This window comes from Carya illinoinensis, chromosome 16 (genome assembly GCF_018687715.1).
Source record: "Carya illinoinensis cultivar Pawnee chromosome 16, C.illinoinensisPawnee_v1, whole genome shotgun sequence".
Classification (NCBI taxonomy): domain Eukaryota; kingdom Viridiplantae; phylum Streptophyta; class Magnoliopsida; order Fagales; family Juglandaceae; genus Carya; species Carya illinoinensis.
This window is the reverse complement of record NC_056767.1, coordinates 27,098,468-27,242,646: the sequence shown is the minus strand read 5'-3', so window position 1 is coordinate 27,242,646 and position 144,179 is coordinate 27,098,468. Positions and strand designations below refer to the sequence as shown.

Genomic DNA, 144,179 nt, shown 5'->3' with positions numbered 1-144,179 from the left:
AATGATGCAGTTGATAATGTTTTGATAAACAAATTCACCATGTTGGCTTAAGATCATTTTAACATTAAATTCACTACTATTCTGGAGTTATGCTTTTTTGGAGTTCTTATAAATAACATAGTTAGTGGAGAAGTCATCAAAATTAAGCTACTAACCTCCCTTTTCAACAAAAACAGTGGCCATCTTTTTAGACCAGATAAGCACTGCAGGATTTTACAGCTCCTCTGTAGCTGTCAGGCACCGCAGAACTATGATGCTACATGTCTTGTCTCTTATAAAGAGATGCTTCACGAGAGATGCTGTGAAGCAATAGAGATATTTTGTCATAATCTTCTCTATAAAAGAAATATTCAGTTCATCTTCATTTACATATTATTTTCTTTATTTTTCTATAATTAATCTGCATTCTTACTCTGTAATTTCTTTCTACATTCTTATTCTGCAATGGCTCAGTAATCTTCTCATGACCAATATATGAGGTATTCTGTATCTCGTTCACAAGTTGTTTTTACTTCTACCGTAGGTTGTTTTTGCTTCTACCGTAGGTGCTATAATGCAATATAATAATGATCTGACTAATAAGTCAGATAATGAAGCTATCTACGAGCTTGTGAGTCTCGGTACCCGATATTCATCAAGCATTGTCGCATTTTCTCAGCGACTACAATCCAAAACTTGTGGGGTTGACAAATTCAATAAGAATATTTCTATCCTTCAGCAACTTCTTCTGAAGTCCAACTTAAAGATAACAGCAAGAAAACAATAGAATAGGAATTTAAAATTCTTGATTAAATCTTCTTTTCGATTGCCTACTCATTTAGATAGGGATGCCATACAAATATTTGAAAAGCAAGATCGTTTAAAAAATGAGATAAAGAGCCTTAAATTTCTGTAATCTTGTTTCGAGATAATAAAATAATATTTTACAAATATTCATATTGTGTTTCTATCTTCTAGTAGATAATCTGTGTGCTCCATTTTATTTTTCCTTTAATAATGCACACTTCTTACAAAATCGTAATATGAATCTGAAATATTAATTGCATTTAAGAGATGATATTTTAGAACTAATAATTTCATTCATATCCCCCTTGAAACCGAAAGAGTTTCATATTTATATTTTAAATATGTACAGTTTTCATGAGCTCTTCTGGAATCTCAATGACATTTAAATCATCTATATAAACTGCAATAAAATCTAATCTAGATACTAAAAATATATGAAAAATAGTTTGTTCCACATGCGTTTAGATTGTTTTAGAACATATAAGGATTTTTAAAACTTAATAGAATAAGTACTTCAGGATTATATGCTTCGTGCATTTCATATCTAGTAATCCATATAAATATGCAGTTAATCATACATACCCAAACTCTTGGTGACTATCAAGCTAATAAAAACATCTATATAATTTCATCAACTTTAAAAGCATATTAATATTATTTATGCGAGAAACCGACTCTTGATTTATATATCACATTTTCATTTTCTTTATATAAATACCCATTGATATTCAACAAGCATCACCTCTTTAGATGTTTGGACTACGAGTCCATATGTATTACATTTTACTAATGATATCAATTCTGTAGAAATTGTTTCTTTCTATTTTGACCAATATTTTTACGTCGGTATTCTTCGATTGTTCTTGACTCACTTTTTTCATTACTTCTAGTAATGTCAAGTGCCATTTTATATGAAAATACGGTTTTATTTCTATTCAGAATTTCTCCAATACTCATGAAATGTATTGAGATTTCGTTATTTTCAGGTACCTGTTCCTTTTCAAGGGAAGACATTTTATGAAAAACATATTCAGGAGGATTATACTCTTCAAGAGTTTTTATAAGAGAATTTTGTATAGAAAGTTTGGATGGATCTTATTGCTTGTTTTATGGGTATGGCCTCTTCAGGAGTACCAATTTCTTTTATTTGTGCTTTTCTCTTTCGGGATGGTTTATCTTTTGTATCAATAGGTCTCACATATTTTTAGGCATGTCTTATGTTCATTAGACTGCTAAATTTCTTAATTGTCTAAGGAGATTTCAATTCTCGCTGGGATTTTAGTAGCTAGAATATGAGACATTTTTATCTTATTACATCCATAAATTAATTATCATCTGAACTTCCAGTTCACCTATGATAATCAAAATAACATCGAATTATTTCATTTTATTTGTTTTTAGTAAATTTTTCTTTCCACTCATGATGTGAAGACTTTATAGTAAAAGAATCTTTTGGTTCTTTTATGGACGTCCATATAAAAATTTATTTGACTTATCGTAATTGATTTTAGATGATCAAGATATACAAATCTTTTGAATCATGTCACTTTTGATGCATTATAATATTTGATTCAATAGTTGTATAATATCATCTCAAAGAGAAAATTGGTAGTTTTTCCAATACGAGCTTCTGATCCGAAATCATAAAAGTATTATAAAGATATTCATTATCACGTTCACTCTCTTAGTTTCTTTGAATAAAATACATCATTTTTTTCATTTCAAGAAATAAAATGATATAAATCCAATATCATTCATTTTAGAAAATGATGTAGATCTATTAGAACGTGATTAATGATTTTTTAACAAAAATTTATTATTTTGCTTAGCCACTAGAAGACAATATATAAATTTAGAATATCTTTTAATTTTTTGCACTTGATATTATTATTTCATGAGCATATTCGAGATATTCATTTTAAAGCAAATATTCTTTCGTGACTTTTCTCTACACAATTATGCAACTTCAAGTGCATTAATTATAATGAATTTTTAGTACACGTATCACTTTTTTAAACTATCTCAAATAATCAATTGATCTTTTATTATGAGATATTTAATAAAATTATTGATTTTTTAGGCGATCATTTAGGGATACTTCATTTCTATTCCAAAATGAATTTTATTATCAATAATTCATAACATACATGAAAAATAAATATAATTTTTATATACACTATGTGAATAAAAATTGACCACAAATATAACTGAAATGTAAATTATGAAAATTTTAATTCACCATAAATATAATTAAGATGTAAATTATGTGAATAAACATAGAATTTTATCAAGTAATAATAAGGAATATAATCTTTAATACTCACATTGGGGATTATAAATAATATATTAAAAAACTTACTTGAAATAGAAGACCACTAGTTTCAGAATCAACAGAACCTCGTTCTGATAACGTGTTATAAAACTAATGAAAAGAGAGTGAGCGAAAGACAAAGAGAGAGATAAGGAAAGAGAGATGAAAGAATGTGTAAGATTCAATGCAAAACTTGATTATATACGAATGAATAATACCTATATAGATAGGAGTATAAAAGAATAGTTTTAGTTGATGACTAAAGATAGGTCTTAATTGATGGTTTAAGATAGATTTTAATTAATGGTTCAATAGTTTTAATTAATAGTTAAAAATTAGTCTTAATTGATGACTAAATAATCTTAATTAATGACTAAAAATAATCATACAAATAGATTTATAACAACAATTTCACGTGCAAAACGTGATTTTGAATAATTTGATACAGCAATTTGAGGACGCAAGATAAATTCTCCTGAATTTAAAATATATATATATATATATATAGAAATAAAATAATACCGAACGCCAATACAAGTCACAGGCCCTTCTGGAGAAAGGGAACATTTGCCGCCCATTGTATTGGGTTCTTTCTTGGTGCCCAAGCACGAATTCCCGAACATGACAAAGGTTATAAATACTAAATAGCAAATTCATCGTGCATAGACAGATTTCATGGGAAGATTTAAAAAAACCTCGTCGCTGTATTCTTTCGTGAGGTAAAGAGTTTCTCTGTTTTGTATTTCTAATAGTTCTGTTAGCCTTTTTCTTTTTTTTTCCTCTTTTTTAGGTTCTTCCAGTTTTATTCTGAATTTCTAAGCTCCTTTATGGGTTTGGATGATCATTTTATTATCATAGCAGGTCAAGATAATTGATCGTTCTGGTTTGTTTGGATTTTGTGGTCACCATTCACGAGAGCGATTACGGAATATTCCAATGGTAAGTTCGTTCATGAATTTCCCATCTATGTTATGCAGTTTGTTTGTAGAACTTGCTTGAAAGATTATGTATTTGGTGGTGTAATATTATCAGTTATCATCTCGAAAAATATGTTGGAACACCATTGAAAATGTGTGAAGATTTGTAAACGAGAAAATGTCTGCACCTGAATAGATTAAATTGAGTGTGTTTTACTTTGTTTCTAATATCGGTTACTTCCCTGTACAATGTACTGTTACCATGCTCAAAATCTGAAATTGGATACCATGATGAATGATTGCTGGTTGAGTACGTTCGTAAGGTGCTTGATTTCTATAAACCCATTTGATTTTTGAGTTTGTTGTGAATTTATGTTCTCTATTCTCTTTTATGAATAGCTTTTCCTGTGGTTATGACTTTTACACAAATTTTAATTTTTTTTAATAAGTAAGAAATTTATTAATAAATGTAATTAGGCATAGCCCAAATTCATGGGAAGTGTACATAGAGAGACTCCTAATTACAAGCTAACCCTGAAAAACATTACATAAGTCATTAAGATTATTCCCATCCAATACAATAACCGAATCCCAAAGCAACAAAGTATGAAAGAAGAAAGCTCTAATCCCTTCCACCGATCGATCTCTATTCTCAAAACAGCACCCATTCCTCTCATTCCAAATACACCACATACGACAGAGGAACCATCTTAAAAATGATTGCTATTTGACAATTTCCTAGAAGCCCTCTCCAACATGCAAAGAGCTTCGCCACCCTCTTGGGCATCACCCAAGCAATTCCCACCTTAGCAATTACCTCGTCTCACAAAGCCTTTGACACATCATAATGAAGAAGAAGATTATCCGCTGAGTCGCCCCATCTTTTGCACATAAAGCACCAATCCATTACGACGATACCACGCTTTCTTAACTTATCAATGGTAAGAATTTTTCCATGAGAAGCCAACCACCCAAAGAAAGCTGCCTTAAGAGGCCCTTGCATCTCCAAATATTTTTCCAAGGAAAAAAATCAGTGGAAGAATGTGATGCTGAGGCCTTGTATGAATATCTAACCAAGAATTTCTTATTACCAAGGTGATTCCAAAGCAATCTATCCTCCCCTCCTGAATTTATGTTTAAAACATAAAGCAAGCTGAAAAAATCAGTAATGTTCCCCACTTCCCAATCTTGGACATCTCTAATAAAGCTTACTGACCACTGAGTAAATCCAGCAGAATTATCCATGTAATCAGCCACGGAGGCAGCTTTATTCAGAGCAATTCTGAAGAGAGAGGGGAAAACATTCTTCAAGACCTCATCCCCACACCACAAGTCATGCCAAAAACTGATCTGGTTTCCCCTACCCACCTGAAATGTGAAATTTCTGAAGAAATCCTCCCATCCATTTCGAATGAATTTCCGTACTCCCTCACCATATGCCCCTCTTACTTCATTGGAGCACCAACCTCCCCAAGTACTTCCATATTTGGCATCAATAACAGGCCTCCAAAGAGTATCCCCTTCTTGATGATAACTCCATAACCATTTCCCTAAAAGTGCCTTATTGAAAGTTTTCAACTTTTTAATCCCCTAACCACCCAATGAAAGAGGAGTGCAGATCTTATCCCACTTAAGCAAATGGAATTTCTTCTCATTGTCCATACTGCCCCACAAGAAAGCACGAAATATCCTTTCCATTCTATTGGCCACACTTGTAGGCAAAGGAAAAAGAGAGGAAAAAAAAAAAAGGTTGGGATATTAGATAAGGTGCTCTTGATTAAAGTGATTCTACCACCTTTGGACAAATTTTAATTACCTAGGGATTGTTCAATGATAGGCCGCCACTAATTAATTTGACTAGAATGATTATGCAAAAATTGGCCTGAAAGTTTAAATTTCTGATGGCTTTTGGTTCAATGTGGAACTGACAACAACCAACTTAATGTTCATTTCCCTCAGGAAACTCCTCTAGTAATAGGTGGTGCTGTGGCAGGTGCTGCCTCAGGGACCAGATACTTGATTGCAGCATGGCAAGCATTCAAAGCTCGCCCAATGATGCCTCGTTCTCGAAAATTTTATTATGGTGGGTTTGAGAAAGTCATGACTAGGCGAGAAGCAGCATTAGTCCTTGGAGTCAGGTGATTGTCTTGTCCATACCCGAGACACATTTTCATTTTAGGTATCTGTGTAATTATTAGAATAATGAGTAAATGATTAATTCCATCACTTATTATTAATATAAACTTTAAACTTTTGGGACGTATGATAATTTACCAGGAATGGGCAAGAAAAGGAATATACCATCGAATTTTGCAGTTCCTAGTGAAAATTGGGAACCATTAGACTGTTTGCTTCATTGTATACACCAGCACAATTTGCTTACAATACTAAAGTTGTGCCTTTTATGCTACTTATGTGTTAACTAGAAGATTGCTTCTACTTGTTGTTGATAAAATTAAAATGGCTCCTATTCTAATTATATTTTCAGAGAGAGTGCTGTGATGGAGAAGATTAAGGAGGCTCATAAGAGGGTGATGATGGCAAATCATCCAGATGCTGGCGGGAGCCATTATCTTGCTTCCAAGATAAATGAAGCCAAGGATGTATTGACGGGTAGGAACAAGGCAGGAAGCTCAGCATTTTAGATGATACAGGGCAGGTAGAAGTGTATGTTGAGGGGCATTCAAGTTTTTGGGTGAGTACTTGAGGGTTATTATTTGAAAAAGAAAAACTGTATATCGGAGGTTCTCTTCTTGGGTTTATCTATACTTGCCATTCAAGTCAAGTCAAAGTAACGGTTTGACTACTGTCAGCATAGTATGGCATTCTCTTTACATGTTTGTTTTGGTTAATTACTAGAAATAAAGTGGTCAAATGGAGAAATGGAGAATAAGTTTTGGATTAACTGGATATGTGGATTGTGGACGGGGCAGGACAAACTGTTTTCCTCTTTTGTGAAAGTGAACAAGGCCTCATCTTATAAATAACCACCCTTGTTTATTTTCACAAAATTCTCATTTCATTTTAATCATTACAATTTTTTTAAATTTTCATACAAAATAAAATAAATAATTTAACTTTTTCAAATCTCAATATAAAAATAATATATTCTAATAATATTTTATTCAATTTATCTTAATTTATCTTATCTCTGAAAACAAACGAGTCCAGACCACAGCTAATTCCATTTGTAGCAGGGGTTTACTGATCTTGTATTTGTTCCATCAGAATTTATTTTATTTCTCTATTTTCTACTGGGGTATAATGTAGTCACGCACGACTGATTGTTTAATACTCAGATTTCAGACCCATCCTGCCATTCAAATTGAATAGATAAAACATTTCAAAAAAAAAAAAATTGAATATTTAAAAAGAAGCGGCTTTTTCCTTCCGATTGTAACTCGTAGGCATGTGCAGGAAACTGATTGACCTGACCTGCAAGAGAACCCCGACCAGACCCGAAAACTGGTTTTTAAATGATGCTCAGATTCAACCCGTCCAACTTGCTAAACCAAGAAGGTCTTTTGCTGCTTCTTTTGCAAATAGAGAAAGTTCGAAAAACCCAAATCCTCACAACCGGACATGCTGCTATTCATTGGAATCATCGCCACCATTGAAGATCGATACACAATTGTAGAGGAGGAATAAATTACTGGCGGTTTTGGGGTACAAGGTCAAGTCATTCGTGATGAAAGACATAACCGATAAGCTGGAACAGCTCAGGATGGTCATGGATGCAGCCCCAAATATATTTTGCGACACCATCCATTACAACCCCTCCAATCTTTATGCATGGGTCCAGATCATGCTTTCCGAGCTCAATAATCCACCCAATACCACTCTTGACCCTATGCTTCAGGGAGAGCAAAGCAACGATCCTCTTCTTGCTCTTGCTGAATTCTAGTCTATCCCCACACTGGGTTTTTTGAATTCCCAATAGCAACGATAGAACATGCTAGAGATGGAGATGAAAGAGCCACGCTCGGAGGAGACGATTATGCACAAGCCTAGGTGCGAGAGTGCATCGTCTTGGAAGTGTGTTTTCACAGTGGTTGACCCGACAGGTCAGGTCGGGTTAGTTTGTGCTATCCTGGGAGTTGGGTCCAGCCTAACACAAACCAATTTGATCGGATTGCAGGCCTAGTAGCTCGTAGCTTACACATAGAAAAGGTCTTCATAAAATCAAAAGCAAATTTATTCAATACCAAACGTAATATTACCCGTACTGGAAACAATTGACTATTTTCACGTTCGTCCAAACACCTGTTAGCGTCCTAGCTTTTATGCTAAAAAGTATTGACCACCGAAATCTGTGGTTCAAAGTAGGAATTAGGGAAGGACGGAAGAGAGGAGAGGGAGCCAGTACAGATGATAGAAAATATAAGTGAAATCTTTTTCTTTTTTTTTTTTAATCAGCAAATATAGAAGTCAAATCTGAACTTTCAAAATCCAATGACAGTTATATCTTTATGACATGGAGAGAGTAAGGAGAGAAATGAAGCATAGCCTAGTTGATTCAAATATGTCTCTCCAAAACCAAATCGAAGAAATCTAAACTCAAGCCAAAGGAAATTGCAAATAAAGAAGAATTGCATATAAAAGCAGCACGCATATTTCTCACACAATCAAAAGTGATATTAGCTACACAATAATATAGACACTTCTCTGCCACGAGGATGGTTGCAGATAATCGAGGTGTAAATCAGATATCTCTGAAGTATTCATGCTCGAGGGCACTCCTGGCCGTGATCCTTCTGCTGGGATCCAAGGAGAGCATTTTCTGGAACATGATACAAAAAATGATTAAGAAAAAGGGAAACATAGTTACTTTGTGTATACCATAATCCATTTGTGATTGTCCAGAATGCTGATGTGCTCGACCCATAAATAGTTTTTATATATATATACATATATCAGGAGTTAATAGGATAACAAAAATGTCATCATGTAGAGCGGGGCTTGGGTTCATATGATCACCATTCGAGCTAGACGGGAGAATAAGCTAATTGCCAAAATAATCAATGCAGTAGCAGATGGAAAAAATGATAAATTACAAACTCATTTCCAAGTTCACACAGCAGAGCTAAGAGTTTCTTTTTTAACAAAGCTGGAGATGACTCAGGAAAGAGAAAATAAAATGCGTTTGCAGGTAGATGACTAAAAGATAAACTTAAGTGAACAAGAAGCCACCAACAAAATAAAAGGACTAGGAATAATTATGTTGTCTCGTAGTGGCATGCAACTGCAATATATATGTAAACTTACAGAAAGAATAATTATGTTGTCTCGTAGTGGCATGCAACTGCAATATATATGTAAACTTACAGAAAGAAGATCGACTCCGGTTGAATCCAGACTTGAAACCACAGTAGCTAGATCCTGCAAGGTAAATGATGCACCATTAAAATTTTCAATAGAGTACATACTCCAGAATTGATAACTGATTTTTTTAACCCCGTCATGGTAATGGAAATTTATGGAACATAATATATAAGAAAAGGCTAAGTTACCTTAGGAGGCCATTTGGGAAAGGCACCTTTATAATCGGGCAAAGAAGTCACACCAGGCCATGTATCCTCATTTGGAGTACCCAAGACTCTTCATATAAGAAGAAAGATATATTAAGACATTGCTATACTTGCTTGCTTGGAAGCAAAGTCATGTACCAACTCTTTTGCAATTGTTTTCATATGTTTAACTAATTGACAAGAACTTCCAGCATTATTTTCTTTCAATCATGGGGATGTTTGGCAACAAGAAATTTTTAAAGATTTTCCCAAAATACTTGCACTATCAACCCAAACAACACCATGCCAAAAAAATCTGAAAAATAATTTTTATTAAATCATCTCACCTTGATTTCCGTAACAAACAAAAATCAAAAAAAGTTTCACAAAACTCAAAGAAATAAAAAACCATATCACAAAAATTTCTTCCCTAACATATTTTCAATGGACCCTACCACTTTTTCATGCACATTGGACTACAGAACATATTTAGGTGCATAAGAAATATTAATCCATACCACATTCCAAAATCCTCTTCCAAACACATGGATGCAACTATATTCTATTATTCTCCATGAAAACTAATCGTGAAAAATGTGGCCACGAAGCTATTCACCTGAAAATCTTGAAAAGTTCATCAATCTCAGAGTCGCCAGGAAATAATGGCCGTTGGTTAACCATCTCAGCAAATATACAACCCACCGACCACACATCAACAGGAGTAGAGTAGTGGCGAGATCCAAGCAATATTTCTGGAGCTCTGTACCACAGAGTGACCACCTAAAAGGAGCCACCAAGAATCATCAACCAGGGATGGTACTAATTGACAGCTTAAAATTGTCATGACTCATTTGAATTTCTCATTACGTGATGACTGAAGTATTGTAAAAAAATCCTATGTTTTTACAATACTTCTGTCATACCACCAGATGCCCTATATCATTTTGTGCCTGGAAATTGATAACATGTAACAATTAACTAATATTTTGGATAATTTGCTTTTTAACCATATAGATTTTTCAAAGATTCTACTGTCCTACAAGGGTGCATCACTGGTAATTTGAAAAATTCATATGGGATTGAACCTTTGATGTCACCCTTGAACATCTTTTAATGGGTATGGTGATGTCGTTTGATCCAAAGAACATTTGCATTACAGTTTTGTTTTTAACTTTTGGTATGAGGTGCATGCAAATTCATCTTAGTTGTCAAATTTTGGGGATGCACAAAGAAATTCTAGAGAAATTGCTACAATTAAACATCAGGATATACTATTACTAGAGAAAAGCAAATAAGAAGATTAGGAAAAGTTGAACCAGTGCATAATCATACCTCATGTGTAAACGTCCTTACTGGAATGCCAAATGCTCTGGCCAGTCCAAAGTCCGCAAGCTTTAGCGAATTGGTGCGGCGATCTATTAGCAAATTCTGGGGTTTCAGATCTCGATGAAGAACTCTGTGGGAGTGACAATAAGCAATGCCACGGAGAATTTGATGAAGGAACATCTGCATAAAATGGGAAATGTCACCAACTGTATCTTTCCACAGCAAGTGGTCCCATTGCATTATGTTGCCAAATTTAATGATAAGAGAATGACTCAGAAATCAAGTTTAAGCATGCATTTATAACTAAAGAAATAAACCACAAGTAAAAACTATGGGGAAATTATGCACATCATATTAGATTGAATAAATAAGTACTCTTAAATATGCACGATAGGTAAAGAGAGGAAAAAAATGTAATAATAACACATATATTAGGCTCACAAATTGGTTTCCAGAAACTGATAGAATTTAGTAAAAAATGAAAATATCTGTGCAAAAAACAAAAAAAAAGCGTCTTCTTTGTCTACCATCTCCCTAACCTCATCATTAAAGCCAAAAGGCACTATGCCAAGAAATGGCCTGCACCCAACATGAAATGCTTCAGTTTGCTGATTAATTAAAAAATAAACTATAACTCTTTCATCAGAATATTAAAAAAAATATATGTCACATGTGGTGCAAAAACTCCAAACAGCAGGAGTCGCCTACTTTTATTTGTCGTAGATCCTTTGCAAATTCTGGAGATGAATCCATGTGCTTCTTCAGATCCAAGTCAAGGTACTCAAAAACCAGATACAAGCGCTTCTCACTGTGCACCACATCCTGTAACCTGTCAACAAAAATCCATCAATAATAAAAGGTAACTCAGAAGAGACAGAATAACCACCCAAATTCAAAAAGGAAAATAATTGAGGCAAGACAGAACATATACAAAGATTTCTGCCAGTTAAATACATACAGCATATTCACCCTTCAAACACGTCAGTAGTTGAACTAAAAAAATGCATTCATGTTTTCATTGATGTTTCCACGCTGACAATCACTTTTTTTATGAGAGGGAGGGGGGGGGGGGGGGGGGGGGGGGGGGACCACCCACGGCAAAGCCCTTAGGACTCACCCATGGAACCTAAACCCCCGGGAAGACTAGCACAGCAATCCACCACCATGGCCTCCCACTTAAATCACAGTTTGTTCCCAGGGGGAATCAAACCTGTGACATGGGGCTCATGCACACAAGTTCCCCCTTACCACTTGGGCTACCCACGGGTGGTTTTCCATGCTGACAATCATACACCAACCAGACACCAGGAGTAATGTCATTGTCTTTATTAAGCTAGAGAATATTATCAGAAATAAAATTATCAAACTAGACTGATAATTCTGTGGCACACGTCAAAAGGAAAAAAGAAATGGGAAAAAAGGGTCTACCCATACATAAGCCTTGGAACTGTATATGCATTCATCCATCAGTTTAACAAGAAATCAATTACATGAAAATGGTAAAGGATTTATCCTGAAGAAAGAAGCCATGATTGCTTTGGGAAAGAATGATCAAGGCACTTATCCCTTCAAAAAATTAGAAAAAGTGGTAGCGGCAGTGCTCTTGATGATTTAGAAGAGCAATTAAAAGTCAGTTTATGATTGGCAAGGAAAAAAACCACATGTTAGCGGAGGACACGGTGCATTCAAATTTTGCTTTCCTAATACTTTCATACTCATGTTATAGGCATGCTCCTAAATCAAAAAGATCAGTTAAGGACGTGAATCTAATGAATACTTGACAATGTTTCCATGCTGCATTTCTTTCAGGAGGGAGATTTCCCTTATTGCCGTGCTTGGTACTCCCTCATCTTCTTGCTCCAAGCGAATCTTTTTTAAGGCTATAGTCTCATTTGTCATACGGTCACGAGCCTTATAGACCACACCATAGGTTCCTTCCCCAATCTTCTCAACTTTCTCGTACTGTCACATTCAGAGACATAATAACTATCACAAGAATTGCAAACAAAACTACTCACAAAATATAAGTTTTCTTTTATAGTTAATAAGAGAAAATATATGTAAAAACCGAGAATAACTTAAACTAACCTGTTCCATCCAGTCCAGGTAAAACAGCCCTCTGCTCAAGTTGAGTTGAAGTTACAATGATCAATATAGCAGATTTAGTAAATTTTATAAAGAATAATAGTTATAATAGTTATGATACTACCTATAAAAAAAAAAAAAAAATAGTTATGATACTAAAATAAATGAAACTAGCGGATAAATATAGCACTAAGCAGGAAAATGCCAGAAAGTGAGAGAGCAAAATATATCAGCTATGTGCTCGATTATAGAAACAGCATCGGATACCCCTCAATAACTGTCCTGGTCGCAACAAAAACAAAAAGAAAAAAAAGTGAAGCTTTGCTGATTACAAAATGGTCTTGGTCGGTATTCTATTACAATGCACTTCATGTCATCTTCCCATTTTCATTACTCATCTATTCTCTATAATCAGTAAATCATTCAACCAGTATAGGTTGTACTTAGTTGATTTTGTTTTGCAACCTATGTCCTACACCTACATTATGATTTCGAAAGGATAATTATTCAATGCAATATAAATGCCATTTCTACTGCAGAATGAGATTTAGTCAAACTTTTTCAATAATGGATGCACTCATCCACACATTATACACACGTGCGCTTGCAAAATCCTAAATTCCTGTCAATTATGAAAAACAACAATATAGCCACTAATCAATCATGCAAAACACAATTTGAAGAAATGTTCTAATTTCAGCACCGCAAGAAGAACAAAATCCTTCAAATCCAAAAGCAAATAACTAATACATCATTCAGCATTGTGAATTTAACATAGATAATGCATCATTTCCAGATAATGACGCACATATTTTCATATATCACATAACTGAGGGGACCTATCTAAAACAAAAACATAAAAACAAAATTATCGCAGAGAAAATCTCAGTCAAAACGAAGCAAACAAAAGAATAATTTGGTAGTGGTGAAGTTCAGTTTCAGTGAGTAAAATTTACATAATGGTAGGGAAAAAAAATGAACGAGTTTGCGTATCCGAGAAGGGAAAATGGAAGAGCAGCTACGTACCGAGAGAGGAAGGATGGATCTGGTAGACCTCGGTCGTGTCGCTAGGGTTTTCTGAGAGAAGCCACTACGAGAGTCGCTGAGCCACCACGACGACTCCGTTGTGACTTTAGCCAAAGACCAAAGACAAAGACTCCAAACAGCAAAGCACGAGGGGACAGTGCTCACTCCCGAGTCCCCACTTACCTTTCTTTTTCTTTTCTTTCGTTATAAATATTTTTGTCTCAAGTTTTACTATGTACAAGTACAATCACGCATTAATTTATATATCAATATTAATTTATTTATACTTAAAATTTATATTAATATTATTTTTAATAAAATCTATTTTTTGACTAATCACATTATATTGGTGCACAAATTAGTGCACAATTATACTTACAACTATATTTTTCCTTTGTTCCCTAACTCCTATTTTCATATTATTTATTTATTCAACTTGTCCTTTTAATTTTTTTATTTATATAATAACCATAAAAATTTATTCCACTAAGATGGTAGTCTAATTGATCTGAATTGATATTTTATAATTTCAAAATCAGGAATTTGAATCAGGATATAAGTTAAAACACTTGTGATAGTAAATTCTGATCTTTGAGCCATGTGATAAGTTTTAGACTAGCTGGATACTTTGAAAGTGTTGTGATGATGGGTTCACCCTTAAAGTAGTAACTATGGCTCAAACCTGATATTCTGCAATAGAAAGAACTCCTATAATCAAGCATAAAAAGGGTTACTACACTGGTCACCCACACCTCCCCTTATTTAAAAATAAGGAAAAAAAAAACATAAAAATTTATGAAAAAACATAGACCGAAGACAAGATCATGATAAATCCCTAACAAGCGATATTAGTCTCAATTTTCGATTCTTGCATTTAAATTTGTGTCCGTAAGATATTTTAAGTGATTTTATATATTATAATTTGAATAAATAATGGTTTAAAATATGTCATATCAATATATATAATTAAGAATTATAAAATCAAAGATAAATAACAATGCTTATGATCCTAAATGCTCGAATGTTGTATTTCTAATAATCTATCTATACTTAGAACAACTTGTGCTTTTAAACTAGATAGATAATGATTTTATTGATATTATTTATTGATTGAGGATTGTTCGCGATAATTTTTTAATATTTTGTACAGCATAATTTTACTAAAACTAAACAAAAACCCATGATTGGTACTTGCATTTGTTTAAAGTAATTGATTAATTATTTTCTAATTAATATATAAATATTGATATAGATATCAATTTTATTCGTTTTATCAAATCAAACCTAGAATCCACCAACCTTTCTCCCAAAGAAAACTCTCAAGCCGATCCCTCTATTTGCTCATCTCCTCTCCTTCCTTTACAAATATTTGTTCAATAGTTCTTGTTTTTTCGGTCTGGTTTGGATAGTGAAACCATCTCAACTCATCTCATCTAATAATTACAATTTTTTCAAACTTTTAAACAAAATACAATAAGTAGTTCAACTTTTTCAAATCCTAAAACAAAAATAATATTATAAAATAATACTCTAATAATATTTTATTAAACTTTTATATCATCTTATTTTATCTCAATTCACTATCTAAAACAGGCTTTATTATTCTCTAGGCTGGAAAAAAACACAAACTTAAAAGACAAGTGCACCCCCACCAATGGATCCCAAAGTTGTTGATCTTTTAAGTTCAACCAAGCAGCACCTCCATCCAACGAGCATACAGGTCTACTATGTCGTTCATACCATGCATGAGCCTTATGTATTGTTCCATCCCTATATTTTAGAAGATTAATGCACCACACTATTTTTCAAAACGATTGTATAACATTTTTATATTCCACGTTTGTATGTATCATTACTCATTTTAAAAAGCCATACGCATCACTCCAATACTTTCAAACCTTCACTCATTCAAACTTTCTCTACGACGGGTTTCTCTCTATCTCACTCTCTTGAGTAAGCTTTCCTCCTCTTAGTCGTTTCCTTATTCATTTCCCACACACTCTCTTCCTACAAATGAACCTCTTCCCTTTAACAAGCATCCTTTGCACCTTACATCATCTGCACATTACCAGTTCTCCTCCCCACCTAACCATGTCCTCCATCCCTACTGATATAGAAAAGCTCATCCTCCAAGCTAAAGCCTTGTCACAGAGTGACCTAAACCTTGAACCAGAAGCTATCACTATAACACATTTCTCCAACGTAACACTGGTATGAAGCTTATCTCCTCTAACACCTTGAATAAGCATGCCTTCCATGCAACCATTAAAACTATTTGGAGCTTTGTAATAGGCCTCATTTTAGAAGATATTGATGTCAACATTTTTATCTTTGCATTCCCAACCCAACAAGAAAGAGAAAGGGTGCTAGCAAATAGACCATGGAACTTTAACGGGCACATGGTGCTTAGGCAGTAGCCCCTGTGTAACAGCCCGCTAGAAATTCAATTGTGAAATTTCTATTAACTTTAGCAATCTCGTGAAAACCCCATAAGTTTTCACGAATCCATTAATCATATAGGTTTTTGTCTAACTACATAGTTAGTGTTATTATTTACTATGGTATCAGAAGTGTGTTTTTGATTATTGGAGATAGTTAGAAGTGTCAAAATGTATTATGGTTTGTGCCATTAGACTCGGAGGGTTATTTAAAGTCTTATGGCGCAATAACATTTTTTCATATTTTCGGTCAAAACGTCTGTTCAAAACTGTAGATATTATTGGATAAAAAGAAATATCTTGAGGTAATTTTCATGAATATTATTGGGTAAAAATATTTTGAGTTGATTTTTATAGATATTATTAGATAAAAATATCTTAAGTTGATTTTTTGTAGATACTATTGGATAGAATATTATGAGATAATCTTTTATAGATATTTTGGATAGGAGAAAACTACACTCAACTCTCAACTCCAGCCTCATCTCTTCCATATCTCATCCATAAGTATCTCCAGCCACCTCTCCCCACGAAATTATCTTCATTTACACTTTCCATTGAAAAAATATTAAACACTCTCTTTCGGACAGCTTTTAGGAGGTCTTTTGCACACCCATTTCGAAGCTTTTGTAAGTGTTTTATCATAAAGTCTTCTTCATATAAGTTGTTCCTTTTTGAGTCTAGTTTACATGGATATCTTATTTGCCTCATTTGAAGATCATTTGGTCAGTCAAATATTGTGTAAACTATAAAAAGGTCATCCTGCAAGATAAACTGGAGAATATGTTATAGTTTGGAGTTTTTGACCAAGCTAATGGATAGATATTGGTCTGAAATTTTTATGGAGTATTGTTAACATGTATATGTGACTATTGGTTGAGGATTTTTGCATGATTAAAGGTTTTGATGAAAGATTTTCTTAGATTTAGAAACTTAGAAACTGGAAGAAGAAAAACAGTTTCTGTTTTGAGAAAGTTTAACTCTTTGGTGGTCTAAACCTATTCCAATGACTTTGATAATTTTATTGGAGGATCCTAAGCATCTTATATACATGTTATATTATTATTTTGAAAATATTTGGTGTTAGTTTCAAAGATATGAAATTTTATGCAAAGAGATATTCAAATAAGCCAAAGTGTGGATATTCTTGGCTAAATTTATGTTTTGGTTAATTTCTAACCATGTGATTTTGAATTAGAAGCTTATATATGTTTTAAGACATCTTTTTAAACCATGTGATGGTTTGGTTTGAAGATCATATATTTATAAGTCATAGATCAAGAGATTTATCAAAACTAGTTGAGGAAAAAGTTTCTGTTTTTGGACTAAGTGTAAAACCAAAAACTCCAAATGTTATTTTGTGATTTTGGTGACTTTAGTTTGATGATTTAAAGCATGGTTGATGTTAGGATGATATTATGAATATGTTAGAAGTAAGATTTGATTTTTGAAATTCTTGGAGATGTTTTGATTTAAGGTCAAAACTTGTGATTCAAGTACTTGGATCTTTTTACAAAAAAAGTTTGGTGTTGATTATTAGCTTTTTCTAAATGGATGTTTTAAGTATGGTTTTGAACTTAGGATTGGAAGATGTTTGTTGCAAAATTTTGGTTTAAGCATGAGTTTTGAAGTTGGAAGGAATTGTAACAAAAATCAAGGGAAATGGCCTATGGATGTTTCGGCCATAGTGTGATCTTCATAGTTGTGTTTTATTTTAAATTTTTCTGAGTTGATATTTAAGTTTAGGACAAAATTTACATGAGGAATGTAAATTTTAGAAACTTTTGGAGTTAGTATGCAAAATCCTTAAGTTATGGGTAAAACGGTCATTTTCCCACATGTAGAGAGTAAAATGAAAATTTTACTCTTTAAGTTAGTATTTTCCATATTTCAAATATGTAGTGATTTAGTTCTAACTTTTAGAATCACTAATTACAGTTCCTCGTGGTCGCACTTGAAGTTTTATAAGAAACGCGGAGATCGAGGTAAGTTAGCTTTTAACTTATTAGCAGTCTACTGAGTATGTGTGCTAAGTAAAGGAACTACAGTGTATGTATGTATGTTATCATATATGTCATGCCATGCCAAGTTATCACGTAATTGTCTATTATACAGAATTTATTCTGTCATCAATTTTTATCTGTTATATAATATATTTTGTCATGTATTACTGTACATTACAAGTATGTCATGTTAAATATGTTGTCTATTATATGTTATGCCATGTTACGAAATGTTTCTATCTCAAGTTGGTCATGTATTTCAAGTTATATTCAAGTCACGTTATGTTACGTCAGGGCTTCAGTCATTTCGTATTCCAGTCACGTTTCATCTTGATTACTTATGTATGGGGTCACAACAATTGTGACGCATACACTACGTGAGACACAGCAATTGTGTTACGTAGAATACATGGGGCCACAACAACTGTGGAGTATGTATTTAAGCAGTTAAAGAATAAGTTTCCGTAGAATACATTGGGTCACAACAACTGTGGAGTATGTATTTACACGCAGAATACATGGGGCCACAACAACTGTGGAGTATGTATTTACACGTAGAATACATGGGGCCACAACAACTGTGGAGTATGTATTTTTCATGTTAAGTCAAGTTTGTGTAGAATAAATGGGGCCACAACAACTGTAGAGTATGTATTTACACGTAGAATACATGGGGCCACAACAACTGTGGAGTATGTATTTTTCATATTAAGTCAAGTTTCAGATCAAATTCATGTCAAGTCAAGTTCAGTTCATGTTTCAATTTAAGTTATGTCAATTATGCTATGTTGTACACCAAGTTATGCTTTAATTACTTATGAATTTGATTATGCATTTATGTTTTTACTGTCATGCATGCATCATTAGCTTGTGTGGAAGTTTTTTGTTAACTTACTGAGATTTGTAATCAAATCTCACTTTGGTAGTCCCAACTGGTAGATCTTGTTACAGGACCTGAAGGAGAATCAGGAGCTGATCAACTAGACACAGTTGACTAAGCGACGGTGCGACGTCAATGTTAATATAGCAGTTAACGTAAATTACTACTTGTACAATAGAGTTGCATTTTTAGTATTTTTCAGATCATAACCATTTTGGACTAGTGTTGTGATCTACTCAATAGGTCTTTATGTATGAAGTATGTTTTAAGCATTTGACATATTTTCAATTTGGTGCATAGTATTGCTAAAGTAAAAAAATTATCCGCTGCGAATATTGCATAATGTTAGATGCATGTTAGGAACATTGCATCTTATATGTCATGAACGGGGGCAGGTAACCTTGTGTTGCATGTCTCGACGCTTCAAATGTCTGTCCGATCCCAAACGGAATTTGGGGGCGTCACAGGGTGGTATCAGAGCAAATACGTCTCTGGGCAGTAAATCCACATGTCCTTAGGAAATGCACCAAACATTAGGCTTGAAATTTTAGTCGTCAGTAGGCTTGAATTTCTTAAGGTATGAAAGGTAGTATGTGGTTTTTATACATATACTCGTGTGTTTCAAGAAGGGACACATGACTCGTGATAGAATACCTCGAAATCCTAAGGGAGATAACAATCAAGAGAATCAGAATTTCCCGATGGATGAAGGATTAGTTGAGGTAAACATAGTTAACGTTGATCTGATTGCCATTGATGGTAGTATTGCATTATTGTTATTTTGGAGTAGGTCAAGTCTTTGGGGTTGGTAAATTGTACATTGTTTGATTCAAACGAGTCATTGTTTCTATTAATTGTGGTAGTGCTTGAGAATTCAGCTTGGAAGCTAAATTGTTATCCTAGTGGTAAGAGTAACAATTTTCATTAGAAATATTATTGTTCATACTAATGTAGATATATAATACCTTTTAGTAATATGAGAAAGGATATGTAGGATTGATGAATGGTATTCCACATATTTGGAGGATTGTTTTGATTCTGAGAATACGATAGAAATTGTGTTTGGAAGAGTAATTTGATTAGGAGAAGCTTTAGCCTTAGTAGGATTCATTTATGATAATAGTATTACCACGCCGCCAATAAATGATTTCTGGCAAAGCACTATCTTTATGGATACATAAATCGATCTTCTTTTGAAAACTATTATATGGGGAGTAAAATCTTGGTCTTGAGGATTTATGTAAACATTAGGAACAAATCATTTAGAGTTAAAATAATTGATAACTCATGATGGATAGAAGAGTTATGACAATCATAAGAGAGAAAGTCTCAAGTTTAAGTTATTAACTGGTCAGTTATCGAAGTACCACCTAGGAAGATGACTGATTGTTGCAATTATAAATAAGTAAGTTAGTTCTAGACCAGTAGAATTCCTTGAGGTTTTTATTAACTTCAAAATTACTGAGAGTTTAGATATGCATGATTAAATGCATATTTATATGAGTCATTGGATCATGTCATATATATGAAAATCCCTGAAAGAAATAAAATGGAGCACATAAAATATCTACCAGAAGATAGAAACAAAAATATGAATATTTGTGAAGTATTATTTTATTATCATAAAGCAAAATTATAGAAATTTGAGGCTCTTTGCCTCAATCTTTAAACGCTCTTGCTCTTCAAAAATCTGCATGCCTTTCCTATCTAAAGGAGTAGCCACTCGAAAAGAAGAGTTAAGCAAAGATTTTAAATCTCCGTTCTCTCGCTTTACTGCTTCTATCTTCATGTTGGATTCCATAAGAAGCCTCTGAAGGATAGAAATTTTCTCCTGAAGTTTGTCAACCCCACCAGTCCTGGATTGCAGTCGCTGAGAATATGCGACAATGGCTGATGAGTATCGAGTACCGAGACTCACAAGCTCATAGATAAGTTCATTATCTGACTTATTAGTCAGATCATTATTGGATTGCATTATAGCACCTACGGAAGAAGCATAAACAACTGGTGAACGAGGTGCAGAATACCTCATGTTTTGGTAATGAGAAGATTGCTGAGCCATTGCAAAGTGAGTAAGCAGAAAGAGATTGCAGAGTAAGAATGCAAACTAATTTCAGAAAAGTGAAGAAGATGAGATGAGAAAAAAGATGAACTGAATAATTCTTTTATAGAGAAAATTATGACGAATCATCTCTCGTGAATCATTTCTCTACAAGAGACAAGAGCAATGTAGTATCATAGCTGCGGTGCCTGACAATTACAGAAGAACAAAGTAGTGTCGTAGCTATGCGGCGCCTGACAACTACAGAAGACCTATAAAAATCATGCGCATCAGAGTTGTCTGGTCTAAAATAGAGGGCCACCGATTTAAAAATAAAAAAAACAGAGAGAGAAAGAGGATAACAGCTTAATTTTGATGAATTCTCTACTAACTTTGGTATTTACAAGAACACTTAAAGTATATCGCCTATGTTTTTCTAAAGAAGAGTTTCGGAAGATTATTTACTTGAAATTTTAAGTTTGGCGAGTGTGTCGATACAACTTGGCCAACCTTGTGGAAAGAAGTATAATATAATTGTTGATTAAAATAAGAGAGTTAAGGAATGACATAATCTCAAAGGTAAATATATACGGGATAGACACCAGGTTGGTAAGCAACACATATTCCTTAACTTGTTATTTCTTACTTACTTCGATTTCGAAGAAGAAATCTTTTTTTTAGGAAAGGAGATTGTAACAGCCCGCTAGAAATTCAATTGTGAAATTTCTATTAATTTTAGCAATCTCGTGAAAACCCCATAAGTTTTCACAAATCCATTAATCATATAGGTTTTTGTCTAACTACATAGTTAGTGTTATTATTTACTATGGTATCAGAAGTGTGTTTTTGATTATTGGAGATAGTTAGAAGTGTCAAAATGTATTATGGTTTGTGCCATTAGACTCGGAGGGTTATTTAAAGTCTTATAGCGCAATAACATTTTTTCATATTTTCGGTCAAAACGTCTGTTCAAAACTGTAGATATTATTGGATAAAAAGAAATATCTTGAGGTAATTTTCATGAATATTATTGGGTAAAAATATTTTGAGTTGATTTTTATAGATATTATTAGATAAAAATATCTTAAGTTGATTTTTTGTAGATACTATTGGATAGAATATTATGAGATAATCTTTTATAGATATTTTGGATAGGAGAAAACTACACTCAACTCTTAACTCCAGCCTCATCTCTTCCATATCTCATCCATAAGTATCTCCAGCCACCTCTCCCCACGAAATTATCTTCATTTACACTTTCCATTGAAAGAATATCAAACACTCTCTCTCGGACAGCTTTTAGGAGGTCTTTTGCACACCCATTTCAAAGCTTTTGTAAGTGTTTTATCATAAAGTCTTCTTCATATAAGTTGTTCCTTTTTTAGTCTAGTTTACATGGATATCTTATTTGCCTCATTTGAAGATTATTTGGTCAGTCAAATATTATGTAAACTATAAAAAGGTCATCCTGCAAGATAAACTGGAGAATATGTTATAGTTTGGAGTTTTTGACCAAGCTAATGGATAGATATTGGTCTGAAATTTTTATGGAGTATTGTTAACATGTATATGTGACTATGGGTTGAGGATTTTTGCGTGATTAAAGGTTTTGATGAAAGATTTTCTTAGATTTAGAAACTTAGAAACGAAGAAAAACAGTTTCTATTTTGAGAAAGTTTAACTCTTTGGTGGTCTAAACCTATTCCAATGACTTTGATAATTTTATTGGAGGATTCTAAGCATCTTATATACATGTTATATTATTATTTTGAAGATATTTGGTGTTAGTTTCAAAGATATGAAATTTTATGCAAATAGATATTCAAATAAGCCAAAGTGTGGATATTCTCGGCTAAATTTATATTTTGGTTAATTTCTAACCATGTGATTTTGAATTAGAAGCTTATATATGTTTTAAGACATCTTTTTAAACCATGTGATGGTTTGGTTTGAAGATCATATATTTATAAGTCATAGATCAAGAGATTTATCAAAACTAGTTGAGGAAAAAGTTTCTGTTTTTGGACTAAGTGTAAAACCAAAATCTCCAAATGTTATTTTGTGATTTTGGTGACTTTAGTTTGATGATTTAAAGTATGGTTGATGTTAGGATGATATTATGAATATGTTAGAAGTAAGATTTGATTTTTGAAATTCTTGGAGATGTTTTGATTTAAGGTCAAAACTTGTGATTCAAGTACTTGGATCTTTTTACAAAAAAAAGTTTGGTGTTGATTATTAGCTTTTTCTAAAAGGATGTTTTAAGTATGGTTTTGAACTTAGGATTGGAAGATGTTTGTTGCAAAATTTTGGTTTAAGTATGAGTTTTGAAGTTGGAAGGAATTGCAACAAAAATCAAGGGAAATGGCCTATGGATGTTTCGGCCATAGTGTGATCTTCATAGTTGTGTTTCGTTTTAAATTTTTCTGAGTTGATATTTAAGTTTAGGACAAAATTTACATGAGGAATGTAAATTTTAGAAACTTTTGGAGTTAGTATGCAAAATCCTTAAGTTATGGGTAAAACGGTCATTTTCCCACATGTAGAGAGTAAAATGAAAATTTTACTCTTTAAGTTAGTATTTTTCATATTTCAAATATTTAGTGATTTAGTTCTAACTTTTAGAATCACTAATTACAGTTCCTCGTGGTCGCACTTGAAGTTTTATAAGAAACGCGGAGATCGATGTAAGTTAGCTTTTAACTTACTAGCAGTCTACTGAGTATGTGTGCTAAGTAAAGGAATTACAGTGTATGTATGTATGTTATCATATATGTCATGCCATGCCAAGTTATCACGTAATTGTCTATTATACAGAATTTATTCTGTCATCAATTTTTATCTGTTATATAATATATTTTGTCATGTATTACTGTACATTACAAGTATGTCATGTTAAATATGTTGTCTATTATATGTTATGCCATGTTACGAAATGTTTCTATCTCAAGTTGGTCATGTATTTGAAGTTATATTCAAGTCGCGTTATGTTATGTCAGGGCTTCAGTCATTTCGTATTCCAGTCACGTTTCATCTTGATTACTGATGTATGGGGTCACAGCAATTGTGACACATACACTACGTGAGACACAACAATTGTGTTACGTAGAATACATGGGGCCACAACAACTGTGGAGTATGTATTTAAGCAGTTAAAGAATAAGTTTCCGTAGAATACATGGGGTCACAACAACTGTGGAGTATGTATTTACACGTAGAATACATGGGGCCACAACAACTGTGGAGTATGTATTTTTCATGTTAAGTCAAGTTTATGTAGAATAAATGGGGCCACAACAACTGTAGAGTATGTATTTACACGTAGAATACATGGGGCCACAACAACTGTGGAGTATGTATTTTTCATGTCAAGTCAAGTTTCAGATCAAGTTCATGTCAAGTCAAGTTCAGTTCATGTTTCAATTTAAGTTATGTCAATTATGCTATGTTGTACGCCAAGTTATGCTTTAATTACTTATGAATTTGATTATGCATTTATGTTTTTACTGTCATGCATGCATCATTAGCTTGTGTGGAAGTTTTTTGTTAACTTACTGAGATTTGTAATCAAATCTCACTTTAGTAGTCCCAACTACCATTCCCCCCGAATGGTAGATCTTGTTACAGGACCTGAAGGAGAATCAGGAGCTGATCAACTAGACACAGTTGACTAAGCGACGGTGCGACGTCAATGTTAATATAGGAGTTAACGTAAATGACTACTTGTACAATGGAGTTGCATTTTTAATATTTTTCAGATCATAACCATTTTGGACTAGTGTTGTGATCTACTCAATAGGTCTTTATATATGAAGTATGTTTTAAGCATTTGAGATATTTTCAATTTGGTGCATAGTATTGCTAAAGAAAAAAAATTATCCGCTGCGAATATTGCATAATGTTAGATGCATGTTAGGAACATTGCATCTTATATGTCATGAACGGGGGCAGGTAACCTTGTGTTGCATGTCTCGATGCTTCAAATGTCCGTCCGATCCCAAACGGAATTTGGGGGCGTCACACCCTGGGCCCCCGTATCCATGAAGTTGCACTTAATCACTCAATTTTTTGGGTACCAGTTCATAGTCTTCCCTTGGAGTTGTTGTCAAACCAGAATGCAGAAAAGATTGTAAGTGTGATGGGCAACCTTATAAAAGTCGACAAAGCATCAATCTTTGGTATTGTCTCTACCTAAGAATTAGAGTTGAGATTAATATCAACCTTCTTTTTCCAGATGGCTTCAACCTAGCTAGGTCAAACCGAGAGTTGAAGAAAGTTCTTCTAAAGTATAAGAGACTATCATAATTCTGTTACTCATGTGGGTATTTAGGCCACATTTTTCAAGCTTGTCCAAACTATAATACACTGCTAGAAATTTTGTCTTATGGCCCATGGATGAGAATAGATCAACCAGTCAACATAAGAGAAAATCCTTTTGGTTTTTAACAATCACCAAACTAGTTCCAAAGTCAAGTGAGGAATAACATTTCAACTCAAATCTCTCTTCCTCCAGTACATATGAGGGAGCCAATACAAAGTTAATCGGCTAGAAAGAACATGCAAAACAATCATCCAATTGGTAAAGGAAAAGGAAAGGTGTAAATGGAAAGTAGTACCCATATACAAGATCCAAAAAGTTGGGGTAAATTGCTATACATTTTCTCTGGAGTCCCATGTGAAACCCAGTGAAGCTTGAGCTCTGGAAGTCAAGGTTCAATGGCAATGTCAATCTCAACAGACCAGATTGAAACATGGGGTAGTGATAAAAAGATCAGGTATGGGATGTCAACTCCATTAAATGACAGCACAACTTGTCCCTTCCCTTCTAACAAGCCCCCAACATAGAACCTTCCAATCACCCCACCAACTGTGCAATCCTGTCCCCTAGAACCCAAACCATCACACCAAGCCCACCATCCTTTAAAACAACCTTGAATGCGATCACATCATGCCCATTTCCCTGTTGCTCAAGGCTCAGATGATATGTACCCAACGGAAACTAACCCATCAATGTACAAACAAATCATAGACCAGTTTGAAGAAATCTCAGGCTCGCTTTTCTGTTAGCACCCAAAGTCTCCCAAGCCTATTTTGGAAAGCCCTTTTGTTAAACCTTCCATAATGAAACAGTCCATCTCATGTGACAATGCCTCAAGCAACCTTCAGGATCATTAAGCCCATTCCATTTCCATCTCCAAATTCAACCTTATCCACTCCCTTTCCTTGGAACCCCCATTACCTGAACGGAAAAACCCTAACCTCCATGAAATCCCCCTCGCTACTAAGAAGAGAGAATTAACTTACCATTATGAAGAATTCCCACAAAAAAAGAGAGTATCCTCTTACTAGATTATGGATATGGAAAACCAAGAAGATTAAATTGCAAGAACACATGGGGAGCTAATATCAGAGAAAGACATTAAGAAAGAGAAGGACCAAACTTTAGCAAAGCTATTGCAGTCCAGCGGCAAATAGAAGAAAGGGACGGATGCAAAACAGAGGAGGGCTAGAAGGTTTTCACCATACCATATTCAAGCAACAAAACTCTTAGCGGGTAACATCTCCAAGACCCCAACTTAGGATGTGGACACTTTCATTGATCTGGCTATAGTGGCAGAGCTTAATCTGCCACCAACAATGATATAAGGATGTTGTATTGGAATTGCAGAGGAATTATCTGATCTTCTGCAATGCAAAGTATAAGGGCTTAAATTAGGACTCACCAACTTGATATGGTCTTCTTAGTAGAGACCCTTTTGTCTGATGTAAAAATCCTAAATGTTGTGAATAACTTAGGTTTCTCATTATTTTTGCATGTTCCCTCCCAAAGGAAATGGAGAGGCCTCTTGTGTATTTGGCGTCCAAGAATGGATGATGAACCTGTATATGTTTCTACTAATATTATGGCTCTTTTGTTATACTCAGATCTAAAACATCTGTCATGGCTGCTTACTTTTGATATTGTTCTGCATATCACTTTTGTATATTGTTCTACGTGTCATTGTTAGAAGAGAAACGCTTCTGGATGGTGTCTCCTATAAGGAGGTGTTATCGGAGACAAATAGGGAACTGCCACGTAGGGGTTCCTCAAGAATTGCTTCTGGACGTATAGCAGGGAATCAACTTGTAATCTACTCTCTCTCTCTCTCTCTCTCTCTCTGAACTCTCTCTATCTCTCTCCTTCCTTCTGTCTCTCTCATTCCCTCTCCTCCACAAAAATCATCTGTAACCTCTCTCTCTCTACCTCTCTCTCCTTCCCTCTCTTTAACAAAAACCATCTCTAATCGTGAAAACGAACCTGAAATCTTGCAAGACTTGCAACTTCACCGTCGAGGACCTCAATAGTTCTCAGCCTTGAGCAAATCCCACCCATCATATTGATGAGCACAAACTATAAATCACTTCTTATTCACAAATTCCATACAAAAGCTAGGAAATTGGGCTATTTACAAGAACTAAGAGTAGCCCTTGTGTCCAGAAATTCAAAACTGGAAGAATTAGAGGAAAACCAAAAACTCCTTTAGTTCCCACAGCTAGGAATTTAATCACACTGATTTGAAATTAAAAATGAAATATCCTAGTTCGTTCCACTGATACATCCACAACACCAATATCGATCATTACTGAAGCTCCAGTCCATTTAAGTCCTAGATCACCAAACTGTGAATCAACAAAAATCCAAACTGCAAATCAGAACCTGCAAATCAAAGAGGAAGTAAGAATCATTAATTCTATATAAAAATTTATGACAGGATCTTCAAAATTAATATTTTTAAAATAAAAAATGAATAAGAAACGGTTTTTGATTGAAGGGGAAATCAAAATAAACAAACCCACAAATTTTATTACATTAAAGAAACTAAATTTAAGGCCAATCTCTATTACCTAGAAATAGAATAACATTGTAAATAGATGCATACAAAAAAACAGGAAAAGAAAATAGATAATAAGGTAGAGAGACAGAGAGGGAGAGAAGTTCACCAGCTTTATAGAAAGAGAAGGGTGGGTGAGTTGGAGTTTGGATATATTAGAAAAATGAAAGTTATGAAGATGATGGTGAAATGCAAAGGTAGGAACAGATCATAAAGAAAGAAAGAACCCAAATCACAAAAGGCAAAATAGAGAACGGGAGAAGAGGGAAGGAGAGAGACGGAAGGGCTAGAGAGAGAGGGGAGGAGAGAGAAAGTTTGAGAGAGCACCTACCCGAAGTGAATCTTTTGCAGCACGGCTCACAAGTTTAAAATTATAATCTTTACGTGGCATTACGCTATTAGACTCTGATAAAGAGAGTTTAAAGGAAGCATCGGTCTAAAGTTTTTCTCTTGTCAGAAAGCTAGCCCAATTTTGGAACCAATTGAGTACCATCACTTATAATTACCCTGACCCTATGTTAGCTCTAGGGGATTTTAACACTATCCTTCACCAATTTGAGAAACTAGTAGGAAGACCCTTTGCATTAGGCTCAAATTTCACTGGCCTTAAATCTTTATGGAAAATAATGGCCTTGCAGACCTAGGTTCCTTGGGATCAAAATTCATATAGACTAACAGACGTCACATCTTTGGCAACATTAGAGAGAGATTAGATAAAGGTGTAGCAAATTCTCAATAGATCCTTTTATTTCCAATTGCTAAGATCCATTTTTTCCCTATCATTCATTTGATCATTTCCCTTTCTTCTAAAATACTTATGACACTGGTAAGGTGTGACGCCCCCAAATCGCCATGTACTGATATGGGAAAATCGAGACGTCCGGATGACAACACGGATCACCACCCTAACGACGAGTGTAAAGTGTGTGTACAAGAAATAAATGTGCATGAAGAAACACGCAGCGGATAGCAAAGTCATAAACTAAGTACCAGAATTTTCATTGTTTAATACAAAACTGTTCAAAACATACATATTAAAATATTACGAACTACAAATATTGTTCAAACCAACAACAAATCTTAAACTTCAACTCAAAACTCCGGCGGAGCCGCATCTTCGGGCTCAACCTCCTCCTCCTCCTCGAACTTTGCACCAAAATCTACGGTACCAAAAATGATGCCGCAGGTAAGTAAGATCCAAACACTACTAGATAAAAGCATATAAAACTCAAACAATATGCATGAAAGAAAAGCCAATGCACATGATCCAAAAAATCATATTTTTCCACTCACGCCAAAATCCTATTTTGGCCCAAAACATATCCCTTAAACATAACCTCGCCACTATCCTCGATAATGGCCCAAAAACCAAACCATCAAAGCACTGTAAGCGGGAATCGCAGGCGGGACTCTACCACCATCCCTGCTCACCACCGTCCCTACGCGTGCACCGTAGGCGGGAATCACAGGCGGGATTCTACCACCGTCCCTGCTTACCACCATCCCTACGCGTGCACCGTAGGCGGGAATCACAGGTGGGATTCTACCACTGTCCCTACTTACCACCATCCTTACGCCGCGTGCCTCTAACTCAAACCAGTCAATCCAACCGTTCACATATACCATAAATCATTTCTCGCTTACAAGCCCAGTTTTCATTTTACAAACACATGTACATGCAATTACACGAAAAACTCGATTTTCCCTTTTTAAACATAAACATGCGTGCACTATACAATACAAACATCAAGATACAAATATCTCAAACAAATATCAACATCAATCCAACAACTCCGTCCTCAATCCATCCGACCTCTGAACTCCTCGGACTCAGTTCGGAATCAACTAACCAACAGTAAATATTTATTGTAAGAGCAAAATATATTTAAATCTAAAATTATAGTTTTGAAAATACTTACAACGCTATACGGTATTTTTCGAAAGCTCGCGGCATTGCAAACGGCAGAGGAAAAGCAACGTAACAATGTATTTTACACTGTGGCCGTGGGTAATAAATTACCCACTTTCGAACGGGGACAAACCAAGACACGAAATTGATAGAAAATGGTCTTGAGATGTTTATGAAGTTAAAGGAAGTGAGTTTTGGCCGTGGGTGGCGGTGGAAATGGCGGTGGAAGGCCAAAAAGGGGTTGAATGGAGTTGAGCTCGTGGGAGCTGCTCGGACAACGGATCGAGGCCGAAAATGGGTGGGTTAGGTCGGCAAGAGGTAGGGGAAGAAGCTGTGAAGAGGTGGTGGCCGGAGGTGGAGCGACGGCGCCGAAAAAGCTCAAAAACCGTGTGGCTTGGAGGAGCTCATGATGACTAACGGTGGCTCGGATGGAGGTGAAACTAAGTGGGGATGTTCACCGGTGGGAGGGGAAGAAAACTGGATAGGTGGTGTCAGCCACGTCGCCGGTGAGTAGCGGTTCTGGGCTGAGAAAGCAACCGGCGATAGAGAGAGAAATGAGAGCTGTTGCCGTGACTTCCAGCCGTGTGTGGCGGCTAACGGCTGCATGGATGGCCCTGAAAATTGGTGGGGGTGATCACCGATGGAAGGGGAAGATTTAGGTGGGGGTCGTATACTACATAGCGGTGCACTAGGCGGCTGAAGGGTCGGCGACGGGAAGGAGAAATGGAGCAGTAGCGCGCACGGGGAGAAGGAGGGAAAAGAAAGAAAGAAGAAAAAAGAAAAAGAAGGAAAAGAAAAAGAAAAGGAAAGGGAAAAAGAAAAAAAAAAGAAAAAAAAAAAGAAAAGAGGGAGAAAGAAAATGAGGTCCAATCCTCACTTCTGGAATCCAAAAATTGATCCGCCGAAAAAGATTTTAAAAACATAAAACGACTAAAATAAATTAAACATCACATCAAATAAAATAAAAACCAATTTAAAATACAATAATTTAAAATAAAAGAACTAATATATTAATTAAATTTAAAAAAAAAAACTTTTTCAGTGAAAATATACGTAAAAACGGGTCATCACATAAGGCCCAATGCTCCTTTAAATTTAAGGAATTTTGGGCAAGAGATCCCACTAACCTAGATGTCATAAAAGAAGCTTGGAAAACTTGCATAATTGATAATCCAGCCTATGTTCTATCCCCAAAAGTTAAACAAGTCAAAACAACTCTGAAAATAAGAAATTTTTTGGTCACATTCAAACTCTCATTAAAAGTTTAAACTTTTAACTTACCATCCTTAATCACAAAATCCCTCGAGTAACTTAACTCATTTAGAAGAACAATTGAGTGTTTGTTTGCATGAACAACTCAGAAGGGAGGAAATCTTATGGTACCAAAAATCTAGGCTTCAATGGCTAACCACTACTAATCTGAATACAAGATTATTTCATGTCTTCCACCATAAAAAGGAGAAGAAACAACATTGAATGTTTTAAGAATCATTCTAACCAGTGGGTTAATGATCCTCAAGGAATTCAAAGTATGTTCCCTTGAACATTTTCAAAATATATATCAATCCTCTAACCCCTCAATTCCAATCAATTTGGAAAATATTTTCCCCATCAAGACCACTAAAGTGGAAAATGAGACTGTGTAGAATACCAACTGAGGAAGTAATCTTCAACCATTAAAAAAACTCCCTCTTCAAAATCTCCAGGACCAGATGATTTTACTGGTTTCTTCTACAAGCATTATTGGAATTTGGGATGTTATGAGTTCTACATGATTGCAGCAACAAGGAATTTCTTCATTCACGGCCATCTGTTGAAGGAAGTAAATCACACTCACATAGTTTTGGTCCCTAAAAGTAAATCTCCAAACACAGTCCACCAATATAGACCAATCAGCCTCTCGAATGCTTGCTACAAAATCATTGCCTAAATTCTAGCCAATAGGCTAAAAGTGGTCCTTCATAAATTTATCTCCCCTCATCAATCTGCATTTGTGTCAAATAAAATAATCTAGGAAAATACCATAATAGCTCCAGAAGTCTTTCATCTTCTTAAAAAGAAAATAGGGAGAAAAGGCATGATGGCTGTTAAAATAGACATGGAGAAGGCCTTTGATTATATGGAATGAAATTTCCTTCTAACTGTGCTCTCCTGTCTTGGTTTCCACCAAATATAGATAAATTGGATAAGAGAGTGTATCACCTTTGTTTCTTACTTTGTAGTCATCAATGGGAATCTCCATAGTTTTTTTCAACCTTCAAGAGGCTTGAGCCAAGGGACCCCATTTCCCCTTTACTCTTCATTGTTGGCAGTGAAGTCCTTTCTAGACTAATCATAAGAGAAGAACACCTGAGAAAAATTAAAGCAATAAACTTAAGTAAGGAAGGACCTTCACTCACTCATCTTCTATTTGTAGATGACCTAATCATTTTTGAGCCAACAAACATCAAAATGCACAATCCTTCATGAGATGTCTGGAACTATACTCCTCTTGGTCACAAAAAATTCACCTGGGTAAATCCTCAATCCAATTTAGTAAAAATTCTTCCATCACCTCAATTAGAGCAGTTAGGGATATTTTTAACTTCAAAAATTCAATAGCCAAGATAAGGTATTTAGGCATTCCCCTTAGTTTTGGTGCATCCAGCAGCTTTATCTTCCAAGAACTCATGGAGAAAATCCAAGGAAAAGTAGCAGGTTGGAAGTCAAAACTCATATCCCGAGCAAATAGAACTACTCTTATAAGAACTGTAGCTAGTTCCATTCCATCTTATACAATGTACAATCTTTGGACCCCAAAAAGTATCATGAAGGAAATGGATAGGCCTTTATGAGATTCTGGTGGGGTTTTGACTAAAAAAAAAGCTCACAACTTCACTAAAAAATGTTGAAAATTCTTTTGCAAACCAAAATCAATGAGAGGTCTCGAGTATAGGTTGACAACTTAGTTTAATAAGGCTTTGCTTAGTAAATTGGGTTGGTACCTTATCAATGATGCCAAAAGTGTATGAAAGACTTCCCTTTCTGCAATAATAGCTTAAAGGCTCATCTTGGTTAACAATACCTGCCAAACAAACTGACTCTAAGTTTTGGAAATGGCTTTTAAAACAAAGAGAATTTCTTACATCTAGTCTATGCTTGCAAATCAACAATGGCACTAGTACCAAAGTATGACCAGACCCTTGGATTCCTTCACTGTCCCCACTGATTCCAAACCCTCTTTCCCCTCTTACTATTCATGATCCACAGTTGAGAGTCTCAAAGCTCACTCTTGAGGAATCAAGAATATGGAACTCTCTCCTCTTGTAAGCTCTTTTCTCTTAGAAAATTATCAATGAAATTGAAAAGATACCATCATCTCAATATCAGTTCCATAATATCAGTGACTCTCTTAAATGGACACATCATTCTAATGGTATCTTTTATGTTAAATCTACTTAAGCAGCAATTTCAATTCAATCGGGACAATCTCACCACATCCTCCATCTATTTGGAAAAAACTTTGGTCTCTCAAAATTCAAGATCATCTCAAACCTTTTCTTTGGATAGTGCTTAACAATATTCTATCAATAAGAGCTCTCCTTAAATCTTGCATTCCACTCGACGATGATCAAGTGCTGCCCAATGTGCAAAATGGAAGAGAAAACAACCTCACATATTTTTTTGAATTGTCCTTACTCTAGAATTATGTAGAGACAATCTCCCTGGCCATTAGATATCTCTTTCGCAGTAGGACAAGACATAATTGACTGGATAAAAGCTATTCTTAACCCAGCCACTGCCCTAAACCTTAGTACCATAGACACTCACAAATTCCAAGTGTTTGCAATTTTAGATATGGACAATTTTTGGTTTTATAGAAACCAGATAATCCATGAGGCATCAACCATTGTCAGTGATCAATTTATTCTCAAAGTCCACAAATCCTACAGAGAGCACTGCAATGCTTGGGAGTGAAAAATCTCAAATAATAACCCCATCTGGTCTCCACCTCCTCCAAACCATTTTTCAATTTCTTTTGATTTAGTAGTAAGATCCAATGGTAGCACTGTAGTGGCTGTCTATAGAGCCCATAATGGGTCAACAAAATTTGTGGTGACTAAATTCACAAGCAACAACAACCCAAATCAAGGAGAAGCATTGACAACGTTCATTAGAGTTCAAGAGGCTCATCTACAACAATATAAGAAGATAATCATTGAAGGAGACTCTTAAGTAGCCATCTCAGCACTGGATAAGTCAAAACAAATTTCAGACTGGACAGTCAAAGGCATAACCAGAGATACAAACTTTTTCCTCTAAGATTTTGAAAGCGGGAAAGCAATCAATATACATTGATTCCAAAATCGATGCGCACATTCTATTGCACAATGAGTAGTTTCAAGCAATTTATATGGAAGCATTCCCCTAATAAAAATACCACGGTGCTTATTGGAATTCCGTAGTGGGAAGGATCCACCTGTATAAATATTGTGTTTTAGTGTAATATTTTGTTTCGACTTAAGTTCATAGTTTTGTTTAATTTTTAATGGAGATCACTATTTGCTAGAGAAAATAAAAAAATTTCACTCATTCATATCCGCTCAACTCTCATTCCTTCACGAACGATGATGATTGAGCTATACAAGAAGATACAACCATGAGTTGCATCCATGTGCTATCAAATAAGATATTACTGTCATGCATACTAAACTGAGAGATACACCATAACAAGTGATAGCAAAGCACAACTATGGCTTCAAATGATAGCTGGTTACTCAAAGTCCGCCCTTAGCTTGTCCAAAATGGTTGGGTCTAGAACTAGGATTAACGTCATATTTTTGTTTAAGAAGTGTTACAGTTATAAAAAATTCTAAAAAAAAAATCTATAAATTTATACGGTTTCACGTGATACGTTATATTCACTTAACAATAAAAATAGTTTAATAATCTAACATATCAGATCAATCCACATCAGTTTGTGAGTTTATTTTTATAAAATTTATTTATGATTAAAGTATTTCTCTTTTTATTTTATCTTATTATTTTGTATTAATTAGAATAAGGACTTTGTCAGGGTCTTTGCCCTTCCTTTTATATATTCATTTTTTTTTTTGGCAGATTATATATTCATATTTATTATCAATGCAAGGTTGTTTAGAGGGAGAAAAAAAAGCATTTTCTTCTATGACAACGTTAAAAATTCCCAACAAATGATGCCCTCATTATAAATAGATTTCTACCCTCTAGTCAACCAATTAGACATATGAAGGTGCGAAAGTGGAACCCATCGCTTAATTGAAAAGCGAAGCCCATCCGGTTTGAAGGGCTGTAGAGAAAGTAATCTTGAAAGCAAATTTCAATACGAGATATAAAAAAATATCAGATTTACTATTTATTATCCTCTCAAATCACACATTATATTTAATTTTTTTTTAAAATTTTATTTTTCTTAAATTAATTGAATTTTTTTACTCATTATCTATATACCATATATTTGATAAGAGAAAAAAAAATTAAAAATTAAAAGATTATATATGATGTGCGGTATGAGAATGATAAGTATAATTTTTTATATTCAAAATAGATTGTAAAGTTACTTTCATGTATCACCCTGCAAAAGTTGGTTGGCCGCCACCTAACTTGCAGTCAAGCAACTTGTGAGCACTACCTTGCAGAGGTGGCAGCGGTCAACCCTTTTGGAATGGGAAATGGGGAATTGTTGGGGATAAATGTACCATGTCCAAGATGCACGTGGCCTAGTCTATTATAAAGCAATCGTCAAAAAGTAAGAGGGAAAAAAGAGAGACAAGATAAGGCAAAAATTGAAGGGAGAATACAAGTTAGACACGTGAAAGGAGATAATGAAATGACATAAAACTAACATTTCTTAACAACTATCCCAAAAAGGCCATAATAAAGGGGGTTTTGGACGACTCCAAGGGAAGGAGATCATCTTCAACTTCGCTATGCGAGATGCCATTTTTTTTTTATCTTCAATCTTGCAAGACGAGACACCATTTTTTTTCTTTAGACTAAACAGTTCTCCAATCTTTATTGTATATTGAGATATGAGAGACTGTAAAATACTCTCATCATAGTGGATTTGCCCTCTAAATGATCCATGGAAGTATGTCATGTGCCAAATCACATAAATCCATATATCTCATCTCTATTTATATTTTTTATATTCTTTTACTATTTACTGTTATGAATGTATGTACAAATATTGTATCGATAAACAAACCACATCCTTGCGGCCCGAGTCACCTTTATAGGCTGGGAATGAATCTTTCTCCATTATGTGAATTTATACATTGACAGGATACGTCTCCTCCAACCCTTCCGAAGATTGACCAAAGGAGCACCCATCCATAGCACACCTTGCACCTCTTCCTTAGTGGGCTCTTTTGTGCCTTTTTATAATTATTATTGTTTTTTTTTTTTCAAAAGGTCGATTTGCATATTTTGGAGACCTGTTAACTTTTGAAGATGTTTGACATTGTACTTTGGGCGCATGAGATTAGTAAGATGAATCTTGTTCTTCACAACATTTAAAAGTGTAATATCATTTAACCGCATCGAAAATAAAAGCATTTAACCTGTGTGGGAATACATGCTTTCTTGGAACTTATTGATAGGGACTTGATGTTGTGTTTAGATGTTAAGTTGAGTGAAATTCTTTATAGTTAGTTGTGAGTTGAGTAGGTAGAGTGACTTATGTGAGACTCATCTAAAATGAGTTTAGATGTTAAGATGAGTTTAGTACTATTGATGTGAAATTAAAAAAGATTATGAGTCTCACATATAAATATGTGTTAAGTTAAAAAAAGGTTGTGGATTCCACGTGTAAGGATGATTGAGTTGAGATAAATTTAGTAATTTGAGAATTAAAAATTTAGATGTTAGATTCAATTTAAAATTAAACTGAATTAAATTGATTTTTATTGAGTTATAGAACCAAACGTTACTATATAAGCATATAAATAAACAGTAACAAGAGTAAGCATTAATTAATCGAAGACCCAGTTTTTCAAATGGAAAACTTGAATTTAAAACCATCCACCCATTTATCAACAAAAATTTAATCAAAAGGATGTCCACCCCAACCTTGCTCGAGTGAGACTCACGAAAAATTAATTTTTTAATAATAAATTTCTCTTTTTTGAAAAAATTATACCAAACTTACATCTATTAGATAGAGTTCTAAAGTATGCAAATTTTATTCCATTTAAGAAAAAAATAAAATTTGTCATTAAAATTTTGATTTTTATATATAAATCTTAAATTTATTTAGATTTTCAAAAGAATTATTTGAAATTTATGCATTTTAAGGTTATAAATATCATTTTTCTACGATAATAATAGTGGACTAGGTGGAATCAAATGTTGTGCCACCGATGGACGGTCCGCCCACTCACTCATCCGCTCTTCACCATTCCTCCCGTCAACAAATCCTTCTGTCCCATACGCCCCAGCAGCCTCTCTCACTCTCCGATAATGGACGCCAGCTCCAAAACCGTCGTCGGTGACGCACCACCGACGCAGCCATTGGGCTTCGACTTCCTCACCAGGAAACCATACGTCCCTCCTCACTGGGCCTCCCATCTCAATCCCATCCCCTCTCACGTCTTCTCTCTTGGTCATGTGAGCCAAGCTGATTAACCGAGAACGGTGTTTTTCTTTCTTCTTTTAGCTTGAACTAATGGCAGTTTGTTTGTTTGTTCTTGTTCTTCTCAGCTTCCGACTCCAATCCACAAATGGAAGCTCCCCAATTTGCCAAACAACACCGAGGTCTGGTTGAAGGTAATCTTCTTTATATACCCCTAGGTTCATCGAGATCTTGATGAATTGTTTTGAAGTTCAAGATGTTGCTTCGATTTTTCTTCACTCTCCTGGTTTTCACTGACAGAAGAAAATTTGCAATTCTATAGCGTGATGACCTTTCCGGCATGCAACTGAGCGGGAACAAAGTCAGAAAATTGGAGTTCTTGATGGCCGATGCCGTAGCGCAGGGTGCTGACTGTGTTATAACAATCGGAGGCATCCAAAGCAACCACTGCCGCGCAACTGCTGTGGCTGCCAAGTATCTGAATCTTGACTGCTATATTATACTAAGAACATCTAAGGTAATTTTTTTTTCCTTAAAATTTCCAAACCCCTTCTAGAAATATATACCATGCATGTATGCATATATATGTGTGTGTGTGGTTTATGATTATATACGCAGAATCTGCTATATATATATATATATTTGTGTGTGTGAGAGGGAGGGAAGGAGGGAGGGAGATTTGATTTTCTTCTCGAATAAGATGCGTGACATCCTTTCTGTTAATTTTCTGTTTATCAGGTCCTTGTGGACCAAGATCCTGGACTGACTGGCAATCTCCTGGTCGAGCGTTTAGTTGGAGCTCACGTCGATCTTATTTCGAAAGAAGAATATGCAAAAATTGGAAGCGTGGTTTGTCTCTCTCTTTTGGTCCTTTTTCTAAGCTTTGAATTCTTAAATGCATGCTTGATTTGATCACATTATTATTACTGCATGCATCGTAGGATCGTTTTCGTCTCCCCTGTTGAATTCTGAACCTGAAATGTGCTCGTTTAAGTGATATATTTGTTTGACTTATTTCAAAAACAACTTAAGTGAAACTCCAACGCAACTTTTGTGGGATGGTTTGGAGGAAGAGATCAAATACCATTTGCTCAAGTGGGAAACAGTTTGTTGTCCTATATCCAATGGTGGTCTGGGTATTAGAAGTGTGAGGACTTTCAATCGAACACTTCTCAGTAAATGGTTGTGGAGATACATTCGGGAACCAAAAGCCTTGTGGTGAGGGGTGATCAGGTGCAAATATGGCGATATATATATATATATATATATATTTTTTTTGGGGGGGGGGGGGGGGGCAGGGGAGGGGTGGTGGTGTACTAAAGAAGCTAGAGGAGCCAATGGAGTGGGGTTGTGGAAAAATATCAAAAGAGGTTGGATGGTCTTTCTTTGACACACCCGCTTTTAGTTGGGGGATGGAGCCAGGATTAAATTCTGGCAAGATATTTGATGCGGTGATATGACTTTACAAGAGTTATTTCCCTCTCTTTTTCAAATTGCCAGCGTCAAAGAGGCTTCAGTGGTGGAGGTTATGGGAATATCGGGTGGGCAATTTCATTGGAATATATGTTTTAGCAGGATTGCGTAAGATTGGGAGATGAATAGTTTTGTGGATTTTTACAATCACCGTACTCCGTGAAGCCATGTAATCTACAAGAAGATGGGTTGTGGTTGGTCCCTACTTGGAAAGGTGTGTTTTTGGTTCATTCCTTCTATAGTGCTCTTTCTCAAGATCCCAACAGTCGGTTCCCTTGGAAAAAGGATATGGAGACACAAGGAGCCCCTCAAGGCGGCTTTCTTTGTGTGGACAACATCTTTGGGTAAGATCCTCACTACTGATAATTTGAGGAAAAGGAGGATAATCTTAGCAGATTGGTGTTGTATGTGTAGGGGAGGGGGTGAGTCACTAGATCATCTTTTGCTACACTGTGAGATCGCACAGGCTTTGTGGGATGAGGTGCTTATTAGAGTAGAGTTGGGTTGGGCCATGCCAGGGACCGTGGTGGCAGTCTTGGCCTGCTGGCCAAACATAGGAGGTTTGTCTCAGATCTCAATGGTTTGGAAGATGATCCTACCATGCATCATATAGTGTTTATGGCAGGAGCGGAATGCGCGGACATTTGAAGACAAGGAGACATCGCTAGAGGAGTTGTTGGCTTTATTTTTTAGTACGCTATGTAACTGGGCCATAGCTGTTGATTTCAATGGGATGGTCCTTCACGATTTCCTTGTCTCTCTTGCACCCGCTTAAATAGGGCTGTTTCTTTTATATACTGGCCTAGGCCTATTCTTTGAGTAATAAAGTTTTGTTTACCTAATAAAAAAAAAAAAAAACAACTTAAGCAATATATATAGTCTACATGGAGTGTGTTTTGTTTGAAACAACAACAAGAAGAGAAAAAAATTGTGTGACTATTGGTGAAATTACCACATACGGACATATTGGATATTTGGACAACACAAAAAATGCTGGTTGACTTCATATTATGAAGTCAGTTTGGGGATATATGGATATGCATCTGGTATATCCCATCTTTTAGTGTAATGTATGACTAAAAGTAAATTAATTTCCTTGATTTTGGTATGGATATGTGTCCCGCTAACTGATGATGCAGGAAAAAAATAGGGATCCTATCCTTATACTCAAATAAGAGCAAATTTCTTTATCTTTGATTTTGGTACATTTTTTGTATTGTACGTCATTTATCTGAGTCCAGATTCTTCATGCTAAGTGTCACTGATTTAATCACATCCATAACATCGCTCTTGCCCTATAGAGAAGTTAAATAGCGTACTTCCACTGATTTTCCTTTTTCCAGTTCTACTTTTGTTATTTTTCCTTTACTTGTCTAGGCCTTCTGCATTGAATAATCCTGGCTGTTTATATGTTGTATAAAGCTCTAGTGGCTAGATAAACGTATTAGCAATTTCATATCTATGTTGTTTTCTCTTGTTATTCTATACCCATCCATTCTACTATTCACCATTGGTGTGGCTCTGTGTCTGAACTAATGGAGTGAATTACCTCGATCCATAGCTGAGATAATTTATTTTTCATTGATTGATGATGGACTCATCTGAGCTACATGTGACAGGCTATGTTAATGTTGTTTACCAGCATCCATTCCCTGATAGTATTCCATTGAAAATATTTTGTTTGTAATGTTCTTTGTTATGGATTTGATCTCAGACTCTTACTAATATCTTGAAAGAGAAATTGCTAAACGAAGGGAGAAGACCATATGTTATTCCTGTAGGTGGATCAAACTCCCTAGGGACTTGGTGAGATTTAAGTTGCTGATGTCTATGCTATTTTATTTTGCCATTTTCATTCTGCTTTTTGGGAGCAATAATGTTATAAATTGAAAACTATAGTTGATTTCCTTGCAGCTCCTTGTTATTTAGATTTTGTGACCTGTTAGCTGTCAAAATTCCCTTGGTTCAGATGACTTTTCAGTCACATTTTGAACAGTGACTGGGGGGTTGATTTTCTGTGGATTTTGTGATCTAGTTTGTCTTCTGCTTTTCTTTTTGTCTTTATTTTCCCTTTTTTTTGCTCTTTCCCCTTTTTTGTTTTCCGTGATAGAGTTTTGAGGCCTCAAAATGAAGGTCGGTTTAGTTACCTTCGATTGACCCTTGTGTGTTCTACTACTGAACACTTTTCTGAACTTGGTTTACATACCTTTGTATTTCTTTTAATTAATCACTCTGAAAATTTGAAAAATTATTTGGGGCTAGTTGCCAAGTTTTCTTATCCATCTCTCTGTGGCTTTGTTCCTTTCTTGTTTGGTATGTGCTTGCACAATTTTCAGTGTAATTAGGTGTCTCTGTTGTATACTCCCTGTGTATATGGGCTTTGCCTAATTGCATTCGATCAATAAAGTTTATTACTTATCAAAAAAAAAAAAAAAATCGTCCAAATTCGAAGTTTTAATCACCTTCTTTCTCAATGAGTTCATCATTCTTTCCGAACTTCCCTAGATTTCTCAGTTAAATGCTATTATAGTGGCTGTCTGCCACTAACTTTTACATGTGATATTATTCTGTTCAGGGGATATATTGAAGCAATTAGGGAGATTGAGCAGCAGCTTCAGACTGGGACTGGCCATATAAAATTTGATGATATAGTTGTAGCATGTGGCAGGTACTTCATCTATTAGTATTTGCTGCTACCAGTGAGTTTTTTCTTTTAGCTTCTATTTTACCTAGGGCAATACTGACATAGCACAGGATTCAATTCCAAGATTAGGAGCTGCCTATGATTATAATAAGTGGGCTAAAGGCTTTTGATTTGGGATTTATGATTAAGAAGGCTAATTGAAAATTTCTGAATGGGAAAAGGACTGGATAATATTATGCTTGGAAGGGTTGTATGGATTCAATACAAAGAGGAGTGAGGTTGCAGGATTTTTTTGAAAATCGCCTGTGTTGCATGGGCTAAAATTGGGATCTGGGTGTAGTTTTCTCTAGACGTGCCTAAAGTCTCTTTTGATGATCCCTTTTGAATCCAGTGGTTTAGTTAAAAAATTGGAGTCAAGTAAGAAATTCATGTGAAACTTATACTAGTAACCATCCCCAAATCTGGAGAGATGTCACTACCACCAAATGAGCTCACTTGTGAATGCTCCCCATAGTAGGTTGAGGCCAACGTCCCAGATTCCATATGAACCCAAATAATTTGTTTAAGCTTTTGAAAGCTAGATATTTGACTTGAGGAAGATTATTGAGAAATAAAAAAGTTTAGTTTGGGTCTCATTGTACATTGAGAATATGGAAGGCTCTATGTATAACTTGGGTTTGTACAAGTTCTTTCCTTTGTCTGAAACGCCTTTTTTTAGTGCAAAATAAAATCACCTTACTTGCAGTTTATTGTGGGAAGATGATAGGTATGATACAATATTATGATGCAGAAAAAATGAAGTTGATGATTATACTAATATATTGTTGATTTTCAGTGGGGGTACTATTGCTGGTCTTTCTCTCGGATCATCACTGAGTACATTGGACGCAAAGGTTTGTCCTTAATAATGTAGTTTCTTATCTGCTGTTCATGGCATGTCAATTAATCTCATATCTATTTTTCAATTGTAGGTTCATGCATTCTCTGTTTGTGACGACCCTGATTACTTTTACGAGTTTGTTCAAGGCCTACTCGATGGACTTGATGCAGATGTTGACTCACGTGATATTGTTAACATTCAAAATGTGAGTGCCTAGCCATCATTTGCATGCTCCATTCTAGACATAAACTAATATGTGACTACACATGTTCACTTTGTTGAATGCATAAAGTGCATGCATGATGGACCTTTAAAAAAAAAGTGTACGCATCATGGAAAATCTTCTATATCCAATATATCCAAAGGGTAGGCTGCAAATGAATTTTATCTGGTTTGACATAGCATGCATGTTTAGGTGGAAGGGGGGAGACAGGTGTTACAAGGCTGCAATCATTTTTGTTTGCCTGGTGTTTCTAGCTTTAAATAAATAAAATGAAATTAAAGCTTTTTTTTTGTTTAATGTAATGAGGGTGGTTGGTTGCAAGGTTTAGTGAGGGTATGTGGGACACACATATGCCCACACACTTTCAGGTATGTTCTTGCATTCTTACCTCTGCAGTTTATATTAAGCTTCGTAGAAATCTCTTCTTTCTAGTTAATATGGAAATGAACACTGAAATGGTGTATTCTTTTTCTTTTTTCCGATTGACAAGTTACACGCACAAATTGGATTCGGAAATCACAACATGTCTTCCATGGTTTTTTATTGGACCCACACGTGCAGGCACACATGATTGAGAGAAATTTTATCTACTTCCTTAATCAGGCTGAGGATGCCATTCAATTGATTATTAAAAGAAGTAATCGGATTCTTATCTTCCTTCAGGCCAAAGGTCTGGGCTATGCAATTAACACCTCTGAGGAGCTTAAATTCGTTAGGGAAGTTGCTGCAGCCACTGGTGTTGTCCTTGATCCAGTATATAGGTATGAGTAATATGTTTTGCAATTGATCATATCTAGATAAAGATAAGGTTCATAACCCTTAGGAGTTGGCTCAAGTGGTAAAGGCCTTGAGCTTGAAGGTATGCTCCCCCCTAGGTTTAAGGTTCAAATCCCATTGGGTGCACACGGGAAACTTTTTGCCGAGGGCCTGTGTACCCCCAGGATTAGTTGGGACACTGTTCCCGAATACCCGGTGCCACTCAAAAAATAAAAATTAAAAAAAGAAAAAAGAAAAAAAGAAAAGGTTCATCTCTTGATTGGTGGAAGAGCATATTTTACGTATTATCTTCACAGATATTATATATAATTTTGTTAAGGTGTATTTGCAGTGAACCTTTTGGTGTAAGGTTATATGTGTGACCCAAAAGATAAGATAGGAAATTTTGACAACAAAAGCAAATTTACTGCCACAATTTGACAAATATATCTGGACTGTTTCAATTTTGAATGAAACAAGATTATTGTTGTTATCATTGATATTTCCGTGGTGAGTAAGCATAGTTGGTTTAGACCATATTTTCCCTTTTTTTGATTTTGCATTCATTTTAGTGGGAAAGCTGCTTCTGGGATGATGAAAGACATGGCTGAGAATCCAAAGAAGTGGGAAGGGAGAAAGATCCTCTTCATACATACGGGTGGACTCCTGGGTTTGTATGACAAAGTTGAGCAGATGGCCGCATCTTTGGGGAATTGGCGTCGAATGGATCTCGATGAAGAAATTCCTCGCACAGATGGTATTGGAAAAATGTTCTAAAGTAAAACAAACATGCAAGTGATTGTGTAGCACTTTTGTGTTGATGCACCTAAAATACTCCCATATATATATATATAATATGTATGCACATACTGAGTTGCGAGTTCGTTGCTCCAAAGGGTTCTGATAGTCTCAAAAGTGTTAAATCTTTTTCCAACTTACAAAATTTGGAATCAGAAGTTTGACTTTAATTTAAACGGCAGCATTCTTAAATCTCGCCCACTTGCAGGATTTTAAAGCTTCTTCGGCCTTATACTCCACATGCAGATTAATACTCCTTAATTGTGCAAATTAATATCGTTTTTATTCACTCGTTTTTTTAACCTTTTAAGCTCCCCAATATAAAGTCTTCCATTGAAGCTAATATATCTAAGAGAGAAGGGCCCAAACTCAATGTTTTGAATACTGCATGGGGTTCGAAATTTATCATGCTGGAATAGTAACCGGCTCGGAAAGGTATGTGTTTTGTACTAGATCAAATACCGACCCTTTCAATGCGTTTTAGTCAATATCAGCCAATTTTCAGTGCATTTCGGTCAATACTGTTGGGTGTGGTTTGTAATTAATATAAAAATCTTGATTGTTTTGTAATTTTCACTCAAATTTTCACATATAAAAATTTTTGTATGTGTTTTAACTTTTAAAATATATAAACAATCCCGAAATAGTACTCATATCAAAATATTTCATTCCAATACTTAACCAAAACGTCGCTGAAACAATATTCAAAACTTTGCTCAAACTTACAAAGGACATTTTTTTTTTTTTTTTTTTTACCACTTGAAACAAACCTTCACTTAGCTATCATGTTGCACATATGGATGTCCTCTGAATGTTAGTAACTCAGTATATCTGGTTCCTAAAATAAGAAAATAATTATATCAACGTAACATAGGCAGATTTTGAAGGGCTAGCCGACCTCCCTGTCCATCTCAACTGTACCATCCTCCACTGACCCTTGATCTACGTAATTTTTCATCAGCTACACCTAACATCATCAGATATCCATAGTTATAGAAGTTCTTTGAAGAATAAAGATCCGCATCGCCATCACCTATATTACATTTCCATGCACTGCCATCGATCGTATCTACGGCTAGTAATTACGAATCGAGAATGATATTAAAACCAAAATGCCTCTACTTCCATGAAATTCAGTGATAACTCCTAAACTAGAAAACTCAAGTCAAATTAAGAAAAGCCACTGACGATAAGGGCATTTTTTATATAATGAATATTTTTCTAGGTAATTTTTAAACTTTTTTATTGCCTATTCAAATTTTAATAAAACAAAATAAATAATAATAGACATCAACATACACAATACACTACACACTTTACATTGTTGTTTACATCATAATGAAAAACATCAACTTTAGAACAAAGATAAATTTAGCTAGTAGAGACATATACAAGCAAAGTGCAAGCAAATAGAGCCAAATCTTTTCAACATTACTAGGAAATTATAAGACCCAAAATAGCTCGTCCTCACCGCTTGGTAGCAGCCAAGGTGTTTCCAATGTCAATGACAAATCAGTATTTAACATCAGCCTTGGCAAGTCGCTTCATTGCCTCCTTTTGGGTTCCTTCCATATATAGTAAAAACATCACCCATCAACATGCTATCATACAAACATTGTTAATATGTCAGATTGAATTTTTTTAAAAAAAATTTTCTGCTAAATCAATTCTTACCAGAGAATCATTCACACACACACACACATATATATAGTTTATTCACAAACACAAACACAAAAATCCAGATCTGAGCAGACTGCATTTGGATTTAAACACAAAAACTCAGACTTCGATTCAAGTCATTAGCTATCTCAGCGAGTCCTATATGAAAGAGATCTACAAGAACTTCAAAACCAAGATAGAAACATTTCGCACAAAGCACACATCCAACTAAGTTTCCATAAACTACACCAAATCTATAATAAGAAATTTCAAAAACTCCATAATGCCTAGATTTGGGCAAATTGCATCTAGATATGGAGTGATGAATGAATTGCTAATCAATGTCTAGATTAGCCAATACAAGAAGTTTTGCATATATTAATGGAGATTTTCAGAGTTCATTGACAAACTTGGACACCGTGCCATGATGGGTATGTGCTGATGACTCTAAAGAGGGGGAGAGACGATCAAGACTGAAGAAGGGGAGAAAATAGCTTAGGGTGGGCGCCGACAAAATAGAAGAAACGAAAACAAAACAAAAGAATTAGATGTAAAAGAGGAGTCCCATACCTGTGATGGTAACATGCGGCGACGTTCTCTGTGGTGTTAACCGGCAGTGACGGCTCAAATTTTGCCTTAAGGTTTCGGCTAGGGCTGAGCACCGATCCAACCCGAGTCGGATTTGGTCTCCTCCGACTCCGACTCCGACTTTGTCGGAGGCCGAATCCGACCTCCGACTCCGACTCTGCTTGCACCCCACTCCGCTCTGACTCTGACTCTAACTTGTCGGAGCGGAGTCGGAGTGGTGTCGGAGTTGGGCTTTTTGTTGGGCTTTTTTATTGGACTTTTTTTTAGACTTTTTTCCTAAATCCAATTAACATTTCAATTTTACAATTTGCAACTCTAATCGGATTTGAGCTTCTATATCAATTTTTTTTTTAAAATATAATTTGAGATTTCTAATTTATGTAACCAAAATTATCACATTAGAAAATAAAACTAAATTCAAATGTGCAACCAAAATTAAAAACTAAATTAAAACTAAATACACACATTAAAATTACATAAGCAAAATTACAACCTAAAATTAAAAATACATAACCAAAATTAAAACCTAAAATTAAAAATACATAACCAAAGGTCCAAAATTACAACCTAAAATTAAAAATATATAACCAAAATTAAAACCTAAAATTAAAAATACATAACCAAAGGTCCAAAATTACAACCTAAAATTAAAAATACATAACCAAAATTACCACCTGTGGATGTAGGAGTGTTTGTGCCTTCCATATCTATGATTTAATAACTAGAACTGTTGAACACAACAAATAAGATAAACATAAACAAAATAAATTCATGAACTAACGTAAATATTACTCAAGTAACTTATATGATATACATATATGGTAGTAATGAGAAAAAATGTCCTATGGCTTTAAAATAGCTAATTTGAGATTTACAATTTGAGATTTAATGAAAGGTAATGATTTACAATTTGAGATTTAAGTTTCTTCTAATGAATATTAGCAATGCTGATGTAATTTGGTTAAAAAGCTTAAGAAATTGAGCTTTAATCTCTTAATATTATTCTATATATTCATGTAATTATTACTGTCATCTAACAAACTAATTATTAATTAATCCCTTATCTTCATTTTTTTAGCCGAAAGGAATCCAAAGCTCGGCAACTACACCTGGAATATTACTCCAACAGGAAACTACAGAGTCATACGTACTACACCCTCAACACTTACCGGTCTTTTAAACACGAGAAATATTATATATAATTATATATTGAACTGCATCCTTAAACTGCTAGTTTGCAAATTCAACAAAAAAGAGAGAGAAAAAAAAAACAAATCTAGTGCATAATATTAGCCGGCCTCACGATAGCAGATAAAAGAGAGAGAGAGAGAGAAATAAAAAATCAACAACCAACAAACAAATCAACAATCAACAACCAAACTCATAGCATTTAAAAGAGAAATCAAAAATAATATCGTGGCGCCGTCGGAGTGTCGGAGATACCGGATTTCAAACCCATATCCATGAATCAAACACTAGAGAGAGAGAGAGAGAGAGAGAGAGAGAGAGAGAGAGGAGATACTGGAGAAGCCGTTGGAGGCTGGGGCTGCGCCGTTTCGTGGTGGCTGAGGGAGTCGAAGGCTGGGGCTGTCGCTGTGCCGTTTCAACTTTCGTGGGGGCTGAGTTTGTAGTATAAAGTTTTGGAGTATAAACCCTAATCAAAAGTTCAAATATGCCAGACTTCACTTCAGTATGGGGGGGGGGGGGGGAAATAAAACCGGTCTTAATACTTCAGTACAGACTGAAGTAAACGGCGCCGTTTTACTAAAATTAACTTAGTTTTGGCAACCAAAATAGAGTCCAACGACGCCGTTTGGGCTCTGTTTTGGTATTTTTAGCCTTTTTTTTTTTTTAACTCTAAATCAAATATTAATTTTGTTTTAATACTATATATATTAACTATACTATTATATAATATAACTATATATTATATAAGTATAGTTAATTAGTAAGTTAATATATAACTATATATTATAGTATATAAGTATAACTATATATATTATAGTATATAAGTATAACTATATATATATTATATAAGTATAGTTAATTAGTAAGTTAATATATAACTATATATATTATATTATATAAGTATAACTATATATATATTATATAAGTATAGTTAATTAGTAAGTTAATATATAACTATATATATTATAGTATATAAGTATAACTATATATAAGCCCTTAATATATATAGTATATATATAACTATATATTATATATAATATAACTATATATTATACATTGACTTATGGTAAACTAGTAATGTAAAATATAAAATAAGTTATAATAACTTATATAGTAACTTATAGTAAATTAGTAATGTAAATTAATTATATAAGGTATAGTAACTTATATAGTAACTATATTATTATATAATAACTTATAGTAAATTAGTAATGTAAATTAACTATATAAGGTATGGTAACTTATATAGTAACTATATTAACTTATAGTAACTTATAGTAAATTAGTAGTATAAATTAACTATATAAGGTATTGTAATTAGTAACTTATAGTGTAACTAATAACTATATTAACTTATATTAACTTATAGTAAATTAGTAATGTAAATTAACTTATAGTAACTATATTAACTTATATTATTCATTATAATGTTTATACATTATTATTTATTAGATGTTAATATATTGATAACACATATTTTTATAAAATATGCACAATATCGGAGTCAGAGTCGGAATAGCAGTCGGAGTCGGAGTAGAAGTCGGAGTCGGATTGGAAGTCAGAGTCGAATGATTGATTGGAGTCGAAATCAGTGTGTCGGAGCCGGATCGGAGCGGAGTCGGAGTCAGGACACCTCCACCTTCGACTCCGACTTCCAGGGGGAAAAAGACTCCGACTCGTTGGAGCCGGAGCTGGAGTCTGATTTTTGGATTTCTGCTCAGCCCTAGTTTCGACAAGAGAGAGCGAGGGAGAGTGCGAGGAAATAACCTCAGGTGGGAATCGTGGGATGAGAAGATGTTTCAATTTAACCAAATGTAATTTTTCTTTTAAATAGTACGGATACCGGGTAACCGCATGGCCAAACCGGGTCCAAACATGGATCCGGGTGGTTACAAAAATATTTTAACCACATAGTAACAATATGGGCTGTTAACCTCCTGAAGCCTATTGGGTATCCGATTTTCAGACCTGACCAAAAAAAAAAAAAATTCGGTCCGAATACTCTCAGCCCTAATTAATGTTACATATTTTGGATAAGTGTCAAAATTTGATATGATTATATAGTATGACTTCTAAGATAGGCAACAATATATTTTTTTGATATCTCGTATTTGAACTTTGCTTTCAAGACTTCAAACCCAATGGGCTTTGCTTTTTCATTAGGCATTTGGTTCCACTCTTTCACTTTCATATACTAATTGGTTGACTAGAGAGTAAGTTTCTTTTTATTTTTATTTTTTAAACGAGGCCATCATTTGTTGGAAATTTTTAATGTTATTATACAATAAAAGGTTTTTTTTTTTTTTTGGGCAAAGACCCTAACAAAATCCTCATTGATACAAAATAATTAGATAAATAAAAAGAGAAATACGCTAACCACAAAGAGATTTTATAAAAATCAACTCACAAGTTGATTTGGATTAATATAGTATGTTAGATTGTAAACTATTTTTATTATAAAATAGATCTAACATATCACATGAAATCATGTGAGTTTACTTTTATAAAATCTTTTTGTAATATAAAGCTTGTAAGGAAATTTTGCCCCAAGCCTGAGGCCCAGGGTGCAAGCCTAGATACAGGGAGCCAAGGCTGGCCAGACGACCCGCTGGCCCAAAGCAGGTCCCCGGCCACAAAGCCAAGGAAGCAAGGGGCACGTAACCCGGGCCTCCCCCTACGATGCCTAGCCTCAAAGAAGCATGTGCAGGTAGGCGGACAGTAAACACGAGGAACCCTTGATCTCCTGACAACAAGAATAGAGAAAACTAATAAGGTGCACCTGCAACTGGGCAGAGGGGATAGGAACCCACATTGTATTTATGGGACATAACTAAAGAGACAGCTTAGGTGACATTCCCCCTTGACACAAAGTATAGGCAATTGACTTCCATAGACTAGGTATATAAGACATTTTTCAGGTACGAAGAATTCTCTCTGAACTTGCTATTCTCTTGTACTAAATACTATGACAATATTAACTATGGCATCGGAGGCTCCCTGGCCACCACCACGGCCCCTATCTCGCCATGTTTTCTTTGTGTTTGCAGATCCAAGACCGAAGACCCAAGTTGCTGAGAGCAAGACCAAAGGTATGTGAAACATAACGTTAATAGTGGCACCTTCTGTGGGATCTTTATAAACTTCACATGTCCTTCGTACGCCTGCGACAACCCATTCTCAAACGACTCGAGGGTAGGAGGAAGTAGCAACAGTAAGCATGGAAGCAAGAATCGTGGCAACAGAACAACAAGAAGGGAAAGAGCAAGAGATGCCCGATGGAACCACCAATACGTTGAGGGATAATGTGGGACCAAACGAGTGTGTAGGCTCTGGTAGTATTGGAGGGGGAGCCACCACCGAGGAAGAAAGGAAAAGTGCGCAGGACGTCCTCTAACCCCACCCGAGTGCCCCCTAGCAGATGGCGAGATTCGAGATGAATATGCACTTAGGAAGGTGGAGCCAAACGAGCCGCTAGAACTAGTCTTGCTGGACCCAAGCCACCCAGAAGCCACTGCTAGGATCTGCACCGGGATGACTCTCGAAATGAGGGATGCCATGCATCGGCTCCACATGGATCACAGGGACGTCTTCGCCTAGAGTCAAGAGGAAATGCGAAGAATCGACCCAGAAATCATGCAACACTGCCTGAGTGTGGACCTTAAGCCCAAAGGGGTAAGATAAAAGCACAAGAGCTTCAATGTAGAGAAGAAAGCCACCATTGTTGTGGAGGTCAACCGATTACTTACGATGGGATTCATATGAAAAGCTCGCTACCCAGACTGACTATCCAACATGGTGCTGGTAAAGATGCCAAGCGACAAATGGAGGATAGACTTCACCAACCTAAATAAGGTCTGCCTGAAGGATAGCTTCCCGTTTCCTTGCATCAACCTGATCGTTGACTCAATGCCTAGTCATCACATGCTGAGTTTTATGGACGTCTACTCTAGGTACAATCAAATCTGCATGAACTTGGACGGCGAGGAGAATACGTCGTTCATCACCGACAGGGTGCTATACTGCTACTCAGCCATGCCATTGGAGTTGAAGAACGCAGAGGCCACCTACCAACTATTGGTCAATCGCATGTTTAAAGATTATATCAGGAGGAATATGGAGGTCTACGTGGGTGACTTGCTAGTCAAAAGTGGAACTCTCAAGCAGCACCTGGGTGACTTCTGAGAAACCTTCGTAGTGTTGAGGCAGTACCAGATGAAGCTGAACCCGACAAAATGTGCTTTTGGCTTGAGCTCTAGGAAATTCCTGGGCTTCATGGTGTTGGAGCAAAGAATTAAGGCCAACCTAGAGAAGGTGGAAGCCATACTTGACATGCTCACCCCTCAGAACATAAAAAAAGTTTAGAAGCTAATGGGTCTGGTAGCGGCCCTTAATCGTTTTGTGTCAAGGTCCACTGATAAGTGTCACCCCTTAAAAGTGCTAAACTGGGATGAAGAGTGCGACCGAGCGTTCGACGCCCTAAAAAAGTACCTCACTAGCCCTTTTTCACTTAGCCAACCCAAATGCGGATATGTCCTAATCTTGTACCTATATGTCTTCCAGCAAGCGGCCTCCTTGGCCTTGGTATGAGACAACGGCAGGGTCTAGAGACCCATAAACTACACCAGCTGGGCCTATCGTGGAGCGGAGGCCAGATACCCACGCATAGAGTAGTTCACCTTCACCTTGGTGGTAACCACTCGAAAACTCCGCTCATATTTTCAATCTCACCCAGTCAAAGTCCTCACCGAGACCCCTCTAAAGAGATCCTGCAAAGGCTAGACACCTTAGTTCTGTGGAGTTAAGTGAATTCGACATCGAGTACACACCACAGACTTCTATCAAGAGACAAGTGTTGGTGAATTTTGTGGTAGAGTTCACAAGCTTTCCTGAGGAGGCTGAACATGCACATTCCGTGAAACCTTGGCAAGTCTTTGTGGATGGCTCGTCTTGTCGGGTTGGAGGGGGAGTGAGAGTGCATATACTTACAAATGAGGGCAAAGAACAAAACTATGCTATCAAACTGGCATTCAAAACTATAAACAACGAGGCAAAATACGAGGCATTATTCTAAAGCCTGACAATCACTAGGTCCCTAGGCATCGAGGAAGTAGAACTACGAGCTGACTCCCAGGTAGTGGTCAGCCAAGTACGGGGAGAGTTGGCAGCAAAGAGCGAGAAGCTGAAAAAGTATCTAACATAATAAAGGCTGAGCACAACTACTTCAAGTACTTCTAGGTTCAACAAATTCCAAGGACCAAAAACCACAAAGCGAACAGGCTGGCAAGAACGACATCTGGACAATAGAGTACCCCTCTCCTAGAGCGAGCGATGTTCAAGACTGTCGAGGTACCTGCAGTGGGAATTGAGGTAATAGAGGTTGAACTAGGAGCACTGGAACATTATCAAATATGTGGATGCCAATGAGGTGCCCGACAATAGGTGGGAAGCCAAAAAGATCAGGAACAGAGCAACACGAAACACCATAGTCGACGGTGTTCTATATCGAAGGGGGTATTCCACACCCCTCCTTAGGTGCATCTCGTTCGAAAAGGCCCAATACATGTTAGCAGAGATACGCGAAAGCATATATGGCAACCATTCTAAAGGAAAGGTGCTGGCGGGCAAAGTAATATGGCAAAAACTTGGTCAGCTTATAATCTCGACTTCCAAGCGTAGAAGTTGTTAAAGTAATACGAGGGTAAATCTCAATATCAATTTCACAAGGACAAAGGGAATTAAGCAAACACTAATATCTCAGTCCTAATTATGGCGACAAAATATTCTGAAAAGAAAAATGAAGTTTAAACTAAAAGGGTGGAACTATGAACAAACAAAAAAAAGGGTGTGAAATAAACTTCAAGTATTGGTCACTAAATGTACCAACTCAAAGTGATGACTATTTACCGAAGGGGCGTGGATTGGTTTAAGAGTGAAGGTAATGGTCATTTGGGAAGTTAAAGCACAAGTAAAACTGAAAATAAAAGTGAATCTAAGCTTCTAAAATTACCAAAACTAAGAGGCTTAAAGAAAGTGTGTAGCAAATGAATTAAACTTGTAAGAAACAATAAAACAAACACTTGGAATGCAATTTTCACCCATTGATTTGGTGATAGATTTACTTTTCTTTTCATCCTCTCTTAATCATTCTCCCATTCCTAGAAGTTATGGTTGGATAATATAGCAATGAACCACAATTTTTGGTCTAATAAAATGTCTCAACAGATTTTATAACAACTATAAAACAATGAAAGAAAACCATCAAAATCTTGTTACTTGTTCAAGTATCAATTGTGTCTTTACGTCTACAACTGAGCTAAATCAATAACAAAGAACTTCAATTCTTTCTAGATGCAAACTGAAATATAATCCAACAAGTTAATCATAAAAATCACATAACATTGAAGAAAATCCAACCCAAATTAGTCATGGGTTACTCCTTGAATCCCAAACTAAAAGTCTAGCCTATCATCTCTAAATTAGCAAAATGTCCCAAAGGAATGAACCCTAACATCTGAAATCATTGTCTAAACAAAATTGCAGAAGCTGAAATTAAAATAAAAACCGAATGCCCAAGTTACGGAAAGGGAAAAAAAGATAAACTACGCTGCGAGAGGATCCCCCCCTCTTGCATATCGTCCCACTTCCAAATGCAAAGAGAAAAAAGAAAAAAGAAAAAAAAAAGAAAGAAAAGTCCAAAACAGCGCCAACCCAAAAAAAAAAAATTCCTGCCCCCCCTCCCAAAAAAAAAAAAACATTAACCGACCCCCAATTAAAACTCCTCTAGTCTGGCAAAAATGCCCCACAACCCAACAACGAATTCGGCCTGAAGAAAAAACTGTAGCGTAATTCTTTTTCCGTAGCCCATGCTTTGCACCTTGCGGGACCAGCGTTGTGCACCTACGTTCAGCGTCCACGCCCTGCACGTCCCAGAGCATTCCATCCAAGAGCAGCTCTAAGTGTGTGGTCCTCCCATTCTTTTGTTAGCCAATCCAATTGATAGTCCTTTTCCAAAAATGCCCTACATCAATTAGGATTAAGTGTTCACAATGGGAGGAGTAAAATTAAGATATTAATTCTGATGTGGCACAAATGCATAATAAATCTTTTCAAGTGCAAATTATCAAAATTTATCAATTAATTAATCAACTGCATAATTAAGTGCTTAACTACCCTTTTTTGTTAATAATTTATTCACTTAAACAACTTAATCATGCAATTTTTACACTTCAACAGTGGGATACTACTAGCCGCATGCCCTCAAGGATGCTGAAGAATACGTGTAGAAGTGCAAAAAGTGACAAGAATACCCTAGAGTGCCCCATCGCCCGTTGGAAGAGCTGATATCCATCACCTCGCATTCACCCAGTGGGGGGTCGACCTAGTGTTTCCCCTCCTTCCTTGGCAAAGGGGGGTAAACTTTGTGGTGGTCGCGGTAGATTATTTCACCAAGTAGGTAGATGCTGAGGCATTGGTGACATTCACAGTGAACAACATCACCCGCTTTCTATGGAAATATGTTGTCTACAAGTTCGGCGTCCTCCACAACATCATCTCAGATAACAGGAGACAATTTGACTCCGACCACTACCAAGATAGGTGACGTGACTTGGGAATCAGGTTCTACTACTCGTCCCCTAGACACCCCCAATCCAACTGGTAGGTGGAGGTGACTAACAAGACTCTAATGAGGATACTCAAGAAGAAGCTCAACGGCAGGAAAGGTACTTAGGCAGAGGAGCTTCTCGCAGTTCTATGAACGTATCGGGTCATGGTGAAGACGCCGACACAAGAAACCTTGTTCACCCTCATTTACAGCCACGAGGTAATGCTGCCGATCAAAGTTGGGATCCCCACCTAAAGGTATAGCACTTCAAGCAAGACTCCAATGATGAGCGACTCTAAGAACAACATGACCTACTGGAAGAAGTCAAGCTTGAAGCAAAGGTAAGGACTGCCGTCAACAAAAGAATGGCAGAGTGATGTTTCAACATAAGGGTATGCCCGAAATCGTTTAAGGTCGGGGACCTCGTGTTAAAGCGAACGGGGAATACCACCCTAAACAAGGGAAGGCTAGGCCCACAGTGGGAAGACCCTTACGTGGTTGTGGCCAACAACCGCTCGGGCACCTACTGGCTCTGAGACTCCAATGGGAATGAGCTGCCACACCTGTGGAATGTCGAACATCTATGAATGTTTTATTGTTAAAAGCTTTATAATTTGTAGTTTACATTTCTATGTTGACAATGCAAACTCATGTAATAGAAGTGTGGTTTTTCAGGAATAAAGTATGTAAACTCACAATCTCCACAAACAGAAATCTCCATCGACAAAACCCCAGCGATTACTTACCAGCTTGCGGGGCACCAAATGGACGGGTGTAATGCCCTAGGCTGCTTTGTCCCTCCTGTTGCGGAGTGCGGGCTAGCCTTCAGCCACCTGACAATTTACCTTTCTCATGAGCATCAACAAGCAAGAGTGGGTTCAGTTCCAAACTACCCTAATAGACTACCTTTCCTCGAGGGTTAACAAGCAGGACTAGCCCATATAGTAGCCCGACCTCCCCCACGAAGTAGAGCTAGTCCAGCCTCATGGCTGCCTGAACAACTTACCCTGACCTCCGCCATGACAAAAAGTGGGTTCAGCGCTAGCCTAACTCTCACTTACCTTCTCTGTGACTTCAACGGATAGGAGCGGGTCCAGTCCCAAACTACGTAAGCAGACTACCTTCCTGTAAGGGTTAACAGGCAGGACTAGCCCTCACGGTGGCCTAAACAACTTATCCCATCCCAGTCACAGCAAAGTGCGGACGATATCTCAACCATCCAACATTTACCTTTTCCATGGGTACCAAAGGGATTGGTGTAATACCTAAGGCTGCTTCATCCCTCCCGCGGTGAAGTGCAAACCAATTCTCAGCTGCCCAAAAAATTACCTTCCTCATGAGCGTCATCAGGAGGGAGTGAGTCCAATTCCAAATTGTCCAAACAAATTGCCTCCCTGTGAGGGTCAACAAGTGGGACCAACCCACACGGCGTCCTAACCTCCCCCACAGAGGTCAATAAGCAAGACCAGCTCCCACGACGTCAAATTCAAGAGGGTGCCCTCTTCTACCCCCGATGAGCATTTTCTGGGGGTGAGGATCTTCTCGACCGGGTATTCATCCCATATTCCCCCATTCCTTACTCTCTAGAGGTCAAGACCCTATCAAATGAGCTTGCTTCCTGCATCAACACAAAGATCAAGAAAGAGATTGTGCAGGCTATGTCGTGGGTCAAGAAGGTCATGGTCAATGCAACCGACATCGAAGCTGCAATGGAGGCGGTGGGGGCCAGTGAGGCTTCGGCTGTCGTGTCGGGTGTCAGGGTTCCTTCGACCTCCATTTTCACAATCCCAGCTTTGGCCTTAGCAGAGGCCAGTGCCAGGGTCGGGGTTGGTGAGGGTAGATAGGTCCAAGTCACTTTGGCGTGCGCCAGTGCTCCCCTAGCCTCCTTTACTACTGCCTCCCCGACCTTGGTGTAGACAAAAGCGAATCCTAAGACCGTGATGGGTGAGGGAGTTGTGACCATGATCTCTCCCATGGGGGAGTGTGATATTGCCCCTCAGCTGGCGACCAAGGGGGTCCATTCTGGTCTCGTCCATACAATGACTCAGAGGCTGCGAGCACTCTTCTCGGTGGTCAGCTATTTGCTATCTTTTATTGCTCGCTTTTCTCTTTTTTTAAACTTTCTTAGCATGTTTCCCCGTCGATCTAACTTGAATTTCCCATGGCAGGGCATGAAGCGGCTGGCGGCCTTCATCATGGACGGTCATGAGGAGCTGGAGGGTGAGAACCAAGCTTCTGGCCCCACGAGAGGGATCATGGTTGCAACACCCTCTCTCGTTGCGACCTTATAACATGCTTCTGGCCCCACGAGAATTTCCTTGACCTCGGTTTTCGTTGGCACCAAGGCCAGGATGGCAACAATAGAGGAGGCTAGGGGAGTGCTGATGAAGGTTAAAGTGACTGGGACCTCTCTACCCTCACCAATCCCAGCCCCGACGCCGACCTCCACCGAGGTCAAATTCGAGAGTGCATAAATTGAGGGTGGAGGGGTTACACCTGGAACAGCAGCTAAAACTTCATTGGCCCCCATCGCCGCCATCTAGGGGTAAAAATTGACCATATTGGTACAATTTTGGTCCAAAATTGAACCGCACATATATGTTTTTCAAGGGGTTATCTCGACCGAAACCGGCCGATGAAGGGAGTAAAACCAACCGGTTACCCTTGGTTTATCAATGTCCCTGTTGGCTTCACTCATTGACAAAAAAATCTCACTAATCTGAGATCTCAAGCAAATCTCACAAAAAAAAAAAAAATGAATCGGAGACTTGAGAGCGAGGTAGCCTTCTATGCGTGACTGCAAAGTGCATGTTGTTCTTCCCATCAGAGTTGAGAGGGAGATGAGAGACAGAGCTAAGAGGGAAAAGAGAGATCTAAAAGGGAGATGAGAAAGCTAAGCCTGAGAAGAAGATGAGAGATCTTAGAGGTAAAGGAGAGAGCTGCGATGGAGATGGGTAGATTGCATCAGAGAGAGAGAGAGAGAGAGAGAGAGAGAGAGAGATAAAGAGCTGAGACTCGAGGGAGATGAGAGACTTGAGAGGGAGGAAAGGGAAAGCTGAAACAAAGAATAAACGACGCAGTGAAAATGATGGGCGATGGGGGGCTTGAGGGTTAGGGTTGAAGCCCTAACCCAAAACGACACCGGTTGGTATATTACACCAAATGGTGTCATTTCATTTTTTTTCAAAACTCTGGATTTAAAATAAGTGAAACAACGTTGTTTTATACACGTATATTATAAAAACATATATAAATAATCGGTCGGTTTGTTGGTTTGAACTTAACTAAACCAACCGACATTAGTTTCAGACTATTTCTACCATCGGCTAACCCGTTCTGTGTCAGTTTCAGCTGGTTTTGTACTCCGGTGGCCGGTTCATGTCAATCCTGGTCGATTTTTACAGTTTTTGTACACCCCTACAACCATCGTAGCTTTGGTGTTGGTTGCATCAACCACGACCTCCTCGACCCATGACATGGCCTGTGCAATCTCTTTCTCGATCTTCACATTGCCGCACAAAGCAAGCTCAGTCGACGTGGTCTCGACCTCCGGAGAGTAGGAAATGGGGGAGTCCGGGATGGACACCCAATCGAGGAGATCCTTGCCCCTAGAGAAATGCTCCTCAAGCACAGAAGAGGGAACCCCCTTGAATTCGACATCAGTTTGAGGGGGGCACAACCCCCTCAGCCTGTTGACCTTCGTGGGAGAGACTAGGACACCGTAGGGGCTGGTCCCGTGAGAGTCACTTGTTGACTCTCGTGGGGAGGTAGTCTATTCAGGCAGTTTGGGATTGGACCTGCTCCCTTCCGTTGACATCATAGGGAAGGTAAGTGAGGGTCCAACTGGTGCTGAACCCAATTTTCATTGTGGCAAAGATCGGGGTAAGTTGTTCAAGCGGCCATGAGGTTGGACCCGCTCTCCTCCGTGGGGGAGGTAAGGCTGCCTCATAGGCTGGTCTCGCCTATTGACCCTCTTGGAGAGGTAGTGTATTTAGACAGTTTGGAATTGGACTCACTCCCACCTGTTGACGCTCATTGAGGAAGATAAATTGTCGAGCGACTGAGGGCTGAACTGCACTCCGCTGCGGGAGGGACAAAGTAGCCTGAGGCATTACACCCGTCCCTTTGATGCCCTACGGAGAGGTAAGTTATCGCTGGGATTTTGCTGATGGAGATTTCCATTGGTGGAGATTGAGGGAGTTTACTTACTTTATTTCTAAAAAACCACACTTCCATTGTATGAGTTTGTGTTGTCAACATAGAAATGTAAACTACAAATTACAAAGCTTTTAACAATAAAACATTCGTAGATGTTTGGCATTCCATGCGTGTGGTAGCTTGTTCCCTTTAGAGTCTCCAAACCAGTAGGCGCTTGGGCGATTGTTGGCAACAACCACGTACGGGCCTTCCCACTGTGGGCTCAGCTTCCCTTCTTCTCAAGTAGTAGTCCCTGTTTGCTTCAGCACAAGGTCCCCAACCTTGAACAATCTCAGGCATACCCTTCAATTGAAACATCACTCCACCCTTTTTTTGCTGACGGCTGTCCTTACCTCTACTTCAAGCTTGACTTCCTCCAGCAGGTCGAGCTGTTCTTCTAGCCGTCGTTATTAGAGTCTTGCTTGAAATGCTATACCTTGTAGGTGGATCCCAACTTTGACCAGCGGCATTACCTTGTGACCGTAAGTGAGGGTGAATAGAGTTTCTCACATCGGCATCCTCACCATGACCCGATACGCACATAGAACTGCGGGAAGCTCCTCCGCCCATGCACCCTTCTTGTCATTGAACTTCTTCTTAAGTATCCCTATTAGAGTCTTATTGGTCGCCTCCACCTACCCATTAGACTGGGGTGTCCAAGGGACAAGTAGTGGAACCTGATTCTCAAGTCCTGACACCAGTCTTAGTAGTGGTCGGAGTCAAATTGTCTCCCGTTATCTGAGATGATGTTGTGGGGGAAGTTGAACCTACAAACGACAATATTCCACAAAAAGCGGGTGATGTTGTTTGCCATGATTGTCGCCAACAACTCGGCCTCTACCCACTTGGTGAAATAGTCTACCGCAACCACCATGAACTTTACCCCCTTTGTCCTGGGGGAGGGGGCCCACCAAGTCGACCCCTCACTGGGCGAAGGGCCAAGGCAAGGTGATGGATATAAGCTCTTTCGACGAGTGATGGGGCACTTTGGAGTATTCTTGGCAATTTTTGCACTTCCACACGTATTCCTCGACATCCTTGAGGGCGCACGGCCAATAATACCCAGTCCACATTACTTTGCCGCCAGCATCTTTCATCTGGAGTGGTCGACGCAAGTTCCCTCGTGTATCTCTGCTAACACGTATTGGGCTTTTTTAAACGAGATGCACCTAAGGAGAGGTGTGGAATACCCCCTCCGATATAGGATGCCGTCGATTATGGTGTTATGTGCTGCTATGTCCCTAACCTTTTTGGCTTCCTCACCTATCGTCAAGCACCTCATTGGCATCCAAATATTTGATAATGTCTAGCACCCACTCTGGTGCTCCGGGTTCAACCTCCATTACTCAATTCCCACGATAGGTGCCTCGACGGTCTTGAACACCGCTCGCTCAGGGAAAAGGGGTAATCTCTTGTCTGGATGTCGTTCTTGTCAGCTTGTTTGCCTTGTGGTTTTTTCGCACATCTTTGAGCCGAGCTCTCAGCAACTTGAGTTTTCAATCTTGGGCCTGCGAACACAAAGAAAACACTGCGAGAGGGGGGGATGTCACCTTAGCTATCTCCTTCGTCAAGTCCTATAAATGCAGCATGGCCTCCTGTTGTGGCACAATAAATACGGCGTGACTTCCTGTCCCCTTTGCCCAGTTACTGGCGCACCCTGTTAGTTTCCTCCTCTTGTTGTCAAGAGATCAATGGCTCCCCATGCTTGCCGCCCACTTGCTTGCACAGGCTTCTTTGAGGCTAGGTGCCGTAGGCGGAGGCCCTGGTGACGTGCCCCTTGCTTCCCTGCCTTGATGACCGAGGGCCCCCTATGGGCTAATGGGTCGTCTAACCGACCCGGGCTCCCTGTATCTAGGCTTGCACCCTGGGCCTTAGGCTTAGGGTAAAATCCCCTTATAAGCTTCACATTTTTATTTGAGAAGTGTTATAACATAGAGAGATTTCAAAAAAATAAACTCACAAACTCATATGACTCCATATGATATGTTAGATATATTTTATAATAAAATAATTTTACAATTTAACATAATACAACAATCTACATCAGCGTATGAGTTTATTTTTATAAAAAAAATTTGTGGTTAGAGTATTTCTTTTTTTATTTTATCTTATTATTTTGTATCAATGGGGTTTTATCAGGGTCTTCTCCCCCCCCTCCCAAAAAAATAAAAAACCTTTTATTCTAAAATAACATTAAAAATTTCCAACAAATGATGGCCTCATTTAAAAAAAGAAAAAAAAAATACTTGTCTCTAGTCAACCAATTAGATGTACTAAAGTGAGAGAGTGTAACCATAAGCCTAATGAAAAAGCAAAGCCCATTTGGTTTGAAGGGTTGTATAGGGAGGAATCTTTAAAGCAAAGTTCAAATACGAGATATCAAAAAAAATAAATTTTCAACTATCTTAGGAATCATATTAGATCGTATCAAATTTTGACAGTTATTCAAAATATGTAACATTAATCATTAAAAACAAAAACAAGATAATCAAACATAAATAATTACAAAACAAGAACATAAGCTAAATGAAAACCAAAAAACTTACCCAATGGGTTTGGCATGGGGTTGCTTCTTGGCAGTATACAAAAGAGATTTGTTACTCATCATTTCGATTCTACATACACTAAACATCATATTTATTTTTACTTTTAATTTTTTTTATTTTATTCTTTTTAAATTAATTGAGTTCTTCTACTCATCATCTATATACCGTATATTTAGTATAAGAAAAAATTAAAAAATTATATGTGATATGTGGTGTAAAAATAATGAGTAAAAATTTTCGTATTCAAAATAAGTTGTAAAGTTACTTTCATATATCACCCTACAAAAGTTTATTTGTTGGCCACCACCTAACTTGCAATGAAGTGACTTGTGAGCACTACCTTGGAAAGGTAATAGCGGCCAATCCTTTTGGAATGGGGGCTGGGGGATTGTTGGGGTAAATGTACTGTGCCCAAGATGCGCCAGGTCCAATTCATTATAAAGCAATCGTCAAGAAGTAAGAGGGAAGAAAGAAGAGACAAGATAAGGCAAAAGTTGAAGGTAGAAGACAAGTCAAACATGCGAAGGGAGACGATGAAGTGACATACAAATGATATTTCTTACTAACTATCCCAAAAAGGCCTTAATAGAGGGGGCACTTGGACAACTCCAGACAAGGAAGATCATCTTCAACCTCGTAAGGCAAGATGCCATTTTTTTTTTCTTTTTAATCTTCAAGCTCTTAATGCGAGATGCCAGTCTTTTTATTTTCTCTAGACTAAATGGATTTTTTACCTCTATTGTACAGAGAGATATGAGAGACTATAAAAGAATGTAAAATACTCTTATCATAGTAGATTTGCCCTCCAAATGACCCATAGACATAGACTATGTGTCGAATCACGTAAATCTATGTGTTTGATTCTTTATTTACATTTCTTATATTATTTTATTATTTGCTGTTATGAATGTACGTATGGGTATCGTACCGACGTCGAAACCACCGCCACAGACTTCAAGCCGCATTCTTGAGGCCCAAGTCAACTTCGTGGACTGGGAATGAGTATTTCTCCATTGTTCGAATTTATGCATTAACAAGATACATCTCCTCCAACTATGGGTGTAAAAAAAAAGGGATAAACCAGACCGGACTGGACTGAATGGGTGGATTTGGTCTGGTATCGAATTTGATTCGGTCCGGTACTAGTTTTATTTTTCTTAAAACCGGTCAAAATCGATCCGGTTCTAATTTTTCTTTTTCTAAAATCGGACCAGACCGGACTGGTTCATATATATATTTTTTAATTTTTTATATTGTATATAATTTTTATATATAATATATAATTATATATAAAATAGTTTGTATTATATGTTAAACTACTCATTAATATAATATTAAATTTTAAAATCTTATATCATTACAATTTATTGTATTAATAGTTATACTAATACTGTATCATTAGATTATATATTATAATATATCACTATAGTCTATAATATAATATATTATTACCATAATATTATATACTATAATATAGTATATTAAACTGAATAATTGAATCAAAAATTAGTAAAATTAAAATATTAATTTAAAAAAATAACCAGTACGTAACTGATTTTAAAAAATATAAAATCAATAAATATCAATTCGGTTCTATTATCTAAACAGAACTGTTAGATGCAGTCAGTAAATACAAGCGGAATGTAAACGGTTATACAAAATGAATAAAAAAAGTTATAAAAATAATTTTTTTCATGTGAGTCCTATATTAATTTACTTTTTTTAAAATAACTATACGCTGCTTGCACAACCACCACTATAAATATTATTTCTCTTGTCTAAATCCAGGCCGGACCATGCAAACAGTTTGACCGTCCGCCCACTCAGTCATCCGCTTTCACCATTCCTCCCATCAACAAATCCTTCTGTCCCATATGCCCCGTCAGCCTCTCTCTCTCCCCGATAATGGACGCCAGCTCCAAAACCGTCGTCGGTGATGCCCCGCCGACGCAGCCAACGGGCTTCGACTTCCTCACCAGAAAATCCTACGTCCCTCCTTACTGGGCCTCCCATCTCAATCCCATCCCCTCTCACGTCTTCTCTCTCGGTCATGTGAACAAAGCTGATTAACCGAGAACGGTGTTTTTCTTTCTTCTTTTAGCTATATTTTGCCTGAATTAATGGCAGTTTGTTTGTTCTTGTTCTTCTCAGCTTCCGACTCCAATCCACAAATGGAACCTCCCCAATTTGCCCAACAACACCGAGGTCTGGTTGAAGGTGATCTCCTTTATATACCCCTAGGTTCATCGCGATCTTGATTAATTGTTTTGAAGTTCAACATGTTGCTTCTATTTTTCTTCACTCTCCTGGTTTTCACTGACAGAAGAAAATTTGCAATTCTATAGCGTGATGACCTTTCCGGCACGCAACTGAGTGGGAACAAAGTCAGAAAATTGGAGTTCTTGATGGCCGATGCCGTGGCGCAGGGTGCTGACTGTGTTATAACTATTGGAGGCATCCAAAGCAACCACTGCTGTGCAACTGCTGTGGCTGCCAAGTATCTGAATCTTGAGTGCTATCTTATCCTAGGAACATCTAAGGTCATTTTTTTTTCCTTAAAATTTTCAAAACCTTTCTAGAAATATATACCATGCATGTCTGCATATATATATGTGTGTGTGTGTGTGTGTGTGTGTGTGTGTGGTTTATGATTATATACGTAGCATCTGCATATATATATATATATATTTGTGTGTGTGTGAGGGAGGGAGGGAGGGAGATTTGCTTCTCTTATCGAATAAGATGTGTGACTTTTTATCAGGTCCTTGTGGACCAAGATCCTGGACTGACTGGCAATCTCCTGGTCGAGCGTTTAGTTGGAGCTCACGTCGATCTTATTTCGAAAGAAGAATATGCAAAAATTGGAAGCGTGGTTTGTCTTTCTCTTTTGGTCCTTGTTCTAAGCTTTGAATTCTTAATTGCATGCTTGATTTGATCACATTATTATTACTGCATGCATCATAGGATAGTTTTTTTATGCGTTCTAAATCTGCCGTTACTGCCCTTAACATCTCCCCTGTTGAATTCTGAACCTGAAATGTGCTCGTTTAAGTGATATTTTTGTTTGACTTATTTCGAAAACAACTTAAGCAATATATATAGTCTACATGGAGTGTGTTTTGTTTGAAACAACAACAATAAGAGAAAAAAATTTTGTGTCTCTTGGTGAAATTACCACATACGGACATATTGGATATTTGGACAACACAAAAAATGCTGGTTGACTTCATATTATGAAGTCAGTTTGGGGGTATATGGATATGCATCTGGTCTATCCCATCTTTTAGCATAATGTATGACAAAGTAAATTGATTTCCTTGATTTTGGTATGGATATGCATCCCGCTATACTGACGATGCAGGAAAAAATAGGGATCCTATCCCTATACTCAAAATCAAAACAAATTTATTTTTCTTTGATTTTGGTACATTTTTAGTATTGTACGTCATTTATCTGAGTCCAGATTCTTCATGCTAAGGGTCACTGATTTAATCACATCCATAACATTGCTCTTACCCTGTAGAGAAGTTAAATAGTCTACTTCCACTGATTTTCCTTTTTCCAGTTCTAGTTTTGTTATTTTTCCTTTACTTTTCCAGGCCTTTTACATTGAATCATCCTGGCTGTTTATATATTGTAGAAACCTTCAAGGTCCAAGGTTCAACACCTCATTGGTGCAAACAATCCTTTGGGGCCACACCCCCCCAGTGAAAAGTCAGCAATTTAACCAATTTTGTGTAGGGAAACTTCCGAGGGTGTGGTGCACGGGACCGGGGTTTACTCTGCAGGGGTGAATCCGAAGGGCCCTACCGAGGTTCCCCGACATAAAAAAAATAATTAATTGTTTAATTAAATTTAAAAAAAAAAAAAAAAAAAAAAAAAAAAAAAAAAAAAAAAAACCTCTAGTTGCTAGATAAACGTATTAGCTATATCTTTGTTGTTTTGTTTTGTTATTCTATACCCATCCATTCTACCATTCGCCATTGGTGCGGCTCTGTGTTTGAACTAATGGAGTGAATTACCTCGATCCATAGCTGAGATAATGCATTTTTCATTGATTGCTATGGACTCATCTGAGCTACATGTGACAGGCTATGCTATTGTTGTTTACCAACATCCATTCCCTGATAGTATTCCATTGAAAATATTTTGTTTGTAATGTTCTTTGTTATGGATTTGATCTCAGACTCTTACTAATATCTTGAAAGAGAAGTTGCTAAACGAAGGGAGAAGACCATATGTTATTCCCGAAGCTGGATCAAACTCCCTAGGGACTTGGTGAGATTTGGGTTGCTGATGTCTATGCTATTTTATTTTTCCATTTTCATTCTGCTCTTCGGGAGCAATAATGTTATAATTTGAAAACTATAGTTCATTTCCTTGTAGCTCCTTGTTATTTAGATTTTGTGACCTGTTAACTGTCACAATACCCTTGGTTCAGATGACTTTTCAGTCACGTTTTGAATAGTGACTGGGGTGGTTTGATTTTCTGTGGATCTTGTGATCTAGTTTGTTGTCTGCATTTCCTTTCTTTTCTTTTTTTGTGTCTTTCTTTTCCCCTTTTTTTTTTTTTTTTTTGTTGCTCTTTCCCCTTTTTTGTTTTCCGTGGTAGAGTTTTGAGGCCTCAGAATGAAGGTTTAGTTATCTTCAATTGACCCTTTGGTGTTCTACTACTGAACACTTTTCTGAACTTGGTTTACATACCTTTGTATTTCTTTTAATTAATCGCTCTGAAAATTTGAAAAAATATTTGGGCCTAGTTGCCAAGTTTTCTTATCCATCTCTCTCTTGCTTTGTTCCTTTCTTGTTTGGTATGTGCTTGCACAATTTCCTCCAAATTCGAAGTTTTAATCAGCTTCTTTCTCAATGAGTTCATCATTCTTTCCAAACTTCCCTAGATTTCTCGGTTAAATGCTATTATAATTGCTGTCTGCCACTAACTTTTACACGTGATATTATTCTGTTCAGGGGCTATATTGAAGCGATTCGGGAGATTGAGCAGCAGCTTCAGACTGGGACTGGCCATTTAAAATTTGATGATATAGTTGTAGCATGTGCCAGGTACTTCATCTATTAGTATTTGCTGCTACCAGTGAGTTTTTTCTTTTAGCCTCTATTTTACCTAGGGCAATACCAACATAGCGCAGGATTCAATTCCAAGAGTAGGGGCTGCCTATGATCATAATAAGTGGGCTAAAGGCTTTCAATTTGGGATTTATGATTAAGAAGGCTAATTGAAAATTTATGGATGGGAAAAGTACTGGATAATATTATGCTTGGAAGAGTTGAATGGATTCAATACAAAGAGGAGTGAGGTTGCAGGAGTTTTTTGAAAATCGCCTGTGTTGCATGGGTTTAAATTGGGATCTAGGTGTAGATTCCTCCAGACGTCCCTAAAGTCTCTTTTGATGATCACTTTTGAAGACATTGGTTTAGTCAAACAATTGGAGTCAAGTAAGAAATTCATGCGAAACTTATACTAGTAACCATCCCCAAATCTGGAGAGATGTCACTCTACCACCAAATGAGCTCATTTGTGACTGCTCCCTATAGTAGGTTGAGGCCAAGCTCTCGGATTGGAAGATATTAACCCAGATAATTTTTTAAGCTTTTGAAGGCTAGATATTTGACTTGAGGAAGATTATTAAGAAACAAAAAAGTTTAGTTTGGGTCTCATTGTACATTGAGAATAGGGAAGGCTCTATGTATTACTTGGGTTTGTATCAATTATTTCCTTTTTCTGAAAGGCTTTTTTTTTAGTGCAAAATAAAATCACCTTACTTGCAGTTTATTGTGGGAAGATGATAGGCATGATACAAAATTATGATGCAGAAAAAATGAAGTTGATGATTATACTAATATATTGTTGATTTTCAGTGGGGGTACTATTGCTGGTCTTTCTCTGGGATCATCACTGAGTGCGTTGGACGCAAAGGTTTGTCCTTCATAATGTAGTTTCTGTCAAAAGGTCTGAATACCCTTTCTCTCAAATTTCTTTCATTTATATAGAAATTATATTTACATAGGATGCTCACGTATGTCAACTATTTACAGCAATCAGCTACCTAATTTATGACTAATTCTACCTAATTTACAACCACAAAACTAATCCCATAATTCTCTCCGTACTGAAAAGCTTGGGATTGACGATTCTGAGGCCGCACTCGACAGTCTTTGATTATATGACCCTCTTTCTTGCAGCAGTTACAAACTTTCTTAGGGCAATTTCGGGCAATATAACCAAATTCCTTACAATTGAAACACTGTACCTTGTTCCTCCCTCTCTCTTGTGCTGCATAGGCTACATTCACAGCTTCATAAAAGACTTTCTCAGAAGCCATACCCATCTGAGTGGATAACCGTTGTTCTTCATGTAATAAATCTCCCAAACAAATATCCAAAGAAGGAACCGAACTACGGTTTAATAAACCAACTCGAACAGGCTCAAATTCAGGGCAAAGCTTCATTAAAAATTGATCGCGTTGACTCTCAATATGAACCGCTTGAAGAGCCACGAGGGCCGCAGGGGGAACCTTAGCATGAACAATAGCAGAATACTCGCTCTAAAGATTAATAAAACCATAATAAAATTGTTCAATTTCAATCCTCGCTGGGATTTTAGCAGCTAGAATATGAGACATTTTTATCTTATTGCATCCATAAATTAATTATCATCTGAACTTCCAGTTCACTTATGATAATCAAGATAACGTCGAATTATTTCATTTTATTTGCTTCTAGAAAATTTTTCTTTCCACTCTTAGTGAGAAGACTTTATAGTAAAAGAATCTTCTGATTCTTTTATGGACGTCCATATGAAAATTTATTCGATTTATCGTAATTGATTTCGGATGATCAAGATAATCATGAAAAACATACAAATATTTGATTAAATACTTGTATAATATCATCTCAAAAAGAAAGTTGGTAATTTTTTCAATATGAGCTTCTGGCCCGAAATTATAAAAATATTATAAAGATATTCATTACCACGTCCAATCTCTTAATTTTTTTGAATAAAATGCATCATTCTCTTCACTTCAGGGAATAAAATGATATAAATCCAATATCATTCATTTCAGGGAATGATGTGGAACTATTGGGACGTGACTAATGATTCTTAACAAAACTTCATTATTTTTCTTAGCCACTAGAAGACCGGATATAAATTTAGAATATATTGTGAACTTTTGCACTCAATAGTGTTACTTCAGGAGCACATTCAATGCATTCATTTTAAACATATATTCTTTAGTGGCATTTTTCTACACATTTTCAATTATGCAACTTCAGGTGCATTAATTATAATGAGTTTTTGGTAGACGTATCACTCATTTAAATTATCTCACATAATTAATAGATATTTTATTATGAGATACTCAATAAAATTATTAATTTAGAGCAATCCTTCAAGGATGCTCAATTTCTATTCCAAGATGAATCTTAATATGAGATACTCAATAAAATTATTGGTTTAGAGCGATCTTTCAGGGATGCTCAATTTATATTCCAAGATGAAACTTAATATGAGATACCCAATAAAATTATTGGTTTAGGGCGATCCTTTAGGGATGCTCCATTTTTATTTCAAGATGAATCTTATCATCAATAATTCATAACAAGTATAAAAAGTAAATAGAACTTGTATATAAACTATGTGAATAAAATTTTACCACAGATATAACTGAGATGTAAACTATGTGAATAAATATAGAATTTTATCAAGTAATAATAATGAATATAATCTTTAATACTCACCTTGGGGATTACAAATAATATATTGAAAAACTTACTTGAAGTAGAAGACCACTAGCTTTAAAATCAATAGTGAGTAAATTCCAATAAACTTACTTGACTTGTCCAGCGTCATCTTTGATGGGGAAATAGTGAGTAAATTCCAAAAAGGGGTCCCACAACCTTACACAACAACTCTTCCCACTCTCCAATGCAAAACTTATCCTGACACCTTTCACATCTTTTTAGGTGTAGTTGTTGGTGGACAGTAGATGCAATAATGGTTTTTTGTCTTCTTGCGAGCCAACTTGCAAAACTTTGTTAAAGTCTTCCTCTTAAAGAAAATAGCTAGATTCATGTAGCTTTAGCCTTTCCAAACAGATCTGAGCTTTAATTGAAGGCTGGAATCGATGATTCCCTTTCCTGGGGATGGCTTTGTTTCCATGAAGAACAACTCTTCTGCCATGATAATCACTGCTCGATGAAGAAGACAATCTGAGCGCCTGTGATTTCAGTTTCAGAGGCTGAAACCAACTCACAGAAGATGATTTGTAATTCCAGCTCTTCTTTGGGAAAGAAAGAAAAGTTTCGTGCTGATAACGTGTTGTAAAATCAATGAAAATAGAGAGAGAGAGAGAGAGAGAGAGAGAGAGGTTTTCTTATTTTTCTTTTATGAACCTAGAAATATACCCATATATATAGGGGTACAAAGGTCTTAATTGACGGTTAAGGTCTAGTCAATTATGACAACTAAATGTGGTCATACAATACAAGTTGGCAATCCTAAAGCTCTTGGCGGTACACATGAATACTGTACTCTTTTTCCTTCGCCATTGATTTTTTCCCACGGGGTTTTAACGAGGCATATTCTTTAAATATGGTTATCCAAAGGAGGAGTATTATAAACTAACTTGTATTGTATAACTACATTTAGCCGTCATAATTGACCAGGCCTTAGTCGTAAATTAAGACTTTTGTATTCCTATATATATAGGTATCTTTCTAGGTTCAAATGATGGAATAAGAAACTTCTCTCTCTCATTCTCTCTATTTTCATTAGTTTTATAACATGTTATCAGCACGAAACTCTGAATCAAAAGCGAGAAAAACTCAACACCCAATTCTTCAGCCATGAGAGCTGTTTTGCATCCATCCACTTGCTTCGTCAGTCTGCAGCCAAATCTATTCAATCTCAAAATCGAGTGAATCTGTTTCGGGTCACTGCGACTAATCTCTCCCTACAAAATCCATTTCTTGAATCCCACCATTTCCCATTTCAAACCTAAAATGGAACCGCAACGTTCCCATATGGAGAACTGTACAATAGACAAGCTCAAGGATCAGCCTTTCTGGGTTGTTGCTGATAGATCCATCGGCCTTGTAGTTTATACTAGATTTTGTTTTTGAATTTCCCAAAGGTACTACTGTTTTCTCACTTGAAGCGGTGGAATCCTGAAGCTTTGCCTTGGAATAACGCTCTGTAGTACTTCCAGAAAAATTTGATGAAGCATGAGCACTAATATTTGATTACTCCATCTGTTGTACTTCTTTTGTTCGTTCAAAAGGAATCAGCAAAATTACATGGGGTCCCAAAGCGAAACTGTTTGCGTCACAAGCGCCTCTGGCTTCATCGGGTCATGGACCAATCACGGCCGATGAGATCCTTCAGGCTAACCCATATCACGTCCTGACCAAACCCTGCTCTCAAGGCGTTGTACATAAAATCTTGATCGTCTCTCCGAATTCTGAGCTCAAGAGAGGAAGCATATACTTCTTAATCCCGGTTTCCCTCCCTGCTCAAGAGATGGAATCTGTCCTTTCAAGATATTTCTCTGGTGGGCTACACTACCCAAGGAAGACTTTAACAAAGTTTTGCAAGTTGGCTCGCAAGACGACAGAAGACCATTATAGCGTCTACTGCCCACCAAAGCTACCTACTTCTCTTGTACTATTATATCTTGAAAAAGTGCAGGATGTGAAAGAAAAGATGTGCGTTGAAGGCTCACTAAAACAGTACATATTTCCCACGCTCAAACAACTACACCTAAAAAGATGTGAAAGGTGTCACAATAAGATTAAGTGGTCTTCTACTTCAAGTTCTGCTGATTCTGAAGCTAGTAGTCTTCTACTTCAAGTAAGTTTTTCAATATATTATTTGCAATTCCCAAGGTGAGTATTAAAGATTATATTCCTTATTATTACTTGATAAAATTCTATATTTATTCACACAATTTACATCTCAGTTATATCTATGGTGAATTAAAATTTTCATAATTTATATTTCAGTTATATCTGTAGTCAATTTTTATTCACATAGTTTATATACAAGTTCTATTTAATTTTTTATACTTGTTATGAATTATTGATGATAAGAGTCATCTTGGAATAGAAATTGAGCATCCCTGTAGGATCGCTCTAAACCAATAATTTTATTGAGTATCTCATATTAAGATTCATCTTGAAATAGAAATTGAGCATCCCTGAAAGATCTCTCTAAACCAATAATTTTATTGAGTATCTCATAATAAAAGATCTATTGATTCTGTGAGATAATTTAAATGAGTGATACGTGTACCAAAAGTTCATTATAATTAATGCACCTAAAGTTGCATAATTGAAATTGTGTAGAGAAAAGCCACTAAAGAATATATGTTTAAAATGAATGTCTCGAATGTGCTCCTGAAGTAGCAATATAAAGTGTAAAAATTCACAATATATTCTAAATTTATATCTGGTCATCTAGTGGTTAAGCAAAATAATGAACCTTTGTTAAGAAATTATTAGTCACGTCCTACTAGTTCCACATCATTCTCTGAAGTGAATGATATTGGATTTATATCATTCTCAGAAGAGAATTGTTCATTTTATTCAAAGAAACCAAAAGCTTGGACGTGGTAATGAATATCTTATATAGTACTTCTATGATTTCGGGCCAAAAACTCTTATTGGAAAAACTATCAGCTTTCTCTTTGAGATTATATTATACAACTATTGAATCAAATATTATGATGTATCAAAAGTGATGTGATTCAAAATATTTGGATGTTTTTCATGATTATATTGATCATCCAAAATCAATTACGATAAGTCGAATAAATTTCATATGGACGTCTATAAAAGAACCAGAAGATTCTTTTACTATAAAGTTTGTCCACCATGAGTGGAAAGAAAAATTTGTTAGAAGCAAATAAAATGAAATAATTCGACATTATCTTGATTATCATAGGTGAACTGGAAGTTCAGATGATAATTAATTTATGGATGCAATAAGATAAAAAAGTCTCATATTCTAGCTGCTAAAATCCTAGTAAGGATTGAAGTCCCCGTAAGACAATTAAGAAATTTAGCAGTTTAATGAACATAAGACATGTCTAAAATCATGTGAGACCTATTGATACAAAAGATAAAGCATTCCGAAAGAGAAAAGCACAAATAAAAGAAATTGGTGCTCCTGAAGAGGCCGTACCCACAAAACAAGTAATAAGATTCATCCAAACTTTCTATACAAAATTCTCCCATAATAAAAACTCCTGAAGAGTATAATCCTCCTGAAGAGTCTCCTGAATAGATTTTTCATGAAATATCTTCCTTTGAAAAGGGACAGGTATCTAAAAATAACGAAATCTTGATACATTTCATGAGTATTAGAGAAATTCTGGATAGAAATAAATTTGTTGTCGACAATGTATTTTCATATAAGATGACACTTGACATTACCAAAAGTAATAAAAAATGTGAGTCACGAACCATCGAAGAATACCGACGTAAAAATATTGGTCAAAATAGAAAGAAACAATTCCTACAGAATTGATATTACTAGTAAAATGTTATACATATGGACTTGTAGTCCAAACACCTAAAGAGGTGATGCTTGTTGAATATCAGTGGATATTTGTATAAAGGAAATGAAAATATGATATATAAATCAAGAGTCGGTTTCTCGCAGAAATAATATTGATATGCTTTTGAAGTGAATGAAATTATAAAATTATATTGAGGTTTTTATTAATTTGAAAGTTACCAAGAGTTTGGTATGCATGATTCACTACATATTTATATGGATCATTGGATCATTACATATATATGAAAATCCCTGAACGATATAAAATGCTTGAAGCTTCTAATTTGAATACATTCAGAAATATGTATTCTATTAAGTTTCAAAAATCCATATATGATTTAAAAACAATCCAAACGCACATGGAACAAGCTATTTTTCATATATTTTCAGTATCTATATTAATTTATTGCAGTTTATATAGATGATTAAAATGTCATTGAGACTCCAGAAGAGCTCATGAAAACTGCATATATTTGAAATATAAATCTGAAATCCTTTCGGTTTCAAGGGGGAGATGAATGAAATTATTAGTTCTGAAATACCATCTCTTAAATGCAATTAGTATTTCAGATTCATATTACGATTTTGTAAGAAGTGTATATTATTAAAGGAGAAATAAAATAGAGCACACAAAACATCTACCAGAAGATAGAAACACAATATGAATATTTGTGAAATATTATTTTATTATCTCGAAACAAAATTACAGAAATTTGAGGCTCTTTGCCTCATTCTTTAAACAATCTTGCTTTTCAAAAATTTGCATGGCAATGCAGTAGTTATAAACTTTCTTAGGGCAATATGACCAAATTCCTTGCAATTGAAACACTGTACCTTGTTCCTCCCTCTCTCTTGTGCTGCATAGGCTACATTCACAGCCTCAGAAAATACTTTCTCAGAAGCCATACCCATCTGAGTGGATAACCGTTGTTCTTCACGTAATAAATCTCTCAAACAAATATCCAAAGAAGGAACCGAACTACGGTTTAATAAACCAGCTTGAACAAGCTCAAATTCAGGGCGAAGTTTTATCAAAATTTGATCACGTTGACTCTCAGTATGAACCGCTTAAAGAGCCGCGAGGGCCGTAGGGGGAACCTTAGCATGAACAATAGCAGATTACTCGCTCCAAAGATTAATAAAACCAGAATAAAATTGTTCAATTGTCAAATTACCTTGAGTATAATTGCTAATTTCCACCTCCAATTGGAATTTCTGAGCACTATGATTCTGATGATAAATGTGATGGAGATAGTCCTACATAGCTTGAGTCGTGGTAAAACAGGGAAGATTGGTCACAAGGTGAGACTCAATCGTCCCCAATAGCCATGAGATCACCTTAGCATCATTGACCTCCCATTAGGCAAATTCTTTTTCATCAGTGAGAACTGTAGCAGAACTATCAATATGATTTGATAATTCTTTCCCTTTCAAAAATATCTTAAATTGAAATTCTCACGTAGGAAAATTCTTTCCAGTAAAGCGAACAATAGTATTCTCAATAAACATGATGAAAATCACGAAAATCAAATAAGCAGTAAATCCAACCCACAAATAGATCCAAGTCAAGATAATAGATCCAAGTCAAAATCCAACCCAAAAGTATTTCTCACGTATGACCCACTTGAAAACAAATCGCCCACGTCAAACAAGACAAAATAATAGGTCCAAGTCAAAATCCAACCCAAATGCCCCACAAGGTTCCTCCCAAAAGTATTTCTCACGTATGACCCACTTGAAAACAAATGGCCCACCTGAAACAAGTCAAGATAATAGATCTAAGTCAAAATCCAACCCAAAAGTATTTCTCACCACTTGAAAGCATATGGCCCACAGCAAACCAGAATCAAATGCCCACAGATATATAAAAATATGATAGCAAATCATAATCAAATGGCCACAGCAAAAGAAATAACAATGAGGTCCCACGGCAAAAACAATTCTTTGAGAAACCAGAAAGTGCCGACACAACCCAGGAAGCACAAAGAAATCACTGGAAAGAAATAAAAATACTAGCCAGAAATAGAATCACGCAAACCAAAGAGAGCTGAACCTGCCGATAGCTACACAGAAGTGGTCTACTACCACACAACTTCACACAGAACTTGCCGACAGCCTCCAAGGTAGGCCTGTTCATCCGGGTTCTAACCCGGAAATCCGAATAAACCCAAACCGGAATCTGGATTTCAAATTGGGGCCGGAATCTAGACCGGGTTATCCCGGGTCATAAACGGGCCGGAACCCGGATGAATCCGGATTTGGAAAATTTCGGATTCCGGGTTTCGGATTGAAACCGGATTTTTTTTTTTTTAATCCAATATTTTATTTTTTCCCTAAATCTGAGTGACAAAATTTTTCCCTATCTCCTAATTTTTTTCTCTCTAGAAAGAACCCACCCGGTGGACAGATTGCTGCCCCTATGCGTTGGTGCCCTCGATCAGGATGCCGAGGGACAGATTGATCCCATGGCCATTCGCCCCACCCGGCCTGCCCACCCACATTGAAACACAAGCAAAAGAGAACAACAAAATACAAGACCAACCCAAGTTTTTTCACCAAATCCGCTGATCTATCTAGAAAAAATCGCGACCTTCTACTCCGATGAGACCACGACGAGATGGAGTAAACCTACCAAGTGGGTGTGCAGATGGAGTAAACCTACCGAGTGGGTGTGCAGATGCAATATGCGGCTAGGGTTTCGTTTGTTGAGAGAGAGAGAGAGAGAGAGAGAAGACTAGGGTTTTTTTTTGTCCCTTTTATACACAAACCCAGTTAACCGGGTTTTGAATATGGAATCCGGATCCGGACCGGGTATATCCGGATTTCGGCTCGGATTAAATCCGGGCCGGATAAAATCCGACCCGTATGAACAGTCCTACTCCAAGTCGGAACCCCAAAAGCACCGGGAAAACACTCACCCCAAACTCAGAAACTCACCAACGTGTGAGTAAAGAGAAGACCACAGAAACACAACTCAGAAATTCTCAAGATTAAGACCACAGAGAAACGATAATCAGAATAGTAGCTCTGATACCATGTCAAAAGGTCTGAATACCCTTTCTCTCTGATTTCTTTTATTTATATAGAAATTATATTTACATAGAATGCTCATGTATTTCAACCATTTATAGCATTCAGCTACCTAATTTACGACTAATTCTACCTAAGTTACAACCACAAAAAGTAATCCCATAATTCTCTCCATAATTCTCTCATAACAGTTTCTTATATGCTGTTCATGGCATGTCAATTAATTTCATATCTATTTTTCACTTGTAGGTTCATGCATTCTCTGTTTGTGACGACCCTGATTACTTTTATGACTTTGTTCAAGGCCTACTTGATGGACTTGATGCAGATGTTGACTCACGTGATATTGTTAACATTCAAAATGTGAGTGCCTAGCCATCATTTGCATGCTCCATTCTAGACATAAACTAATATGTGACTAAACATGATTTACCTTTAAAAAAAATGCGTATGCATCATGGAAAATCTTCTATATCCAATATATCCAAAGGGCAGGCTGCAAATGAATTTTATCTAGTTCAACATAGCATGCGTGTTTTGGGGGGCGGGGGGCGGGGGGAGACAGGTGTTACAAGGCTGCAATCATTTTAGTTTGCCTGGTGTTCCTAGCTTTAAATAAATAAGATGAAATTAAAGCTTTTTTTTGTTTAATGTAATGAGGGTGGGTGGTTGCAAGGTTTAGTGAGGGTATTTGGGACACATATGCCTACACACTTTCAGGTATGTTCTTGCATTCTTACCTCTGCAGTTTATATTAAGCCTCGTAGAAGTCTCTTATTTCTAGTTAATATGGAAATTAACACTGAAATGGTGTGTTCTTTTTCTTTTTTCCTATTGACAAGTTACACGCACACATTGGATTCGAAATCACAACGTCTTCCATGGTTTTTTATTGGACCCACACATAATTGAGAGAAATTTTATCTACTTAATCAAGCTGAGGATGCCATTCAATTGATTATAAAAAGAAGTAATCGGATTCTTATCTTCCTTCAGGCCAAAGGTCTGGGCTATGCAGTTAACACCTCTGAGGAGCTTAAATTCGTTAGGGAAGTTGCTGCAGCCACTGGTGTTGTCCTTGATGCAGTATATTGGTATGAGTAACATGTTTTGCAATTGATCATATCTAGATAAATTTAAGATTCACGTCTTGATTGGTGGAAGAGCATATTCTACGTATTATCTTCACAGATATTATATATAATTTCGTTAAGGTGTATTTGCAGTGAACCTTTTGGTGTAAGGTTATATGTGTGACCCAAAAGATAAGATGGGAAATTTTGATAACAAAAGCAAATTTACTACCACAATTTGACAAACATTTCTCGACTGTTCCAATTCTGAATGAACCAAGATTATTGTTGTTATCATTGATATTTCCATTGTGAGTAAGCATAGTTGGTTTAGACTATATTTTCCCCTTTTTTGATTGTGCATTCTTTTTAGTGGGAAAGCTGCTTATGGGATGATGAAAGACATGGCTGAAAATCCAATGAAGTGGGAAGGAAGAAAGATCCTCTTCATACATACGGGTGGACTCCTGGGTTTGTTTGACAAAGTTGAGCAGATGGGCACATCTTTGGGGAATTGGCATCGAATGGATCTCGATGAAGACATTCCTCGCAAAGATGGTATTGGAAAAATGTTCTAAAGTAAAACAAACATTGAAGTGATTGTGTAGCACTATTGTGTTGATGCACGTAAAAATACTCCTACATATATACATATATATATATATATGCCTATAATGAGTTGCGAGTTCTTTGCTCCAAAGGTTCTGATAGTCTCAAAAGTGTTGAATCTATTTTGAACTTACAAAATTTAAAAAGAATTCTTAAATCTCGCCCACTTACATGATTTTAAGCTTCTCCGGCCTTATATTCCACATGAAGATTAAGGTTAGTTTAAATTTAGAGATGAGATGAAATGATTTGAAATAAAAGTTGAATAAAATATTATTAAAATATTATAATTATTTTAGAATTTAAAAAAATTAAATTATTTTTTATATTTTATAAGAAAATCTAAAAAAAATTCTAATAATGAAATAAAATGAAACACTTTCTAAATTCAAATAAATTTTAATACTCCTTGATTGTGTAAATTAATACCTCTTTATTTACTCATTTTTTTTAACCTTTTAGTCTCCCAATATTTAGTCTTCCATTGAAGCTAATATCTCTAAGAGAAAAGACTCAAACTTACAAAGGACATTTTTTTATTTTTACCACTAGAAACAAACTTTCACTTAGATATCATGTTCCACATATGGATGTCCTCTGAATGTTAGTAACTCAGTATATCTGGTTCCTAAAATAAGAAAATGATTATATCAACGTAATATAGGCAGATTTTGAAGGGCTGGCCGACCTCCCTCTCCATCTCAACTGTACCATCCTCCACTGACCCTTGATCTACATAATTTTTCATCAGCTACACCTAACATCATCAAATATCCATAGTTATAGCAGTTCTTTGAAGAATAAAGATCCACATCGCCATCACCTATATTACATTTCCATGCATTGCCATCGATCGTATCAACGGCTATTAATTACGATCGAGAATGATATTAAAACCAAAATGCCTCTACTTCTATGAAATTCATCTCATTAAGTGATAACTCTTAATTTTTCAAAAACCAAATTGCTGCAAACAAGCACCCAGTCTTTCCATCGATATCTTGAACTCTCTCGATCATGGTAGAATTATCATCTCATGATCACAGGCAAAAGAAAGAGAGAACTCGGGGATGGAGGATAGCAAACAAGGCCTTGACAAAGAGCATGCAGCTGGTATATACCAAAATACAGATGGTATTATACCGTGATTACAAAACACTGGGACGCTTTGTTTGCACCATAAAAGATATTCACCAATGAACTTGAACGAACTCCGAATCTTGAGGCAGAAAATAGTCATCTGAAAATCGGGCAGTCGAAACACAGCTTGTTATTTCAGAAAATATCTGTACTTGCAAAACAGCCCGACACTTCCATTTTTGACCAATGAAGTTGAACGAATTCTGAATCTGAAGGCAGAAAATAGTCACCTGAAAATCGCGTATTAAAAATACATCTTGTTACTTCAGATAAAATCTGTACTTGCAACACAGCACAAGAGACTGCACTACATGACTGAAAGCCTTCAAGACAATAATTCAGACGGGTATGGTTAAAATACAAAAACATGGTTTAATGTATGAAAATGAACCTGCACATAAACAGAATAAAAGGGGCAGGCTTTTAACCATACAAACACCCACATCAAAACTTGAAATTCATTCAGTTGTTTCATATATGTTGAAACTTGACAAGCTACCTGCTTTCACCAACAAAATTTGGACATGCACAGAGAAAATATAAAGCTACCTTCAAATATTGTAAGACGTCATGCACATATAATTATTTGAATGTTGCGGACAGTGAGGGCAAGAATGAAGATTTGGCATGTGCATTCACCTCTTAACTGCATGCAAATACTAAAAGATTTTATATGCCCATGCCAAGATTCATGATAATGATTAAACCATCTTTGCTACCGCTTTCAAGGGCATTAATGATCCCTTTGCTAGTAAAAAAAAGTATAAAATGGATACAAATACAGGATACAGAGAGAGAAAGAGAGATAATAATAGCACATAACTAAATCAAGAAATACAATCACAAATTTACAACTCAAAATTTTAAGAAACAATAAATCAAGAAAGCAGCATTATAAGTTTGTTAGGTACAACCACATTAATGTAAGCAAGGTTGTCAGAACTACAGATAAAAATCAAAAGAATTATGCACTAAAAACGCCTACAGATCTAGTATAAAGAGTGGCAGGCAAAATTACAGAATTAATCAATTTATAAAAGTCAACTAACCTTGGCTTCTGCTCTAAACTTTCAACAACCTGGCTCAGAGCATGAACAGTCATTTTCTTCACCTGTTCCAAGCAGAGTAGCAATAAAAAACCTTACAAACACGATTTGTAATGAAGTTTTTACAATGAAACCTTTTTGTATTATACAATTATCATACGACATATCACAAATTCCTAGCTGCAAGCAATTTCAGTCAATCAAACTATGATTAGCACGCACCAGGATTAAATTGACGTTAATGCCAATCCAAATCATCATATATCACAATCAAGTAAGCACAAGTTCACGGAAATAAGATAGGTACCATGCATTAAGGACACAAAAGTGTGTGTGTAAATTAGTGCAGGTAGAATAATCAGCGGTAAAGTCTTGGAAGAGAAAATGGTGTCTTATGGTGCAATGCATCCACAGTTGGATCACGATGAGGTGAGAAACGATTCAAGAGGTAATGGATTGCATTGCAGCAGTGGGATGGGATAATTGTGATGGAAACAGTAATCAAGAAGTACTATGCAATCAGTAAGTTAAAGCTAAGAAAAAAACAAAAAACTAATTGAACAGTCAGATAATTTATAGCTCTACAAACCAAAAGCCTTATCATTTGCAGCAGGACTTAAACATGCCACACTACATGAAATGTTATCCAAACACAAGATCACATAATAAAGGTACAAACAATCACATACCTGCAACTTGTCCTCCTTGGCCCTATGATTAAGGGGAAGTGTACGGAATTCCTCTGTCAAACGTATGCACTCACCAACATTTTCAGGTGAGACAAAGTCTAGTGCGACCTTTATGCATGACTAAACAGAACACAAAAAATAACAAATTCACTTCTTTTTATAGGTACAGAAAACAAAAATGAACAAATTCATGAACATAAAGTTATGCCCATGGAAACACATCTAATAATAGCAATTGTTTTCATACATCACAACAAGAGCAAGCATTGATTTTTACTAAACTATTCCATTTTGTGCCAGTGTTATTGAGTGCATTGACATAATCACTTTTGTATAGCAATGCATAAACAATGATTAGTACACTTCAAGAAGATGTAATACCTTGCATAAACTAAAACTATAATTTATTTCATTGGTCTATATAGTGTATTTTAATGAGATTACTACATTGCATAGTTTAGATGTAAAGGTATCATCGCAACTAAATTTGCTAGGTAAACCACTCAGAGCTCCCAATGGTTTACTAAGTGGGGAGATCGCAATGACTTCTCTTCATCATGAGACTAATCAGATCTGCAGTAGACACCCGAGAGACTTCAACAAGGCAGGCCAAAAGAGGAAGAGTACAACAAGCAAAGAGTTATGCTTCAATTTTTTTGAGATCGAACTCAAGTTTTTTAAAAAGAGGGCGGGTGGCCAAGTAAAGAGACGTACTTATCTTTTATAGCAGTCTTAATTACTAGCAGTTTAAAGCCTTAATTACTAGCAGTTTCCAACACATGGTTCCTTTGTCATATGTCAAGTTCTGTTTATTCCTCATTCGATTTAGAACTCTTAGCAAAGTTGATAGTGAGATTGATTTTTTGTTCAAGGTTCAAGAATACCACACATAATTGTAAAAAAAATGCTATCCATATTTCAATTTCAAGTGTATTCTCAGTATTTGGAACCATTGATGTGTTCAAGCTAGGCTCAAAAAATTGGTACTGAATTGGAATTAGATAAGGATTGATTTGATTGGACTTAAATCAGTTGATTGAACCGCTTTGTCGGCAAATAAAAAAATGCACCCAAATCAATTTGATTTTTAACCAATCAAATTGCCTCATTTGAATCAATCAGAAATGAATAGTGTTTTTTAAGGTGTTAAACAAGAGCCAATTTTGTGATTTTAGAATAAACATGATAGAAAATTGAGAAGACAATAGAAGAGGAGAAAAATAGGCGGTTACTAACGTCATCGCAGTTGAAAATGATAGAATATGTCATAAGTAGCATGCACGTGTTATGTGATACCCCACATGATAAGAAAATGGCATCATTGACTAGTCATTTTGGAGTATAGGCTATGTGGTTTGGGTCTTCCATTGGGGCGTTACATGTTATGTTGCTTCATCTTAACCTCTCTTGTTTTCAAACAAAGAGGTGGACTAGAGTATCATTATCTTTTAGCAATCAATGAGTGCTTAGTTGGATACTTGGAGTATCTCAAAATTCTGTAAATGGTAATGAAATAAATTGCATTAAGATGTTTTATTGAGTTTTGGGAAAGGAGAAAGAAAAAATTGAATAAAAATATTATAAAGTTCACAAATTATTTGAATGTAATTTTTTAATATTATTTTTATCTTTAAGTTTGTAAAGTTGTATTGATTTTTGTGTTTTGTTTTAGAGTTTGTAAAAGTTGTATTAGTTTTTATGTTTGGACAATAATTAGATGAAAAAGTTTAAAATTTAAAATTGAAAAAAGTATTTTGCGTTTGAGTGATGTTTAAAAAAGAAATTATGAGAAGTTTGAAAATTTTTTGCCCCATCTCTATGTCCCAACGTCCCCTTAGTCATTTGATTAGAGCAATGATATCAAAACCAGTCCTTTATAGCTAATACATAAACTAGTGTTGTCCTAATGATCTTAAGGACTTCATTAACCCTACTTACGTAGCTCACATCACATGACCATTTTAGAAGACTCAAATAAAATAAAACAAACATTGCTTGACTTCCAATAAGAACTAAACAAGATTAGGCCAACAACTTTCATGAACATGCATTAACCTTTTTGGGTGGGTGGGAACTTAAGTCCGACTTTAAAGTGGCTAGAGATTCAGCATATGGCTCGGGATCACCATGCTTCAGTTCTTCCTAAAAGATTCATGTACTTCCAAGAGTAGGATTTCTCAACCAATTGATCCCCAACCGCTACTACAAATTCCTTTGTAGTGAATTGGCTTCTCTTATGTTTAGGATATCTTCAACTTTGAGAAGCTTCTTAGGAAGTTGTTTCAAAATAGTTGGAGCTGATTCACCGTAACCTTTGAACCCATCAAAGCACATACCTGCAACATTAGATATCAGAGTAATTTCTAGGTCATCGAGCAGCTCTAAGACATAGGAATTAGTGCTATCTTCTCTAACACCTTACACGAGCCAAACCTTATTGCCTAGTTTTGGTAGGTGCCTTCAAACTCTTTTGAAACACCAGCGTTTATTAGCTGTCTCCCCATCCATTTTGATGCTTGTTACAACGGGAGCACATAATCACAAAAGCACCTCAAATGTTTCGCAAAGGCTTCTCCATCTTCACTCACCCTGTTTCTTGTGGTAATGGACCAAGACCTAGCAAATGTTGTAGTTCATAATCATAGACAGCCTCAAAAGAAGTCTTCTAAGTGGTCATATTATTGTATTATTACAAGTAAACACTTGGTTGAGGAAGTATTCTTCACAATTCTTCACACAATCTTCTATTTATAGCTTCAATCTGGCCATCCATATGGGGGTGATATGTGCTAGTATACTTCCAATTGTGTGCCCAATCTTCTCGATAACAAACACCAAAAGTGTCTCATAAACTTCACATCTCAGTCTAACACAATAAAACAAGGAATTCCATGAAGATTAACAATTTCCTTGAAAAACAAATCAAATGCACCATTTGTGAGAATTTATTGACCATAAGTATATCTTTTAGAGGGTTGAAGTTGTTGGGATTGAAGTTAGCAAGTCTAAAAAAGGTACTGGTCTATCTCAGACAAAGTATGTATTTGACTTATTGGAAGAAACTAGGTTATTGGGTGCTCGACCTACTGATACTCCTATAGATTAGAATCATAAGCTCTTTAAAGATAAGGGAGATTTGTTTGAAGATCCAATCAGGCACGTCAACTTATTGGAAAGTTGAATTCTATTACTATCATCACACCTAACATTTCTTATGTAGTGATTGTAGCGAGTCAATTCTTGGAAGCTCTGCCTGTGTCTCGCATTGGATTGGAATGCTTAATTCACATTCTTTGCTATTGTAAGTGAACTCTTGGTTTTAGATTGCTATATAGATTAAATGGACATCTTTGAGTGTAAGCTTTTTCTGATGTTGATTAGGTAAGGTTTCCTTCAAATACAAGATATACTACTGGGTGGTATACCTTTTTAGGAGGCAATTAATTTATATGAAAGAGTAAGAAACAAATAATAGTAGCTCATTGTAGTGCATAAGCTGAATATGGGGCAATGCTCATATTACTAGTGAATTGACAAGGTTACAACGCTTCCTTCAAGAGATTGGCTTTCCAGCTCCTACTCTTCTATGGTTGCTTTGTGGTAATCAAGCTACATTACATATTACCTCTAATCAAGTGATTCACAATAGGATTAAACATATAGAGATTAATTGTCATTTCTTCTTAGATAAGATATTTATTGGTGATATTTCCATACCTTTTGTGAAGTCTATAGAGCAACTTACAAATGTATCTACCAAGTCATTATGTCATAGTTATTTAAAGTTTATTTGTTCTAAACTGAGATTAAATGACATATATGCTCCAGCTTGAAGAATGTTGGAGGGCATAATTGTACTAAGTATACTCCATATGGGTATAAATGTAAAACACAAGCTAATTTATATATGGTGCAATGGTAAGAGGGTAGGACAAGAGTTTTGACCTACCCATTATTTTCTCTCAAAATCCTAATCTTGACAATTTGTTCCAAAAAAAAATTATAAGGGGAAGTAAAATTTTATTGATAGAAAAAGACATTGTCCAAGTGCACATGGAGTATACATCAAATATGCCTAATTACCACTAAGCACTAATGAGAGACAAATCATGAAAATTGTCCTCATCACAATTAATGGCCAAAGCCCAAGAAAATAAAGTACTGTAAAAGAATATCTTCAGCTCATCCAAAGAATCTTCCCTATCTTCAAAGCACCTCTTGTTTCTCTCCATCCACAAACACCATATAATACAATGAGAGATCATTCTCCACACAACAACAACGTGGACATTTCCCCTAATACTTGTCCAGCACTTCAAAATACCCATAACTCTTACAGGCATAACCCCATGCCAACTTGATCCAATTAAGAATCTCATTTCACAAACACCAGGCCACTTCACAATGTAACAAAAGATGATCCAATGATTCCCCATCTTTCTTGCACAAAAAGCACCAATCCATAATGATAAGACCACGTTTCTTTAAATTGTCAAAGGTGAGAATTCTCCCAAAGATGCAGTCCATATAAAGAAAGTAATCTTAGGAGGTACCTTAGACAAATAGCCTTTCAATGAAAACAATGATCATTAGGGAATCCCAAGAGGGCCTTATAGAAGTACCGCACCGAGAACTTTTTATTTCCACCAAGAGTCTATATCGTCCTACCCCCCAACACATCACCAAACGACATAGCATACAATGAGTCAAAAAAGTCAGCAAACATTTCCAATTCCCAATCATGAGCCGCTTTCGAAAAACTAATATTCCAATGCACAGAACCATTGGAAAACACCAATAAATCAGCCACCATGGCCTTCGTCACTAGAAATGTAACACCCCATTCCCATAGGATAGAAATGTTACTAACATACATAGCATAATGCCCGAAAAAGAGACTCATATCCTGAAATACCTCATTTGTTGAAAACATCAACTAAACTAAACATAACTGTTTTTGAAACATGAAACTGAAAACGTAAGGTAAAAACATAAACTAAACCTACGTGTGACTTTTATGCAATTTTTTTTTTTTGATAGGTAAAAGTAAGTTTTATTAATAAAAGAGGTATAGCCTGAGTACACTAGAAATATACAAAGAACATGCCAAGTTACAACTAAGTACTAGTAAGAGTTACAAACAAAGTATGGAGATCATCTGTGTTACAAATAATGGCCGAAGCCCAGGAAAGTAGTGTACTGTAGAAAAAACGTTTCAGTTCAGCCATAGAGTGCTCCATATCTTCAAAGCACCTCTTGTTTCTCTCCAATCACACACACCACATGATGCAGTGAGGTATCATTCTTCACACGGCAATGATCTGTGCATTTCCCCGGATACCTTTCCAACAGCACATAAGCTCCCGAACACTTCTAGGCATGACCCATGCCACCCCTATCCTATTAAAAACTTCATACCATAAACACTAGGCCACTTCACAGTGTAATAAGAGATGATCAACTGATTCCCCATCACACTTACACATATAACACCAATCTGAAATAATGAACTCACGTTTTCTCAAGTTATCCGAGGTAAGAATCCGCCCAATAGATGATGTCCAAACAAAGAATGCAATTTTGGAAGGTACCTTGCACTTCCAAATAGCCTTCCAAGGATAGCTATGACCATTATATAAACCCAAAAGAGCCGAATAAAAGCACCGCACCGAGAATTTTTTATTTCCACTTGGATTCCACGACAGCCTATCCCTCATCTCATTTCCAAATGATATAGCATATAAAAAGTCAAAAAAACCAAAAAACATGTCCAGCTCCCAATCTTGAGCCACTCTTGAAAATCTCGCATTCCAAAGAACAACACCATTAGAGCGTATCAATAAATCAGCCACAATAGCCTCTTTATCACATGCAATTTGGTAAAGCATAGGAAACACCTGCTTGAGAGCCATGTCCCTACACCAAACATCATGCCAAAATAAAACATTGTTGCCGCTGCCAATTGTAACTGAAAATTTGAGAAAATCTATCCCAACCAGATCTTATGTTTTTCCACAATCCCACTCCATGTGCACCCCTGACTTCGTTAAAGCACCAACCCCCCCGAAGACTCCCATACTTAGTCTCTATCACTTCTCTCCACAAGGCCTCTCCTTCACTATGATACCTCCACAACCATTTCCCTAATAATGCTTTGTTGAAAACCCTTACATTATGCACCCCCAATCCTCCCCATCGAATTGGAGAACAAACTTTATCCCAACCCACAAGATGGATTCTAGCTTCATCCCCCATTCCTCCTCAAAGAAAATTACAAAAAGTTTTCTCAATATGAGAAGCCACACTTGCAGGTATCGGAAATAAGGAAAGAAAATACGTGGGGAGGTCAGATAGTGTACTCTTAATGAGAGTCCATTTACCACCCTTTGACAAATATAACCGTTTCCATCCAGCCAATCTTCTTTCAATTTTTTCTACCACTCCATCCCATATAGATTTGGTCTTGAACGCTGCCAATGGAAGACCAAGGTATTGCAAAGGCAGTGAAGAAATCTGACAGCCCAAAATAGATGCCAAGCCTTGAATATTGTTCACACTACCCACAGAGACCATTTCAGACTTCGAAAGGTTTACCTTCAGACCTGAAACCACTTCAATACAAAGCAAAACAGCTCTCAAATACTGCATATGAACACTGTCCGGCTCACAAAACAGCAGTGTGTCATCAGCAAATAAAAAGTGAGATATAGTAATCCCTCCCACCGAGAAACCAGCAATAAAACCTCTACTAACAGCTGCACTGAACATGTGACTCAAAGCATCCATAACAATTAAAAACAATAAAGGGGATAGAGGATCCCCTTGTCTTAATCCCCTGAAGCTGGTAAAGAATCTCTCCAATGTTCCATTCACCAAAACCGAAATAGCAGACCGTAGTTATACAATGCCGAATCCAAGATAACCATCTCTCCCCAAAACCACATCTTGCAAATAAATAGCACAAAAAATCCCAATTTACATGGTCATAGGCCTTAGCCATGTCCAACTTACAAAAGAGACCTGGTTTACCCTCCTTGAGTTTACAATCCAAACATTCATTAGTAATCAACATGGAATCCAGAATTTGTCTCCCCTTTACAAACGCGTTTTGGGGTTTTGTTATAATACCACTCAAAACCTTGCTCATGCGATTGGCCAACACCTTTGCAATAATCTTGTATATCCCATTAATGAGGCTGATCGGTCTAAAGTCTTTCACCTCCATTGCCCTAACTTTTTTAGAGATTAGAGCAATGAAGGGTGCATTAAGACTTTTTTCAAATTTACCGAAAGGGTATAGATCCTGGAAAACCTTCATAATATCCTCCCCCAGCACATCCCAACACTCATAATGTCCTTGCACTAGATAGACTCCTGGCCCTCCAGCTCTGCGTCCTCACAATCATCATCTGTGACGGTTAAACGTAGGAGAAAATATAAAAACAAACAAAAAATGAGTCGAATACTCAGTAGATAGCACATCATACCATAAAATATAACTTAGCATAGACTTAATATTTGAAAGACTCTTCCAACATACATAAATCATCACAGATTCACAATCATACTACAAACATAACTTAATTTAATACATGCATATATTGTCACAGATTCACATGGTATATATCTATTCATCACTAACATGAGCAAAAACATACATAATCATGGCAAACATGTAACGTAAATGTATAAATGTCTAACTTCATGCATTTTCTAACAATCATACATGACTTGTTTATCTTGTCTTTCACTTATCATATGGTGACCCACACTTGAGTCTGTAGCACCGCATAGCTTGTTATAACATGGAGTGGAACACGCTTAAGTCCACATTCACTTGACTTGCGTAACTGATCACAACATGGAGTGAAACACGCTTGAGTCCGTGTTTCACTTAACTTACATAACTTGTACATTGAGTGAAACAAGCTTGAGTCCGTGTTTCACTTAACTTGCATAACTTTTATATAGAGTGAAACACACTTGAGTTTGTGTTTCACCTAACTTGCATAACTTGTACATGGAGTGAAACATGCTTTAGTCCGTGTTTTACCTAACTAGTGGTAACCACTCTTGAGTCTGTAATACCGTTTTAACATAACTTGTGGTGAACACGCTTGGATCTATGTCACGTTAAAATATTTATCTTTCTTTAATGCATAAGAATTTTCTTGGACTTTATGGACTCTTCTAGCATGGCATATTCTTGTATATGGCATGGCATAACATGGTATATTCTTGTACATGGCATAGCATAGCATGACATGGCCTAACATGATTTAAGCATTTTATGACATTTCATGTATGTGATCTAAGTACTTACATGAACATGGCATACATGATCTAGTTATTTCATTACATGACATACTTGGTCTAAGTACTACTATATGAATATGGCATGCATGATCTGGCTATTTCATCATATAGCATACTTAAATTAGTACATGAACATTTCATGGCTTACATGTGATAACATATCATCTATCAATCAACCATCCATAATAGCATAACATACATAAGCTTACTTACATGTATATCATAATTCATTGAAGATCATGAAAGAGATCTAACCTTGACTTGGCTCTTAGAGTAGCGTAGATAACCATCATAAGCACATTATATTTTCATACATAACAATAAATTTATAGTTCACATGCATTTATATGATCATACCATTTACCTCTTAGCACTACTTTCACAATCTCACATCGTGGCTCATAACCTATACGAGGCACTAGACGTTTTTTTTTTTTTTTTTGATAAGTAAAGAAGAGGAATTAATGGTGAAGTGGAGATGCGGGGTATCGAGGCACTAGACATTACTAAACTTTTCTAGAAAACGTGCCATAACATTCTAATTACTTAGAATCCTATCATAGAGATAATTTAATAAATATTCAATTATACAAAGATTACATAAAATAATATTATTCCAAAACTCATATCATATTACTTAATATTCTGTGTACCATATAACTTAATAATTTTATAAAAATCTAATTAAAGGTTAATTGGATTATTAATTAAAATAATAGGCTATAAATAATATAACAAAAATACTTTAAAGATATACTTTAAAGAATGCTTAAAATCCTTCAAAAATAAGAAGGCCCAAGGCTCAATTAAAGAAACAATCCACTTAAAACACTCCAACAGTCTCTGAAATATTGCAAAACAAGCCCACCCTTAAAATGAAAACACTTGGTCAAATGGCTTAAAGCCCAAGGGCCATTATAATTTAAAGAATCTGGTCCAGGATGATAAAGGCTAAGGGTCAAAGGGCATATATGTGATTATGGAAACATTGGAGGGGCTTTTTGGGAAGTTTGAAACAAAATAATTAAAAGGAAGGAAATAGCTTATGGGGAAGGGGTGAGATGCACACCGAGAATGGAAGGAAACTCACAGCTATGTGGATTTGGTTGAGTTCGACGGTGACTCTAGGGTGGCTGGGAGTGGTCAGCAACACCACTGAACTCCTTGGAATGGCGGTGCGCCACAAGAGAGAAAAAGAGTGAGAGAGTTAAAGAGAAAACTACCTATCCAATAATCACAAAGAGAGAGGAGGGAGAAAGATTCCGGCGTGGGCTTACCAAAAGGAGTGGGTTCGTCTGAGTTGGGCTGTTTTCGGCGAGTTAAGTGTCTCGGTTTGCTGTGAGAGTGGTTTTCCCAGTTTCCAGAGGCTGTTATGTTGGGCTAGTATATATAATGTTTCTTGTGTTTAATTCAGTGGGTTTTGTGGAATTTTGTACAGACGACGGGGAGGGAAGTGGCGTGAGTACTCAGGAGATATGCTAAGTTTTGAAGTTGAGTATTGGTTTAAATCTAGGAATCTATTCAAACTAGAAACTAAAGGATAACTATAAAGGAAAGTAGACTGAGAGGCGTGAAGGGTGGAAGGATCCCAATCCTACCAGATTACGAATATTGAAAGAAAAATGGTTTTGAAGTGTTTGAGTTGAAAAAATAATTTCAAAACCGAAAATTACTCTCTAGGACCCAACAAAATAAAAGAGGCATATAGTTTAACAGTGAGAAATCCTATTCAAAACAAATTACCACCTCAAACATATCTAATAAAAATAATAAATAAAATAATAATAAAACTCACACTTTTGGGGTCTGGATGTTACAAGAAATCTAGTAGAGCATGGGAAAAACATGACTAAGAGCCCTTTCACCACACCAAACATCATGCCAAAAATAAACACAATGATCTCTTCCAACAGCACATCTGAAAATTTTAGAGAACCTCCCCCATCTAGAGCGAATATATTTCCACAACCTCACATCATGTCCCCTTAACTTCATTAGAACACTAGTCACCCCAATACTCACATGTTTTGAATCTATGACTTCTCTCCAGAAACCCTGCCTTTCCCGATGATATCTTTCCAACCATTTCACCAAAAGTACTTTGTTGAAGACCCTCAAATTACACACCCCCAAACCACCACAAGATATCGGGGAACAAACTTTATCCCAACCAACAAGATGAAACTTTATTTCCTCCCCAAATTACAAAAAAGTTTTCTCAATATGAGAGGCAACACCTGTAGGCAATGGAAATAGAGAAAGGAAATATGTAGGGAGGTTAGATAAAGTGCTCTTGAATCTTGATGAGAACAGGCTATGTTTGGGCATTTAAATGAGATTAATCGTCTCAAAATTTTTCATAATTTTCTTCTCAAACACAAAATACTTTTCAATTTTAAATTTTCAACTTTTTTATCCAATTATTACTTAATCATTACAATTTTCTCAAACTTTCAAACAAAAACACAAAAAAAAATACTACTTTTTTATATTTCAAAACAAAAATAATATTAAATAATATACAAATAATATTTTTATTTAATTTTTTATTTCTTTTCTCAAAATCCAATAAAATATCTTAACTCAAACAATTTCACTACTATTTACAGAATTCTCATCACAGCTCATTACTCAACCATACCCTTAATCTACCACCCTTTGATAAATAGCTTGGTTTCCAACCTGCCAATCTTCTATCAAGTTTTTCTAACACATCCACCCAAATAGATTTTGCCTTGAAAGCAGCCCCCCACGGAAGACCAAGGTATTTCAAGGGTAGTGAAGCAACCTTACAGCCCAAGATATTTCCCAAGCCCTGCATATTGTTCACCAAAACCACAAGAATAATTTTAGACTTCAAAAGATTCACCTTCAAGCCCGAAACAGTTTCAAAGCAAAGTAATACAGCCTTCAAATATTGCATATGACCACGGTCCGGGCTCACAAAAAAGTGAAGTGTCATCAGCAAAAGGAAGGTGAGATATATTAACACCTCCCACTGAAAAACCAACAAGAAAGCCTCCATTAATAGCCGCTTCCAACATGTGACTTAGTACGATAACAACAATAACAAACAAAAAAGAGGAGAGGGGATCCCCTTGTCTTAATTCCATAAAGTTGTTAAAAAATCCCTCTAGTGCACCATTCACCAAAATCGAATAATGGACAATAGATATATAATGCCTAATCCATGAAATCCATCTATCCCCAAAACCACACCTCCCAAGTAATAAAAAATCCCAATTACCATGAGCATAAACCTTCTCCATATCTAACTTGCACAGGAACCCAAGTGTACCCTTCTTAATTCTACAATGCAAAAATTCATTGGCAATCAAAACCAAGTGCAAGATTTGTCTCTCCTTCACAAAAACATTTTGAGATTTTGATATAATACTACTCATAACAACACTCATACAATTGGCAAACACCTTTGAGATTATCTTATAAGCCCTATTAATGAGACTTAATAGATCAAAAATTCTTCACCTCCATTGCCCCAACTTTCTTAGGGATGTAAGCAATACAAGAAGCATTAATACTTTTTTCAAATTTACCAAAAGTGTAAAGTTCGTGAAAAACCTTCATAACATCCTCACCAACCACATCCCAGCAATCATGATAAAAAGCCATAGAGAACCCATCTAGACCCAGGACTTTATCCTTAGCCATTCCACAAATCACCTAAAAAACTCCATCCGCCTCAAAAGGTCTCTCCAACCAAATAGAGCTTGACTGATTGATAGTCCCAAAGGGCAAGCCATCAAGTTTGGGTCTCCAAGGGAATTTTTCAAAAAGAAGAGCTTCATAGAAGTTGACAATGACTCTTAATAAGATCATGGTCAAAGCAAACATGTCCATCAACTTGAAGCATCTCAATAGCATTATTCCTACGATGAGAATTAGCCACCCGATGGAAAATTTTAGTACAATAGTCCCCTTCTTTCAACCAAAGGGCACGTGACTTCTATCTCCACGAGATTTCTTCCATTAAATGCACCTTTTCAAGCTTCATAGTGATAGATAGTATCCTGCAAGAATCCTCCTTAGAAAGAGGAGTGCTCACCTCCCTATCCACCAAAACTTGTAAATCCTCCATAAAGGATCTTTTTGACTATCAAGATGCCCAAAGACATCTACATTCCACATCGTCACACATCTTCAAGTCCCTCTTCAATGCTTTCAATTTCCCAACCAGTATAAAATTTGGTGAGTCCTCTAAAAAATACGAAGACCACCATGACCTAACTTTTTCCACAAAACCATCAACTTTGAACCACATTTTTTCAAACTTAAAATATCTTTTACCCTCATGAATGCCCACACAATCTAGTACAATTGGGAAATGGTCGGAACAAACTCTATCCAATCTCTTATGAAGCAAGGTAGAATAGTAAGCCTTCCATGTGGAGACACCAAAAATATGTCCAAACGGGACCAAGCCTGATTGCTGGACCAAGTCCACCAAATTCAAAAAATATTTGGACCTCACAATCCTTTGTATCCCTCAATATAGTTGCTACTAAAACAATTGTAACCACCAAACTCCTTCCATAGGCCAATGGCACATCATTTAATGACAAAAAGTAGAGTTTTTGAAGTCTCTTCTTCCTACTGATCAACCAAGTAAACTCCTTTATGGACATGCATACAACAAATGACCTCTCTCGACAATTTAATGACAAAAAGTAGAGTTTTTGACAACCAATACTAGAAACTTCCTTCCCTTTCTCCACTCGCTCAACACCACTAGTAAGTCAAATCCCATCATGGTTGAAATATCCCTCACCATTGTCACTATGAAGAGCTGTTTGATCAGCTCTAGAAATACTTTTTTTTTTATAAGTAATAAATTACATTATCAAAGAATAGGCAAAAGCCCAATACAATGTATAGTTTCCATAGCTAGGTATGAGCGATGGACATCAGAAAATCATGTAGATCTAAGCCATTAAAATCAACCGCTATGGTCCAAGTACAAAGAGTTCTAATAAAGAAAACTCAGTTCCTCCATTGATCTCTCTTTGTCTTCGAAGGTCCTTGCATTGCGTTCTTGCCATAAACACCACATGATGCATATGGGTATCATCTTCCACACCTCTTTTATCTATTGGTTGCCTCTCAAATTTGTCCAACTAGCCACTCCTCCTACCACATTCTCAAGCATAACTCAAGCCAAGTCAATTCTGCCCAAAACCTCATTCCATAACCCTCTCACTATCTCCCAATGTATTAAGAGGTGGTCCACCGATTCGCTCCTCTTCCTGCACATACAACATCAATCTGGGATAATCACCCTACGCTTCCTCAAATTATCATTAGTAAGAATCTTGCCTAGGGATGCTGTCCACACAAAGAACGCAGTTTTGGGAGGAGTCTTATGTCTCCATATCTTTCTCCAAGTGAACTAGATAGGTGTCTCTTGAGTAAGAGACTTATAAAAAGAGCGCACCGAGAAAGTGCCTTTAGCTACAGGTATCCACCATAGACTATCTTGTGAATTACCCGCTTCACAAGAATACAGGAGGCTGTAAAAGGCTTCAAAACTGCTCATCTCCCAGTCTTGTGCCGCCCTACTGAAGTTGATGTTCCATTGGATTTGCTCCCCTGATCTTACGCTTACATATGCCACTAAGGCATCAATATCTCTTGCTACTCTAAACAATGAAGGAAAAGATTCCTTTAGAGCAACATAGTCACACCAAGTGTCATACCAAAACTTAATACGGTTTCCTTCTCCTAGACGGAATCGAGTATGGCGTGAGAACACCTCCCACCCTCTTCTTATATGTTTCCATAAACCCACTTCGCTCACTCCTCACTTCTTTTGTGCACCAAACCCCCCCTCCCCCATAGTTCCCCATATTTGCTCTCTATTACCGTCTTCCAAAGGACTTCAGGTTCCTTATGATACCTCCACAACCATTTACCTAGCAACGCCCGATTGAAGGTTTTCATATTTCTAATGCACAAAACCCCGTTCGAGATAGATCTGCATACCTTTTCCCACTTAACCAAGTGAAATTTGTGTTCCTCTCCCAATCCACCCTACAAGAAATCCCTTTGAAGTTTCTCCAATCTAGAAATACTAGCAGCAGTGGGCCCTCATTGAACTGTAGAACTAGCAGCCCTAGGTGTTAAAAGTCTTCTCAGCCCAAGCCTTAATATCCTTTGCTTCAGGCAACAAGGCATTTTCCTTGCATCCTCCAAATTTGTGAGCCTAATAACTCCCATCACATCTTGAATTGAAGAACTCAACCCCAAAAGATAGCTAGTTGTCAATTGCACATTCCTTTCATTGAGGTTGACATGAATAGATAAATTATTAAATTCAGATGAATATGCTTCTATGCTTAGATTGCATGAAATCATGAAAAAGTTGGTACAAATCCACGAACAGGGAAAAGCTATTTCTCATCTTTATTTTCATATGGTCCCATGTGCAGGCTTTTGGCTTTCCTTGACCATGAAGTTCCTCAACACTAAGAGCAGCCCCTCATAATTCACAAACTGCACTCAAAATAGCGCTCAACATTGGCTTCCAAATCATAATAATCTTCAGTACGCACAACACCAGAATGTTCAGCAACCCCCACCATCACACCACCAACATAGAAAAATGAAGAGTTCTCACTAATCTCAGCGATCCAGAAAAATGAGCTGACTCCACTCAAAACACCATGGAATAGATAAATCTTCAAGATTAGTTCCTCCCCATCCTCACGGCCACCTTTTCATACACCAAAGAGATCATGGTTTCCTTCTCAAAATTGCTCCCAGGCCGCCTCACGTCTCATCACTAGAGAGCTTGAACAACCCACTACAAATAAACCATGCAACCCACATCTACCAGTCTACTTCTTTAAAGAACTGAATAAAATAAAGGCAATATAACATCACCTGAACAAAGAATTATGACACTCAAATATCTTCCTTGCAAGACGGAATGACTTATAGATGCTAGAAATAAAAAAAGTCCATGAAGATATCATCCTAGTCGAGCTGTAAAAGAACATTACTTGAACAAGAGATGGGTGTAGAAAGATAGACTAGTTGATACCTTATTGATGTGTAAATCCCTCCGCTTTAAAAACTTGTCATTTAAATAAACACAACTAGCTAGTAGTCAGCTTAGAAGAAACCGCATAAAACAGGTTTATTTTTTGTGATAGGTATAAAAGAGGTTTATTTCAAGGGAAATGTAGCAAAATAATTTTGTATGACTAGTTACTGGTGCAAGAGGTACTTTAAATTTATATCCAATTTTTATAAACTAGAGAAACAAGAAAAAATAAATAAAAACCCCAAGAGAAATTTACTATACCTCTAGGTTTCTGACTTGATGAGGACAGCCAGCAGGAATGAAGACAGCATCCCCAAGATTTTGGACAAATGTCCATGGTTCAATTCCTATGACGCCAAAAAAAAGAATCATAATAAATTATGATAAAAATAAAATTAAAAAATTAAAAAAAAATAAAAATAATAATAATAATAATAAAAGATTGCAGCATTCAGTCCAACTAGCTCCACATATTTAACAAACTGACCATACTCATCCTTGAGCTTTCTCTTGTGCTCCACAGTCAGATAAAAGGTCTGGTCGTGTATAGGGTGAACAACCTGTAGCACCAAAAGATATAATAAACTGATTCCAAAGAAATATTTGTCAAGTATTAACAGGAACACATATAACACACCTACCAACTAATTATAAAACCACACACACTAATGTAAACTAATCAATTTACTGACTGAAGGACAGGCAATGATGTCATTTGTAACTGCTCAGGACTATAATGCTATATTTCCACTCAATGATTTATCATTTATCTATTCACATCCTAGGTCCTGCTGGTGCAGAGCTGGTCAGGCAGATATCTACATATGTTCAGATTCCTGCTCCACCCAATCCGAGCTGAACTTTGACCTGGCCTGAGCCGAAACAATCAAAGTCCCAGCAGGCAGAAGGAAGTCTTTCTGCCCAGGCCGACAGTCTGATAATGATAAAATTAAAAAAACGCAAAAACAGCTAAAAAATGTTTTATTTGGGCCAAACCCGTGTTTGGGCTAATAAGAAAATTCTTGATCTGCAATTCGGTCCTTACATCTCCTGAACCAACAGTCAGAACTCGGTTCAACTCAGAAGGCCAATCTCAACTTGGCTTCTGCATGACTCCGCCTTCTGACTTCTGTCAAGTCAGAAGAATATCCCTACCTATATCCCAATTTGTTACATGATTTGGATTTCCAACAGTTCCCTTTGGTACAAATTAAAGGTAATTTTAGAAGGTTCAAAATCTTTTTCTACAAACCTTAGCTGTATGCATATTATAAAAAGTAACACCATTTCTTAGTATTTACACATTAAAAAAAACCACAAAAATATTTACACATCAATTATTATTTACTAATACAACTTTTCTACAAGCTTATGGTGATTTTTTTTGGTTGGGTCATTTGAACCATTACGATGAACAAGTGAAATAACTTTGTTTCACCAATGCCCCAGGCAACATAACAATGATCTACCAAATGAAAATGGCATGCCAAATTACCTGCGGCAATGGACAACAATGGATGTGCCTGAATTCCCGGAAATGCTTCTTAAGATACTCCTGCAACTTAGGACTGTCTTGTCTTCGGAAGATGTCCCAAAGGGCACCACTCTGAGAAGCTTCTAACCCATCCAAATTATTTCCAGAACTTGTAAGAAAACTCCCACCATTGTTAGCTTCATCAACTTCTGCCACTTCAGTCTTTTCCAGCACTGATCCCCTTGAAAAGTCTGCCCCGTCCATTCTTGAGTCTCCAGCAATTTGAACAGCATGATTAGCCAGTTCTGTAATGGTTACATAGGTGCTCTGATCCCCAGGTTCACCGCTAAATTCTTTATCATTAGCAGTAAGTGTACAAGACGCACTGCCAGAAATGTTAATCTTGACCTTTTCATCCACAGGCAGAAAATCCCCAAAGATTTCTTTTTGGTCTTGCTCAAAGTGCTTCCTTTTCAACTTCTCTATACTCTCGAGTGTCTTAGCTTCAAGGGGCACCTTGGCAGTATGTGTCAAAACATTTACCTGAAAATTTGAATTAAGAACAATTAAATTAAGAGTCTCAAACAACGAAAAGGACAACTTAATTCCAGTAATGTCCCTTGTATCTATTACGAGACGTGTTCTTCACCAAGGGATTCAATTTCAACAAAAACTGCACCTAAGCCTTACCCTTCATTGCAATATCATCTGTTTCCTTTTACACATGTTTTACTTCCATCAAGTCAATCGTGTCAAAAGCATAATAGTACCTATTCATCCATCCCCCCCCCCCCCCCACCCTTTTTAAAAACTTCCTTTTTTAACTACTATAGAAAGTAATATAACGGCAGGTGGCTCTCTTAACAAAAGAGCATTAAAATGAAGGCAGCTAATGAATACCCCTAATTTGGGGTGGCCGAGTGGGTTAAGGACATGAATATTGAATCTGTGCCACTATGTAGAGTAAACCCTAAAAACATAGACTACACCCTAAAAACGTGAATATTGCGCCTATGTGACTAAGAATAAATGACATTGTAATAACTGCTGATTGCAGGAATATGAATCAAAGGCAACTATATTATTTAAATCAAGTATGATTAAAAAAAAATTAAGAAACATAAAGCAACGTGTGAGGTTGTGAATATACTAGGTTTGGACTCAATGTAGTAATTGCCCATTAAACTAAACTTAAAACAACCCAATACCAGATTGGCAAACTGCAAACAGCTTTGCCAAAGTCATTGAAGCTTATATAACATAACTGGTTTGAAAGATTATAAGATAAGTATGCCATAGAATTTAGTCAACTGTGGCAAGGAGTCAAACCCATAAATGTTTGTGATGGGCAGTAACAGACACAGCCATGAAGTGTTCAGCAGATACCAAAACTTATGTGATTCATCTGGCCCTTGGCCCTTAACATGGATTTCCTTTAGTCTATACAAACAAACATAGACAATTCCAAGCAGCGACCCATGCAAAGAGAAGTTCCCCTCCAACAAACAAAACAAACAAAAAGGTAGAAGTTCCAACAAAACCACACATACTGCATCAGACATGTCACAGTGAAGCTTAGTGACAGAGTCCCCACGGCCAAGCTCCTGAGGAATTCCATAAGCAATATAAGTCTTGGGGCCCATATCTGGCTTCAGAGATTTCTCAGGCAAGTTGACTGCAATATTTAAAAGACCCTTGCGTGGATGTGTATATTCCTTAAAGGGCAAGCAACAGATAAACTCAGCACCATGTCGAGGCAAGCGTTCCTCAAACAAATTAGAAGGAGGCCAATCTTTCAGTTTTAGTATCAAGGGCCACAAGCGCTGATCAACACGACCATGCATATACCATGTAAAGAACTGGTGGATATTGATATTGCACTGCAATTCATCAAACAAATTAGAATCATAAAGAAAATCTAGACCAGACCCACAGACTCAGATGAGCCTCACAAGACAAAAAACAAAAGGCTATGCAATAGAGTAAAAAATAAACTGTTTATGTTTAATGCAATCAAGGCTGTTTCTATTTGGAAATGATAGCAGTGGCCTGTGACAAGATTACTAGAGACTGAACGAGAGCAGGCTGAGAAGACAACTGGGAAAGTACTCTTAATTTCTTCCTATAAGATAAAAAATTTTTTGAAGCAAACAGGAGTGTAATCCAAGAGTACAGGGAGTACAGAAAGATATTCACCTAACTAGCAAAAGAAAAAAGTGATATAAATCCTGGAAAGAGTTGAGCCTTGACACCAATCTCCTGCAATCCTCAAACTTAAGCTTATTTCTTTCTCTCTAAAGGCACCACAGTAAAGCACGATAGAGTCATCCTCCACAATAAGGCACACTTACAGCTACCAATTCGACCTTGCCAACATGTTAGAAGATCCACCTTGCGAGAAGGCACAACGCAATCTATCCCAAAGAGTCCAAAACCCCTAAAGCTATAAAAAAAGAGGGAAAAGTAAAAGAAACAACCATGAATTATGGCTCAAAAATTAGGTACCAACAGCCACCAAAATTGGGATCAAAGTTTTCAGTTTGAGATTGAAAGTACACAAAAGCAGTCATTATGATCTTCCCCTAAAAAAATAAATAAATAAAAATCTGAGAAGAGAGTATATCCAGCTGGTAATTCTCAAGGGAGGGGATCATAGATGACATGGAAAAGTTATGGACAAGTTGATATTGGAAAACGTATTGCTGTCTTGAAAACTGAAGGAATTTCCGTGGTAAAATTAGTTTGAAAACTCCAAATAAAAGATTCTTCTATTCCAAGCAACTATATAGACATTTTCATCAAACATGATTAAGCAAAGTAAATTAGACACGAACGTCATTGGAATGAAAATAAGAAGTTAAGACATCAAGAAATAAGATTCTTTAGAAGGATGGTAATGAACTCACCTCACACCAATCCAAGCAATCAATAGCCTTCACTTCCAACTCCCTATCATGTTTGGCATGTTTCAACTGACGGACTGCACGCCACATGACCTCTGGTTCCCAACTTAAACCAGATGCAGATTCAAGCACATTACTGACAATTATGGGCTCAGCTCTGCTCCAATGCCACTGGAAATGCTTCAAATCCCTGTGGTGTATATCTTGCGCCCTCAGGCAATACAAATAGTTGTCATCAGAATCTTCTCGAGACGCCGCTTTTCGTAGCCTATCATTACTGAAGTCGACTTCTCCCACAGAGTTGAAGCACAAACACCGTTGTAAAGATGTTGCAGCCACATCCATAAGTTTGCAACTTTTGGCTATTTCTTCTGCTTTTTTTACCAAGTCTGCAACGAAATTTTCTGAAAAAACACATCGCAATTCTAGAATTCCCTGACCACAACCACCCATGTCTTTTGAGGGGCAAGGAATGCTACCATCTTCTTTCGATTTCCACCCAGATTTTGACTTCATATGATCCACAGGGCACGTCTCAGCAGGTAATTTCACTTCCTTACCCTCTCCACCATGCAAATAGTCAAGGCCACGGTCAATATACTTCATAATCACTTCTTCATCAACTCCCCGGATGTTTTCATCACGAATCTCCCGGCAACAGATAAGGCAAAGATCATAGGAACATCTAGGACAACTTCTGTGAAAATCATATATGGAAGTCTTGCAGTTGTCACTGCAAAGACAAATGTAGCAGGAAAAAACCTTCGTAAAACTATGTAACTATGAGAAACAGAAGGCATCTCTGGAAAAGACCTTTTTTTAATTGGTAAACAAATTTTTATTGATCAAAAGAGTAGGCAAGAGCCCAAGTATACAAGACATATACAAGAGCAACACCTAGGCGTGCTAGCTTAGTGATATAAGGAATTCATGGAAGGTCATGCCAACCGGAAAAGACCTTACCAATACATACGTTCGTCAATAGGGCAATCTACTTGCTTTATCTCTAAAAGCGGATGCAATAACCCTATCAAATGAGCATGGCATAATCAAATCAGAAGATTACATAAATAATAATAAAAAAAAAACTACTAAAGAGCAACTGCCAGCAACAGTCAAAATTAAGATCAATCCAAATTAAAGAAAAGTGTAGATTATAATGTTCAGCAAGCCAAAAGTGATTTTCTCGAACCAGTGAAAATTGCATTCCATATTTATGAGACATCTTCCAATCCAGACTAACTCAAGTTATGTGGTCACTTCAAAACTATAACAAAAGTTGCATGACGGACAAGGTTCTAACCTTTTTTTTCCTTCCTTTTGGATAAGGACAGAAATAAAATACCTTGTCTTTTGGCCTCCATTTCCTTTTCAGTCATTTGTTCTTCATTAAGTTGCTTCAAAATTGGAAGAATTGTTTGTAGCACATATTTATAGTGCTCAAACTGCTCGTCCTCACTGACAGTAAATTCTAGGTTCTTCAAATTCTGCACCACAACTTATAATGTGCCAAACTCACATTCATGACAATATAAGAAAAAGGACAGCATCAGAAAATACAATACCTTATGAAATGTGAGAAAAAGGATAAACTAACCTTAACAGGCACATCCAATCGTAAGCATGCTTTGCAATTGCAATTTCCACGACACACTGGACAAGCCTCTGCAACAACATCCTTCTCCATATTTGGATACCTATACAATACATATGTTAACTGTACATGCAGAAGCTCATATTTTGATACAGAATGTTTTGTTTTACAGCTAGAAATATTTTGGGACCTCCCTTAAGTTTCATTGTCAAGCCTCAGGGGAATAGGTTCCAATCCATAGAAATCAATTGTACAAGTTTTGGAATTTGGACCGATCCCTAATAAAATTTTAATGAAGTTGAACAGCATGACTACCTTATTTTGCTCTGATGATAAATACTTTCTATTATTCATTCATGCAATTCATCATGTCTGAGGATGGCTTGCTTAATAAAATTGTGCCTCTGATCTTCATTAGAAGTGGCTGGCTTACTCACCAACTAAAAAATTGTAAATTAATGTCTGGAGCTGTATAGTGCATAGTTTACATGTTCACAGATTATGTGATTCACAATAGAATGACTAATTTCAAGATTACAGCTGAAACTTCATTGCGGTTATAAACCACGATAACTTTGATTCAAAGTGCCAAAACTAACACGTAAACCACACTGATATTGACAAAGTTCTATATAAAAGTGAATACCAAATCAACAAACTAGTTAAGCAAAAAGAAAGGAAAAAAAAATTTTACCATCTTTTCAGGCAAGGTACACAATATCGTTTTCTCTTACAACTCTTGCACCGAACAACCTCGCCTTTATCATTCCTCTGACATTGATGACACATTAACGACTCCTCTTCGATCCACTGTCGAATCCAAAGTCAATCAAACACGATCTAGAAAACTAACTACTAGAACCACACAACAAAGCAAAAGCACAAAAAAGCGAAGAAGATTGGTACTTTCTCATATTTAATTATTTTAGCAATATCTTGGTGCGGAACTTCTGTAGCCCTCAATGAATAACCTGTCCTACTGTTCCTTACATAAGAATCCTTCCTCTCTGTCCCATTGTTCTTCTTTTTGTTTTCCAAAACCGCCTCTTTCGTAACCTTGTTTGCAACTCCAACTCTACCACGCTTCTTCTTTGGCCTTCCCAGCATCTTCCCCTTATTTGCATCGCCAGCAATGCCTTGCCCTGGATCGAACCCATTACTTTCCTCAACTCTCTTATCCTGCTGAGCACTGCAACTTTCTCCATGGCCTTTCTCGGCCGATAAGTTCTTTCTCTTCCTCCCACGCTTCTTTATTGGCCTATCCAGTATCCTCTGCTTATCTGCGTAGCCTAAAATTTCTTGTTCTGACGCCAACCCATTGTTATCCTCAATCTTCTCATTCTTCTGAACAGCGTAATTTTCACCAGCAGCTAGCTTGCTTTTCTTCCTCCCACGCTTCTTCACCAAAACCTCACCATCATCTTCGCCCATGAATTCAGCATAGTTCAGCCTCTTCACCCCACGAGTCCTCGGCCCACTTCCCATAGAAACCCCAATTCCATTAACAGAAGCATCGCCTTTCTCGGCCTTCTCCACCGAAGCCCCAGCGTCCCTTTTCGTCACAGGCTCGACTGCTTCTCCAACTACTCCTTCCCCCTTAGGACCACATCCTTCCTGCAAATCCCGCTTCTTTCTACCACGCGCCATCACAAACCCAGCAAAACAGAGAAAGTTTGGTGAAGGAGCAACTGGTTTTGAAGAGAGAAAACGTACATACGTTATAAAAAGTGAAGGTGTTTTCAGGAAAACAGTGGGTGCGCACTTTTTTGAGTTTTGAAAGTGTGGCGCCAAGACGGATCCCTTACCACCCTCGGCCCCTGGGTTAGCTTCTTCCTACTCTTACCATTTTAGGGTTGTAATTGTACTAGCATTCACCATTCAGTGGGCTGTGGGCCAAATTCCTAAAATCCTCGCAGATATCAACACCTGCATTGCTGCCTGATAAAGTGTCACCATTGTAGACAAATAGAATATAGTAAAGAAGTCTGATACATCATAATGGAATGCCCCATTTGTAATAGAACTAACTTCTTATATCCCTAGTCCATTGACCATGTGTCAATGGTCGTCGGAACGACACTATCAACTACGTAATTATGTTTTAGAGTAAGACTATATCATATGAAATATGTAGATTTTTATAAATATATCCTCTTGTGGGATTTACGTAATTGAAAATATAACTTCACTAACTTAATCATCAGAAACATCTCCATTGGAATCACCCGAGCCTATTTCTCTTCATTGCAAGTGACCGGAAAAACATCACAACCACCACTAAAAATGGTATCAAACACACTTGGTTTCAAATCTAAAGGATTAAGGAAGCGATTTTAAGTTACCAATAAATATGTTCAAAAGAAGAGGTGCATGATGATCTAATGCTATTCTAGTTCTCGGGTAATTGGTTCTCCAGACTCCATTTGCAATAACTCTATCGAGTCTCTCTTGGATCATTAGGTTGTCATGTCTACCATTGGACCATATATATATTTGTTTCCTTTGAACTCCAAGTCGATTAATCTTTGATCTTCCAAAAGTTTTCTCAGCCCTACTTTTGCATTTTGGATGAGGATGCTACCATTGCTAGTCCTTTTTTATCGGCTATTGTAACCAATGTTTTAAAAATCGTTCCGTTCTGGCCAGAATAGTCGAAATTTTTCGTGCTGGAACAGTGACCAGAATGAGATAGGTATCTATTCCGTTTCGGGTCAAATTCTGGCTGTTCCGGTCAATTCCGGCCGGAATACCGGTATTCCGGCCGAAATAATAATTCCGGTCCGAAATTTAAATTTAAATTAAAAAAATAAAAAATAGCTCTTTTGTAAATAAGTTGAAAAATAATAGATAAAATTGTACTTTTAGAATTCAAATACTCATTTTTGTGCACTAGAAGTATTGTTACTTTTAATAATCTGTCTATTCTTTAATTTTTTTCCTTTATTTTTGTGTCTTAACTCAAATTTGTGATTTTTTCAATATATATTCATTTTATAAATCTTTAATTCTTCTATATATATACACATATACATATCACACACTAACATATATATATATGTATTTATTTTATTAATTGTTAGTTTATATATACATATAAATATTTATATATAATATATAATTAATCCTGAAACGGTACACCGAAACGTACCGGTACCGAAATATTCTATTTCAGTACCTCAACCGGAATGGTCTTCGAAAATGATTTCAAAACTTTGATTGTAACACACCCAAAATTACTTAAAGAAAATATACTAAGAATTGCTCACTCCAAGAAGAATACCTTCAGACCAAAAAAAAAAAAAAAGACTGATATAAAAGGAAATACAACAAACACTACTCTCACTAACAAATGGGCCAGAGGCCACTTAATAAGACTACAAAATAAGGACTATTTAACAAATTTAACAACAGTAAATGGGCCATGGCCCAACTCGAGATTTGCACAAAAATAAAATAAAAAATAGCCTCAAGCCAACACAACAATAGGACTGAGCCAACCAAATCCCACAATGAACTTTGGTCCATCAGTGTTCATGAATGAAACTGTGATAGCTATGGAAAGCAAATAATTATGCATATCCACGATCCAGCAAAAGCCCCGCCTACTTTGTCCATATATTCCCAAAAGATTTTGTACTTCCATTGAGTTGGCGTGTAAGATCATTGGCAATGATCCTACAATGGCATTGGGTTAACTAAATGTCAGTGCGTCTAAAAATTTTAATTTTATATTAGTAAAACTTTCTATATTGGAATAGCCAAAACTTGGGAGCTCTACATATGGTTACAGTAAATCCAAACATTTCTTCATCTTTGACTAGATACTGTTTATAGTCAAAACACGTATTTTATTCCAAAATATTGCTACCTCCGATTATTAATCAACATTGTTAGTAATAATATTCATTAACTAATTTTGTGCATGGTTATTAATATTGTTATCACTAATTATTAATTAACATATGGTTAGTATAGTTGCAAAATATAAAAAGAAAATTTAAAAATATTATTATTTAAAAAATAATATTACATTAATATTTTAGCTGATATATTAATAATTCAATGTGGAGTTATATATTGAATGACTTTGACTTTAGGCAAACGATAGTGCTACAGGCAACCAAGCTGCGCACCCTTTGCAACATCGGTTGACATGGCATTATGCCACATCAACCAATTTTCTTTTTTTTTTTAAAGGAAGAAAAGGAGGGTCCTCATTCAGAAGGAAATGAGGGAAAGTTTCATAATTTAGAAGCAAAAAACCAGAGCAAAGAAAAACTTGTTGGTCGTCATCGTCGTCTTTGGGTCTGGAAGAAGGCCAAATTCACAGTTGAATGCTATGGGAGCTATAATTACTCGTCTTCGCGTGAAGTCCCACCCCTGAAGGACTCTGATCATCGTGACTTCGCCATGAAGCCTAGTTATCGAATGATTTCTTTGCCTTTTTATAGCTCCCATAGCATTCAACCGAGCCTTCCCTTTTCTTTTGTATTTCCCTCTCTCTGCCCCTTCACTGCACCATGCCGCCCCATTGCCACTAAACTTTTATTGCGTTCCCTTGCACCCTTTTTTCTATTTAAGCATGAATTTATCTCAGTTGTTAAAGGAAAAGAAAAAAATATGTGTATTATGATATGGATTTAGATGTAATTTATGATCATTTAGGTAAGTTTTGTGACAAGTTCATGATGAAAAATATTGGTGAGGGGCAAGTCACGTTTTTTGTGTCTTTAATTTTTGTTGCTTGGATACTAAAGGCAAAAGTGGGTGAAAGAAAACATTTTTATCAAAGTTTGTAGAAATCTTACTTCAAATGTGCTTGTCTAAGAGCTTCGGCCCTAAAACAAATCTTAAAACGGGATGTGTTTTACTATCTTTCACTTGTTTGTTTTTTTCTTTTTGTTTAGCACATCGTCAATGGAGAAGATTAGATAAACTAAAGAAGCCTTGGATGAAGTCTCGTGGGGAAAGAATTTGGAAGGAGGCCTCTGCACTTGTGGTTGACAAGAAATTGAAACGGCGTCGTTTGTAATAATGCCACGTCAAATGTGACGCTACGAGGGTGCCCTCGTTCGGTTGCATCAATCATTTTTATTAGGCAAAATATATAGTTTTAGACAAATTTTAGCTTTGACTTTAGCTAATGAATGCGGTCATCCATGGGATGCTTGTGAATCAGAGAACATAACCACATTTATCATGGTATTATTAATAGATATTTCACAAGTCTATAATAAAAAATTAATTTTTTTAATTTAAACGCATCAAATCAAAAATAAAAGTGAAAAAGTCTTATAAAAATAATATTTTATTATGTAGTTATGTAATAATTGTGTTATAGTAGTAGTATCTTGATATTTTTGTTTATCTACTGCAAATAAATGTTTTAATTTATTATGAATAATATTATATATAATTTTAGGACGTGCAAGTCTTGCTCATTTCCATTGAAAAAAATAGGGTCCATCATTAAAAAAAAATGATTTTTTCATATAGGTTTCAGATTTACTTATTTTTCTCAAACTGTTATATAGTCAGAGACTTGCACAACTAGGTTACAAATTGTCAAATCTTAGATGAATTGAGGTTCTGATTTGTGAGGAAAGAATATAGAGACGAAAGCAGAATTGTTAAATTGGAAAAATGCTTGAATGAATGAATAATTACATAGTACTTTGACTATATTTATACAAGGCAAAGTAAGATATAATAGACTAACTATATTAACTAACTTTTCTTCTCCTCTTCCAGTTTGACACGTGTAGTTTTAGATTTTAACTCCATTTGTTCAATCCTTGAGGCTATATTCCAACACCCCCCCTCAAGATGAACATGTATATTTAGGATGTTCATCTTGCAGAGAGTATGATGAAATGGAAGAGAGCCTAGAGGCTTGGTTAAAATATCTGCTAGTTGTAATCTTGAAGGGACATGAAAGAGCTTAATGATGTTTTGTTGCAGCTTATCTCGAATAAGATGACAGTCTATCTGTATGTGCTTTGTTCTCTCGTGTTGGACTGGATTTGTTGCAATGGATAATGCTGATTTGCTATCTGTATAAACCAAAGTTGGCTGCTTGTGGTTAACATTTAGGTCTTGCAGTGCATAAAGGAGCCATTGAATCTCACAAGCTGTTGAAGCAAGGGCCTTATATTCTGCTTCTGCAGAGGATTTGCCTATTGTAGCTTGCTTTTTACTCTTCCATGAAATTAGTGAATCACCCAAAAAGATGGCAAAACCTGTTACACTCCTTCGAGTGTCAACACACCCTGCCCAATTACTGTCTGAGAAAGCCTTGAGCTGCAATACTAATGAAACTGAGAAGAATAAACCTTGTCCAGGAGTTGCCTTTAAATATCTGAGAACTCGAATGGCTACTTGGTAATGACTAATAGCTGGTTTTTCTAGAAATTGACTAAGAACTTGGACTGAATAGGCAAGGTCAGGTCGAGTTATTGTTAAGTATAACAACCTCCCAACTAATCCTCTGTAGGCTGAAGGATCTTCATATAAATCAGCATCTGAAGCAGTGAGCTTCAAATTCGATTCCATTGGGAAAGTTGTAGGTTTTGCACCAAGAACTCCAGCTTGTTCAAGTATGTCTAGAGCATATTTCCTTTGGCAAATTAATATGCCAGTTTTAGATCTTGCCACCTCCAATCCGAGAAAATATTTGAGTTTCCTCAAGTCTTTAATTGTAAACTTATCATGTAGAAAAGTTTTGAGTAATTGTATTTCAAGCAAGCTGTCACTTGCTAAAAGAATATCATCTACATAGACTAGTAAGGCTATGAAGGACGATTCAGATTTTTTGATAAACAAAGAACAATCTGAAGTACTTTGAGTAAAGCCATAATCAAGCGATGATGTGGACAGCTTAGCAAACCATTGCCTAGATGCTTGCTTCAAACCATAGAGACTCTTTAAAAGCTTACAAACTTTATTTTCTCCTTTGACAACCAAACCAGGAGGCAACTCCATGTAAACTTCTTCATGCAATTTACCATGTAAAAATGCATTATTAACATCCAATTGGTGAATATGCAAATTTTTAATAGCAATTACAGCAAGTAGTAGCCGAATGGAAGTGATCTTTGCTACTGGAGAGAAAGTATCAAAGAAGTCAAATCCCTCTTGTTGAGTGTAGCCTTTAGCTACCAATCTTGCTTTGTGTCTTTCTATAGTTCCATCTGCCTTACACTTGATTCGAAATACCCACTTACAACATATGGTCTATTTATTTTTAGGAAGAGTAGCGAGTTCCCAAGTTTTATTTAATTCTAAGGCATTTATTTCATTTTTCATTGTAGCTTGCCATTCAGGAATTTTAGCAGCCAATTTATAACTTTTAGTCTCTTGAAAGGCTGAAAGAGATACTAGAAAAGCTTTATGAGAACTGGACAATTGATGTACAGAAAGGAAATCAGATATGGGATATATAATACCTTTATTATGAGAACAACCATCAATAGAAGATGAGTGAGTTGCATTTGGAGCTTGTGAAGTAGTACCACAATAATAATCCTACAAGTAAATTGGCATTTGTTTAATTCTTGAGGATTTTCTAAGAGTTTGTGAAGCTATCTGAGGAACATATACATTTTCTAAAGATAGTTGAGTATTTGCAAGAGTCTGGTCTGAAGATAGTTAAGGGTTTGTATGATTCTGATCTGAGGTGAGACTAGGATCTGAGGTGAGGCGAGTCTGATCTGAATTAAGGTTTTGATCAGAATGAATATCAAAAGAATGAGAATAGGAACCTGAAACAAAATTTGTTGGTGGAAATAAGAAGGTATGTGTTTCAGGATTGGATGGAAAAGCCTTGAAAGGAAAGACATTTTCAGAAAAGACTACATTTCTGGAAATTAATACTTTATTTGTATTAAGATCCATTAATTTGTAGCCTTTTATGTCAGAAGGATAACCTAAGAATAGACGTTTTGTAGCTCTTGGATCAAATTTATGTCTATGATTTGTGAGAGTTGATGCAAAACAAAGACAGCCAAACACTTTAAGGTGAGAAAGATTATGTGGTTTACCAAATAACATTTCGAATGGTGTTTTGTTTTTGAGAAGGGGAGTAGGAATTCTGTTTATAATGTATGTTGTAGTTAACACACATTCACTCCAAAAGGTTAGAGGCAAGTTTGCTTGAAACATTAAAGCCCTTGCAATGTTTAATAAATGTTAATGTTTCCTTTCCACAACTCCATTTTGTTATGGAGTTTCCACACAACTTCTTTGATGTATAATGCCATTATCATTATAGAATTGGGTCAAAAGGAATTCAGGTCCATTGTCTGACCTTACTGTTTTGATAGGAATACTAAACTGAGTTTCTATCATTTTACAAAAATTTTTGAGGATAGAAGGAACTTCAGATTTCAACTTGAGCATATATACCCAAGTACAACGTGTATAGTCATCAACTATAATAAGAAAGTATTTGAAACTAGAGTAGGAAACAACATTAAAGGGACCCCATATGTCACAATGGATCAAGTCAAACATTTTATTTGAACTAGTTTGAGATACAGGAAATGAAAGCTTTCTTTGCTTTGCTAACTGACATACATCACAGACATTGGTAGAATTGAAAGATATAGATGATTCTAACTGTTTAATAAAAGGTAATCTTGAGTTAGAGACATGGCCTAATCTGTAATGCCAAGTATCTAATTGATTTTGAGTAATAGCTGAGACAAAAGATGAAGAATTAAACTTGGGTTTATTGTAGGTAGCAGCTTTTGAAGTAGCTTGAGATAGGTGGTACAATCCATGTTTCTCAAAGGCAATCCCAATCATCTTCTTTGTTGATTGGTCCTGTAAAAGGCAATAGGAGTCAAAGAAAGAGACACAAACATTAGATTGCTTTGTTAGTTTAGAAATTGAAAGTAAGTTGAATGAGAAACTGGGAACACATAACACATCATGCAAATATAATGTGTTTGTGAGACAAATATTGCCAATGTGTGAAGCTGGAACAGAGTTTCCATTTGGCAAATTTATAGAAGTATTGATTGACTTAGGTGGTGAGGAATATAATAGTGGTGAACAGATCATATGATCTATTGCACCTGTATCTAGAATCCATGAAGATACAGATTGTAAGGATGAAGAAACAGAATAGCAAAGGTTTGAAGGTTTACCAGAAAATTGAGAAGTAACAATGTTTACAGCTGGTGTAGGTGTTTGAGTAGGTATTGGATATGAGTTAGAATTTGCAAGTGCTAGCAATTTATTGAATTCCTCAGAGGTTAAAGAAAACTTTTGATCATCGTTATTGTTTTGAATATAGACCTCAGAGGTTGACATAGCAGCATGAGCAGTGGGTGAACTTCTCTTCCCTTTTGGTCCAGTCCAGCCAGGAGGGTAACCATGAAGTTGGAAGCATTTCTCTATTGTATGTCCATTGTACCCACAATGAGTGCAATGTAAAGATGATCTCTTCTGTTTGTCTTTGAGAAACTTCGATGGAATAGATGGCTGACTATTCTGTTTTGCAAGAAAAGCATGAGTTTCATTGCTGACAGAATTGTTGAGTTGTCTTTGGCTTTCCTCTTGAAGTAGAAAAGAGAATACTTTTGCCATACATGGTAATGGTGAAGCCATAAGCAACTGACTTCGAATTGAAGCATAAGAATCATTTAAGCCAACCAAGAAGTTTAACACATAATCAGACTGTTGTCTGGCAAGCAGAAAATCAAACAAGTTGCAGGTACATGTTGCCATCTTTCCACAGCTACAAGTTGGAAATGGTCTATAATTCACATACTCATCCCATAAGGTCTTGAAAGAACTGAAATACTCAGTGATAGACAAAGAACCCTGAGTAATAGAACTTAGAGATTTTTCAAGATGAAAAACTCTAGGACCATCACTTCTTAAGTATTTGGTTTTCAATTCTTTCCAAAGATCAACAGCAGATGCAACATAAAGAAGACTATTTCTTATTTCCTTTAAAATAGAATTCATTAACCACGAGAGAACCAAATTATTGGTACATAGCCAAGCAATGTGAAGAACACGCTGATTAACAGGAGGAGCAAGAATCGTACCATCAATGAATGCTGCTTTGTTCTTGACTGTTAGAGCAATGGTGATTGATCGACTCCATGCGATGTAGTTGTCACCAGTAAAGATTTCTGAAACAAGTAATGCACCAGGACTGTCACTTGGATACAAGAAGAATGGACTTGATGAATCATCCGAAGGATTGATTATGCGAGGAGAAGTATGAGAATTGATAGAATTTTCATCATCAGAAGTCATTTCTGGAATTTCTGCAAGAACTGCCATAAATGCAAGAAATAGAAGAAAGTATGTAGAAGAAAAAAGATTACAAAGATTTCAGAACAAAATCTTTGTGAGATTGCGGAAGCACACAGATTTTCAATCTGATACCATGTCAAATCTTAGATGAATTGAGGTTCTGATTTGTGAGGAAAGAATATGGAGACAAAAGCAGAATTGTTGAATTGGAAAAATGCTTGAATGAATGAATAATTACAGAGTACTTTGACTATATTTATACAAGGCAAAGTAAGAAATAATAGACTAACTATATTAACTAACTTTTCTTCTCCTCTTCCAGTTTGACACGTGTAGCTTTAGATTTTAACTCTATTTGTTCAATCCTTGAGGCTATATTCCAACACAAATATCATTTCTCTTATTATATATGTAATAATCTCAGGATGTTTGATTGATTTAATATATTTTACATGTTTTTATATGTCAATTGTCTAAATACAAAGCAACTTAAAAATAATTATTTCACTTTATGCTTTGTGACTTTGAATCCAATTCCTCCTTTATCATCTTTTTTCAAAAGAAAAAATAAAGTTTTCCTTTCTTTTCTATATTTTACTTTTGAATCCATTATTGTGTTGAATATTGTCAAGACTTTACTGGTATTGCAAGCAAAGCTATGAATTTCACTTGCACAAAATGTTCAAACTATTTCATACCGGTAATTAGCTCTTTAATCATTCAATTGCATTAAAAATCTTGCTTTACTTAGCTTAATTCACACATTTTTTTTAATAAGGTAAGATACAGTCATGGATTGTGTAAGTATCTCAAACTTCTTTTGAAAAAATGTGAGGTCTACTATTAAAAAATAAATTTTTTTTATGTAAATCTCATATTTACACATTTTTTTCAATAGGAGTGTGCAGCGCGTGCACACTCTATATCTGTAAATATTATTTTTCCTTTTTTTCTTTGTTAGATTTTGTTGAATAAGTGGTGGTAGGGACACAACTCTTTTATGGTTTTTTTACAATTTTCTATTAAATGAATGATATTCCTATAAAATAATAATGTTCATACACCTTAGTTTTACAAAAATACCATCCATTTAATAAAAATTTGTAAAATAGTTATAAAGAGTCGTATCTATATCATCGCTTATATTGAATATATTAAGGTATTTTAATTTTGTTTTTTTTTTTTATATATAATATTTCTTCAATCATTGCCACGAGAGTTCATATTAAAGAACTCAAGACAATCTTGCACAAAGAGAACAATCCACCCTTGATATTCTTTCTTTTTCCTTACGAGTAGGGCTGAGCACCGACTTTTTGGAGTCAGTATTGTCGTCTTCCGACTCTGAGTCCGACTTCGACTCTGACTCCGACTTCTATAAGCTCCGCTCCGACTTGTCGGAACGGAGTTGGAGTTAGGTTTTTTTATTGGACTTTTTTCCTTAATCTATTTGATATTTTAATTTTACAATTTTGGACTCTAATCGGATTTGGGATTCCATATCAATTTTTTTAAAAAAATATAATTTCTAATTTATTTAACCAAATTTGTAAAAAGAAATCATTCACACAATGATCCTTCATCCTTAGATCCTTAGAACTTGATACACATTAAAATCTTGAACACTGTAAAATAAAACAAAATTCAAACTTGCAAGAAAAAAATTTTCAACTATGATACACACATTAAAAATACATAACCAAAATTATAAATTAAAATCATTTATACAAAATTACAAATTAAAAATACATAACCAAAATTACAAACTAATTATCCATCATCATCTATCCTCCCAAATTATCCAACCAACTCATGGCTCATCATCCATCAAGTTCTAATTCCATCAACAAGTTACAACTTACAACAAAAGAACCAATACAAGTTGCAACGAATTTCATTCCAACAAGTTATTATAGAATCATAGATTGATTACTATAGTCTATACATTACTACTACATGGTATATTAGGTACATTAGTGTTACATGTTATTATAGTAAAAGTGTATTATTTTAGATACATTTGTTCATACTAGTATTTAACTCACTATATAAGTTATAGTTATATAAAATATATATGATTAATGTATAAAGAATATAGATATTTTTATAATAATAATTAACTCATGCTAGTATATATATTATTGAGTTTAACTAACCATATAAGATATAGTTATATAAAATCTACATAATCAATACTTTAGTTATTATACATTAGTATTACATGTTATTATAAATTTATTATTTATATATTAGTGTTTATCCATTGGTGTTACATGTTATTATGCATTTTAGTATTTATACATTATTACATGTTATTATATTTATATGATTAATATATAGAAAAGTACATATATTTTTATTAAATATATACAATATCAGAGTGAAGTCAGAGCCAGGTATCGGATTCGGAGTCGAAACGAATCGGAGTCGGTTCACCTCCACTTCCAACTCTGACTTGTCAGAGTCGGCGTCGGAGTCAAATTTTTAAATTTATGCTCAGCCCTACTTACGAGAAGAAGAAGATGCTCAAATTTTTAAATTTATGCTCAGCCCTACTTACGAGAAGAAGAAGATGCTGGTTCTGAGTGGTTTGTTGCATGAAAGGCAACTGAGTTAAAATTGAATTGGGCCCCAAGCCCATGCTAGGTCCATCAACTTTCACAGCAATTAATTGATTAACCATTCCCTGCGTAGTTGTACACAACAATTCATTGTTTGCAACCGTCAACGGTTGAGATGGAGACACAATTCATTGTCTGCAACCGTCACCGGCAAATTGCTCCGATCATCCATCTACAGGAGAAGAGTGTCTTGTACTTCCTTCTGTAGACGATCCCAAATGATTTCGTGCTCTCACAGAAGTACTCCCCACCCTCAACCATGGACCATAAGGACAATCAGTGTCTCCAGCATCACCTATAGAATTAATCCATTGTAGGCAATCACGTTCCCCGTGTCCCAGTAGCCCACAATAATAACAGAATTGTGGCAACCTTTCAAACATAAAATGGACCCATAAGTAATCTGAATCTTCAACAGCAACTCGTTTACCACGTGGCAAAGGTTTACTTATATACATAGATATGTGCACACAAACAAATTCCCCCAGCCAGGCCTTAACTCAATGAGATCAACATCACCCAGAGTTCCTGAAATTTTTCGAACAGCTCGTACATTCATCCCATCTAGTGGTAAATCATAAATTCAAACCTAGAAAGAAGCAAATAACATAGTTACTTTTGTTATCTGTAAAGTCCCATCATAATCAGTGCATATTACCAGACTATTTCCAAAAGTCCAGGGTCCGTTTTATAATAATAAAATGCTAGCCGAACCGAGAGTTTGGACCGAGAATGGACAGATGCCACGTGTTATCTTTTAATTGGCACATACAAAATATTTTAAAAAGGAAAATCTAGATCTAATTCCTCTCTCCCTCCCTCTCGACTAAAACTACAGATCATCTAATTCATTTCTTCGCGTGCCTCCCTCCCTCCTGGCTGAAACTGCAAAACCGAAGTAATCTCAAGCTCCCTCCCTCCTGCTCGGCTGAAACTGCAAAATTGAACTTATGAAGAGCTTCACTTCAATTTCCCGCAAAAATTGGGCAGAAAAGTTGCAACTCCATGGAAAGGGTAATTGGAAGAAATTAACGGCCATTATATGGTGACTACAAGTTGACAAATCAATCCAAAGAATGGAGCTTATGGTTCTATCTTTGCTAGATTGGAAGATGAATCCCGCTATCCCACTTTCTATCTTGAGCTACATAATCAAAATGGTTCCTTTGGCAGATCACAAGCATGTGGAGTTCTCTACATTGTTTGAGCGTTTTGCCCTTTCTTAGGTGCTCCATGATTTTAGATTTGTGCATTAATGGGCCATCCGTAGTTGTTGTTGCCGTAACGCTGCGTGTGATGAAACAAATAGGTTTTGGCGGCGAGGATTTTGATATCTGCAAGAATGAACTCTGCCATGTTTTTCAATTCAACGAAGAGAAATTTGAAGCGTGTTATGAGTTGTTCATCCTGAGATCTGTGTTAAATGATTCCTTACAAGATGGAGGGAGGGAGAGGGAGGGATTAGGGAAAGGATTATGGGTATTGAGGATAGGAATCTGTCGGGACGTTGGAATGGGATACGTGTTATCAGTTGTTTCTTTCTTTTTCATTTTATTTTATACTATTTTAAATTGTAATCGGTCGATTATCGGTATAAAGTGTGGGCTCCGTAGAATTACCCTTTATAATATCCTCTTTTTCACCTTTCGTAGAGTAGGCTGCCAAAAATAGATTTTCCCCCATGTCATAAATCTGAAAGCCCTCCGATGGATGCCATAAATTCTTCATCATCCTTTTGAACGCCTCCTTGTTATAAAACTTTACAGTCAAAAGCTTAAGCATGAAGCATTTCGTAGTATCAAAAGCTTTATTTAACTCCGTAGAGTTAGACAAGCGTATAGTAGGTTTCTTTATTTCAAATAATGAAAGGGAACTCCAACACTCCGTAAGATCATCCGTCATCGCAAAATATCACAAGTTCACAATCAGAATACGAATAAGAATGAAAAAACCCACACCAAAATGTAGAGTAAAAAGACCTTGCACTTACGGCAAGAGAGACTCATCATCACGAGAGAGAAAAAAAATTCACATGAACTAGACTTGAGATTCAGTTACTAGCGATTACACGGAATCACCCTGAATCGTTGGACCGATCCAAAGTACTACTAACATCCAAAGATCGATGGGTACTAGCTTATGAGATGGGCACCGAAAAGAACTTTTAATATATTAAGAATTGTTCACTTTGAGGGGAAGACCTTCGCGCGGGGGGCGGGGGGGGGGGGGGGAAGAAGAAGAAGAAGAAGACTAGGATATAAAAGGAAATACAACAAATACTACCCACTAACTAATGGGTCAAAGGCCACTTAATAAATGGGCCATGGCCCAACTGGAGATTAGCAGCAAAATAAAATAAAAAATAGCCGAAAAGCCAACACAACAACAGGAGCCAACCAAAGCCCATAATGAACTTCGACCCATCAGTGTTCATGTATGGAACTGTGACAGCTATAGAAAGCAAATAATTATTTACATCCACGATCTAGCAAAAGCCCCGCTTACTTTGTCCATATTTTTTCAAGAATTTTGCTATATATAATTAATTATATATATTTTTTACACATTCTGATAATATGATTAGATACATTATTTATTTTATATTTTTAAAAAATAATATAATCAATCACATTACCAAAATATGTAAAATTTAAAAAATAATATAATCAATCACATTACCAAAATATGTAAAAATTATATAAAAATAACTGTATATAAAATTTTTATTTTTCTAAATAGTAGCCTATAGCCACACATGGGCATCCCCAATCTCGACTGTGCAAAAAAAAAAAAATTTGCTTCTTGTTTATGTATTTTTTTAATATTTTTAAATATTTTTTTTAAAAAAATCACATCATTAAAAAGTATTTCCTTAATTACTAAGGAAAAAAAAAGCCACATTTGGGATCCACCATACGTGACTTTAGCATTTCTATTTTTCAAAAGATTTTGTACTTCCATTGATTTGGAGTGTATGATGTGACCATTAGGGGATGCTTGCGAAACAGAGAACTTACCATGGTATTATTAATAATAGATATTTCACAACTCTATAATAAAAAAATAATTTTTTAAAATTTAAACGCATCAAGTCAAAAACGAAAGTGAAAAAAGTGTTATAAAAATAATATTTTACTATGTAGTTGTGTAATGATTGTGTGATAGTAATATCTTTATATTTTTGTTTTTCTAATGCAAATAAATGTTTTAATTTATTATAAATAATATTATATATAATTTTAAGATATACAAATCTTATTCATTTCTGTTGAAAATAAATAAATTTTATCATTAAAAAATATAATTTTTTTATGTAAATTTTAGATATACTCATTTTTCTCAAAGTGTTATATAGTCAGAGACTTGCATAATTAAGATTACAAATGTCATTTTTCTTATTATATATGTAATCATCTTAGACAGAATGATTGATTTAATATATTTTACATGTTTTTATGTCAATTGTCTAAATACATAACAACTTAAAAATAATTATTTCACTTTATGCTTTGTGACTTTGAATCCAATTCTTCCTTTATCATCTTTTTTCAAAAGAAAAAAAAATAAAGTTTTCCTTTCTTATCTATATTTTACTTTTGAATCCATTATTAGGTTGAATATCGTCAAGACTTTACTTGCAAGCAAAGCTATGAATTTCATTTGCATAAAATGTTCAAACTATTTCATACCAATAACTAGATCTTTAATCATTCAATTGCATTGAAAGTCTTGCTTTACTTAGCTTAGTTCACACTTTTTTTTTTCCTTGAATAATACAAGATATAGTTATGGATTGTACAAGTGTCGTGAATTTCTTTTAAAAAAGTGTAGGGTCTACTATTAAAAAAGAATTTTTTTTATATAGATCTCATATTTACTTATTTTTTTTAATAGAAATGTGCAGCACTTATGCACTCTATATATAAATATTATTTCTATTTTTTTCTTTATTGGATTTTGTTGAACAAGTGGTGGTATGGACACAACTCTTTTATGGTTTTTTTAACAATTTTCTGTTAAATGAATGTTATTTTTATAAAATAATAATGTTCATACACCTCAATTTTACGAAAATACCATCCATTTAATAAAAATTTCTAAAATACTTATAAAGAGTTGTATCTATATCATCTCTTATATAAAGTAATTTTTTTTTTATATAATATTTCTTTGAGAGTTCATATTTGAGACCACTAAAGCGGATAGATTTGCCTCAATAGAATTTAGGTATATGCTATCATTTTTTTAGTTCGGATGAAATTCGATTGCAATTTTTCTACTCAGTAGTCCTATACAGGTCATCAAAGAATATTAATAAGAATACGAAACACGTCCACAACAAGAATAATAACATTGTATGTGACCTCTCAAACAGTATTCGAACATGAATTTTGGACTTGAATTACATGTATAATGAAATCCCAACCCCCACTAAAGGCAAAAACTGGTACTGAGTTGGTGAACAAATGATTCCACACCTTCCAGCTGTGGAAGCTTCAAAGTAGACGTGCATACAACTTTATTATGATTATGTTCTTTCTTTTTATCTATCAATTAAAACTAACTAATTGGCAACAGTGACCCAACTTTATTATGGTCAGAATTGGGGACCATTTTGTACCACTCGCTGTTATAGCAAATTCGGCCGGTTTGGATAGGAGAAATTGATTGGATCAATTATTTTTTGGATTGGATCGGATCGAAACGAATTATATAAGATCGAATTTATTCGGTTCGATTCTTGGTTTAGGAGCTTTTCATCACCAGACCAGATCGAATGAAAATATATATATATATATTTTATTATTAATATAAATAATTATATATAATTAATTATTAATATATTAAAATATTACATAAGTATTATATTATTTAATATATAAATATAATATATAGTACTAATATATATTAACATATTATAAGAGTTATAGTATATATATAAATTTATAATAGTATTAATATATTTAACTTAATATGTTAGTATTATCACTATAATTATATATAGTATTATTTAATATAGTATTAACAATTCATCACTAATATATAGTATATTAGTAATGCTACTAATATAGTTATTAATTATAGTATTGATATTAAGTCTATAACTATATATATTCATATTAATATATAATTATAATATATAATACTAGTATATATTAAAAATTATATAATTTATTATGTAATTTTTATTTAATAAATCACTTAATTTTAATTTAATATTTTAAATAATTTTTGTTATTAATTAATTTTTTAAAATTAATTGGACCGATCCGATTCGAATGTTCGATCATATTCGATCCAAAAAATAATAATGAACCTATCACGGACCGGACCGTGCTCACTGCCAACTCAAATCATTCAAAATTACCTCCACATCCAGACAAAACTAATTGAACTGTCGTTTTTAAGAGGTCAAAGGAGGTGGGACGATTGATGGGGCAGATTTCTGAAAGAGGAGACAGATTGGTTTGACCCCATTACATTATTAGGATTACACCACCCCATCTACATTTCAAAGCCCTACATGCACGAGTTTCTAAAAGTCAGTCAGATGAAATCAGCATTTCTTTCTTTTGAGTTTTTAGAATGTTTAATTTTTTTTTGTATTTTGAAAAAAAAAATTATTAATCATTTTTGATATAATATATTATATATAGTTTTTTTTTTAAATTTTTTCTTGTTAAATATATGATGTATACATAAAGAATAAAAGAATTTAATTAATTTAAAAATAATAAAATTAAAAATTAAAAAAAAATATAATATATAATGTATGAAGATGATGAATAGTTAAATTCTTTTTTTAAAAAGTAAATTATTTATTATTTTTTCATTATTTTATAATATAATATTAAACTATTATTAATTATTTATAATATTTTATTTTTAATCTTGTTATTTAATGACATGTCAAAAGATGTTAAAGAGGATTATGAATTAATAAATTTAGAACAAAAAGAAAAAGAATTATTTTTTAACAATAAATATATATTTTTTTAAATTAGTGTATGACTTGTACAACTTAAAATTATATATAGTATTATTCATATAAAAATAGTATACATATAATTTTATTAGTTTTTTTACATAATTTTATTATAAAAATAATATTATTTTATAAAATATATTTCTCATTTAAAATATAATTATATAAAAATTTTATAAAAAAATTAATTATTGTAATATTATCGTTGTATCCTCTTCTTTGTCTTCCTAAAGAAATGCTATATCTCCCGCTGGTGGATCTATATTTTTTTTTATTTTAATGATTAAGAAAAATTTATTTAATATTATTATGATTTGTTTATTTTTTTAAAATATTTGAAAATATTAAAAAATAATATTAAAAAAAAAAAATTTCTAAACCTAACAGGCTCAAGGGTCCCTCCCTAAATATCAGTCGGTACGTAGCCGCGTAGCTATTGCCAATCAAAGCGTGGGGACCTTTAGCCATCTGCCCTCACCTGTTTAATAGCATTGACGTGACTACTTATTATTAAATCTGAAATTTTAATTATTTCTATGTCGGCCGGTGAGTTTATAAGGATGGTTTGGTTCATAATATAATTTTTAAAATTATTATAAAATTACATCTTCCCGTTTTATTTTATAAAATTATTAAATTTTTATTTAAACTTTAAATAAAAATTTAATTTTTCTAAAATTTAAAATAAAAATAATATTAAAAAATTATATTACAATTATATTTTATTCGATCTTTAATAAAATATCTCATTAAACAGAACTTAAAAGAAAATGACATACATATAAGTTTTTTAGAATATTTTTTATAATTATATTTTTAAGTTAAAAATGTTTTTATAAAATAAATTATAAAAATAACATTATTTTATATAAATATTCTTATTTTAGAATATAATTATATAAAAAATTATAGAAAGAATTGTATATATCTCATTACTCGTTTATAAATACATAGCTTATCATTGAATCACCTTGTTAAAAAAAAATTCAAAGCATAAATATATTTTATATATTAATTAGAATTTAGTTTTTCATGTAAACTATATATTTTTTTAAAAAAATAATCTTTAAAATAATTTCTATCATATTTTATTGATATAAAGAGGCTATCATGACAACGTACAATAATGTTACAACAACTTAAGTTGTGATAATTGAGATATTACTATTAGCAAATACTATATTCTCTTGAATAATTTCAAACCTCAAGACTCAAAGAGCATCCAATGCTCTACACAGAGCATCTATGGTGCCTTTTGGTGAACAAAACTTAAGCTTTAAGTTCATTTTAAATTAATCATCAAGCCAAACTATTAAGCCAAAGTATTTATTTGTTTCGATTTTTTTTTTTCCAAGGACTTAATAATCTCCCACTAAATAAAAGAAATGTTGGAATTGTCTAAATCAAGAATTCATGGATAGTTTAAAAAAATTAATAATCGTGTTAGAAAAATGCACATTTTATGTGTCAAATTGAGCAAACTTATTTATCGAGTTATTATAATATTGGGTTGGTGTTAATTATTTAAACAATAATTATATATATATATATATATATATATATATATAATCATATTGTTCGTAAAAAAAAAAGGGTATCATTATAAAAAAATGTAAAAAACTAATTTTTTATTGGTAAGATATTTTTTACGAAAAATTTACACGAGATTTATACATTTAATATTTTTTTCTTAACTTACTCTCGTTTAAAACAAAGGGATAAGTGGTTGGTTTATATAATATTTTAACTATAAAAAATTATATAAAAATTATTTTATAAATTGATATGATTCATTAATTATAAAATTATTTTTATTATAAAATTAATTTAATAAATTATATAAAATCATGCCAATTTATAAAATTAATTATGTATATATTTAATTTTTTTTAACGAATACACGTTATTTTATTGGATTGGTGCTAGTGATTTATGAATATTAAAACTAACAAAAAGTCTTATTGCAGTCGGGTAGGGGAAGCACTGCATGGTCAGTACACATGAACAAAATTGAAACGAATCGTTTCATTCAAAATGGACAAAACGCCAATAGCTCATACTTATCTTCTTCCCCCCTTCTCTCTCTCTTCGTTTTCACTTTTCACCATCTCCTTCTCCCATTCGTTCTCCTCTATTTGTGAAGATTGCCATTCATTTAGAAATTAATTTTTATGCCTATATTTAATCTCCATCCCTCTTCTCATTTTTAGATTTATCTTTATGTATCTCTATTTTTTTTCTCTCTCTCCCCTTTGAGTATCACATCAAAATGGTCTTTATGCTGATTCTAGAATTTGCCAGAAGCAAGTTTAATTTTAAGGGTGACTACATCAAGTTTTAAATAGTATTTTTGTAAGTTGTATTAGAAAGAGGGATTTCTTGAGGGTGGGGTGGGGGGATAATCCTGCTCTCTGCAGTCGTGCATGGCTTGTATTGCAACAACTATTTTGAGTTTGGGAGCACTCATAGCCAGCTAGCATCAATAAACAGTAATTTATCTAGAAAGATTAACAAGAAATAACACAAATACGTTGAAAATGAGTTTGAAACAAATTTAGAAAATATTTTGAAAAAAATCTAAGAAATAAGTTTGGAAGAAATATGTTAAGGAAAAATATAGTTGTAAGCACAATTATGTACTAATTTGTGCACCAATGTGATGTGATTAGCTAAAAAGTAGATTTTATTGAAAACAGTATTAATTTAAGTTTTAAGTATGAATAAATCAGTATTGATACACAGATTAATACGCAACTGTGCTTATATATAGCAAAACTCATATGTTAATGATGAAATATTAAAAGATTGAGTTTTTATTTTTTAGGTAGACAAATACTTCAATATATTAAGAATCTTAACTGTACTTTGATTTGCTACGAGTTTGGAGAAAAATAAAATATCAGTTTTTTGCCTTCTCACTTTTTTCTTCTTTTACTTTATGGGATAACCTTAGGACCGGTCGGACTGTAAATGAGTGAAAAATAGCCAGCCAATAAAAACCCAACACGTAAGCCTTCCATCGAGACGGACGTAGACCTGCATTACATGTGAGTATAATTTGAGGCACTTGAAATCAGAAATACGAAACGGGAGGCGTCTTCTCTCCTCAAGCCTTAACATTCCAGATCACGTCGGGCTGTAAATCGATTCCTCCATTCTTCCACCAAGCTTGATTTTCTCATCCGTGGGTCGTGTTTTCTCCACTAATCGCACGTCGACCGTGGCTTGATTTCTTCAGCAAACTACCTGACTGTCAGCCATGAAAAATCAGGGGGTGATAAATTGGCAGAGGGGCAGCGACGTCGGCCTCGGCATCGGGTTCAGACTGATAAGGCTTAGATTTCTCGTCGTCTACACTCTCGGCGTCATGCTGAGCTGCGGATGGAGCTGCTGATGGGCCGTGAGATGCGGTGGTCTGTCGCCGTTGTGCTGGGAGGCGTCCGTCGACCTCGCCGTCGCCTTCAGACTGGGAAGGTGCTGAGCTCTTCACGTCGATTTCTCCCACTCGGCTTCACATCGATTTCTCCCACTCATCTTCTACACTTTCGGGGTCCGTCGGCATTGTGCTGCAAGGCGTCTGTCAACGTCGTGCTGAGATGGGGCGTTTGGGAGAAGGGAGGACGTCTGGGTGAAGGGCTATGCGAGATGAGACGTCCGGGAGAAGGTAGAAACAGACGGATTACATGTGATGAATTGATGATTCCCTGTGGTTGACCCCATTTGTCTACAGACTACTTTTTCCTACGTGGCACTACATGAATGGAAGATTGTTTTTCACTCATTTACAGTCCGACCAGTCCTAAACGTTTCTGTTACTTTCTCAGTTCTTATTTTTGCATTATTATTATTATTATTTATTTTTTCACTCCCACTTAGACCGACCAGTTATCCCGCTTGCGCTAGTAGTTTTGTGAAAGTAAACTTAAGAATCTGTCCGGGCAGGTGGCAAGATCTCGTTAGAAGGACAAAAGCAGATGCGGAGAACCGTTGAAGCATACAAGATTGGCCATTCAGATTTCCTTTTTCATTAATAATTATCATGATTTAAGGGCGCTTTAAATATATATATACATATATTATTTTAAAGAAGGGAACTTTATATTTGAATCCCAATAATAATATGCATTGAGCTACAGCCACATATAAAAATTACGGATAGAAATCACCGAATAGACTGTTTTATTTTTATTTTTTGTTTTTTTTTTCCATACATTTTTTTATATATCTTTAAATATTTTATTTAAAAATTTACAATATTATTATTTTTAAATACTTCTTTAATTATTAAATTAAAAAAAAAAAGAATCAATATATAGGTACTATCAGTAACTTTAATCTGGGAGAGTAACATTGTCCTAATAATATATCTCATCCGGAAATACATCTCTCTTGTATATATTTCAGTTGTCTGCATTCCATGTATCTACTTGCTTGTAGCGGACTGAAAAACCCAAAGTTTTGGAGTATTTTCCGTGTTAAAAAGTTCAAAAAAATCTAAGGCAGTGGCTTTCCTTCACATGCAACAAAACCAATCTCTTTTAAACGGTCCACATTCCAACTAGCAAGCTTGCACCATGTGTGTTGTGTTCTTTCTCTCGTCCGCGATTGTCACGTGTAATAAATGCTATATATGCTAGTTTTGGCATGATAAAGGCATATTATTTCTGGATTAAACTGCAGGAGTCACGTACGTAGAGATGGTAAAGAGATTCAAGGTGTGGGTTTACAGGGAAGGTGAGCTTCCAATGGCACACAGGGCCATTGAGTTACATCTACTCCATCGGGGACAGTTCATGGACGAGATGGAGAGAGGGGAGAGCCTTATACTACACATGCATTATAGTATTAAGCTGGCTTGGTTTAGATTAAGAAGGGCTCTCAACCTATCTAATTTCATTTCATAATTATAATTTTCATAAATTTTCACATAAAATATAGTAAACAATTAAATTTTTTCATATTTTAAAACAATAATAACATTAAAATATAATATTATAACAATATTATATTCAATTTTTAACTTTTATCTCAATACATTTCATCTCAATTCATTATCTAAAATTAACCTAATTCAATTTTATTTATAATAATTGTTATGGACGTGTTTCATTACTACCAACTCACGATCATCTGCAATCAAAGAGTAAGACGGTTTAGGGGTTTGAGGGAACGCCTCCGATGTCTAAGTTAGTGGTCAAATGATCTCTAAAATACCAAAAACAATCAGATCCCCTTTTACATACCAGGATTCCTCATTTACATAGAGCTCCTAAAATGTTTTTATTATTGTGTGATAACGGACTAATCTGTTATTCGAAATTCAAACCTAAGGATGAGAGTTTCATTTCATATTTATTTGAAATGATAACTATTTTAATCCCATATCACATTTGGATGTTTATCCAGTCAGTATTGGTGGTGAGTCAGATCTCCCTTAGAAAGGGGCTGAGCTTCACTTAGCGAGACGAGGTGGGCCATGGGCTTGTCAAACGGTCCAGGTCCATTCGGGTTTACCCTGTTAGAATATCCTCTCCAATAATGTTCATATGTTCTGTTGTTGTTGTTGTTGTTATTATTATTATTATTATTATTATTATTTTATGGTTCAAGCTAAAGATTAAAAACTAATGTGATTTCTACGATGAAGAATTGTTATATAGATTATAAAAAGCTACTTAACACATTTTACATTTCATGATTCATAGAAACAAGGGTTTTGCTACACAACCTCCCAACACCCCAACACCCTACCTTTTTTTTAATTTTTATTATTTTATTTTTAATCAAATATTTAATATATAAATAATGAATAAAATAATTAAATTAATTTAAAAAGAATAAATTCAAAAAAAAATATTAAAAAAATATTAAAAAATTGAAAAAAGGTGGGATGTTAGGGTGTTGGAAGGTTGTGTAGATTTTTTCTATAAACAAATCCCATACCAATCGAAAAGGAAAAAAAGGCAATTAATTCCATTTACCAAACTAAAATAGAAAAATGTTCTTACCCTTTCACCAACCCAACCAATTTTCTGACACTTTCAATTATTGAATTAAATGAGGTGAATAAGAGGATGAGAATTCACAATCCACAAAACTCAAAAGTCAAAAAAACCATGGAGTACTAGATCGAAAAGTCCATGACATTGATCATTACTAAAATGTAATTTCATGCCACATTAATATCTCACAAATGGTTCACACTTCACATGATTAAGAATGGTCTAAAGTTTTTATTCAAACTATAAAACATAAAATAAAAAAGCAAACACATAGAATAAGTCCAATTATATCCATTGCTCATCATTTATCAAGAGACCAATAGTACTGTTATCCATTTGGTCATTCGTAAACATCCTTATTATTGATATGACATATTATAATTTATTTTACGTAACTTTTAAATTAAAAATAATTATTTAAAAAATATTTTTTGGTCAATAAACCAAAACATATTATGAAAAAGTAATATTAAATATAGTCTTGTAATGTGTAATTTCTGTCTACTCATTTCATCATTAAAGAAATAAAATTTTCTTGTGAATTTTATATTTATTTATTTATTTTCTCAAGATTTGCATACTCTATAGCTATAGATATAATTTCTCATTATGAAAATAAAATTGTAAATTAATATAAATTGATATGATGTATTAAATTATATGAATTTTTTTATATAAATTATATAATAATTATCGCATCAAAATGAATTATTTTATAAATTTATTTTTTATTAAAGAGTTATTGTATTTTTAAGTTGTTACACAAGACATACCATCCAAAAATTTGATTAATAATATTTAATTAATTTACACGTATTTTTATTTATTTTTTTGACTTCCAAAAGGAAATGAGTAACAATGAAGACTCATCTGCCAGCAAGAGAATTATTCGGTGAGAGTGGGGGACAAGGGACTACCTTATCTTTGCACTATATACGCGACAGACCACTCCCGGAGATAGCCAAAACGAAAAGAAAACAGTGTCTTCTCCTCTCTTTCGTCTTTCACCATCGACTACAATAAAAAGGCCAAAGCCAAACAGGAAGCTAGCCAAGATCCCCTCAGCAGTTCTGATCTCTCTGCCACACGTTGTTCTCTGAAGAAACCCCGCGTCTCTTTGGGAGCGAGAAAAAAAGAAAAAGGGTAAGAAATGGTGCTTACAACGACGATCCCGGACCCCCGGGCCAGCGAGATGTTGCACTATACATATGCTTCTAGATATGCACGAGCGCCCGTTCCCAAGTAAGTTGCTTTGGGTTTTTCATCTCCCTCTCTGATCTGTTTGTTTCTCGGGAATTTACGAGAGAAAACGAAGATGCTAAGTTGTGCTGATGTTTTTTGTAATTTATATTTATATTTTCATGGTTGAAGGTTCAAGATGCCGGAGAATTCGATACCAAAAGAAGCGGCGTATCAGATTATTAACGATGAGTTGATGCTGGACGGAACGCCGAGGCTGAACTTGGCGTCTTTTGTGACCACTTGGATGGAGCCTGAGTGTGAGCAGCTCATGATGGCCTCCATGAACAAGAACTATGTTGACATGGACGAGTACCCTGTCACCACTGAACTCCAGGTCTACCCTCTCCCCTCCATCGCTTTCACGCAATAAAGATATGCAAAACTCACTAACTTATAGGAAACCGGATGATTGGATTAGCTATATTTTTCTGTATAATAATAAATTATTAATATTTATTTATTATTTTAATATATATTTAAATCCACCAAATCAGCTCCATTTTCATTTTCATAATTTTAAAAAACACCAACATATATACAATTAATTATATCCAGAAAATACAAAACATCAAACATGCATCGAATTAGATCAAATTGTAAATTACACAAACACATAAAAATACATCAAAGACATAAAAAAAGTTTTTTTAATTAATTGCCAGGGCTACATTCAGATCTTTTATGGAGAGAGAAAATAATATTTTTTTAATAAATTGCCCATTCTACAACTCCATACAAACTTGGCTATTAACTTAGATGAAAGCATGCAGGCTAAAAGATCTGAAATTAGTCAAAACTTGTGTAAAAGAATAGGATGCCTACATGACTGATGCGGATGCTCTTAAGAGTGATAAGCACAGATCAAGATCTGTAGTATTTACTTTTCCTTTGTGGGTGCTTTTTATTTGTTTTGGTTTTTGGATCATGGACCTGGACCGGTGTAAATGGCACATGGCTTTTGTGGGAACTGTGTTGCTCTTAGCTCCCTAAGTTGGGTAGCAACCTGTACTTCACATGATTTTCTCTTAAATAATGTAACCTATTAATTCTAAAATAAGCATTTCCAGACATCAGTAAAGAATCAAATATTGTTTACGAAGGTGGGTGTGAAAATGTTGACATTTTTAAGTCTTTTTTGTTCTTGGTTAACTACAAAAAGATTGATGAGTAGAACTCAAATCTGCAGAACCGGTGCGTGAATATGATAGCCCACCTATTCAATGCTCCTATTGGGGAAGCTGAAACTGCTGTGGGCGTGGGTACCGTGGGGTCATCAGAGGCGATCATGCTGGCTGGTCTAGCTTTTAAAAGAAAGTGGCAGGCCAAGAGAAAATCAGAGGGCAAGCCATATGATAAGCCCAACATAGTCACTGGTGCTAATGTGCAGGTGGGTATGTAATTTAAGGAAAAGTATAGTTGCAATGCACTAATCTGTACATCAATGTGATGTGATTGGTCAAAAAGTAGATTTTATTGAAAATAGTGTTAATTTAAATTTTAAGTATGAATAAATCAGTGTTGGTACACAGATTAGTGCGTAACTGTGTTTGTATGTAGCAAAACTCGTAATTTAATAAGTATTTTAGGTTGAATGAACTTAGATCATCTACTCTTGTATCATTTTAAATCATCACGGATGGAAATAGATGAATTTAATTATTTAATTCATAATCCAAACGGGTTGCAACCCAAGAAAGAGGTTTTTAGTTCAGGACGAACTAAACTGAGCTATATATATGTGCTTCACAGGTTTGCTGGGAGAAGTTTGCTAGGTACTTTGAGGTTGAGCTGAAGGAGATAAAACTTTCAGAGGGATATTAAGTGATGAATCCAGTGAAAGCAGTTGAGATGGTGGATGAGAACACCATCTGTGTTGCAGCAATTCTGGGATCAACCTTAACTGGGGAGTTTGAGAATGTGAAGCTCCTTCACGAACTCCTTACAAAAAAGAACAAGGAGACAGGGTGGGACACCCCAATTCACGTTGATGCTGCCAGTGGAGGGTTCATAGCACCATTCCTTTATCCTGATCTGGAGTGGGACTTCCGGTTGCCTTTAGTGAAGAGCATAAATGTCAGTGGTCACAAGTATGGGCTTGTCTACCCTGGTGTTGGCTGGGTTGTTTGGAGGACCCAAGAAGATTTGCCAGAAGAGCTTGTCTTCCACATCAACTATCTTGGTTCTGATCAACCCACATTCACCCTCAACTTCTCCAAAGGTAATAACATTAGTACACATGCATACAAAAATACGATGCGGAAGATTTTATTTTCTTACAAATCAAATTTTCTCATGTCGGTGTGGAGGATGTGTCTTCTACACCGGCTTGAAAGTGGAACACTCTCAATTCGATAAAATGTACTCTTCTTAGCTCGTGTCCGTCTTCAATTCTGGTGCTGAGTTATATCTACCAACATTTTAATAGCTTTATATTAGTAGTTATCAGATTAAACCACTTGCTTATATGGGTTTAGCTTTATAATCTAAAATGTTCATCTCATGCCACCAGATGTGTTAACGACAGGACTTGAACTCGGCACATTTTCTCATCAATCATTTAATTTTAGTCAAGTTCTGGCATTAGCCATGCAGTTTTCACTCTTTTTTGTTTTTTTGTTTTTTGTTTTTGGTGTTCATTTATTTTTCTAACACTTTCAATTCTGGCAGGTTCTAGTCAAATAATTGCTCAATATTACCAGCTTATACGGCTGGGCTTCGAGGTAACTGTCTTTCATTCTGAATCTATTATCTTACATTTAGAAGTCTCAAGAGAACACTGTTCAATATAATAAGATCCCATGTTTTATTCTGTAATTTTATTTAGTTTTGTGTTTTGATGTTATCTATAAAAGGGTTACAAGAACATCATGGAAAATTGCATGGCTAATGCCAGAGTGCTGAAAGAAGGAATAGAGAAAATGGGGAGATTTGACATTGTTTCCAAGGATGTTGGAGTTCCCCTGGTAGCCTTCTCGCTGAAAGACAGCAGCAAACACACAGTGTTTGAGATATCAGATAGCTTGAGAAGGTTCGGGTGGATAGTTCCAGCCTACACAATGGCGCCTGATGCCCAACACATTGCCGTCCTTCGCATAGTGGTTAGGGAGGATTTCAGCAGGAGCCTGGCCGAGAGACTTGTTGCAGACATTGATAGAGTTGTGAAGGAGTTGGACACACTTCCCAGCCGTGAATCCACCAAAGCTGCTCACATCACGGCTATTGATGAGGAGACACAGAGCGCGGATGGAGGCGGCGAAATGCATGTTAAGAAGAGAGTGAAAGAGACCAAGGAGGTAATCGCCCACTGGAGGCGATTTGTGGAGGGTCGGAAAGCTGGGGTTTGCTAGTAAACCGAAGCTCTATCCTTTTGCAGGCAGCTCAGATGCTTTCTATTTGTTAATCACATTTGCTGCGTGTTAAGTTATATGTTATTTGGGTTTGATGATTCTGTGATATGTGGTGTTCATAAATAAAATCTTTCGTACTGCTAAAGTATAGAGACTGTACTGCCCAGAAAGGAGTTTTGGATTTGTGAGGAGTTAACAAGGATTTCTGCCAAATCATTACCCGAGTTTTTATATTTTTACAATTTTCACCAAATTAATACTAAAATTTTCATGTTTTTGCAATTCGAGACTTTCTGTCATTCTCTCGTTAGAAAATTAATCGGAGAGGCTGCTACATGGCTCACATGGATATTGATGCTACGTGTTAGCTAATCAGTCGTATTGACATATAACTTCCCAATAGTTTTCTAATAAGAGATTGATGGATATCACCAGGAATTGCAAAAATATGAAAACTCAGATATTTTGTTTGCAATTAATCTTATCACTTCAACACTTCCACTTCTTCACAGGGCTATATAGGAATCGATGAAACCGGCTGCCACCAACGAGAACCGACTGACTGTGTTGGGAACTGGTAGAGAACCAGTCAGTGTGCGATGGAAAATGGAGAAAACCGAAATTCAACGATTCAATCTCGGTTTGAAGCTGGACCAGACCGCTGAATCGGACTATGTTATACACATTTTTTTTTTAATATACTTACTCCAAAACAACATTTTTTTCCATATATTATATAACACTAGTTGAAACAACGAAGTTTCGTTTCATAAAATACGCCTAAAAATAAAATGTTTGAAGTGATGCCGTTTGATTTTAAACCAAACGGCATTGTTGTGTTACGGACCCAAATGTGACTTATTTCGAGATAATCAATCTCCAGAAAATGATGAAGAAAAGAGAGAAGAATGAAGAGAAGAATTGATTCTAAATTCAGTTCTTGATATCCTTTCCGTTGTTTCCCTTCCTTTTATAGACTTTCATCTCCTCCCTCTGTAACGGCCTTAACGGCCTTTGTACATAAAAGAAACACAAAACGTTGCGTATCAAAAGACTCTACAATTATTACATTTCTGAATACAACAAACGACGCCGTTCTATTAAACTAAACGACACCACTTCACGTCCACTTCATTCTCTTCAAAACGCAGCACTTCATTTGCTAACAGATTTAACTGTCACTTCTCTTCCCCGTGCTACAACAATTCCCAGCATCTTCCCTGCAACTCCTTTGCAGATTCTCTGAGTTTAGCCCGTAACATACCCTCCCCATTTATAACACCTTGCCCACAAGGTGAGGGAATGCCTCTCTTAATTTCCAGTATGGTTCCCAAGTTGCCTCTTCTGCTGTCATTCCTTGCCACTTAATTAAAACTTCCACAAGGGCTCTATTATTGACTGGTCTGCTACGACGAAGAAGAATTTCTTCAGGTTCAGGCCTTAAGTCTCCATAAACATCTACTGGAGGTGGAGTTGTGAGAGGTGAAACATTATGGCCTATTTTTTTCTTCAAAGCAGATACATGAAATACAGGATGTATTTGAGCTGTAGCAGGTAATTCCAACCTATATGCCAACTTCCCAACCCTCTGAGTCACTAAGAAAGGGCCATAAAATCGTGGAGACAGCTTGAAGTTCTTTCTCAGGGCTACTGAATGCTGCTTGTAAGGTTGTAACCTCAAATAAACCCAGTCACCAACTTGAAACTCTCTTTCAGTTCGATGCTTGTCATAAAACAGTTTCATTCTATCTTGAGCAGCCACCAAATTCGCATGTAACAACTCTGAGATCTGCTGTCTTGTCTTTAAATTCTCATCCACTCCTGGATTATCAGTCAGCCCTGGTACATAAGCTTGTAACTTTGTTGGAGGAACTCCATACACCACTTCATAAGGAGTCATCTTTGTTGATGAATGAGTTGTGGTATTATACCACCACTCAGCTAAAGGTAGCCAATCAGCCCACCCTCTTGGTTTATCACCAGAAAAACATCTGAGATACTGCTCCAATGTTTTATTGACAGCTTCTGTTTGGCCATCACTTTGTGGATGGTATGCAGAAGTATAAGAAAGCACAACTCCTTGCAATTTAAAAAATTCTTTCCAAAAGGAACTAATAAAGGTGGAACCCCGATCAGAAACTATACTCTTAGGCATCCCATGAAGTTTGAAAATATTAATCATAAACAAAGAGGCAATGGTAGAGGCAGTGAAAGGGTGTTTCACAGGTATAAAATGTGCATACTTTGAAAGTCTATCAACTACCACCATGATAACAGAATACCCTTTTGAACTAGGCAATCCCTCCACAAAATCCATGGAGATATCAGTCCAAACTGTTTGTGGAATTGGAAGAGGCTGCAGCATTCCAGCAGGCTTAGTGTTCTCCATTTTGTTCCTTTGACAAACTTCACACTCCCTTATGAACTTCTTCATATCACCTTTCATGCCTGGCCAATAGAACTGAGATCTGGCCCTCTGTAATGACTTATGAAACCCTGAATGGCCTGCACTAGGGCTGGCATGTAGAAACTGCAAAATCTTCATTTTTATTTCAGCAACATCTGGTACATAAATTCTGTTTTTTCTAAACAGAATGTCATGTTTAAGGCTAAAGGAGGAATGTTGAGGATGTCCGCCCTTCAAACCATCGAGTACTTGATGCACCACCTCATCAGAATCATAAGCATTTTTTAATTCTTGCATCCAAGAAGGGTTAGGAAATGATATTACAGATAATGATAAAGTGTCTTCATTATTGTCTTTCCTTGACAAGGCATCAGCAACCTTGTTTTCTACTCCCCTCTTGTATTCAATTGTAAAATCATAGCCCATTAGCTTTGATATCCATTTCTGCTGTGCAGGAGTGCCCACTTTTTGCTCAAGCAAAAACTTCAGACTATGATGATCAGTTCGAACCACAAATGAGCCTCCAAGTAGATAGGGTCTCCATTTTTTTACTGCAATTACTAGGGCTAAAAGTTCTTTTTCATAGGTAGATAACAAAAGATTTCTACCCTTCAAAGCCTGACTTAAAAAAGCCAAAGGTTTCTGTTTCTGCATTAATACAGCCCCAACTCCACTACCACACGCATCACACTCTATTACAAAGGGCTGAGTGAAATCTGGTAGACTTAATACAGGAGGACTTGAAACAGCCAACTTCAACTCTGCAAATGCCTCAGTAGCCTTTTCAGACCATTTAAAACTGTCTTTTTTCAATAGTTCAGTCAATGGGGATGCAATTTGGCCATAATGCTTTATAAATTTCCTGTAATACCCAGTCAACCCCAAGAAACCCCTCAAGGATTTCACATTTTTTGGAATAGGCCATTTGATCATGGATTCTAATTTCTTAGGGTCAGCTTTCACTCCCTCTTCAGAAATTACATGACCTAAATATTCTATCTCAGAAGAAGCAAACTTGCATTTACTTTTCTTTGCATATAGTTGATGACTCTCCAATGTTTGCAACACAATTGTAAGATGCTGCAAATGAGAAACAGGATCCTTGCTATACACCAGTATATCATAAAAAAAAAACAATGACAAAGTTTCTCAAGAAAGGCCTAAAGACATCATTCATAAGACCTTGAAAGGTGGAAGGTGCATTAGTGAGTCCAAATGGCATCACAAGGAACTCATAATGACCTTCATGAGTTCTAAAAGCAGTTTTCTCAATATCCTCTTCCTTCATTCGAATCTGATGATACCCACTCCTCAAATCCAATTTAGAAAAAATTGTTGCACCAGAGAGTTCATCCAACAGCTCATCTACAACCGGGATTGGATATTTGTCCTTAACTGTAGCTTGGTTAAGGAGTCTGTAATCCATACACATTCTCCAAGTACCATCAGCTTTCCTCACTAAAATTACAGGTGAAGAAAATGGAGATTGGCTAGGCCTTATAACTCCTGACTGCATCAACTCAGAAACAATCTTCTCTATTTCCGTCTTCTGATAAAAGGGATACCTATATGGTTTAACACTTATAGGTATTGATCCTTCTTTTAATTGAATTCTGTGATCCTGACTCCTTCTAGGTGGTAACCCTTTAGGCTCTTAAAAAACTTTCCCAAATTGAGATAACAAATCAGAAATTTCAGAACTCACTTTCTGTTCTTTCTCAGGATTAACAGAAATCATTTGTAGAAATACCCCTTTGGTCTCCATAGAAGAGAGCTTACATACTTCCTTGTCATCAAGCACAGAAGTATGGTTAAAGGGTAAGCCCTTAAGACAAGTGACTACCCCTTTATAGGTAAATTCCATCTTCATTTGAACAAAGTCCCAAAGGACTGGCCCCAATGATAGGAGCCATTGTACCCCCAAAACAATATCACATCCTCCTAAAGAGAGAGTAAAAAAGTCCAGATTGAATTTTGTACCTTGTATTTGCAGCTCCACATCAGTGCACTTCCCATCACTCAACAACACATCTCCATTTGCCACCTTCACTGGTACTGATTGAGACTGCTGTATTCTTAAACCACACTTGGAAATTACTGCAGTATCCACAAAGTTATGGGTACTGCCAGTGTCAATTAAGATAACCACCCATTTCTTTCGAATTCTTCCAACAACTCTCATAGTTTGAGGACTTGTTGCTCCTCCCAAAGCATGAAAAGAAATGGAAGCAATTTGTGGCTCATCTTCCCTTTCATTTTCTACTAACTCAGGCTGCTGGTCTTCTTCAGGACACACATCCTCCTCAAGACTAGTAGGCCAATCCATACTTTCCAGCAAATAAAGCTTTGGCTTCTCACACTTATGACCAAATTTATATTTCTCATCACAGAAATAGCATAAGCCTTTCTTTCTACGTTCTTGCATTTGTGATTCAGTTATCTTTTGTACTGGAATCTTGGACAAGGGCTGAAACTTAGGAGTACCCAAGATTGATCCAGATTGAGCCTGCTTGAAGGTGTTACTTGCACTAGATTGTACAAAATCCAGATTGCTATTTCTCCACTGTCTCCTAGTGCTCCACACGCATTCTTCTTGAATTTTTGCCAACCCAAATGCATCATTAAGGTTGGTAGGATTCAGCATCCTCACTGGTAACCTTATCTCATCACGCAAGCCACTCAAGAAACAACTGAGTTTATTGTTTTCTGAAACTCCACGAATTCTGTTAGACAAAACTTCAAATTCTGCTTTGTAACTAGTGACTGTTCCCCTTTGCTTAAGCCTCGTAAGAGATTCCATAGGATCATCATAAGAAGTTGACCCAAACCGAGTATGAAGTGCCTTAACAAATTCTTCCCAAGTACAAAATACCCCAGCTTCACTAGCATTTTGAAACCACACCAATGCTCCATCATCCATATGAAAAGAAGCAAAAAATATCCTCTGACCAGGAGGAACTTGATGATACAGAAAATACTGGTTGGTTCTGTAAATCCATGCAGAGGGGTTCCTGCCATTGAATCTTGGAAACTCCAGTTTAATTCCCTTAGTAAGGGTTCTGTCAAAATTGTCCATTTGATTCTCACGATGATTCACCTCACCCATTCCTTCATGCACCTCTGCCCCCTCAATACCAGGTGGTGTATTGATTGAAATTCTTGAAATCTGTTGAAACAGCTCATTAAACTTCTTTTCTTGGTTCTCTCTATCCATTCTTGCAACTTCTTGTTGCTGCATTAACACTGCAATAGTATCCTCCAACTGCTTCTGCTGACGATCTTGTTGCTGTCTCAATTGGTTTAGAGAGTCCACCACTTGAGCATAGGACCGAGTTCCTTCTGCCATGGCTCTAGATACCAAAATTGTTACGGACCCAAATGTGACTTATTTCGAGATAGTCAATCTCCAGAAAATGATGAAGAAAAGAGAGAAGAATGAAGAGAAGAATTGATTCTGAATTTAGTTCTTGATATCCTTTCCGTTGTTTCCCTTCCTTTTATAGAGTTTCATCTCCTCCCTCTGTAACGGCCTTAACGGCCTTTGTACATAAAAGAAACACAAAACGTTGCGTATCAAAAGACTCTACAATTATTACATTTCTGAATACAACAAACGACGCCGTTCTATTAAACTAAACGACACCACTTCACGTCCACTTCATTCTCTTCAAAACGCAGCACTTCATTTGCTAACAGATTTAACTGTCACTTCTCTTCCCCGTGCTACAACAATTCCCAGCATCTTCCCTGCAACTCCTTTGCAGATTCTCTGAGTTTAGCCCGTAACATGTTGCGATATGGGATCGTCTTCTACATTTAGTTTCTTCTTCTTTGTTTTAGTTGCAGTAGCTTTCTCTCTCTCCTTTGCAACTCTCTCTCTCTCTCTAGTCTCTTAGGCTTAGATCGCCTCTAGGGGTAAAAACCGGTCGAGAATCGACAGAGAACTGCCAGAGTTGAGACGGCTGGTTTTCCTCCTCCCCATTGACTGGTTACGGTAGGTGACTCTTCATTCCTACACAGCGCCAGTTGGTGTCGATTTTGTCTAAAAACAGTGCGAAGACATCGGTTTTCACCTCTACTTCTTCAATCATTTTACTTGCAATCTACTCATACTTCATTTTAATTCTTGGATGGGTTTTATTCATTTAAATGGAAATGATGGTTGATGGAGTTTGATATGGATTAATGGGATGTCATTTACTTCAGAATAGTGAAATTTGTAGATCTGAGAGATGATTGTAAGTGCATTCGAATAATGATCTTGTTCATAGTGGTGTTGGTGGCAAGGTTCTAAGCTTCCACATAATATATATAAGCCATTGAAAATTACCATTAATTAGACGTGCATGTCCTTTGACATGTCCTATGATCTTTACTATCATTTTTACATGTACAACAATGATGAGGTATTGCCTGAGGAAACATCTGATACATATCACTCGAATGTGTGAGATTATTAGAGAAAAGTGTAGGTACCATCCTCCTAGTCTTCTTATGCCAATTTCTATTTACAGTTCTTCTGCAAGCAGTCGGTAGATTGCAATCGCCATGCAACCAGCTGATGTAGCATTATATGAAATTTTAAAAAATAAACAGAAGGAAAATGAAATAAAACTGAAAGAAGCATACAACATAACTGTTACAACTTTCGACTCCCCATTTTGTCTCTTCAACCCCCCCTCTCTCTCTCTCTCTCTCTCTCTCTCTCTCTCTCTCTCTCTCTCTCCATGGTTCGTTATTACCATTAATCTTGCCCCCTTTTCTCCAGCAGGACTGTAGTCACTGCACATTGCAAATATCCAAAACACACAAATATATTTTTGAAACTTAGTTCTGTGTAGCACAAGCCGATCTTTTCTTTTCCTCCCTCTTTCGGAAACCCAGGGCGAAAAATCAAGGTATCAAACGAATGATAGCAAGATTTGTGAAGGATTTGCACGTATTTGTGTGAGCTGGGCACGTCACTTTGAAATGGAGCTTAGAGTGCTTCATGCTGCATAGTGTTGAATTTTTTGGATTAATAGGCTATGGAGCTGGTTTTATTGTTAAAAAAAAATTGTGCTTGACCGAATTGGTTGGTAGGATTGGAACTGATGATTTCTACCTAAGGTTTTGTGAAGGGAAGAAGGGAGGTTTGTGATGAAGGAGAATACAAGGAAGAAGGGGTTGTTCTTGTCAAAACGGTGTGTTTTGTAAATGTCAAGAAAATAAAACACATTCACGTGGGCCACAATTGTGTGCCGACTCTCCCACTCGATTGCATAAAACATTTTTCTTCTATTTTAGTGATTATCATAATGAGCCAATCAATTGGTATAACACTTTTTTTTTTTTTAATTGGCACTGGTTTCCCAAGAATAATATTCTTACTAATTCTGGGAACAACTTTGCTACATACAGTCGCTACATGCAGTCGGCGTGCAGTCGGCTGTACAGAATGAATAAAAAAAAATTATAAAAAAATATTTTTATATTCAAGGGGACCTACATGAATTATAAAAAGTTATAAAAATAATTTTTTTTTTTCATGTAGGTCCCGTATTAATTTTTTTTTTATAGCCGACTGCACGCCGACTGCATCTCCCGACTTCAAAAAGTATTTCTCTTCTTGGAATATACAGACCTGGTAAGGAATTTATCGCAAGTGTACATCGAGTAATCTAAAGAAAAAATCTCCTAGTTCGATAATTTCTAGAAATTGTTTGTACCCAAAATGATTTGAACTTTAGACTTAAGGAGAGTATACCCCAAGTCTAAAGTTTTTATCACTTGAACCAACTCCTAGGGTTTAGTATAACTAGATGTGACTTATTTAGTGTGAATAATTATATTATCTTTTATTCTTGAGTATGAAGTAACAATAGATATTCAACATACTAAATAACTTTATTACAATTCTATTTCAAATAGAGAACAATTAAAATGAATATCTCAATCGAGGAATGCTAGATATAATTTTAAATTGTACAAATCTAGCATATTTTTTTTTTTTAAAAATATAATCTATCGTGAAAATATTGATTTTTTTTCTTTACGCGAATCACGTATTTTTTCTATTTTCTTTAAAAAGAATGTACAAGATTTATATATTATAAAATTGCATAAATCATTTCCAAATTCAAGGAGACAGAAGTGCCAATTCATAAAAGCATTGATACTACTATTGGTTGTAAAATAATTGTATCCTTTGTCATTATTTTTATTTGAAGAATGAAACCGGGAATCCTTTCCTCCCTCTCAAAATTGCCATGGGCCGCAAGTCAATGGTAAAAGAGACATCTCCACGACCATCACGGCCCATTTCCTTGTCCCTAAGAATACCCTCTCTATTTCCTTCTCTTCCTCCTTGAACCTCAAAACGGTCGTATCTTTGTAAGCCCCTCTCGGCTGCTTCCGAGATGAGGAGGCTCTGTAAACATTTATCTGCGATCAGATTCAGAAACCCTTCAGACTCTTTCTCAATCCGCAGCTTTAATATTAATCCCTCAGTTGAACAGAAATGTCATTTAGCTGATTTTATTTTCTCTACGTCATTTCTACGAACACCTTGTTCGGAGTCTGTCAAACTGTCGTTTCCCTTGAATCCTCTTGCGGGGTTCATGGTGTTCGCGCGGCGGTTTTGTTCAGAGGCTGTCCCTATTGGTCCAAGTTTTGATCTTAGCGGCAAGGATGTTGAGAAAGAGGATAAATGTTTGGAAAGTGATGTCGATAGGTTGTACAATGCTGTCATCGATAACTCTAGTGCGTATAAGAATATGGAGAAGGCTCTTGACCAAGTTGGTGTAGAGTTGACGAATGAATTAGTGGTTGAGGTTATTCGTAGGCTTCGGTTCGAGGAGAAAATAGCGTTTAGATTTTTTACGTGGGCGGGGCATCGAGAAAACTATGCCCACGAGTCTCGGGCGTATAATGATATGATTGATATCCTGTCTAATACAAAATATAAGGTGAAGCAGTTTCGAATTGTTTGCGATTTACTGGATTACATGAAGAGGCGCGACAAGAACACGGTTCCCGTAGAAGTTCTGTTGAAAATTTTGAGAGATTACACCGAAAAACATCTGACCTATTTGCATAAATTTGCCAAGAAGAAGAGGATAAGGGTGAAGACGCAGCCGGAGATCAATGCTTTTAACTTGCTGTTGGATGCTTTGTGCAAGTGCAGTTTGGTCGAGGATGCTGAAGCCATGTTTAAGAAGGTGAAGAACAAGGTTAAGCCTGATGCTAACACTTATAACATATTGTTTTTTGGGTGGTGTAGAGTTAGAAACCCAACTAGAGGAATGAGAGTACTTGAAGAAATGATTGAATTGGGTCATACTCCTGATAATTTTACGTACAATACTGCTATTGATTCCTTTTGCAAAGCAGGGATGGTGACAGAAGCAGCTGAACTCTTTGATTTCATGAGAACGAAAGGTTCCACTCTGTCTTCGCCTACTGCTAAAACTTATGCAATCATGATTGTGGCTCTTGTCCAGAATGATAGAATGGAGGAGTGCTTTAAACTTCTAGGGCATATGATAAACAGTGGTTGCCTTCCTGATGTTACTACATACAAGGAAGTGATAGAAGGGATGTGTTTGGCTGGAAAGATTGAGGAAGCGTACAAATTCTTAGAAGAGATGGGAAATAAAGGTTACCCCCCGGATATCGTTACTTACAACTGTTTTCTCAAAGTCCTTTGTGACAATAAAAAGAGTGATGAAGCACTCAGGCTTTATGGAAGAATGCTTGACATGGATTGTGTGCCTAGTGTGCAGACCTATAATATGCTGATTTCAATGTTTTTTGAGATGGCAGATACTGATGGGGCGTTTGAGACTTGGCATGAGATGGATAAGAGAGGCTGTCCACAAGATATGGATACTTATAGCTTGATGATTGATGGGCTTTTCCGTTGTAACAAGGTTGAAGATGCATGTTCCCTTTTGGAAGACGTGGTGAACAAGGGAATGAAATTGCCATATCGGATGTTTGATTCATTTTTGATGCAACTTTCTGTGATTGGTGATCTCCGTGCCATCCACCGGCTCTCGGAGCATATGAGAAAGTTCTACAATTCTGCTATGGGAAGACGTATTGCACTCAACCAGAAGCGAAAGAGCATGAGTTTGAGAGGAAAGTAATGAGATTTCTAGATTAGCCATCTAACTATCTTTTCAGTGTCTTTGTGGAGATCATCCATTGCGATATTTTTGAACTGTTGGTGCTGCCTCATCATGCCAAATGGTTGTATTGCTGAAAGTACTCTTCTAGTTTACTGCTAGTACTACTAAGGTATCTAATTCCATAGTTTGTTCCCCTAACTTTCGTCTCAGTGTGGTGCCAGCCCAGCAGAGTAGCGCTTTTGCTGTTGGTGTGATTTCAGATTCTCTACATTTCACTGCTTCACAGGATGAGATTGAGCTACCATCCGGTGGAGCAGCTACCTTCCTTGGAAAATGCAAAAAGTGCAGCTGCCTTCTTTCCCAGGTTCTATTTCTTGGCAGTAAAGTGCGGGTTGACCTACAACTCAATATCTCTCTAATTCGTCTGAAAATCTCCCATTTGTGCAAGACTGGTAATGTCCTGAAAGTTATAATATAGTTGAGAGTGGTTTTAAACTTTCATACTGACACATCCTGTTTTGTAATTCTTGTTTTGGATGCTACGTGTCAGCAAGGTGGGATCATGAGCCAATACCGTGTTTCTACTTTTTAGCATTGAGGCACATGTCTTCCATGGACATGTGTTTCTATGTCAGGTCTCTATCTGCAGTGAAGGTTATCGCTCTTGGTGACAAACCAGTCCTGACGAAGAAATCGAATTCAAAAGCTTGTAGTTTTTACTGAAACTTCATAAATAATTTTCTTGGAGACTGCATTGATGCAGCAGGATGTCAATAATTTCAACGATAGGTATGTAGATAGTCGATACGACTTTATTGTATATTTTGTCTTTGATTCGTGAACGAGTTCTTTATGTCATTTTTCTGATTTTGATCACGTCTTCATTCTTATTCTGTCTTTTGTTCTTTTGTTCCACACCCCAAACCCCACCCCCCCCCCCCCCCCCCCCCCCCCCCCCAAAATGGCATGAGTTGGTTTTAATATTGTTAAAATTTTGTATGCGAACTTCACAACTTGTCCTGTCTGTGTTTATGGTTATGAGTGGCATACTTGAGGAAATTCTACTTTTCATCGCTTTTAGGCCCATCAACAGTCTACGGTGTCTACCCAGGTGTGTTTTTTACCTAAATATTTAACTGATGGGCTTCGGAAGCACATATACGTTGTTTACATATTTTATGGTTGTTGATATTAGCTGAAAATGCTGAGAATTTCTGGGGCAGCTTGTTGCTACCATAACTCATTAGAGTCATCTCTGTCCACTCCCTCCCTCGTATTGTCCAACCTATCATCTGGAATTATGAATACTGTCTCTACATCTTTATCCAACTCAACATATGGTGAACTAGTGTTAAATGTTGTCTTGTACTTTGTCTAACATTGCTATGTTTTATGTTTGAAATCACTCTTCCACCCATCCTTGGAACAAATA

The 144,179-nt window shown here is 35.9% G+C and overlaps 6 protein-coding genes and 1 pseudogene across 25 annotated transcripts in view; 5 read left to right on the top strand and 2 right to left on the bottom strand.

Moving 5' to 3' along the window:
- The first annotated feature begins 3,630 nt into the window (after positions 1-3,630).
- On the top strand, positions 3,631-6,907 carry LOC122298604 (mitochondrial import inner membrane translocase subunit TIM14-3-like). Its single transcript, XM_043108424.1, has 4 exons — positions 3,631-3,816; positions 3,959-4,036; positions 5,974-6,152; positions 6,503-6,907. Exons 2-4 carry the CDS (start codon positions 4,034-4,036, stop codon positions 6,657-6,659), a joined length of 339 nt encoding a protein of 112 aa, XP_042964358.1. The 5' UTR covers positions 3,631-3,816; positions 3,959-4,033; the 3' UTR covers positions 6,660-6,907.
- A 1,591-nt stretch (positions 6,908-8,498) lies between these two features.
- LOC122299627 (cell division control protein 2 homolog A) lies at positions 8,499-14,139 on the bottom strand. Of its 2 annotated transcripts, none has more exons than XM_043110020.1 (9): positions 13,959-14,139; positions 12,936-13,056; positions 12,625-12,809; positions 11,556-11,676; positions 10,854-11,027; positions 10,138-10,301; positions 9,525-9,612; positions 9,340-9,393; positions 8,499-8,794 (listed from the first exon to the last, which is right to left on the bottom strand). In XM_043110020.1, the coding sequence occupies exons 2-9, from the start codon at positions 12,942-12,944 to the stop codon at positions 8,717-8,719; spliced, it is 873 nt and encodes a 290-aa protein (XP_042965954.1). In that variant the 5' UTR covers positions 12,945-13,056; positions 13,959-14,139; the 3' UTR covers positions 8,499-8,716. The 2 variants fall into 2 exon arrangements, with proteins under 2 accessions (XP_042965954.1, XP_042965953.1); XM_043110019.1 differs by having other exon boundaries at positions 12,936-12,966; positions 13,959-14,138.
- A 23,300-nt stretch (positions 14,140-37,439) lies between these two features.
- Positions 37,440-44,563, top strand: LOC122298575 (bifunctional D-cysteine desulfhydrase/1-aminocyclopropane-1-carboxylate deaminase, mitochondrial-like). Of its 3 annotated transcripts, none has more exons than XM_043108391.1 (10): positions 37,440-37,727; positions 37,821-37,886; positions 37,993-38,209; positions 38,431-38,541; positions 40,880-40,971; positions 41,741-41,833; positions 42,645-42,702; positions 42,781-42,894; positions 43,474-43,673; positions 44,241-44,563. In XM_043108391.1, exons 3-10 carry the CDS (start codon positions 38,033-38,035, stop codon positions 44,443-44,445), a joined length of 1,050 nt encoding a protein of 349 aa, XP_042964325.1. In that variant the 5' UTR covers positions 37,440-37,727; positions 37,821-37,886; positions 37,993-38,032; the 3' UTR covers positions 44,446-44,563. The 3 variants fall into 3 exon arrangements, with proteins under 3 accessions (XP_042964325.1, XP_042964323.1, XP_042964324.1); XM_043108389.1 differs by having other exon boundaries at positions 37,441-37,727; positions 38,015-38,209; XM_043108390.1 differs by having other exon boundaries at positions 37,442-37,727; positions 38,015-38,209; positions 43,576-43,673.
- A 19,479-nt stretch (positions 44,564-64,042) lies between these two features.
- Positions 64,043-78,625, top strand: LOC122298576 (putative D-cysteine desulfhydrase 1, mitochondrial). The gene is made up of 10 exons (XM_043108393.1): positions 64,043-64,299; positions 64,399-64,464; positions 64,593-64,787; positions 65,009-65,119; positions 66,434-66,525; positions 67,216-67,308; positions 68,125-68,182; positions 77,102-77,215; positions 77,849-77,946; positions 78,299-78,625. Exons 1-10 carry the CDS (start codon positions 64,153-64,155, stop codon positions 78,501-78,503), a joined length of 1,179 nt encoding a protein of 392 aa, XP_042964327.1. The 5' UTR covers positions 64,043-64,152; the 3' UTR covers positions 78,504-78,625.
- Positions 78,626-79,297: 672 nt separating this feature from the next.
- LOC122298573 (lysine-specific demethylase JMJ25-like) lies at positions 79,298-104,769 on the bottom strand. 15 transcript variants are annotated; one of them, XR_006239448.1, is made up of 16 exons: positions 103,666-104,767; positions 103,454-103,569; positions 102,763-102,862; positions 102,511-102,652; positions 102,129-102,192; positions 101,169-101,898; positions 99,813-100,142; positions 98,284-98,805; positions 97,276-97,348; positions 97,050-97,135; positions 92,408-92,540; positions 84,103-84,275; positions 83,843-84,025; positions 83,465-83,745; positions 81,410-81,529; positions 80,764-80,785 (listed from the first exon to the last, which is right to left on the bottom strand). XR_006239448.1 is itself a non-coding variant. In XM_043108385.1 (14 exons), the coding sequence occupies exons 1-14, from the start codon at positions 104,404-104,406 to the stop codon at positions 79,982-79,984; spliced, it is 3,192 nt and encodes a 1,063-aa protein (XP_042964319.1). In that variant the 5' UTR covers positions 104,407-104,769; the 3' UTR covers positions 79,298-79,981. The 15 variants fall into 15 exon arrangements, 7 of the variants coding, with proteins under 7 accessions (XP_042964319.1, XP_042964318.1, XP_042964316.1 ...); XR_006239446.1 differs by having other exon boundaries at positions 83,843-84,275; XM_043108385.1 differs by lacking the exons at positions 83,465-83,745; positions 83,843-84,025; positions 84,103-84,275 and adding an exon at positions 79,298-79,997 and having other exon boundaries at positions 80,724-80,785; positions 92,367-92,540; positions 103,750-104,769.
- Positions 104,770-128,531: 23,762 nt separating this feature from the next.
- On the top strand, positions 128,532-132,374 carry LOC122299356 (annotated as a pseudogene).
- An 8,531-nt stretch (positions 132,375-140,905) lies between these two features.
- LOC122299548 (pentatricopeptide repeat-containing protein At1g73400, mitochondrial) overlaps positions 140,906-144,179 on the top strand; it is a 4,135-nt gene continuing 861 nt past the window's right edge. The window contains exons 1-2 of one of the 3 annotated variants that reach the window (XM_043109916.1): positions 140,906-142,916; positions 143,034-143,536. In XM_043109916.1, the coding sequence (XP_042965850.1) occupies positions 141,035-142,765 (1,731 nt within the window). In that variant the 5' untranslated portion in view covers positions 140,906-141,034 and the 3' untranslated portion in view covers positions 142,766-142,916; positions 143,034-143,536. Of the gene's footprint in view, positions 143,537-144,179 lie in introns of all 3 variants that reach the window. The other 2 variants (XM_043109915.1, XM_043109914.1) reach the window with 2 other exon arrangements.

What these genes read in the sequence shown, in the direction of transcription:
- LOC122298575 (XM_043108389.1), top strand. Translation starts at nt 37,467, where the DNA reads ATGTTGTGCCACCGATGGACGGTCCGCCCACTCACTCATCCGCTCTTC. An exon ending in TTATACTAAGAACATCTAAG is followed by an intron (nt 38,210 to 38,430) that starts GTAATTTTTTTT and finishes TCTGTTTATCAG; the next exon opens with GTCCTTGTGGACCAAGATCC. An exon ending in ATGCAAAAATTGGAAGCGTG is followed by an intron (nt 38,542 to 40,879) that starts GTTTGTCTCTCT and finishes ATTTGATCTCAG; the next exon opens with ACTCTTACTAATATCTTGAA.
- LOC122298573 (XM_043108382.1), bottom strand. Translation starts at nt 104,406, where the DNA reads ATGGCGCGTGGTAGAAAGAAGCGGGATTTGCAGGAAGGATGTGGTCCT. An exon ending in GTACCTTGCCTGAAAAGATG is followed by an intron (nt 102,863 to 103,453) that starts GTAAAATTTTTT and finishes TGTATTGTATAG; the next exon opens with GTATCCAAATATGGAGAAGG. An exon ending in ATTGACGAACGTATGTATTG is followed by an intron (nt 101,899 to 102,128) that starts GTAAGGTCTTTT and finishes TTGTCTTTGCAG; the next exon opens with TGACAACTGCAAGACTTCCA.
- LOC122298604 (XM_043108424.1), top strand. An exon ending in GCATTAGTCCTTGGAGTCAG is followed by an intron (nt 6,153 to 6,502) that starts GTGATTGTCTTG and finishes TTATATTTTCAG; the next exon opens with AGAGAGTGCTGTGATGGAGA.
- LOC122299627 (XM_043110020.1), bottom strand. An exon ending in TTCCCAAATGGCCTCCTAAG is followed by an intron (nt 9,394 to 9,524) that starts GTAACTTAGCCT and finishes TTTACCTTGCAG; the next exon opens with GATCTAGCTACTGTGGTTTC. An exon ending in CCGGAGTCGATCTTCTTTCT is followed by an intron (nt 8,795 to 9,339) that starts GTAAGTTTACAT and finishes ATCATGTTCCAG; the next exon opens with AAAATGCTCTCCTTGGATCC.
- LOC122298576 (XM_043108393.1), top strand. Translation starts at nt 64,153, where the DNA reads ATGGACGCCAGCTCCAAAACCGTCGTCGGTGATGCCCCGCCGACGCAG. An exon ending in ATGCAAAAATTGGAAGCGTG is followed by an intron (nt 65,120 to 66,433) that starts GTTTGTCTTTCT and finishes ATTTGATCTCAG; the next exon opens with ACTCTTACTAATATCTTGAA. An exon ending in ATATTGTTAACATTCAAAAT is followed by an intron (nt 77,216 to 77,848) that starts GTGAGTGCCTAG and finishes ATCTTCCTTCAG; the next exon opens with GCCAAAGGTCTGGGCTATGC.